The sequence below is a fragment of the Struthio camelus genome, chromosome 3 (genome assembly GCF_040807025.1).
Source record: "Struthio camelus isolate bStrCam1 chromosome 3, bStrCam1.hap1, whole genome shotgun sequence".
In the NCBI taxonomy this organism is placed as follows: Eukaryota; Metazoa; Chordata; class Aves; order Struthioniformes; family Struthionidae; genus Struthio; species Struthio camelus.
The window spans coordinates 26,284,948-26,429,126 of record NC_090944.1 but is presented as its reverse complement, the minus strand read 5'-3'; the positions used below and the strand labels follow the sequence as shown (position 1 = coordinate 26,429,126).

General features: G+C 40.6%; 3 protein-coding genes across 7 annotated transcripts; 2 read left to right on the top strand and 1 right to left on the bottom strand.

The window, feature by feature from the left end:
• Nucleotides 1-48,158: 48,158 nt before the first annotated feature.
• CMPK2 (cytidine/uridine monophosphate kinase 2) lies at nucleotides 48,159-54,540 on the bottom strand. Its single transcript, XM_068936407.1, has 5 exons — nucleotides 53,962-54,540; nucleotides 53,623-53,737; nucleotides 52,821-53,022; nucleotides 50,931-51,164; nucleotides 48,159-49,529 (listed from the first exon to the last, which is right to left on the bottom strand). The coding sequence occupies exons 1-5, from the start codon at nucleotides 54,538-54,540 to the stop codon at nucleotides 49,409-49,411; spliced, it is 1,251 nt and encodes a 416-aa protein (XP_068792508.1). The 3' UTR covers nucleotides 48,159-49,408.
• A 7,384-nt stretch (nucleotides 54,541-61,924) lies between these two features.
• Nucleotides 61,925-70,501, top strand: RSAD2 (radical S-adenosyl methionine domain containing 2). Its single transcript, XM_009667693.2, has 6 exons — nucleotides 61,925-62,460; nucleotides 62,595-62,756; nucleotides 63,202-63,431; nucleotides 64,535-64,684; nucleotides 66,804-66,836; nucleotides 67,407-70,501. Exons 1-6 carry the CDS (start codon nucleotides 62,100-62,102, stop codon nucleotides 67,569-67,571), a joined length of 1,101 nt encoding a protein of 366 aa, XP_009665988.2. The 5' UTR covers nucleotides 61,925-62,099; the 3' UTR covers nucleotides 67,572-70,501.
• A 1,455-nt stretch (nucleotides 70,502-71,956) lies between these two features.
• On the top strand, nucleotides 71,957-139,035 carry RNF144A (ring finger protein 144A). Of its 5 annotated transcripts, XM_009667686.2 has the most exons (10): nucleotides 96,809-96,953; nucleotides 98,213-98,300; nucleotides 99,483-99,584; nucleotides 107,521-107,666; nucleotides 126,297-126,401; nucleotides 126,627-126,687; nucleotides 127,761-127,968; nucleotides 129,525-129,672; nucleotides 131,091-131,180; nucleotides 134,191-139,035. In XM_009667686.2, exons 4-10 carry the CDS (start codon nucleotides 107,532-107,534, stop codon nucleotides 134,320-134,322), a joined length of 879 nt encoding a protein of 292 aa, XP_009665981.1. In that variant the 5' UTR covers nucleotides 96,809-96,953; nucleotides 98,213-98,300; nucleotides 99,483-99,584; nucleotides 107,521-107,531; the 3' UTR covers nucleotides 134,323-139,035. The 5 variants fall into 5 exon arrangements, with proteins under 5 accessions (XP_068793343.1, XP_068793342.1, XP_009665981.1 ...); XM_068937241.1 differs by lacking the exons at nucleotides 96,809-96,953; nucleotides 98,213-98,300; nucleotides 99,483-99,584 and adding exons at nucleotides 86,787-86,845; nucleotides 87,434-87,544; XM_009667687.2 differs by lacking the exon at nucleotides 99,483-99,584.
• Nucleotides 139,036-144,179: the final 5,144 nt, after the last annotated feature.

Here is a 144,179-nt window from a genome sequence, read left to right as displayed (position 1 = left end):
GATTATTCACTGATGCTAAGGGCTTACACAAGAGCATCTACCAGTAATGCTTTCTTTCTAGCTGGCTAGAAGGGCATTTCCTGGAAGACAATGACCTGGCCTTTGTCATTTCTCATTTAGACTGCAGCGATTCAGTGTTCAATGTAAACACTGATAAAGTTTCAGTGTTTAAAGAATTACAGCTACTGAAGCTGCATCTCCATAAGGGCAAACTGCTGACTCATGTCCAGTTTCTTGTCCCCAGTCATTTTCTATGAAGTTCTTTTGATCTAATATGTCCCATCTGACCTATATGTAGCCCACTCACGCCTGATCACAATTCATTAAGCAGCTAGTCCTGCGGAGGAGACGTATTTTCTTTGGAAGGGAGTAATCTAAGATGACGGAACTTAGGGATGACAGGATGTTTAACTGACCAAGACCTAGTGTCCTGTCTATAGATTTTTTTTATGTTTGAAGTGATTAGGAAACTGAGGTATTTTGTAGATCCTAGTTACTTTGTCCGTAGTGCTTGGACTGAGATTCCTCTGACAGCGACCAAACAAAAATTTCAACGCATCGCTCCTTTTTGCTTACCCTTCAAAGACCCACAGATAAGCTAGGCCTAAGGATGATGCCATGGAACATGTCACATATAAGCTATTAAAGACATCATGAAGTTAAATGGTTACTTAGCAGGCATGTTACAGAGTCACATTCAGATAAATCAGATGGATGTAATTTTTTTTGACACTAGTGGGACTCTGTCCATTGGCTTCAGTGAGAGTTGAATTGTCCAAAAACAATAGATTTTTGTGGTTGTTTTTACATTTCAACAAGCTAGATTTAAATTAATTAACATTCCAAGTGAGATCAATAATGAATAGTTCAGTAATAATTACCAGGACTCTATAGAAAACTCTATTAATTATGTCATGAGCTATAGACCGCATGTGCCAATTTTCCACAAACAAGGGATTCATTCACTCTCTATTTTCTAACAATGAGTACATTTGGTAATTGTAACTAGAGCTATATGTTTTTGTTCATTCTAATTTAAAACTGTACTCATTTATGCCTTTGTTAATTTTGTCCTTTCAATACAATACCAGGTCTGTAGGAATCAAATTCACCTGAGGGCATCTTCCAAGGCAGAGGTCTCTTGAACCTCGGGATCTGGATCTGAGTTTCAGCTGAAAATTCAGCTATTCTCATAATAAATTTGCCAAGGCTACACGTGACCCACCAATAACTTAATTCAAATGGCTACAAGACAGCTGGGCTGCTTGCCGTACGATTCTTTCACACGTCTCATGGTGCTATAGTGTTTTTCTTAAGGTTCATGTCCCTAGAATAAAGTCACTATCTGAAAATCTCACTTATTTTTTTAAAAATAAATAAATTACTAGACTTAATGGTCATGGACAGTGTGTGAAAACTTGAGGGTAGAGAAGGCCTTGGTAAAGACTTCTACTTTAAAAATTCCTTTTAGTTTCATTTCATTAACGTATGATCCCTGGACATAGTATTTGACCAAATGGTAGGTCAAAATCAAGGGCAGGTCAAAAATCAAAACAGAAGGGGAAGAAATTTTTAGAAAGATGCATTTAGATTATAAAGAGAATTTTTCAGTTGTGAATTTATTGGGTTACTTCACTTGGTGAAACTAAACTTTCAGCAGTTGGTAAAACAAGGAAAGAACTCACTCTGAAGAAAAATTTCAAAATCATATTTAAAGAAGCCGTAACTGCATTTCCAAAATGATTACATGGAACTATTGTTTTCATAATAATCAAAATTCAAATCAATATTTCTGAGTCTAAATGTAGAAGAAGCTTATTGGATATTTTGCCTCAAAAATTAGCCTTAAAAATTCATATGCTGACCAAATGTTTTTATAACCAGGAACTGAAAACCGAAAGGAATCACCAGTTTGCTAAATCCAGACACTTTCTGGAATCAAATCATATAATCTTTTCCATAATCTTACCATGTTAAACCTGAAGTTCACTTTCTGCCCACTACTCCAAATGGAAATCTGTTCCAAATAAAACCTTGCGCCTGCCAAAGGTAGAAAAGGCCTTCTTATCATTTTCACTTTGTGTTAAAATTATATTCACAGCCACTATCATTTATTTATTCTTATGTCAATATTATTCTTCACTTTAAAATAAATCTTTTCCTTCTCTGATGTTTACTATTTTAGGCAAGCTTCTTATGAAGTTAAACAAGCCAAGCTTTTCTAATCTCCTTTGCAAACTTAAACTCAAATTTTTTGGCCATCCTAGTATCTTTTCTCTGCAGACTGCCTGAATTCATCTTTCCTGACTGTGGATGATCAAAAGCATTAATATACACATGTACATTGATAAACACATATTGGTAAATAGATATGGTAGTCTAAGCATCATTCTCAGGGCCTGAGGTCAGTTGGCGTAGCATGGCTCACTTCTGTACAGGTACATTCACTTATTCCCCTGCTTTTGAACACTGTCCTCAGGATAGTTCCCAGGCCTCATTAACACCTGAACCATGCCCAGGCACTACCTGGAAGAGTGCTAATTGGCCCGGACAAAAAACACGCAGGGGTTATGCTAGCAATTTAAAGTATGGATGACTGTATATCTGTGATTGGCCCATTTCTTGGCCCTGTTTAATTTACTAATACAGATGTAACCAATTAACTTGACAATAGTACTAGAACTTCTCAGTTTCACCTGAAAATATTTCCCCTAATTTGTCTCAGACCTGAGTTTGTCTTTCCAATGTCTGCATCACATTCACATCTCAGTGTCATTCTGGGGTCAACCGCTACACTTGAATCTTTTTCCATTCATCTTCTATAAGCCATCTATGCTTTTACTGAGCCAAGCCATTTTTGGTTGTCTATGACATTTATAATCTTGTTCAGTTCTCTAAGAGATCTGCAGAATTTTCAAGCCTAAAATAATTAGATCTCTACATCATAATTGAGAAGATCAGACGTGTAAGCTGTAATGTATCCATACTCTGTGTGGAGCAAGTACAGAAAAGGGTAATAATACAATAAACAAGGGTTTATATACAAATATATATACAGAAATGGTCATTTAATCTACCATATTTACTTGGCTAAGAGAATGTACATGAGCTACCAAGGTTCACTTAATTTTTTTTTTTTAAGGTTCTGTAATCCACCTTCAGTCATATTCCAAAAACTTCCTAGATTTCTTCCATTTCATTCCAAGGCTGTATCTGTTAATAAAACACCCTAAGAGATTTCATATTAATCTATTAAAACAATACCCAGAGAAATTTCATGTGCATTTTGCAAGATTAAAATCTTGGTCTATGCATGTTTACCAAGCTTTCATTCAGAGACCACATGTGAACCTTCATATTCCTCATCCCCAAGAAGTTTATAGCTAGATCAGCTTTAGTCTTCCATTCACTTTAATCTTTGATTGAAAAAAAAAAGCATTCTGGTCAAATTTGAATGCAGTATAAATAAAAGTAACTCTGACTTTTGCTCTTTATTTCCTAAATGTCTTATCTCTTAGCCACCAGAGGAAGCTTATTGAAGCTATGAATAGCTGAAATAAGTGATTGATCATGAATAGGGGGAAAAGTTAATTAAAGATTTTAAATAAGGATTTTGATACTCTATGCGTTCAAACAAAGTGCCTTTCTTAGATAGTACAAAGCCTTACCCATATGCTAATTTCATGGAAATGAGGTTTATTATACTCCGTGATTTTTCCATTAAACAAGCAGAGACAGAACCATATATACTCTTCTCTCCCTATCCCAAGCTCTCACAAGTCCTGTGAAAGGTATGATAGCTACTTGCTTTATATCCTCTTTTATTCCTTCTCAACTTGTCTTTTGAATCAAAATAAAAGATACAGTTACCATGTTGTAGGCCACCCCTAAAATACTGTTTCTTCAAACACTTCCCCCCTAAACAAACAGATGAAAAACTGTTCTGTTTTTGTTAGGAATGTTTCTTCATAGACATCTCTTCCTCATCTCATAAATGTTTGACGTTTACTGTTCTTACTTGTTTTTAAGAAATAATGGGGAACATCACTTTCTATAAATGCAGGCAGTGCACCCTGTAGAACTGCTATTGATTTCCATAAACTCTTCAGACAACCAGGATAAAGGTATTAGCAATGAAAACTTCTGTTCAGCATATCTCTACAAAGTCTGGAGAAAAGAGACAGTAAATTTCCCTTCCTCTTTTTCTGTCTGAAGATGAGGTTTATAATGTAACAAATATTATTACATTTCAACTCCTTTTTGAAATGCCACAGTGAATAGCACCAGTGATCCACCTAGCTCAGTGTCTTGTCACTGGAGGTGGACATTAATAGCTGCTTCACAGGAAGAGATTAGGAAATACACTACACTATTAGGAGACGGTGTGCTCACAGGAAATATTTTCCCTCATGTTCACGGATAAAAGGCCAGCTTAAATCCTGACAAATGAGAATGTATATTTCTTTTCATGTGACTATATATATAGCTTATGCATCACATTGATTATGTACTCAGTTCTCATGTAGGGGAAGGTATAGCAAAAGGTGACCAGGTTCCCGTACTCTCCCTAAACAACGTTTCCTACTGCCACATCTGGAGATGTATACTGTACTAGATGGACCACCAGTCTGACCAAAATGAGCATTCCTTATGCTGTTATGATCCAGTTTTGCATTGTTCAGTGCTGCCACTCTCTAAAATGCAAACTGTCCACATGCAAACTCCTCACTGGGAACGGTACCCGGCTCACCCTAACCTCCAAACCATGCCAAAGACTTGGCTAACATCTTAACATTGCCTTCAAAATTGAGTTTCACCTCCCAGAAAATTCCTTGGTACATTAAAATTTGCTATTTTAGACATATCTTCAGCCTGCACCTACACTTCTTTTCCTGCTTGCTGTATCTCACTCCTTGTCTATTATCACCTTGCTTTCCAGAAGCCTTTGCTAGCTCTTTTTTTGAGCTCTTTTTCTTGAGCAATTATTTCTTTCCCCTACCTTCAGAGGGTTGCACCCGGCCCATAGTGCAGCAGCCGGGACAAGATGAGGCTGCAGACTTTTTTGTGCTCCTGGCCACAGCCCTTATAACAGAATATATCATATACAGTATTCATGCATGTAACTCTCTCATTAAGCAGCAAAAACCAGTTCCATTTTAGAGATCAGCAACAAACACTGTCTGAAGTGCATCCAGAGACCTCAGGAAGTTAAACTGTCTAGAAACTTCAATCTGATTTCTTGGTGAAGTATCTGCATGGGCAGCCTCCTGCTTGCTATTTCCTGTAGCAACCTTCTATCCAGAGCATATTAATACCAAATCTTTGAATACACTTTACAACTAAGAGCAAGCAAAATCTTTTCAAATTCCTTAGCCTTCTTAATCTACTGCTTTTACTGTCTTTATTCTTTTTTTCTGTCTGAAAGATTCAGAGCTCAATTTCCTTTTTTATACTTACTTGATCATCCAACAGAGTGATAAATCACATCACAGAACAGGCCAAAATCTCAATATAAGCATCAGTGGCACACAACAAAGTGGCAATGATAAAATACAATGTAACTAGTTAAATAAAAATATGCTACAACTTTTTTATTTTTGTTTTAAATAAAGAGAAGTGTGGAAATCCAGTTGTGTTTTGGACACTCTTTGTGGCTCAAGGAGGCTAGTGAATCAATTATGCTGTTAATTATTTATTTAACTATGTTAGAGCTTGACTTAGTTCCTACTGAAATCTGAGGAAGTAACTCCAGTTGTTCCAGCAAGAGTTCCATAAGAATATATGTGTATTTTAAATATTCTATGCATTTCTTTTTCTCTTGATACTTGTTCCTTTTTTTTTTTTAAACCAATAAGTACCGCTGGACATGAAGGACTCTATTAAATTTTGCTGTTGAGTTTGTAGCATTAAGTGTTGTTTGAGCTGTCCTAGGTAACCCCAGCTTCCAGTTCAAAAGGGTTTCTTGTCCCATCATATTTACAGCCCCACATAGATGTCTCAGACAACCCCAGGCTTCCTAAGCAGCTTAGACATTTATGTTTAGGCACCTGAATTAAGCCCAAAGCGTTGCAGTCATATGGAAACACAACTATTCCAAAGAGTGTTTTGGTTAAAAATACTTATTAAACAGTGGTGTGATTGTTTGCTTCCTTTTTTCCACAAATCTAAACTCTCTCTGAAAATTATATAAGGAATGCAAATTCCAGGAATTAAATAATATTAACTCTTGACTTTAGAGATGCTCCTAGTAACTTTTGTTTTCTTTCCTGGATGCTATATAGTTATGGATTTCGGTCTTTTCTTTAGATAACTAGTTGAGGTTGAGAGGAATTTTCTAGTCTAGATACCTGGATATCCTGTAGTGTCGCAGATGAGTGGGCAGTAATGCATTTCACTCGTAAGAGAGAAGCAGCAATATGTTTTATTGATGTGAGATAGTGGTTTAACAAAGATCGAAGGTAAATAAGATAGTGATTTAACAAGATTCTATGGCAAGATTCACTTGGTTATTTACTCCACAGAGGACAGGGTCAGATGAAATCATCAAGGGGACCCTCCTGCTGAGTTGTGGGGTTCAGGGTAGACTCCCTTGCTTTCCAAACTCCTACCCAGTCCCAGACTTAGTCAATAGCTCACAATCAATCTGAGAGTCACTTAGCAAAGTTTGCAAACTCTCAGTGTGTTCTTAGTCACTTACTGACGATCTGTCACAAGTAAGGAGTCTCTTCACCTCGAGGAGTGACCTTGAGAGATGTCCCTACTCAAGGGGAGATTCACTGCCCAGTGAATCACTGGGATGTTAGCCCAGTCTTTGGCATGGTTTGGAGGTTAGGGTGAGCCGGGTACCATTCCCAGTGAGGAGTTTGCATGTGGACAGTTTGCTGTGCAGGAGAACTCAATGGGCTCAATGGGCTCTAGGCTGCAGCACTATTTATGGGCACGGAGTTTGACTCATGGTCGTACAATATTTGGTGTGGAGGTATACCTTTTTGCTGTTATCATGCTCATTTCTGGCCTCACCAGTTGCAACCGGTATCCCCTAGTTCCTCCTGGTCAGCCCTTGGTGCTCTTAACTATTTGTGGCCAGTTGGAGCCTGAGGTAAGGGAGTTGCACTCCGCCATGCCTTGGGTGTGAGATTGTGTTTGGCGGGGGGTAGTTGCACTCCACCACACATTGGGTTTGAAATTGGAAGGTATATGAAGAGGGTGTAGTTGAGCTCTCCCACACTTCCACCCTGTGACCGTAGTCAAATCTCCAGTGCTTTCACAGGGTGGTGGTGCAGTCACCTCTTGCCTCTACATCATAAATATATGCATTGGTTATTGCTTCTTTGACAGGTTTACTCTCCGGTGGGTCATATTCCTTTTGGCCAGGGGAAGAGGCTGGTATGAGAGTGTGAGGACTGATTTTATACTGCTAATTTACTACTATTACAATAATAATGGTTATCAGAATAGTGAACAACTGTTGGAGTAGGCTTGCAAGTCATCTCAAAAGCCAGAAGCCCATCATTTCGAATAGTTGATTTAGCCTTGATGAGTATATTCAATCCTGGATGCTTACAGAGTCAACTGCTACTTACCGGATTTGTGTAATCTTCCAGGAGAGTGGCTGGGAGAGACGTTGGGAATGTGCACACAACAGTCTTCACCAGACATGTTCAAGAAGGCACAGATCCCTCCCTCCTTCAATAGCTTGAGGTCCAGAGTGGTTTTCAACTGCAGTGTCATGTGGGCGGTGGCATCTCCATGCTAATATAGGAGAGTTAACGCTGTTCGCTGTGGCATTAGACAGTATTTCTACTTAACCAGTCAGTTACACTAATTCTGTATTTTGCACTACTGCTATCAGTAACTTTTTGAAAAACACATAAGCACGCACTATGGTCACATGAAATAATTTTCTGGGTTTTTTTCTTTGATAACCTTCACTTTGCCAGTAATATGTAGTGATGAACTACTAGATGTTCTGTAGATTATTCTAACCTAGCCATCTGGTATTTGGCTATATATAAGGGCAAGGACCTGATTGGTGAGGTATGTTGTTCTTTCCAGGGCTATCCTTGTTATATAGTCTCCATTCATTTGCTAAAAAGCTTCTGTGGCCTTTATGGCTTTCATAAGAATCAAAGATTTAAAAACTAATGTTGCTCAGTTTGAGCTATTTTGAAACTAAAAAAAAATTCTTCCTACATTCATCCTGAAGTGTGAAATTAGTAACCTATATCACCCTAAACAAAGATAAGTTTTCAACTGTAAGAATTAAACCTTGGACCTCTGGTTCTAAAAACACATATTTCAACCCACTATGCAAAGGGGCCCTCTTCCACAGCAAGGGACTGTGACAAGTTTATCAATGTCTCTCTGCACAAAGGAGGGACATAGTAATGCCTTCAATTGGTGCAAAAAACATTGACTTTTTTATGCTGAAGTACACTTACTTTGAACTCATTTCATAAAAATGAACAAAATATTGCAGTGTTTTAAGACCATTATGGTGAATGCTTTATATCACCAGACAGCGAACTTGCTCTGAGTTGAGGAATTTTCTTTGTAGGTATATTGATTCAAATTAAAGGGAGATGCATAGAAAACTAATTAGGAAGCAACACTTGGCTTCCCAGAACAAATACCTAGACAGTCTCTTCAAAGATAATGGGCAAAATGATTAACCTCAAGGACATGGCATCCTGTCTGCTAATAAGATATATGTTTATTTTTCAAGAACTAAAAATGTAAAGGCTAATGAGTAGGTAAAAGTCTCCTGAGAAGAAAAGATAAAATGCTTCTCGGAATATGGCTAGGGAAACAGACTGAAGGGCTAAATAGAGGGAGAGGCAGAAAGAAACAGGTTCTATAGAAAGCGTATAAGATATGTGTGCGCTTCCAGAGCAAGGGCTTAGTAAGCCTTAGAGAAAGGCTTGGTAAGAATATATGCAGGCTTTCCTGCTTTCAAGTGTATTTTCTTTGACTGCTTTCCTTCTAAATAAATGATAGTTTTAGAAGGCCATCAGTCACATATTATCTTGGCGTTACCTTGAGGAAAGTGGTAGTATATAATCTGACCCCAGTACAGACCTGCTGAAACAATCTCAGAGAAAAGCAATCCAGGGCTTAGCCTCAGAGTGAAGCAACTGCAAGCCAGGTGACAGCCACCTGAAAGGGACTACAGTCACTTGGATTACAGGAACCCCAGGAGCAGTTCCTGGGAGTCTACTACTTTGTTAACACAAGATAAAAATAATTAAAAAATAAAGCTCCCTGTTTCATCATAGTTGATATTTTACATTCTAACAACCCACATCTTTATTTTTCCTCATATATCTCTCTTGAGTTCAATTGCAAATATCTAGATAGGAATTTTTTCCCCTCAGTACGGGAACTCTTCCTCTTCCTTGTGCCACTCCAACTCTTCCTCTGCTGTGGAACACCTTAAGGCTGAATTTTGACCCACGTTGTTCTGACTAGAAATTGTGTTACTGTTCTAGGATGCAATATGTAGTGAGTCAGGATGTGACAGCTTTATAACTTGGATGATAGTACAGTGAATGAGCACATTACAAAAAAGGTGATTACTGTAGGTTTTGTGATATTATTTATAGTACTTACTCTGCTAACATGAACAGCACTGTAAAAATGCTAGTTGTTAATACTGCTAAAAAATAATGCCAGAGTTTTCTACAGCACGAGTGGCTAGTATGCTGACAAATGACACTGCATGAAATGGTGGCCATGAAAAGCAAATTCACAGTGAATCACCCTCAACACCAGATTGGAATAAGAGCATTGCAAAGCTGATTTGTGGGTTGATGTTGCCATTTAATGTGGTTTCCATCAAACTGTTCATAAAATTCATAGCTGAAGCTAACCTCCATTACTGTGTCCTTGTACATTCTTCTTGAAAATAACTTGTTTACGAAACTTCAACAGTGCAGAAGGATTCTGTATGATCAGGAGGAAATGGAAGAGCTTCAAGTAAACATCACTGTGAAACAGTGTCCAAAAGGCACATTCCCTGCGTGGACTTCAACTTTTAACTTGCGCTCTGTGATTACATATAAGTCTTTGTGACCATTTCTGCCTTATATATTGAGACATTCCTACAGGTAGATGCAGGTTCAGTTGTCATATAACTATTTTCATCAGGAAGCAATGATGGGAAAATTCAGTCTTTTAATGACGAGGATGGTTGTGCTGAGGATAGATCTGGTGTTTCTAAGGGAGGAGCAGAATGCATATCCCTAGTCATAATTATAGAACATGATATTCTTTAGGTGGAGAAGTCATACAACCTTACATTCTGGAAATTACTGTCGTTGGTTTCAAAAAACAAAACTACATATAATGCTAAGTTGAGAACTGGCCACTTACTTTAGTATATGACTTTCTCTGAGTTACGATTTCACTGAATTTTGCCCAGACTACAGAAAAGATTGTTAGGAGGACCTGACTATATGCTGGATCTTCTCTTTGATTTTCTGGTTTAAATACTCAAGATGGGAGTCATTTCAAGATTAAAATACCCAAACTTAGGTGACTACTTTTTAGTGTCAACATGTGAGCTATATGACTAAGCTCCCATTATTATTAGTGGAGATCCAGACTTGATTCAATTGCCCACACTGACAGATGCCTATCTAGTGCCGTTTGAGATGCCCTTGAGTATCTTACCAGGCCTCCAGCTGCTGCTACAGAAAAGCATTGCTCTACCATTATAGCCTGCACTATGCCTACCCACCCCACAGAAGTCCTGGAGATTCTTAGACTATCTTGAATACTCTAAGTGGCAGGTAAGGCAGCAGTAGCCTATAAATGGGCAATAAATTAAATCCTAGTCAATACAGTCAATGGAGACTAGAGGCCAGCTGAGTCATTGAAGCGCTGGGAACTAGATTCACTTGCTTAAACACTAGCAGCTAGTGCTCCTTGAGACACCTTAGGCTACGAAGCCATATATGTGGGCCTGGCAGATATGACAAAGCATCTACGGAAGACCCAGGCCCTTTTGCAACATTACCTGGAGAAAAAAGCACTAGTGCATCCTAGATAGCATCCCTTTTTAGGCAACTGGATAAAGGCTTGACTATCTACTACGAGGTGAGCTGAATCACTCTCTAGATTCTACTGCCCATATTAACTAGATGCCCATCAGCTGTGGCAGAGATCTACAAACTCACTTTGCGCATAGATATCTATGCAGATACCTCATTTATGAATCTTAATCTGGAGCTGAACTACGCCCTTTATCACTCATAAATCCAATATCCTCTTGTACTGGTGGAAGGATCCTCAAGAAACATGAATAGTGTTCATGGTGCATGTAGGTATCTGGAGCATTAGAACCTACAGCTTCTTAGAGAATCACAGATTTAGACACCAGCACCAATTCACTTCCGTATTGACATCAAAAAAATTGATAAAAGTCTATTTTATTTTCAAGTTGATGTCTTCATGTGAAGTTTTCACCTGTGTTGATAAAACTCACCAGTCTCATGGCCATCTTTGTGATGATTAAATATTTGGCATCTCCAGTCATTTTATATGACTTAGATTCATGATGAGAAAATATCAAAGTCATATCCATAGAAAGCATGGAAATAAAGTAAAATAAAAAAGCACTCTATCTATTGAAGTTCTCAGGGGGAATTTTTGTATTGCTTGTTTACAGTAGTCCCTTTCTTCTCTGGCGAAATGTGTTTTTTTGTTTTTGTTTTGTTTGTTTTTTTAACTTTGGTACATACATGATTTATATCAAAAATATTGCTTTTTTATAGTGGAAAAAAAGATATAAATGTATTTTTTAAATCTCACTATAGTAAAGTTAAAGAATGTATTCTTAGGTGCCAGAATCCAGGAAGGGTTTGTAAAATAATTTTATATTGCTGAGGTGTACACTTTGTACAGCTTTATACTCATGTTTCAAGTATAGATTTGACACTATAAATTTAGTCTGTGAAGAAGTTTTTTTTTTTTAACAGCCTAGTAGCAATTTAACTGTTTTTCTTTTTGTTCACAGAAGGAACTGAAGTTCTTTTCAGATCAGATTGTGAAGGAGAGTCAAACTGGAAAGTATAGTTACCTTAAAGGTGAATACAATTTTAATGAAAGAGGAAGCCCTGGAAAGACTGTGTGTCCATTCTAATATCTCTGAGTACAGATTACAGAGTTAGCAGAGTCTTCCCAGATACATTCATTAGAGGATGAAGCGCGCATCTGTCTGAGCTCCATAAAATGTGATTTTTGAAAATCTCAGCCTTTTTTTTCATGTTGGGCAAAAGAAAAAGGTTAAACAATAAAATCTGAAAACTTGTAATTCAATACTGAGAACTGATTATCACAATGAAATTACCAAATACATTTATAAATATTCTAGGAATGTGCTCAGTTAGACAGGAAAGTAATTGAAATGTTTTTTTGAGATCCAAGCTTGCATTTCCCTGGATAAGCTGCTCAACCTGCTGGCTTGAAAAGGGAAAATACAAAGGGCAAGATTTTCACAACTGATTATAGCACTGAGAGAGTCACTTTGCATTTCCTTAAAAGGGGCCTGATTTTCATAAAATACTGAGAATCCTTGAACTGTCTCAAGCTGAGCACTCCAAGCTAAGGCATCTAAATTTACATGTCATTTTTGCCAGTCTCTGACGAGGGATATATTTAAATTCAGTTCCATGGGGGAAAAAAAATCAAAGAGAAAAATCCAATTTGATCATGAGAATCAAGTCCTAGTGACTTTAATTATTGATAAAATAGATCAAACCCAGGGAGGATGCAACTGCTGCTGACATCTTTTGCTTTCATTCCTTGTTTGGGGTACCAAGGAAATGGTCTAACCTTGCTTGCAACATTATGTTGCATTCTGAAATTGAAAATAAACAACAGCCTCTGCTCTACAAAGTCCTCACCCACAGTCAGAACAATAAATAATTGGATTAAGAAATGGATTATGACACCCAGCATGGTTTGAATTGGTTAATTGGATTAAAATAGATTGAACTGGTCATTTGGATTAAGGCATAATCAAACTTCTCCACTGACAAAAGATCTAAGTAGCATGTTAAAAAAAGAAAGAGAGAGAGACGGGGCGGGGGGGAGAGGGAGAGAGATGGAAAAAAAGAAAAAAAAAAGATAAGGAACAAGAAATGCTTGTTAAGGGAAGGGGGGTGCTATCCTCTTCTTCCTAGCTATTTTTAATGAAGGGCACATTATCTCCTTGCCTAGCAGCTGAAATAACATTGTGTAATGGAAATGAGCTCAGCAAAAGGGCTGTAATCATTATAAAAGATAAAAATCCCTAGAAGTCTGTTTAAATGTTAATAAACAAAAAAGGATAAAAGAAGAAAGGAAGCACTGCAATACAATGTTACTCACCATGCAAAACTTCCTAGTCTGTATTCCCTCCCCTCCACATTATTGATTTTTAAATTACATTGTCTTTTTATTACTTTTCTCTAAATCTGTCACTGTAAGAACTGACACAAAATCTAATCAAACCATAAGGAAACCATCAATTCTATCTAGTTATTCAGATGGTTGGTGAATAACATCACAGCCCCCTGGTCCTGTTCACAGTAATGAAATCAAGCCCTGGCCTGTACTTTCTGATTATAAAGGTTCTGCCTTGGAAGAACTGCACATCGGAAGATAACACCTGTTTCAGGATATTGAGGAACAGGGTGGGAAAGAAATAGAATGCAAACCATCAAAAGCTATTCTCAGAAACATTTCTGTATTTCTTGTTCAGAGGTCTGGATAGAGATCTTCTTTTGAATACTTTCTTATGCATGTACCTTTTCTACCAACCCTTTCAAAAATATTTATTTTCAGAAGTTCATGGAGCAATAGAATCTATTCCTAGCAATGAATGTGCTTTCACTGAGTGTCACACAGGCATAAACAAAAAAGTTGAACTATGCAAAGTGCTTAGGTTCTTGCCATTAGTAAAGTGCATTAAGCCTTGTGCTGCCATTCATTCTCAATCTGGGAATGCAGAAAGCCCAAGGCCCAGAGAACTTCTGCTGAACCTCTGTGGTCTTCTGGGACAGTCATGGTTATGATTGAGCCTTGATGGCTAGAGGTCTGCTTTATCAGATAACTCCTTATTACAGGAAGGGTGATAGATTGGGCTAGCGGGAGGAAGGGCTAGGGCAAGAAGCAAGAGAAAAGAGGAAGGAAGATGATAAGGGCTACCACAGCAGAAGTTAGGCTCCTAAGCATTCAGTCTCTGCCTGTATTTCTTGTGGCTCGTACAAAACTAGTGAAATGAATCATTACACTTCCAGTCTATGCTTAGCTGTTAGGTTAGAGAGGACAGTATTTTTTTCCTTTTGGGCCTTCTTGCACAGAGTTCAATTGCCTTGGCTTTGCTCAGGTAGCAGATCAAGTGGGTCCCCCAGTAAACAAAAGTAGCAACAGGGTCACGAAAACAGATAGTACTTGAGATCAGCCCAGGATTAAGCATCACAGAAACTCAGGACTATCTGAGTAATTTTTTCCAGATGCAGAATTTGTCAAAGAAAAGTTTGCATTCAGTAGAAATGTGACGCAGGTTAACTTTGTGTGAAAATCTCATCTCCAGCTTTGACCTTTGCAGAAGTCCTGTCATAACCTGGGTAAAGTTGCTGCAAAATATATTAATGAAATTAACAGACTAATGAGATGAGAAATAGCCATAAATCACAATTATAAACATAATCATAATTCAGTGTATATCATACTCTCCAATCCCTTTCTCTAAGTTAGCTTGGTTCTGTTCAAATTTTTTCTTCCAACATCTTCCTCAAGAAAGGATGATACATGGAACGAGTCAACAAGAAACAATGAAATCCTGGTTATTTATTAATAGAAGAATGAAAATTGAAGATGGGATGATAGACATTCCCAGACAGACTCTCATTTCCTTCCACAGTTCAGAAAACACATTTCTTGGGTTTGATTTGGTTTGGTTTGTTTTCAGTCAGAGACTGTGCTATGAATATTTACAGAATTACAACTAGAATCTTACTTTTATTTCAGTTTCTGAAAGAGAAGTCACCCATACTACCGTTCTAAGAATTATAGAAGAAAGCTTTTCTGAGTGTCACAGAAGCATAGGGCAGTGGCTGCATTCTACAATCTGGAGCAGTTCAGAGCATGCCTCTGAATGTAACTTCTGCATCCAACCATTTTCCTCATAGTTGTTTGGACAGCCAGGCCGTCTCTTCCCTAATGACATGTAAATCATGCAAAGGAATACATTCCCCTCTTAGCATGTTGTGGAAGGCTTTCAGCTTCATCAGATACCAGAACCACATGATTTGGGAACTTTAAAACCAACCACTAAGTTAATCTGCTGCTTACCATCACTTACAGGATAGTACACTTCAGGATAGAAGTCCTGTTAATTCATTTGTATCAAAGAGTTTTGATGTGCTTAAGTGATGTGCTTAACTGTTTTGCTAAACCCCTGTAACTAGTCAAAGACAAATGAAATCTCTGTCCTTGCTGTGCTTCATTATATTAGTCTGGCTGGGTACATCACTGGCTGGGTACCACCTTGACTGAACAAAAAAAGAAGGGTAAAAGATTCATCTACCATCAGAGTAATTACCAAACCAGCACCATAAGGAGTAATTCATAAAGCAATATTGCTTCGACCCACCCACTCTTTCTTCCTCTCCCCCTCAGCGAACCTGCCTGTCGATCTGCAGTTTCAAGGTGTCAGAAATAAGCTTCTTCATGGAGAAGTAACCAATTAAGTTTTATTGCTTTATTGATGCTGCAGATATAAAATGACTGTGTAGAGCATCTGTCATAAAATGCTTGCTTAAAAAATCCGTTGTTGGAGACATCAGTACTCCAGCAGAAAGATGAAAGGAAGATTTAAAACGCATGATGTAGATATGTGTTAGAAGCTAATTACATGCAGTGGGAACAGATACAAGGATGGCTTGCCATCAGCTGTGGATTGCATCTAAGATGTGGTTATCAGTGCTAAAATGTTTTCATAAAACAATCTTATGTGCTGTCGAGCCAGTCATTTTTCTATCATAAATTGTTCCTTCCAGTGATTTTTTTTTCAGAAGAAAACTCCATATTGGATTGAATTTTTATATTATATAGAGTGGAATTATTTTATGGGGAATTCACCGATACATACAGAATATTAAATGCTGGTCCTGAACAGGGAAGCCTATTGTCAGGAGCCATCTCTGATAATAACATTAATTTATAGAAATATAAAGAATATAAAGAATAAATTCAACATGAAGAATCTATGACCACATAAATCTATGCCAGACAAGTTCAAATGAACACTGTTGAATAGAGCTGGCCTGCCAATATATTCATGTAACAGCCTATGACAGAGAAAGTTTAGAAAAGAAAGAGGAAATGATAGCAAAAAAATGGAAATGTGTCTTTTTTGACCATAGCCTTTCATTTTGAAACATGCCCTGCTTTTGTATTTTTCATATGAAAGCCTAAGAGACTATTGAAATTCTTTAAAAGAAGAGTGTGTATTGCCTATCAGATGCAGTCACGCAGTCAGTAGAGTCAGATATACGGATTAGGGAACCTTTTATGTTTTGGCAGCACTGGCCCTTGCGTTGCTCTGTGTAGGCAGGACCAGTACTGTCCTAATTTGTTATTTCATAAATACTTAAAGCATGGAAAGCACTTAAAAAAGACCCAGAGCAAAACAAAAAGAATCCTAAATAGTACTGCTCTTGTCAGTTTTCAAATGACAGACCAGAGTCCTGGAGCGTTGCCCTGGAAAGAGAAACTGTGCATGAGGATCACGTGCATAGGGACTTGTTATCAATTCTGAATGATCTTCAAGAAGTAGTCTTGTTTGCTGCTAGCACATTACAGAGTGCTGCAAATCGGATGTACCCTCAAGAAAGGACAGAGGAAAGATATTTTAAATACCATAAGATTCTTCTTCTCTTTATACAAAAAGCCATACTTTGTTGAAGAGGTTAGGAAATCTTGCATTGTAAAATCCACAGTGCAGAACGTTTTTATGGCACTGAAATAGGAGGTATGTTATGCACTACATGTGTAAATATGAAAGAACTGAAAACCTGTTCTAATTTAGCATTAAAACACATTTTTCAGAGATCCAGGCATGTATCTAATAAATTCACCCTCTTGTTCAGGAAAATAAGGAGCCAGAACTAAGTATTAAAACCCCTTACCAAACGTGCCCAGACAAATATTCATTGATGATTTCCATTCACTAGTCTTTTTTTTTTTTTCTCCTCTCCTCTCATTTCCTTTCTGCTTCCCTTTCTTACATTTTCTGGTTCTATAAATACTTATTTTTTCAGTGCCAGGAAGGATATTTTGCAGTAAGAGGAGGAAAGATTCCTCGGTTTTTTTTGACCATTTGTTTCATGTATATATCAGTAGGCAGAAATGGCTAGCTTAAAAATTCTCCCTAAATACTGAAATTCAAAAAAATTAGAAAATTTTAATCCATTTGCCCTGATGTGTTATAGCCCAGTCAAACCTCACTGCAATCCTTCTGAAGCATTCACTGTTTCACTAGATCAAGTTCATGGCTGGAAGACTAATGAAGAAATAATTTATTTTTCTGTTTTTTATTTTATTATTTTAATAGTAAAATAGATATACCTTTTTCATTCTTTTATTTGATCATTCACTAGAACCTATTGTGAGATTAACAATTGCTTTGCATCCGTTTATTGGTCCTGACACAAACTTCCTCTCTTATTGATGCAATTAACTTTTTAACCATCCCATATCTTCTAAAATAAGAAAGAGCAAGCCATAGGAATTGATTCTTTATAGAATTTATTTCCTCTCTTGACTTGTCAAGACGGTCCAATGCACATGTTAAATATCTGCAGGTAATGTGGGTTATCCCAATCCTGTCAAATAAGATCCCATAAATCATAAGATTTACCAAACTAGTAAGTCTTTGCAGCAATAATGGGAAAAAAGTAACTCTGACTGTGAAGAATACACAAGAAGTTTAAATGGACACATATCTGTTACTCTGCCCCATTCCCATCAGCCCACCAAGACAGCATCAATCACCATTAGCACGTATGTATCTGTATTTACTCTTGCTGGTTACATTTACTTGGAGAGCAAAATCTAGTTATACAAAAACCTGTTCTTGAAAATTCTTGTCCATGTTGAAATATACAGTTGTCCTGAAAGTTATTAAATGAACTGCAATTACGTTTCCATGCATAGTCACAGTTATAGCACTATTTTTGTACTTTGAATGCTCTCGAAGTTAAAGTGATTCACACAAATACATAATCGTCTTTCATTAGAGCTTTGCACTCTATAAATCATAAAACTAAAGTCACAACACAACAACAGAGGGTGTATTATAAACACTGTGCAAGAGCTACAACCTTTCTGGTCCTGAGATAGATAGCTTCTATCCAGCCAGCACAAAACATGGATATATCTTACCATTAGAGTGCTTTAGGCAGGTTACATTCGTGAAGTTTGAATTCCTGGCTCAAAGGAGGCACTGAGAACATGAACTAATGCCTTAGGTCCTTAGCTCTAAAACATGAATAATGACTGTCTCTCCCAAAAGGGTATAGGAAGTACACATCTATTAATGATTATATAAATTTGGTCATCATGGTGATGAGGACCATAGCATGACTTCATTGTACCTTAATATTTTATTTATTCTAAACTGTTTGCTCTATTCTAAATTATTTATTCTTCTAAACTTGTTTATATACTCCTTAGTCCCACTATCCCCTTGAAATTCCTAAAAATATGCCAATATGCCTGTATGTCATCTTGCCTCTTTGTTCACATGATATATGCCAGTTCATCAGGGATTATTGGACAGGGCTGGATTCAGCCACTGTGTGGGTTGGGGTCAGGCTATAAAACTATGGAACTGGGAGCATAATCACATGGTTTTAACGGGGATCAACCACCTCGTGAACCTTGCCTGTAACGGTAGTCTATCTTAAGATATGCATTAGGGAAGAAAATCAATTAAATTACCACCATTTAATGAATTATTGCTTGTCAAGTCAGGGTACCTGACTATGTTTACCCAGCCAAGTCGGGGTACCTGACTATGTTTACCACAATTAAAAAATAAGCCATAAAGAGGATTCAGTAAATGCATTTCATTTCTAAGTGAGGCAGGCTGGGATTTCACACATATTCACATACCAGTGAAGAGTATTGATTGTTTTTGCTTGCACTCAGTCTTGCCCCCTGGACTAGCTAAAAGTCACAAACAATAATCAGTAATTAAACCCCTCCTTTAACTTCTTACTGCAGTAGACTAGGCCTAACCTTACCCCGTTGTTCTTCCCCTCGCTAAAGTACATTATTGTTTCAGACTACACCTTAGCAGGAAATCCTTGAAAGAACATTGAAGGAAAGTAATCAAATTACTGCACCACAATTAAATGTACAGTTAGCCAAATGTAAATTTAGTTCCAGTTAAACTACACAATATATTTCTCATATCGTTAAGGCTCAGCCGGTGTCTGTAATGGTGAAATGGTTAGCTTTTAGTTTGAAAACTTCTGGGCTTTTAACTTTACAGTTTCTAGTATGTCTAAGGCCTCAAGTACTAAGAATTTTGTGAACATGCAGTTGCCAGTAGTTCACATTACAAAGTCAGCAGTAAGCGTCTTGCATGGCTCTACACAGGAAATAACCATAAACGATCTGGACTGAACTTCCCCTTTTCCCTCCTGAAGACTTTCAAGGTCAGAGTTGAGGTCATTACCGGGACAGTGTGGGGAAAGTCACACTGCAGCTCTCTCTCCTGTTTGCTGCTTATGGATAAACAACAGACTTCACTCTAGAATGCTTCAGTCCATTAATCTTCATGAACACAAATATTTATAATTCAGTAGGATTGTATTAGCCCCATACACAGTGCCTGTATGGTTTGCTTCCCTTTGTGTAGTTCATTAATTGTTTTAATACAGGCTCCAATTCCAAGGTGTATTGTGTCCACTCTTCTTCTATGTATCCATGTAAATCATACACATTGTATCTGCGAATGTAGGGGTCATCCTCACGTTTGTGAACTTTATTATGAGACTTAGGAGAATTTATTGATTCCAGCTTTATCCTCTCCCTCCAAGGCTGACAAGACCAGGAGCATTCTAACTGCTTTGAAAACCTGGGAACACTTTCACTGAATGCAAAAAGCAACCTGCTGAAAGCTTCATTTGCACTCTCTTCCTAAACTGTGCCAAACACTCTTCAAAAAAAAAAAAAAAAGGAAAGAAAATGGTTACTTTCATTGGAACAAAAAAATGCTTCATTTTGCAAAGGTGTGTCAGTATGACAATGTGCTGATGGCCATATAACTGAGATCCATATTTTGCCTGTTGTGCTTAAGTTTCAAAAATAGGTGCAGCACTCACATCTGCAAGGAATGCTTTTTCGTAATACGGAGCAGTAATAATGATGCTCTTTCACTTGTAGAGCTGGTATGACCAACATAATATCATATCTAATAGGCCACTGTCAACAATGAACCATCCATGAAAGAGCACATTCAGTGCTGCCGCTTTCTAAGCAATTAGTTCCACTGTTTAAATTATTACATTTCCAGTAACACTATGGCAGTGACATATGCACATCAAGGAAAAACTATGTTCTGGCAGTTCTTCACCCATGCTGATTGCTTGCAGAGCTGTGGCAAAGGTGAAAGAAGGAAAAAAAGGAAGGGGGGAAAGAAGGCAAAACAACCCTGTTAAGTTATGAGTCCCTGATGAAAAAGACTTAACAACCTTCTTAGTGGGCTGTATGGATATCAGTTTATAGACAGATAGATGTTGCATGCATTGTTTTCACAGATATTTACGTAGTTAGATTACTGGTTTCACATCGTTAACTAATAGATCAAAATTATTTAGTGCATTTTTTTCAGAAGATTCCAAATATAGAAAAGTTAAATATAGCAGTGCTGAAAGGTGGTTCTACTTACTTGCTCAACATAATGAAATAAATCAATCGCTCTTCTGTATATAACTAAGCTTTTGGGCTTTGTTAAGTGCTGTCATTGGTGTAGAACAACAGCACCATACAGCTTACACCTTAGTGCAGGATTTTTTAAAAACGGTAAAAATTTTGCTCCCACCAGTGCGTGAATCAAGCAAAACAGAAATGTACTCTGGCGCCATCTAGCAAAAGCACAAAGTAACGCTCGTTCTTGCTGTTTCTGAGTTCAGACTACAACAGGGATATGAAATAACTAAACTAGGAGAGAATTCAGAATATTGGCATACATTTAAACACATTGTGCATCTTTTTACATCGATGAGAAGAATGGTTTATTCATTCTTAAATATGTACCCACTTCTCAAATGTGCTTTTTTACTGTAATACGAGAAAGTAACTTCTTCTATTTCAGGACAAAGGAATAGAATATGCAACCTAGAGCAAAGATTTATGCCTTTGCAGAATGGGATGACAAAGCAAACAATAATTTAGTGTACACTTCTGATTTAATCTTACCTGAGATCATCAGTGAAGGAATATATTGATCCTCTCCTGAGAACCGAGTGATTCTGAAAGTGATTTGTTTATTGACCATGAAAAAGTCACCAGGCTTTAATTTTCAGTACCTCCATATGTACAATGGGAGAACAATATACATTTTACAGAACTGTAGTGGCAATACATTCTTGTACAATTACTAGTTGTTTTGAAAGCATAAATTACGTTATTAGATCTCAAGCAACTCTTTTTCTTCTTATTATTATTCTAATTTACAGATAGTTTTCATGCAGAAACTTAAACTTTTAAAGGGAAATGAGCAGTCAAAACCAGAGGATGAGAAAGGAAACCATTTTACTTTATTAAAAAGAGAAGAACTGCTGCTCTTGCTTTACCGCAGATACAGAGGGTAAACTCCTAAGCTGGTATAAATTGCACTCCTTCCAGCTGATTTCAAGTGATACCAGTTTACATTGACTGAAGGTCTGACTTGTGTTTTCTAGAAACTCGGACCTTAGAAATCCCTTTTTTTTTGAAGATGTTCTATGGAAACCTTACCTTTGAAACATTTGTTTTTGAAAAACAGAAACAGTCACAAAAATCACAGAGTAGTTGGAGTTGGAAGGGACCACTAGATATTCTGTGCTCCAACTCCCCATTTGGATGTGATCCTGTGCAACGTGCTGTAGAGGACCCTGCCTGAGCAGGGTGGTTTGAACTAGATGGTCTCCAGAGGTCCCTTCCAATCTCAACCATTCTGTGATTCTGTGATCTCTCCAGCCTGCCCAGCTCCCTCTGAATGGCAGCACAGCCTTCTGGTGTGTCAGACACTCCCCCCAGTTTTGTACCATCAGCAAACTTGCTGAGGGGGCACTCTGTCCCTTCCTCCAGGTCATGGATGAATACATTGAACAAGACTGGACCCAGGACTGACCCTTGGGGGACAACACTAGCTACAGGCCTCCAACCAGACTCTGCACCACTGACCACAACCCTCAGAGCTCTGCCACCCAGACAGTTCTCAACCCACCTCACTCTCCACTCATCCAACCCACACTTCCGGAGCTTCCCTAGCAGGATGTGATGGGAGACAGTGTCCAAAGCCTTGCTGAAGTCCAGGGAGACAAGATCCACTGCTCTCCCTTCATCTACCCAGCCAGTCATTCCATCATAGAAGACTATCAGGTTGGTCAAGCATCATTTCCCCTTTGGTGAATCCATGATGACTACTCCTGATCACCTTCTTGTCTTCCATATGCTTAGTGATGACCTCCAGGATGAGGTCTCCAGAGGTCCCTTCCAACCTCAACCCATCTGTGATTCTGTGATTGCTAATTTTCTTGCCTCTATAAAGGGTCAAAGGCAGTTTCTAGTTCTGAGGGATTTTCTCTTCCTGGCTTCTCTTGGTCCCTGTAGTACGTATTGAGGCTACAAAGAACTAACTGCTTCCATCTGCAGGGTGTAACCTTCAAGATACGTTATAGACCTCTCAGCTATTTTCTGGGCCAGCACATAAGTTGACAGAGACATATACACACCGGGTTATCAGTGAGGAATGTATATCCATACATTGACTCACATGGTTTGCATAGGCATATTCATCTATGACAAAGTGGACTCTTAGCAGAGCTCCTTTCAATATGAGGCTCTTCTCAAGGACGGGATGTCCATGGACTCCCTGATGGATGGCAAGTGCCAAGCACAGCCTAATTCCAGGTCACGCTGCAGCACTGAATGTGGCTCACAGAGACTGCAGTACCCTGATACAAATGACCATGCTATGAATTGCAGAGACCAGTATAACTCACATGCCTGATCTGAGTTCCTACCACCATTTTGTGGACTCATGGAAAGGCTCAGCCTAGGATCTCATAGAGGTACCTCGTCACAACATGTGATTATAGGTGCATAGCTTTTACCTAAACACACACATCTTTAAAAATAACACTTGGAAACATTTTTAAATCTGATTGCATTTGTTATTTAGCCACCTGCACTGGCTATTTTGTAGAAAGAGACAAATTACGTTGGCTTCTTAGCATGATTTTAAAATATGTTTGCGAATGTAGCTGTGTGGGAAATGATTTGAAACTGGACTTTCTTCCCTTCTGCTGGAATAAACCCTAGAGCTTCAGGGTAAACCAAATGGAAGGCATTTCATTTAATTCTGGCAAGTTTCCATGCTGCAAATTTTCATAAAGTCATGATATACATATGCTGAAAAAGTTGACATATCTGAAGTCTTTATGCAGCACAAATGTTATAGTAATAATAAAATAAATGGGCTATGGTTTAGGGCTGGGGTTTTTGTACCATGCCAAATTTCTCTGTGGGACGAACTCCAGAGGAATTATCTCTGGAAAAACAAAGTGATTATATTTAGTTGCATTAATAAACCATTGGTGTTTTCCTGTAAAGCACCCACATATGCAAACATTGGCCTTCATATATTTAGATTTTTCTCTATCACCCCAAGACTGTCCTAGCTCACTGCAGCTGTGTCCCCTCCAAGCTGTCAGACTCACATATTAACTGATATTTCATCAATTGGGCCTGAGCTGCATTTATAACTGAGCCCCAAGGGGAAAAGCTAATGCATTAAACACAGAACATTAGCCTCCTGGAAGTCATATTTCCGTCAGAACTAAAGAAGCTTTCCTCAGTCAAGCTATACAAACCAGAAGCAGCAAGATGGCATGGAGAAACTCATATCATTCCTCATGAATGAATTTTTCATGAGTGTGTCTGCCTATGCATCTCTAACATCCAGCCAAAGTTTACTGACCTTTTTTAATCCTTATCCTCATGGTAAGGATGGAAAAAAAAAAAAAAAAAGATCTGGCCCTCCTCACCATTTGACTAAGGATATATAATGTCAGGGTGCTTGTGTTCTGCTTAAAAGGAATGTAAGATTTTAAGGAAGAGGTTTCAGAGCTGAGGGTGCGAATCAGCATGGATAGATGTTAGTCTGCAAGTCCATAGCCCAGTGTCTACAGAATCATGCAGTGCCGGAGGTAGTCAGTTTGTAGCTGCACAGATGGTCACGGATGATAAGATTTGCCTCAGGCAGGAGAGCTGTTCTTGCTTATTCTACTGAAATGCAGCCTTAGATATCTGTAGCTAAATTGCTTTGATTTTTTTTTTATTGTAAACTCCTCAAGTTAAAAGGCTAAAGCTCAATTTACGAACAAGATGTCAGAAGGCAAAGTATAAAATGCAAGCATCCCTTAACCTAGCTTAAATACAAATTTCAGAAACAATTTCATTTCAAATACATTTAACTTGCAAGCTTACCAATAGCATCATTTCCCATACAGTTCAAATCAAGACTCGGCAGAGCTTTCTCATTAATGCATCAAATAATGCAGATGTCCTTTTTTTGCCCCCTTTGAAGTGACATATGCTTCAATTTATTTTTAATCTTCTAAGTGATGTTGTAAGTAAAGCCGCCCTGTGTGACATATGAAGTTACTATTTTCTTCTTTGCTATGGATCTGGAGAACTCAGGCAGTAGTGGTGAAATCCAGATTGAATCAGGCTGTTTAACCTAAACGCCGAGGAATGAAAGCCAGCATTTAATTGTGGGGACATATACAAAGGCAAATGCAATGAATTTGCCCCTTGCACTAAGTCACAGAATACGCTAAACACTTAAAAACCCCACATCTGACTTTTCTTTTACAAGTCACATTTTCACTGCCAGATGAAGTCTTTCAGCTGTATCTGTGTGGAACAACAGTGTCATCCAGTGGTTAGTTGGCTAACCACATACTTTTATTCCCTCTAGATTTTCCAGAGTGTGCATCCTGAGCTTGCTTGAGAGATGACAGCCTGAAAATGAGCTGGCATGAACAACTTGCCCTCTTCATCACATCTTTAAGCAATATTTCACATAAGAGAATTACTTTCCACAAATTCAGCTCTGGGAGAACTAGAATGGATTCCACTAGGAACATGTTGGTTGTTTGCTTTTCAGGGATAAGATATACTGAACAACCATTTTGCTTCTGGCTAGTACAAAGGAGGAAAATTTTCAGCTCCTACAAAGTTGTTTCTCAAATGTTCAGAGGTCAAGAGCATTTCAATTCACATTTTTTTAGAATTTGACTCTAGAAAGCACCTGGGCTGGACTTTAGTATGAATGCCCAGGGCTACCCAGACGCATCCAGCACTAACATCCATTCCTGCTCGTTGCAGCAGATTAGGGGCACAAGGAACTGCAATCTGCCGCTTCCCATGGGGAAGGGAGATAGGGCAGGAGGGTGCGGGGCCTGGAGAGGCAATGAGGACATAAGATGCTTTATTCTTTGCTTGTGCAGACAGTGACACCAGCATAGGACAAATCAGGTACTATCTAAACTCAGGTCCTGGCTCAGCTAGCCGTACTTTGTTAGATTACTATGACAATTACTATGTGGCTTGTCGGGGCTAGTATTTAAATCTGCTGCTGAACCAGAAGCTATAGAGGACTCCCAGAAAAGCTTGTGCCTCATAACATAAGCATATAGCAGCCATGCTGGGTCATAGCAGAAATCCAGCTTAGCCAGAGGGAAGAGCAGATGGGCAAGTTGTCATGCTGTTACACAGAGACACTTGGCTAACCTCACCCCGGCATCCAGCAATTTGCAGCTCAGGGGCTTGCTGAACCAGAGGCAATAGCTTTGTGTGCAACACCCTGTTCAGAGGTTTTTGCCCTATAGTTTGTCCAGTTGTTCAGTAAATCTAGGTAAAACTTCTAGTCCACATGCACCCTATAGGAAGGAGTCTGTAGCTTAAATATATTTGTGGAAAAAACTAACCCCTTTTTTTTCCTTTTTGAATCTTTCACTGGTCCTTCCTAATTCTTACGCTGAAAGAGGAAATGAATAATCTCTCCCTATTCACTTTTTCTAGGCCATCGTGGTGCCAGATCTCCCCGCTCATTTCCAGCCTCCAGACTTGTATGCGATCCCTGCAGCCGTTCCACACCTTTGAGCTTCACTGAACTTCTCTGTACCTTTGCAGGTACAAAGACCTGTGAAGTTCTCTGACATCCTTTTTGAGATAGAGAGGCAGAAGTGTAGATAATATTCAAGACTAAATATTGCATTTTTGACAATGCTAGAACTTTTTTCATTTTTAGTTTAAGAAATTTGTAATTAATTGTGCAGCTATTTTTTTAAAGTTCCATAAAGATCTTTGCTAGTATTAAAATAAATTGTTTTGGTTTTGTTGTTTCCATGCATTTTCCCCTGACCTAAGGATTAAATATTTATGTTACTCTCTAAATAGCATATGTATAGTATTTAATATTTTATACTGTGAATTGCCATGGTCTAAATGAAATCTTTTAATTATACTGAACAGATGCTTTTTGACATTCTCAAAATAAAGCATAACAAAATTTTCTATTGTTTCCAAATTTAGGGACATAATGAAAGAAAAATCTGTCATAAATTTCAAAAATTACATTTCTTTACTATATTTTGGCATAAGATATTTTTAAAAATTTTTCCATGGGAAAACAGTTTTGTCTTCTTGAGACCAGTTACAAGAGTTTTCCAGATGGGAAATGATTCAACTTCTCATGGGAATACATTGTTTTCTATATATTTTGTTAAAGGAGTGTATGTGATTGCTTTTGAGAAGATACATTAATCTCAAGATTTATGTTAAGTTTTCCAGAGAAAGATACTGTCAGGGAAAAGCAAAACCTAAAGGAAAGCCTGTGAGAGGCCAGCTTTACAACCAAAAGTGTTTTCTATTTGGTTGGCTGGTTAGGGTTTTTTTTTGGTTTTCTGACACACACCATCCTCTTGCAAAGTTTAATCTCCCTTTCCTTTGGATGGAACCTTTAAAAGAAATTCAACAATATCATGAGCCACTACCCCTCTTCCTCCTTTTGTCCATGTAGCCTCCCTATATTACTTCAGGAGGACTTGAGATAAGGAATTTTATAAAAGAACATAAGCGATTTAGGCACAATTAGATATGTGCTCTTAAATCTGTGAAGTGCATTTAAAAGTCTCCCTAGACAGGTTATGACCATTTATATCCTCATTTATAATGGCCTGCCACAACTACTTCTTTAAATTAGCTTGAAGCAGGCCAGATAAACCTAGAAGGAAGTCAGTTGTCTTTTCTTTCGGCATATAGATAGCCATTACTTTTGCTTTCAAGGCTAACAACAAACAAGATGAGGGTAGAGATAAAGAGGACAAAGACTAAACTATCTTCTTCCTTAAGAGCTCACTATGCAAGCAGCAAAATGTCAAGACGAATTGGATGCAATAGTAGTATAAACTCCAATAAGAACAATACGTCTTTTGAAGAGAAAGGCTGCCAGATAGCCTGAAAATGTTCCTTGGCTAGATCACCTCTTCCCCAGCAAAGCTCATGAAATCATCATGCTAAGCAATCACAGATAAAATGATGGGGTAATTATGAAGGTTTTAGCCATAATACTTGAACTTGGCAAAAAAGCAAGATAAAAGTGCTCTGTTCATTAGTGTTATTAGGTTTCCATTTGTGCTGAAAATCTATGATATTTTGAGGAGCCTTGAAGCATAACTCAGCTTGAAGAGCAATTTCTGCAAGAGCACACAGTGAAACAAGAGGAGAGCGTATGTGATAGCATCGCTGCCAATCTAACTGGAGATGGCTGCTGGAGGGGTGGGAGAAGGCAGGAAGAGGTATTACAGTGCTCCTCAAAAGGTTATATTACTAGGAAAGTTTCAGAGAAGTTGTGTTGAGAATCTGGAGAAAAAAGGTAGGTTTTATGTGAAGGTGACCTTGAGATATATGTAAACAGAATAATATTACTGACCTCTACGCACAAGAGCAAGAGAAAGCCATGTTCCTGCAGAAAGGAGTGGAGTCACAGTTACAGACTCAGGTAGTGTTGATATATCTTTATATTCTAATTTTAGTGACACTATATAACACTGATTTTTTTTTTTGACCCAATATGTTTTGTTTGGGAGGTTTTATTATTTTTTGCTGTTGTTGTTAGGGCCTTTACAGATGTATATAGCTGCAGCTGTCACATGGCAAAGCAAATATACATGCATATAAATTCTGGTTTCATATGGAGTAAGTTTTCCAGACTCCAAGAAGAAAGAGGCAGGAGAAGACTGCTGGTGACCTGGTGCAGCAAAGTCACCAATCTTCCAAACAGTAATGCACAGAAAACTTCATGTTGGGAGACGGAGAGAGAAAAATTAATTGCTTTCATGGAGAGAGAGGCTGAAACACGCAAAATACATCATCACCTGCAAGAAGTCTTAACAAATACAGGCAGTATATGGGCAATATAAATATCACTGCACATATAGGGTTAAGCCTAACATCAGAGGCAATATAATATGTTTGCCCTCCCATTCCTGAAGTAAAGGGCCTCTAAACAATACTCTTTTTGCAGTTCTGGGAAGCCAACCCCATTCAACAGAACAAGCCCTTGCTGAGGCTGCAGGCTGGCAGGGCGGAGATTCCCTCATTCTCTCCGGCTAACCAAACCCCAGGAGCCACCTCCACTGATGCTGAAGGGTAGCAAACATATCTTCTCCCTCATCTCCCCGTGCTGCTAAGGACCATTCAACAAGATGTGCTCCAGAGAGCAGCATCGAGCAGGCAGGATGATAGTATTCTTACCTTGTATTGTAGCAAGTGAAATACTCCAGACCCTCACAATTGAGGCTGTAATTCCATTGAGGGTTTTTGGTGACATTAGGCAATCCCTCAAGCCTTGCTCTTGATGGAATTACAGCCCCGCTATGTTATGTTGGATAGACATCAATGCTGATGTCATTAGCATCAGCTCTGGTTCTGTCTGAAAAGGCTGAAGCACTATAAAACAGCTTCTAAAACAAAGAGCTATTGGAAACAATATTTTAATGGGAAGCCAAAGAGCCCAAGTAGCATAGTTCAACCATAGCTTTCAAGACAATAGTTGTTGACAGACACAACAGTATCCTGAACAAACTGGTGTGTTGTTCACATTATTTGGTACAATCTGGTACCTCCACTGTGGAAAGTTCGTATCTGTAAATGTGGTTTTCATCTTCCTTGCACAAGTATCAACTCAGATAACTTCACTGAAGGCAGTGGAATCATTTTGCAGAAATCGGTCTGATGTGATGTCAGGATCAAGCTTTAAATATAAATATATTATTAATTCTAGGGCAGCTACTGGAGAATGGGGAAAATCATCATTACATAAGGGGCAGTTCTATGTTTGGAGCACTACTCAAACACAGTTTAGCTTTCCATAGAAGGCTGTCTAACTGGTTTCTGCATTTTGTCATCTTAAGTGGCCTAAAAATATGCTGACAATAAAAGCTTTTTTTGACAGTTGTGTAGAGGCCTCTAGTGGGGAGATAAACAGAGGGTGGAGGTTATTTATCCTTCTCCCTCCTCCAGCCAGTATAACACTCCACCCAGGCCAGCAGAGCCAAAAATGTGTCCACTGCAGAAGCTTTCTTTTATTTTTGAAAGTTAATCTTCTCCAGAACTGGATTACCACTGACTAATCCCTTTAACTACGGGCATATAATGTTAGAAATGGATAACTTGCTTAGAAACCTGCTCAGAGCATACACGTTTAACACACATACACGGCCTTTTGGCTGCTCAGCATCATGCCTATTAGAGCAAAACAGTGCCCACTACTATTTGCTGGTTTCCGCATTGCAGAAGAGGCCTGTCCTACCACTCATATTTATATTATAGGGGTTTTTACTGATCTATTGTGTGCTACCCTCCACATTATGCTAGAGCTCTGCTATTCCACCTCCTGCATTCTTGGAGTGTGTTTTATATTTTAGTTGGACTGCAGTACTAAAGCTTTTAAATGAGTGGTTTCTGCTCATTATACAGGCCTGCTGCCCTGTTAAGCAGTTAGATGCTGCATTTCACATTGTGCAGGAGTTTTTACAAAGGTTTGTGTAGTGTGTCCCACACTGCAATGCTCTTTATTTACATTTTGAAACACCTGTCTAGTGCTGGGAGCGCTGCACAAAAAATAACTTTACAGCTTAGCACTTGAGATATGCTAAATACTTCTGCCTTCTCAATGCTGCACCGGAGGGTGAGTGAGGGGAGAGTGAAGGAAAGGGATTATTATTTGATTTAGAAAACATATGGAAAATCAGAGCTTTTTGATTAGTAATGTGAAGCACAAAGGTGAGTTATGGTACAAGAGTCATAATGCATCCTGGTGGCTAAGCCAGCGCTGAGCAGGAGGCTTCAACATGGGTTTTGACTCTGTGCATCACTGATGTTTGTTCCACAGTCAGATAGTATCTGGCATATTGATTAAGCATAGATAGCAATACCAGTTCTAGTCTCGTCATGTAACTGGAAGACAGCTACTCACCATATAATTACTTACACAAAAAATTATCCATGCTCTGTGCTGAATCATCATCTGAAAAGGAATAGTACTAATATTCGGTAATGGTGACGAGGAGAAGGTGATGACAACACAGTGTATTCTGAGTCTTATATTAAAAAACTAATCCCAGGCTACATTGTGATACAAGGTGTGGCGCTAAAGGTAAACAGATGCAGTCCTACCCACCGCATAGCCTTGGATGTTGATACCTGCCCAATGTAGGGTGGGAGGGGCCTTTTAATCTTTCGGCATAACTAAACTTCAAATTTACAGATTCTTCTTGTAAAATGGTTGTTGCATCTGCCTACAGATCCCCTGCAGTAGCAGTTTCTAATCAAGGATATACTTTGAGCACATATAATGACTAGAAAGTCATTCCGAGTTTTGTATAGTGAATAGAAAGTTTTTAGCTTGGTATGAAGAGATACTATCACAGCACGAAACTAAGCCCTGTATTAAAAAATCACTAATGATACAGAGCAAAAGTGTATTTCTTTTTGTCACTTTTATATTGACCAGTATCAGTTTAATCAATTAGGAAGAGCTGTTAGATTCACTGCTTTGTACCACGTTGGAAATACAGAAGTGACAGTTTGCCAGTATGCCATATGTGCATCACTTCTGTCTCCTAGGCACAACAGAGAAACAATTTGTCACTGTAGTGCACCCAGCATGTCCCCTTCTATCAGCCAGCCACTTTATCATATGTTTGGGCCTCCATTTCAGCAGCAGGTACCAAATGTCATACTTTTATTTACTACTGCATGGTTCTGCTGAGACAGCTCCACAAAAGCCTATGTACACTCCAAAACCTACCCTCATTAGAAAGGACTTAAAAAAATGCACAGAGATTGTGCCAAAGTAGGTATCTGCCTTAGGATCGGCGGCTGCTGGCAGAAATCCAAAGCCTAGGTAAACTGTTCTGGAAAAGGTTCAGATGATCAGGCAATGTCTAGTCTACAATCAGCATGTGATCTTCACCTGCTGCCACAAGATTTCCAAAGAGACAGCTGGCAAGTGAGGAAGTCCTACGGCCCAGCAGAGGATGGGGGATGTTGATGCTCATTTCTGCATGCATCAGCGAAAGCACCCTGAGGCTGATCTTTGTCGCAGAGGGGTAACTGCATACAGTGAAATTGTTTCAGTCCTGTCAAACTGAGAAGTATTTTCCATATGCTGAAGATTTGCTGTTTTATTTATGATGCTGTAATGGCGTAGTGTAATGATATGGTGCAGTACGGGCTGCTCTCACTTGAACAGAGAGCAGAAATTGTATTCATTTTTTAACATAAAGGTGTAAAGTACTTCTAACTTCTTAAAACAGCTGTTAAAGCAGGTTACTGAATCTACAAAAGACATTCACTTCTAGTCTGCAAAAGGGAGCTGGCTCTCAACACTGTAATGACTAGAAAGTGGTCAGATATCTCTGATGACAGAAGCCGCATAGATGTTTCAGGTTAATTGTGTGCAGAAATTTTTTACAGGTTTTAATTCTGACCTCTCTGCATTTCCTGTGTGTTCAAGGACACTTTCACAAATTGAAAGTCCTGACAGTGATGTTAGATTTAGAAATCTGGATTTTAAAACTAATTTAGATTACCTGGGATAATCCAAAGCACATTATTAGTTTGACTGGCGCAGGCTGTTTGAATACCCACCCTTTATGTCTGGATCCCAAAATGCTGGCTTCATGTCCTTTTCATGGACCCCTCCGAAAGATATCTAGTGCAGAGGATGATACCATGGAATAAGCTACAGGTCTCAATTGTATCTGCACTGTTCGACTGGGTACTGAGACACAGTTACCTCTGCTGTTAAATTGTTAGCACAGTCCCAGGAAAACTTAAAGAGCTAGTAGAGATATCTCACAGTCCAGCAATCCTCACTTTCTAGGACAAGAGTGGATGAGTCATGCAGACATCCCACCTTCTGGGCATTTTCATTAGCAGCTTACTACTCCAGAAACCAATAGCTGATATGTGAAATCAGTAACACACAGACTTTGCAAAGGTTGCTAGACTATTATTGTTTGCTTGAAAGACTGCAAGCTGTAGACAGATCTTATTTAAATCACTGTAACAGCTGGCTACTAATGCCTGCCTCCGTTTCTTCAGTAGTTGTACTTATTCTGTGGGAGCTGCTCTGGATCAGCTAGGAGAGCAAGAATCATCTCTTACAGAGGTTCTCCTGGTAAAGTGCTGCTGAATCTCAAACTTTTTTTTCTATTTTACCACAAATCTTGGCATTTTATGGCCCCGTAAGAGCTATTTGAATGTTGCTAGTCCATGCACTAAGCTCAAGCACGATGGCATCATGCCCTTGCCTTTATAATACAAGAAAAATGAGGCAAGAGGTTCATTATAAGTGTTTAATTCATGGAGTTCATAATTTGAAATTCATGAATTGCAAAAACATACACCTGTGAGAGATGAGGATTTGGAATATAAGTGCCAAGGAATTTTTAAGTTGTTTTTTTATTTTTAATGTTGAAATTCTTACCTTAACAAATCAGACTAATTGGAAATTACTTTGGTGGCACAACAAGAACCTTTTGATTGTGGAAAGGAAGGTACCACTGCTTAAGAAACAGTATTTGCCTCTCAGTAGTAGAAGAAAACTGTATCTTTCTCTCATTCATTTTGTTCATCAGTTGCTTCTGTGATGGAGCCATGGAGACTGTACAATGGGGAAAGAGGTGATTCCTTTTTATTTACATCTTCTATTTTGAGAGTCTGACAATGCAGCCAGAGAATTTATTAAGAGGAGCATGCCTGTGAGGCACCTGAATGAAGTCTACCTGGCTAGCTTTTTTGAAAAGAGACAATTAGAAGGATCTATAAATGCAAAAGTAGCAGGATGATAATGTGCACTTTTTCTACCTCACTGCTTGCAGAATACACATGCACCAGAGAGGAACTGAGGTCTTTGTGATTAGCAGTGCATTGGCAGCTCAGACTCGCTTCTTTCAGTGAACTTGTAACAGAGAGACTGCTCAGTTCTCAGGCAGCTCCAATGATTACTCAAAATATGGGAATTTCCTTAGGGCCAAATTGTGGTGTAACTTCCATAGTCACAAAAGGGAACACAGGGACTCAAATACCCCATAAAAAATTATACTGTGACTAGTTGCTACAGCAGGGCATATGGTGACCTGTGGGGCTTGCCTTACAGTCTACTCCCAGGGCAATGTAATATTATCCAGCCCTTTGCATGGGTCTCACAGCAAAGCCATAGTTTGGCCTTGAGAGGATAAATCTTTATCCTCAATATTATTCCTGAATTGTCAGCATGAACATACCAATGGTTAGTTTTAGAAGTTATATGGTGTTATTGGTTATTATAATGACCAAGCATGTGTAAAGTAGGAATTCAGAATATTGCAGCAGGGTATTTGTACCTTGACACAGTTTCTCAAAGCTTCTCGGCTGTGTAGGCAAAATTCAATGTTGCTGTTGGTGGCAGAGTGGTGGCAGAGGGTGTGTAGAGGTAGGAGGTAGGAATGAAGTGGAGAAGGGAACAGGAAGCCTGAGGGAGGCAGTCAGGTTTCAGTGAAGAGAGCCTAGGTAAGAGGGTGCTGAACGACAGAGCTATAGACAGAAATGCTTTATTTTCCTCCTGTTCCTGGGAAAGGAAAAGGTGCGGCAATTTTATCTGTGAGGAGCAGTGCATTGCTTGAAGTAGTAACCATCCCATATACTCCCTCTGCGAAGGCTGGGACCAGGGACTCTGTCTGGGCTGGAATAGCCTGTCTCAGGGCAGTTGCCTGCTCTGCCCCTGCCTTGAGCAAATAGAAGATGCCCTGCCTCAAACAGCTGGAGCTCCACTGACTTCAGAGCGCCCACATTCTCTGCTGCTTCTAACAACCTCTGCAGTAAGAGGGTCAAAGACACATTACACATGTAACACAGTACCAAAGACAATGGCCATTCTTTTTAAATCACATGTACAATGCAAAACTCGCATTTTGTTTAAGGGCCACATTCACCTTGCCATAGCTTTTGCATTGTATTTGAGCCTGGGTAGCTGTGCTGCATTCACACACAAACAGAAAAGGGTTAACAGGCTGAGGGAAATGTATGTTACCGTTGCAAGCTCAGATGAACACTTGCAGAGATTATATTTCGCTATTTGCACAGGGTTCATTTTCTACTACACTCCAGCACACTCACATACCCCTACTCGTACAGGCACAGGCACACATATATACACACAAGTACTCCTTTAAGGAGATTACAGTAACCAGCAGTTATAATTTTACTTAAGCCTTTATGACGTTTTTAATTAAAAAGTCTTTAGTGCTTTTCTAGCATGACATTTGATTGCACTCTAGATAATGCACCCTTGCCGATTTTGGCAGCAGTAAGCATTTTAGAAAATATATGAAATATTTTTATAAGGAATTTTTCCTGATCTGTCTTCTATGAAAGACATAATGATTTCAAACCGTGTGTATTCTTTTGAATATAACAACAACATACATCAGAGTAAGACAGCAGATGAAAAACACCCTGTCCAAGTTACTGTCCATTCTAAACCATGTTTTCTTAAATACTGCCTAGATTTAAGCTTATGTTTCATTTAAGAATTTACTAAAACCTGTTGCACCATTTTAAACTACTGATTGAAATGAAATCTGCTGCAAGTTGCTTCTTGTCTATTTGGAAAAACCTGAACCTGATGCATTTGTCATCTGCACCATTTTAATTTCTTTGACTTTACCCTGCTTTTTAATCTCAAGAAAAATCACAGCTACTTACTTCTAAGGGACTGTCAACACTATGCTTTATTATTATTTTGATCAATATTAATAGTTATTTTCCTTTGATTTATTCATATGCATTCTCTTACCCAGTTTGGTCAGCAAAAATAACACTTTGCTTAAACATGGTGCTTTGTTAAACTGTGGCACTGAGCTCTACTGCCACGCACTTTCCTGGATTTAAGCAACTTTGAAGTTAGAAATGCTATCACTAAGGACTACACACACTTTGATACCATGGATGCATTTTTAAAAGCAAAGAACAAAATTCTAGTTCCACTGAAGACATTCAGAGGTAGCCATTAACAACAACAGCTTCCAGACCTTATTCAAATAGTGGATATCTTAGAATTGCTAAATTTTTTTTCAGTTAAGCAGTTTCCGAAATTTCACACTCTGTTTCCACTTCAGTTGAAGAAAAAAAAATCTAGAAATTTGTCTAAAAGCTAAGTTTGAGAGAAAGAAGCATGTTAGATCAAGCCAAATTCCCCCTTTTGAACAAATTAAAATCTTTTTTTTTTCATTTTGTAGCAAAAATTCAGTACATATTCTGCTGAAAATATTGAGAAAGCTTTACTTATATTGTCTTTTCCAAAGCAAAACTTAACACAATGTTCCTGCAGAAAGCTTCAGTCCTGGGAAAGTCATTTCATGATGGATTTGTCTATGGCTCCATGATGATAGTATGTGAATGCTTCCCAAATGGATTTCTCTCATGAATAGTTCTCATCCCCCTCCTTCTATGGATGAGAAAAAAGGCACACATTTTCACATCAAAAACATTTCCTCATTTTTTATTTCCCAATTTGAAATGCCTATCTCCAGATTTTTTAGACAATGTTATTTTACGGTGCTTTATTTATCGCATGGCACTTTATTTATTCTGAGTGTAATTCTCACTGACTTCAGTTGTCATTCTGAAAGCTCAGCATTTCTGCAAACCAGACACCAGATGTCTCTTGGTAGGCGTTACAATAAGGAACACACACACTTAGTTGCCACCTGTGAAAAAAGTGATTTATGCAACTTGCCCAGGGGTGTAGGGTGAACTGACCCTGCAAGAGCCCTGGGGCTCATCTGGGCTTGTATCAGCCTTGGCCCATCTGTCTATATAAAAGAAATGATGAAGAGAACTGCCTAAAACTTTGGCCTATAGCAGATATAAGAGCACTCTGCAATAAGAAAAAAGCAGAGTCAGGGAACAGAACAGGAACTATGAGTCAATGTTTCACAAAGAGTAGATGGCTTTTCAGAGAACAGCTCTAGGACCTAAATATTGCCCAGGTAGACTGTTCTGAATTTGATATCTACTTGAAAAAATAGGCCCCGTGTTGAATCTGCTGCAGAATTGTTTCTTTGGAAGGGCTGGGGAGAAAAATATCATCCCCTATCTGGAATTGTACGGGACTTCTCAATCAGAGGCAGGGATTGAATATCTATCCCCGGGCGACCTTAATCTGCTTTAACAACCAGGCCAACCTTCCTGTTGTTGCAAGTCCTTCACTACTTTCAATTTTTATAGAGACCCTAGGGTTCATTTTAATAAGGCTTTTTCAAATCCCCATTTTGATCTGTTTCCCGAATCACATCTATCGTGTGTAGTATATGAGGTGGAGATACAGAGATAAAAGTTTCCTGAGTCCTATCTCGTTCATCAGCAGGTTGAGCCTTAAGCAATGACTATTTCTACCCCTTCACTCCATAAGACCAGCAGCCGCAGAAAGTGGTGCTCTCTTGTTGATGTCCACCACAAGGAGACAACGGCACCTCCAGATCACCTAAACTCTTCCTATCACGTCTAAACACCCAGCTCCTAAACTTTGCCTTGTCCCAATTCTTTGAATTTTTGCACGGGAATCATGGGACACTTCTTGCCTCTGATGGCAACTCAGCTCAGAGCGAGTGGGAGGCGGGTCCTGCACCTGGGGGCAGTCGCTGGCAGGTGGGTGGTGAGGTTGCAGGGAGAGCCCTGATCAGTCTGGGCTGGATCATGCTCATGAACAGGACCATCAGGGAATTTTAACAAGTCTCTTCCAAGTTTAAGTGAATTTTTCAGTTCCAAAGGCTTATAACTTGGCCAAATTTTGATAGCTTTTTTTTTTTTTTGGTAAAAGCTAAGCGCTCATTTCTGACATGCAGACACAAGCAGCCAATAACTCAAATTTCAGATGTGTTGCAAACTGTGGAAATGATCAAGCCTTTGGTGGTTGAACTGGTGGTTGAAAGTAAAATGGTTGAAGCAGCTTGTCTTTCTTTCATGCCACTCTGAGGAACGAGTGTACCATTTCTGAAATTTTTTTTCCTGAATGTTTTGCTAACTCTTTTCCAAAATCATTCACCCTGAGGCAAGCACTCTGCAGAGTATATCTCAACTCAGAAAGGCTGGCAAAGTCTTGCATGAGAAATTACAAATAGAGTCTTAAAACAACATGTTTCAGGCAACTTCCACTATAAATAACAGTAGCTGCACTGTTTAGAAGAGGCTTAGACACACATAGTATGTGTTCATACTCAAAATTTAATATTAATTTTCAAGCTACAACAATTTCTCAACAGTAAATTTTTCCCCTGCTTTAAAATCAAATCTCAGTGTAAGCTTAACTGTGGAGCTAACCTCCACAGTGAAATTTTGTAATATCTTTTTAACATCATTAATTCATATGACTCCTGCCATTATTTGTGACCCAAAAGATACTGGGAGAGGGAGGAGAAGGAATTTCTACCGACTTGAAAGAGATTTTTAGAACCAACACATTATGGTGTGCAGTCTCTTTTTCTTAATGGCTCAATCTGATTCAAAGAATGCTTCAAGGCATTCAAAAATGCTTTAAAAGCAGCAGGTTCTCAACTACATATGTCAAGTTGCAACCGAGAATGAAATTTTATCGCCCATTGAAAAAGAGCATCGTATCACTGAAAAACTGACACGCCCTTAATTATTGCAGCCTGAACGAAGCGCTCACAATAAAGTGCACTGATAAAACGCTGGAGACGCAAAAGACAGTCCTGCAATAGGAAACGGGATCACTGCGTTGAGTACATTACTTCAGAGCTCTAGGAGTCGTGACTTTTTAATCAGGATACCTGAACCGTAGGCTCAGCAGCATCAGTTCTGTGTGGCTGCATAAAAAACCAGTTTAGGAGACCCTTGGACAAAAAATAGCATCATTAAAAAAAAAATCCAATTATTTTATGCTAGTTAGAGCAATCAAAGATACTGAGCCCCAGGTTACTGCAGCATATAAGCTTCTTACACTCTTCAGTGCATTGAGCATGTTAAGTGTCTCTGCAAGGGAAAGGGGTTATAATGCATCTATTTCAAACACGCAGAGGAAATGTGGCATATGGAAAAAAGTGTGACAGAAGTGTTTAGGTACCTAAGTTCTGCAGTTTTAGTGAGTATTATTTACCTAATTATCTCTGAGGATCTAGGCTTGGGTGGTTTGCTCACAGCTGCACAGGAGATCAATGACAGAAAAGTCAAACCTTGCTTCAGCTGTGCTGTTGCAAAGATAAAATGTTGTGTTTAAATTCTGTGTAACCAGGGGACATCCTAATCACCTTTTTAAATGAACCTCTTTCCTCTTTTTCTTAGAGGGATAGTGGAAAAGTACATGTAAAAGCTCAATTTTTATGCCATTTGGCATCTTAGGAAGATTAGCCAGCATTCTTTATAAAGAAATCCACAAAGGAAAAAAAAGAAAAAAGAAGTCATCTACCACATGAATTTGAATGGCTTTAAACCCTCCTTTTGTTTTCCACATTTTAATAAAACCACATACCTTCTGAGCTAAGTCCCCCTGTTATTCCAGCTCTCTTTATTTTTATGGTGTAGCATTCTAAAGCTGAGTGTGCTTATCTTGAGGTATAGCTCGCTATTAAATGCCAGAGTGCTGTATTTAGTCCTTTCACTCCCTCTAGTGGCTATGGCTCTGCAAGCTGAACCTAAGGAACGGCTTGCAGAACAATTGCAATCTAGTAACATCAGACGAGACAGCGTTAATCTAACGTGCTGCAGATTTCCCTTTATACATGCGCGTGTCTGATACATTGGATTAATAAAAGAAATAAGGAAGACTTAAAAGAAAAGGAACTGGCATCTCAACAGATGGTTTGATGCTATAGCATGCAAATAGAACAAAACACGTGGGTCGGAGCCCACCATCTGATGCGCAGCACTTCTCCCTTTGATGGAATTTGTGGCACCGTGCATTTTGAAATTAGATTGCTCACATCATGTGTGCCAGATCATTTCCCTATGTGGGAAAATCTAGGCAAGGGTCAGGAAATTCTGTGAGCTTCCCTTAACAGAGATGATTCCAGCAGATTGTTTTGTCAGATGTTGGCCACCCTGCAGATAAGACCCCAGGGCTTACAGATCTCGGAGGGAGTCTGCCAAAAACTGGAGTCACCTCCCCTGAGCCCCTAGGCCTCTGTTCTCCTTTCCAGCTCCCACTGCTCTCAGCCGGCTTTTAGAGGACCTGGGCTTCCTGAGTTTCCCTTTGGGCCCCAGAGTTCCCCTAAGGGGAGGGTTTCACAGCACAGGAGGCTGCCTTGGGCAAAATTAACTCCACAGCATGAAAAATGCTCTTTTTCGGAGGTCAAGATCTTAAGGACAGGAGGCAGCCCTCCTTTCTGTACGAGTCTCTGCATAGACCATCAGGGACATCAGTAGGTCACGTACATAGGCAGGCAACCATTGATAGAGAAACCATGCAGTTCGAGATCCCCGCTTCTGTCTGGGAAGGGCAGACAGTCCCTGCAAAAGAAAATGTTTGACAAAAGAAATAAGAGATATTTGTCTAAAGGAAATGCTGCTTCTCCCACACCCTTTTATGCTATAACACAGATTATGAGGACAGGAAGGTCTTTGAAACTACTTTGGATATTTCACGTACAGCTCAGTTGCTTCAAATATTTGGTTCTTCTTATTGAAGCACATGAAAATAATTATATCTTGAGGCTGTAAACCTCCTTCACTGTCTGAAACGGGGTGGGATGTTTTCCTATCTGTGACTAACAAACAGGATCTGCCAGTCTGTCCTTTACTGTGTGCACAGCTCCTATTAACGGCTGGAGGATTAGTGCACAAGGCCCTCTACCTCCAAATATTTGATTCCAGATCCACCATGTGGATTCTGTTAATTCAACAGTGAGAAAGCATATCAGAATTCAAAGTGATAATTCATAATGGGCCCAAACCAAAATCCTGAACTGAAACAGCTATGAACTCTGAGGGAGTTCAGATCCAGATTCAGACTCCTGTGACTTACACCAGCTCAAGGGACAGTGCATGCAACATTAATATAATCTGAACCACAAGAGACAAAGGCAAACCACAAACTTGTTAATGCCTCAGCTGTGCTTGGTTTACTGACAGTAGATTCAGGGCCTTCCCTACCACATTCAACCATGACAATGGCACAGTAGGAAGGAAAGGACAATATTTACTTTTCTTCCAAAGCGTACCAGTATGTTTCTGCCCGTTTTCTCCCCAGTACTGCAGGAGCAGGAAACAAACCAAAGCAAAATAAGGTTTGATATTACTCAGAAGTCATTTCCCTGTAGGGTGGGAACTAGAGCAAAGAAGTTGATTACAGAAATTCTTCAACACTTTTTTCACTTCTTTCAAAGAGATGTCTTTACTTCGTCTTATGCCAAAACCTCCAGTTCTGCTGGTACTTTCTACTCCTTAACCTGGTAATGAAAATGGTAACATCACTCACCTCTCCATTTTTTTTCCCTGCAGGATATGAACAAATGCCATCTGCAATATACTCTGTTTCTCAGTAATACAGCTGCTGAGGAAGAGAGCAAAACAAAAACAAATCTTCAAACAGAGAGGTGAAACAATGGTGAGAACAAGCTTCCCACAAAGCTTTCAAGCCTGCTGTGTTTTTATTGATATAGAACCCCTCCGAGAGCAGAATCTCTCATTGCTGCAGCATTTGTAGTCCTGGGTGAAGTCAAGGAGAGGTTTATATACAGGAGAACTCCAGCTTTAGAAGCTTCTTGGACAGCTTCTTTGGCTGCTAATCAATTCAATCATGTTCAAGGAGTTTTAATCACATTGAAAACACTCCTCCCATTGCTATTTCTGTTATTTTCTCTGATTCTCTCCCAGAGAGCATCAGACAAGTGTACGTACTCCCGTAGCAACTGTGAAGCACTGTCTTACTAATGCTCTGTGCTCCGATGTTAACCTATTTGTGAACAACCACTAGGAAGTTAATGCGCTTAGGAACATACGGCTCCATTTTTGTGAGGTTTAAGCATCTAAAAACTGCTCGACACATCATTTTTTTCTATCTGGTTGTGAAAGACGAAATCAAAACTCTGAATGAGGTACCTGCATTTTGCATACGCAGTGCACAGCAAAGCAATTAGCTTTGATCAAGGAGCTTGTTAGAGCAATTGTGTACAGCTTGGGGATCCTCAAAGATACCACAATGGAAAGACTGAGCACAAGTTTCATATTAATTCCTACTCCCTACCAGCTACATTACTCAGATCTGCCCAGAGGTGCGACCTTATCTTGGCGGTACCCTTCCAGTGAAAGGACTGACCGAGGCTCACAGCCAGACCTTGAAAGCGCAGGGACAGAAATGCCTTTCCTTTGTGCAACAGATTGATAAAATATATTCTGGGAGTGGACTTAACCAGTACAGATCCTTACTCTGCCTTAAAAGGTTCAACCCCTCTCTTATTTTCCCAGGCAAGACTCAGGCTAAAATTGCTTTGGGAATGAGAGTTTTCTTGGTCTTGTACCCCTGCAGGGAAAAGATTTCTGTCCAGAACAGTTAGAAAATCACCACACTTTTCCTTCCTGTGTGAGAGAAGTCACACTCTACTAAGAAGTCACACTGCAGATTGAATACTTTTTTTTCCAGTGGTTTTGGAAGTGCATTGAGGCCATTGGATCTAGGGAAATACAAGCAATGTGGAGCACTATACCCGCTGCAGCTTCCCTTGTGGGGAAGAGGTTAGGCTTTCCCCTGCTGGACAGGCAAACAGGCAGCTGGGGCAACTCAAGAGATCTGCTGACCTACAGAGGCCTTCCCATAGCGATGCACATGAAATTCTCATGTGGAAGGCATTTGAAAAAATTGCTACCATTTCACTAAGCTACGTATTCACAGATCTAACCCTCTATCCATCTGTTCCCCCAGCACATTTGCACACACACTCATACAGGCACACGCTGACACCATTCAGGTGGCACGCATCCAATTCTGTATCCTTGCGATACTGCATCTGTGTGATTCCATCACAGACGGTCAGCTGTATAGCTCTTAAGGGGGAATGTCTCTACCCTTTGCATTTTCTCAATTTTTTTCCACAGCTGATTTGTATTTAGTGTATTTTTTTGTGTTTTAGATTTCCCTTTTCAGGAGAGAATATTTCTACGAGTCTGTCTTTTATTTGAAGATCCCTCTTTTTTCCTGCCTCATTCTTTATTATACCGTGGGCTGAGCATAGCAGCCCTCACTGCTTGCTCTCTGACTCAGACCTCATCTCGGCATGGTGGCCTGCTAACTGGGGGCCATTCTCAGGTTGGTCTGTTTGTGTTGGAAGACTTTCCCTGTTTTCCTTTACCCTCTCTGAGGGGCTTTTGCAGCCTCCTGGATTTTTGTTTGATCAGGTTTCTGAGGCATGGGCAGCATCCCAGGACACTATGCTCAGGATGAATGTCAGGACTACTCTAGCTAGTGACTTTGCATATACAAGTGGCTGCAGATCATTCTGCTCCCCTTCTCCAGGATAGTGCTTCAGCTGTCCTATTTTGCCCTGGAAAGAACTGCCATGAAGGACTTCCTTGTAAAAGAAGGTGAGGGTAACAACCCCCATCCCCCACATAGTCCTTTCTGAATATTGTGAAATCATCCTGAAGATCTACCCTGTAGATCCAGTGGCTTCAGGGACTTAGGCCAGCAACAGGTTTTTTGCCTAACCGATTCAGATTTATTGGAAAACATTTGTGATATACCAAATAATTTCTATTTAAGATCAAACACTTTGGGGAAGTGAAACTATTTTAGGTGATTGCTGGCAATGCAACATATAGGTGTTTCCTCTGAATTGGAGCTGCAGACAAAACAAGTTTTCATTTCCTATGCAGATACCGCATTCAAATCATTTCCCAGCTGTCTGCTCAGTGAAACTCACACATATATAAAAGGGGCTTTTTACAGTACCTTGAGAGCAGTTTGTTGCACAGATGATACATCCTCTGAGGGAGGTAGATGTAATTGTAAAGTAGATGAACTCTAGAAGTGAGCTCTGCTATGTTACAATAGCCATATGGGAACACTGCTGGTAACTCAGAAGCTGGTGAGGCCATGTCAGACCCTGCTAAAGATCTCTGAACTCAAAGGCCAAAGTTAAACCCAACAGCAGTTCAGAAGCTAAGAAACAATAAATAGAAGCTTTATTTTAATAAGGTAGCAAGTGCTTTCACTTCACTAAAGTAGCTTATTTTCTGCTTACCAAATAAATGTCATGTGGAGAATACAAAAGTACAGCAAAAATCAAGAGGGTTTGGGTGATACACATATATAATACACAGAAGTAATACGTGAAGTACATTATTAAGAAACATCTACATTGATACTATGAGAATAGACACAGTTATGAGATCAGCTCCAGTAAAAAATATTGCAGTAGTCTGAGAAAGCTTGAATACAAATATTAGCACAGAGACATTTATTTTCCAATTTGTCTCACAATCCTGTCATCCCATTTTGGAGTGAAAACTAACAAAAGACTGAAATTGAAGGGGTGGGACGGGTATTCAGGGGTGTTGGAAGTCTGTGCTGTGTCTCTCCTGCCAGCCCTTTGGACGGCAGGGGGGAAAGGAAGGCTCCTGGGAGCTGCAGTGGTGGACCAGAACATTCCTCCACTGAGGACATTCACCCCAAAAGCTCACACACGATCTGGGAATGAGGGATACATGCAGCTAGGTCCAGACAGACAAACTGCAGATCCAGCAGCAACACAGTATCTGCTGTGTGTCAGTATACCAAGATCTCCGTGCATCAGAGTGAGACTCATCAGTGTGGTACATCTAGAGATTCCCATCTGTAGCATGGTACATCGTACTCTTCACATTGAAAGTAAGTATCGCCTCTAGCTGATACCCACTAGAGCCAGGGAAGACTCTCATTTGCCTCTGGACCTTTATAAGTTTATTCATATCACTGATGAAAGCCTCAGCGCTGGAGACTTGCAGCTGCGGGATCTGCTCTCGATTCTGCAGTTCTGTTTTTCATTGTTTCAAGGAAAGATATGCCCACTTGAGCACATAATATTTCATGAAAGAAAAACTCAAAGCCCAAGTAAATATGCAGATTTTGTTAACCTTTCACCTGTGCAGTGGGCCCCAGGGAGGAGGACTGCAATGGAAGAGTAAATTACCCCACAAGAGTTCATTTTGTACCTGCCTGGTGCTTAAATTGGGGCTTTATCCGACTGGCTCTTTTCATAAGCAATGAGTTTTCAGATACAGGGACATTTTCCATCATATTTCCCTGGCTTTAGAGTATATGACATGCACTGTCTGTGTGGCTGAATAAGAGGTCATGACTGACCAGCTGGTAAGACAAAATGCATTTTTACACTAATGACAGGGTATTCTAGCTTTTGTTTCACATTACAATGACTGCATATTTACATAAACCCTACATCTGTTTAGCTAAATTAAGCCAGAGGGTGATGATCTTTGTCTTTACGAAAGAGCTGATTTAATTTTATTGAACATAGTTTTCCATTTAAAAGATCAAAGTCAGTGCAGCCCCCTGCAGCAGCAATTCAGTCTTATGCATTTCTTCAAATATTCAAAGAAAATAGAGGAACTGAGACTGAAAAGGCTAATGAATTTTAACAGACAACTAGCAATTATTCATTCCTTTTAAAAAAAGAGAAAAGTCTTTAGGGCCCTTTGTGTACTACAGGCTTGAACAAAGACATTTTTCCTTCTATCAAAGTCCCATGAAGTGTCCTGAGTCTCTTACCTCCAAACTGTCAGGCATTCGTAGTGGATGCAGCATGCACATTTTTAGGCATACCTCGAGAAGCAGATAATGCTATGGAGGGACTATGCAAAATAGGGATCAGTGCAAAAAAAAAAAAAAAAAAAAAACTGCAGAGTCATTGGCCTCTCCAGATATTACATGTTCGTTTCAGGAATCCAATACTTTCTGAAACATCGGTTTGTATATAAAGTTGCTTGATATCCCTAGGGAAAAAACATTAACTATCCTATGAAACTAAAAATAGATACATCATGTCTTCTGAAAGAGCCTGTATGTCATCTCCTAGCTTCTGACTACTGGGGAATTAGTCTTTGTCTTTCAAACGTCTACTTTCGTTGGGGGAAAGGGCTAAAACCAGCCCTATATTTCACTACTAAAGCATATTTGCTTAGAATAGTGGTTTAGATGCCTCTCAACCTAACAGCAGCATTTATTGCTCCCAGGACGGGGTGAGCAGCTGGGCTACCCCCCATTCTGTGTCAGGATGGGTCACAGCGAGCACCATGATTCATTCTTCCCCCTGCCCCGTCTCCATGGGCACCATCTGAGGAAAGCCTGAGAGCAGGGGCAAAAAGGAGTGGTGGCATGTCCCAGATTAGCCTTCAATCTGGACATTGGGGAAACAGGACCCCAAGTCATGCTGTAGTGTTCACCTGGCCTGAGTTGATAAGCTCTTGACTTAATGAACTGTTTTGGCTCCAAGCAAACCTTTCCACTCCATCTGCACCACACAAAAGATTAGGGGTGCATCCACATTAGCATTTCAGTTCGGATCAGGGATGTGCTCCTTAAAGTGGTTTCTGAGCTCATCCTGCCTTTCCACACTTTGTTTTGCATTATGAAGCAGTTCTAGTGTGTGCGAACTGGACTCTGTCCAGATGAAACTAAACCAAAAGATACGGTCTAGGAGCATATTTAGTGTAATGCAGCTGCTAATGTGACGCCAGTCCATGAGACCAAATTACAGTTAGTCTAAAGTAAATCTCTGAAATACACGTAGGGCACACACTGGGTCTTCAGCGCCAGCTCTTCTGCTCTGCAGATCTGCCCTACTTGTTCCATACCATCTGCTAACATCGGCATAGCCCAAACAGGCTATGCATTTGTTTTTCTAACTCTGCCACTGCTTAAACGGGTGAGTAGTGCCATTTTAGGCACCATATGGTATCCCTGCAGGCCACCAGCTGCCACTGTATGGATGAACAGGTCACCCTAATGTCTTGTGTCATATCTGGCAGCCCTATGCAGACATCTTAGATACCATAGGGAAGTACTAAAATCCTTTGGGAGGACTAAACTGGCCCAGGATGTCTATGCTTGGGCAACTAATACCCTTTTATACAAGTTTCTATTCCTCCCTAGAAACCCCCTTCCTTCCCCAAAAGTAAATAAGGTTAAAGACAGAAAAAAACCTATTGATGTACTATGCTGAGTTCCAGAAAGTAAAATGAAATGATCTGTAAAATTACCCGATATAAAACTCTGGAAAGGTGGGGAGTTTTTCCTCCTAATAACTAAAAAGTACAAGAAGTTTTACCTCAGATCAATGAAAGTTTGCGTTATACTTCCAAGAAACGCTTCCATGTTACAAATAGTATTATTTATTCAGGAAGTGTTGGATTCACTGACTCCAACAGATCTACTGAGAAGCTTGAATTCAAATTTATCTATGTGTTGCTTTGCTGGTCTAAGACCCCCAAATGAGCTTAGACCCGTAGTGTCAGGATCTTTGCAGGATCGAATCCGAAAGCTACCTCTGTGCTAGCAATTAGAAAAACAGCAAATCAGTAAATTTACCGGAGTAGTAATAAATTAAACACATCATGGAATGGTCTGTGCTTTCAGGACAACTGACATAGTGCAGCCTTCACCTGGGCTAGTCGACTCCTGGCCTCAAATGTAGTTTGGCTGCAATTAAGTGGGGAAAATGGGAGCACTCCAGCTGCTGCCCATGCCCTGGGACTGCACGGGGGAGCCCAGCGCTCACAGGCCAGCGCTGGCTCACACGCGCTCCTCCCCGCTGAACACTCCTGCTCCAAAGCTGCGGAAAAATAGTTTCATTTACTAAGACATAGCCACATTCCCGAATCTTCACGGAATTATTTGGAGCCTCAGATACTTAACCAATAAAACCAAAATCCTGACCTCTTGTGGCCATTAAACTTCCCAGTAGAATAATTCATAACGCGAGGCACTGTTAGCAGGTGAAATTCTTGCTCACTGTAACACGCATTGCAGTCCCATGTCTGGAGGGGACTGCAGTTGACTATATTTCTTTTCACAGTAAATTGTGTATTCATGCTGCTTCTTTCCCACACGTGGCTGCGTTTCAGCAACCGGAACGAACCTCTCAATTTGTTATGCACCTTCTGAGAGCATTGGTAGTTTAAAAGAAATATTAGTCTTTTTAGACACTGGGGATAAAAATGTAGCAGAAATGTGAAGTGGATCACCTGCAACTACGTACTTCTACTCACACTACGTGTTGTGAATCGCAGTGCTACTGCTATACAGATCATAAGCCAAATACAACAGCACATTTTAACAATATGTACAAATTTATTACGTTAACAGCATATACTCAAAACTACTAATCAATACATTAATAAAATGTATTTAAATTAACAATATGATGTTTAGATTTTTTTCTTTCTACGCCCTTCCCCTCTTGCATATACGATTGGATATAGGAACCATAATTCTGAGTACATTTTTACTGACAGGATAGGTTCATAAGTAATTGTACTTGCTTGACATAAGAAAGTATAAGCAATATTTAAAACAAAAAGACATTTTATTTACGTTCTTTCTTGAACTGCTGTTCATATCTGATCTCACAAAGATTAGGCACATGTTTTGTTTTTTACTTAAGAGTAGTGATAATGAAACCAACATACATAAAATTAAGCCTTTGCAGAAATGAGGTCTTGATAGTTGCCTGCTTTCACATTCAGCACATGGGGGGGAAAAAAAAAGGTGAAATGGAGAGGTACAATCATTTTCATTGCTCAAATTTTCTACAGTTTTTCATTTCGTTGTCTCAAAGGAACAAAAATTCACACTAACAAGCTTATTAATCGGACAGAGAAAATGCTGTGCAGAAAAATATTTCAGTAATTATTTACCAAATGTTTTTAATTTCATGTTCCTCTCAGGTCTCTGTTTCTAGTACGTCAGCATTCTCCCTTTTCCCTCTGAAATGAATTGGTATTTCGTTTGCATGCATCAACAGGCTTGCCAATGGGCTTAGACACCTAAATGCTTACCGGCCCTTATTTACTACACAGTTTTTAGAGGATGCTCATAATAGCAGTGGCTGCTCATGCTCTGTTCCAGTAAACAACAAGGTTCTTTGTTCCTAAATGTTACAACCACTTTATTGGCTTCTTGCTGGATTACACTTCAGCATTTCCTTCTCCATCTAATATTCTTAACGCAATGCACTGAATTTTGGTACGCAGCAAGAGCAGGAGCTCTTTGTGATGATGCAACATGATGACAACTTGAAATGTCACCAAGGCAGGGAGCGCCATCATGTACCTGATACAACACTGTGGTATGTTTGTGGCTTTGCCAGGAATGCTGAACAACACAGGAGCTGTATTTTGCCCTATATGGAAAAGTATACTAGGCAACAGTGAAACAGATAACCTGCCAAGATTACTGCAGAGAGAGGGGGAAAAAAAAAAGATTCTTCCATGAAAAGAAACACATTGCAGTGTGTTTCAGGTAGCAGAAACAGGAGGACAATAAAAAGTGTCTTTAAGTGCTGTTATACAGAAGTTGTTTTCACAGGGCACAGTGTTTTTTAATTAGTTGTAACACTGTCTTGAGAACCTCTTCCTTGGAGGGGCTGGCATCAACCTCTTGGCATGCAGGATTCACCATCCTTCTGTATGACTCTTCAACTCTGTTTAAAAACAAAATAAGAGAAATGAAATCACAGATTGCAGGGATATGAAATGGCGTAATTAGTCGTCTGTCTCTGGAGAAAGTATTGGCACTGTGGAGACACAAAAAAAGTAATGTGAAGCTAAGAATATGTTGCTGTGCTCACTGATCTAAGCTTGGAGTCACTGGAGAACTGCAGAGAGGTTGCACCATTTAACCCTTTCCTATAATCAACTAACCTTCCATTTACCAACTCCTAATTTTTCATTTTTCAACTAGCTGTACATTTTCAACCAGCTGTTGAAACTGAAAATAGTATGAAAACCTGCTTGTTAGAGTAGAAACTTTCTCTCATAGCACAGAGCTCTCCCACAGTTAGCCTTTAAGGATGTGAATGAGCAATGAATAGCATTTTCTCTGTTCCCACAACACTTAATAATGTCAAACATTCGGGCCTCAAGTCATAAAAGCAGTTGAGCAAGACTCTGAATGTTCTCACGTCCAGGTTAACATAATTAAAAAGCAGAAAAAACCAAAGGTTTTTGTAGAGGGAATAAGGAGTAGCAGAAATAAAATAATAACAATAATACTAAAAGATTCTTAAATGGCATTACGTTCCCTAGCTCACCCGTCCTTTTGCGGGTTCAACTGTGTGTTTCTGCACAGAGCTTATGTCAGAATTAAGCAACGGATATTTTTAAGGTATGTCATCTCTGGAAATGTTAAACCCTAGAGGTGGGTTTCAGCTTTGAGATTTGTAGGTGCAGGCACCTATATTCAAGCATCTGCATGGAAAAGTCTGCATGTGCACTAGGTGTCTCGGCTTCCACTGGAGACAATGATGATCTAATCAATATAGTCAAGGGAGCCTAGAGAGCAGTTCAGCTCACCCTGAAGTAGGATACCCAGTGTGCAATTTAGTTGCCTCAGTACATGTATCTAGTAATGCCTGAGATGCCCTAGAGCTTCTAGCTGCTGGCCCAGAAGGGGTCCATAGGTTGCATCACATTTGCCTGCCTCATGCAGATGTCTCATACCCCCGCGAGAGTATATGTTTACTCAGAATACTGCTGTGATATTCATGACTCATCAGGTGTCACATAATACCAAGCATGTCACATGGACATCAAAACGGAACCTGAGAAGGAGAAACAGCAATGCCAAAGACAGTATTTTCATTCTAAACTCCTCTGCAAGAGAAAGAAATTCTTCACCTGCCGCTTTCAAACTTATTCAGTGAGAAATGACAGAATTTACCCTTCTTGTCAGCCATGAATTCTTGCGGGAAAAAAAAAAAACAAAACCCAAAGCCTAGATATATGGAAAACCATTCTCAATAATGTGAACAGAAGGATATTTTGCTACTGAGTCTGAAGGAGCTCAGATTCCTCCCACCCTCTTATTCCTCATTGAAGCGTACTTTTCGCGAAACAAGCTGTTAGCCTCCAGCTCAGCTTCCTCCTTTGTTTTCTCCAGCCCTCGACCCTGCAGCCGCCGGATCCTCTCTTCAGGGCTCAGAGTCAGGAGAAGAACAAGATCAGGCTTAAGCAGATCCTCAGGCCACTGGTACACCTCGTGGTGAGCTGGTGGAAGATCCTCGACTTTGCCATTTATTTCAGCGGCAATTGTATAGGCAACTGTGCTGTGCCAGTATCTGACAGGAAAATAGAAAATGGAGAGCAAATTTTTAAAAAGGACACTAATACTTCAGCAATAGAAAAGGCAGCTCTCTGTAGGACCATAAGTGCAATAACAGCTAGGTAGGTGACCCTGTCATTTTGAAGGGAACTGTAAAGAATGATTCTGTGTCATCAATTATTTCTTAAAATAGCAGTAATACTCAATAAAACATTTAGAATTACTGTGAACCGTTAATTAAAACATACACCAGAAGTTACATATTAGGCAAAGAGTGTTCCAAATACTTCTGCCAGACAACTTCTCATATAATGAGAGAGATCAAAATGAGAAAGAGTTACATTATATGTCCAAATCCAAACATCAAGCCCTTTTTTTGTGGTTCCAGTCATACCACTTTATGCAACAGATTTAGTAGAGAATATATAGATTTCAACCACATGTGAATGAAGATAGAACTTTATTAATGATCATGCATTTCACCTGTGTTTATCATTACAATCACTGTACAGAGGCACTGTATTTTATGTACTTTAGTGGTTTTGGTGCTGATTAAAAATAGCACCCACACACTTACAAACAGCTTCTGTGCATGTTTCTGGGGGAGAGGTACAGCATATCTACCAAAGTAAGTAAGGATTTTCAAACTGCATCCAGGCTTTCTTTATTAAGAATAATATTGAAAAGTTGTGTGCACAGTGAAAACAAGAAAAGACATAAATAAAACAAAACCAACAATAAAAGTCTTCTTCCTGTATTAGTGAGTAACAAGAACTCCCATTGAGCTCAAATATATGTACTTAATAAGTCCAAAAATGGCTTTTCATTCAGGTATACTGCTGGAGTCTGTTTTTGAAAGAATTCTGCCCCATTTAAAGCCACTAAAATGAGAGACTGCTTTTTTTTTTTTTTAACATGCTCAGTATCATCTACATCCATTGTAAAAGTAATATCTAGATGTTCAGAAGGGACTGACAGGTTAAAATGATAAAAAGATTGCTTTAAAAATAAAGGCTATCTGCTCTTCGGTAAATCTGATTTTTCGCATATAATGAAAAAAAGTAGAAAAAATGAATTAAAACAATATAGAAAAGAAATTTTAACATAGGCTGACTTAGAAAAGACTTGTGAAATGAAAAATGGTGCTAAAAGAAGAGTCAGAAAAAAAGTATAATAATGTTTAACAGGTGACTCAAGGAAATAAATTGCAATAATCATACTTCTGAACAAACAAAACGGGCAAATTAGGTGGCTCTGTGTTCAAAGTGAGAAGCAGACTTCTGGCTTTTCATCCTGAAACAGTAAGTCTACCTAAAATTCAGTCACTCTGGTCCATCCACACTTCAAAGCCTTCTTAGAGGTAGTGCCCACCCTGTCGCCACCAGGCCGTGCTTTGGGTCAGCCTGCGCAGCACACACCTCCACTACTCCTGACTGAAGACGCAACACTTTGCATGTGCGCTAAAAACAGTTATGAGCAGTATAGGGACAAATCCACACTTCACTCCTACCATAGGTATTACTCTTCAGAAGACTTACATTTATCAGACTACCTGCAAAGCAGCACTCCCAAAGAGAAGAACCCCAGAGAGTATCATCGACAGGCTTTGCTTGCAACACTGAACGATTGGGTGATGGCACTGATATGAGAGGATTTTTTTAAACTTACAAACCTGTCTATGATCACAGGTGACTGAGTGGATGCTTTTGCTATTTCTGAAGCAAGAATGTAGTTGCCCGCAGCATAAAATGTCCTTCTAATGAGTGTCGGTTCATTATCAAATGTCGTCCTCCACTGGCTGATGCAAGCTGGCGGCGATCTTAACAGAACAGCATTCAGAGCATCCTTAACAGACTCGGTTACAGTGGTTTTGCCTGCATTTCATTTACAAAAGGAAACATTCATCATATTGCACATCAGATAAAACTGACATTTTTAAATTGGAAAATGCTCCTATCTTTTCGTTTGGAACATATGTTCTGACACCCAACTATGTAACTTGAGAATACTGTGATAAGGTTTCCAGCAGAAAATGAGTCTGATTCAAGGAATTATTACTCCACTTCCTATGCTAAGGCCTTCTCTCCTCCCTCTTGCCAGCTGTCTTATCTTTCCTCACTTGAAACGCATTATACATGCCAATTTCTCTATACCACCATTGCAGTATTTTTCTAGGTGACGTTCTCCTTGGATGTTGCCAAACATTAATTTTTATCATCGCACAGCTTACCTAATGCACTCTTTTGGAGGGGATTTTCAGTTCTTTTTGACTGGAAATACCGAAAGCAAAGTTGTTCAGAAGGCAACTAACTTTTTTTTCAGTGAAAAATTGCTACCAGTTTCTCAGACTATCATTACGTCACAGGTTTTCAGGGTTTTTGAATTCCTAAGCCTTGGGTGCGGATGAAAGTCTGGGCAATCACTATCTTCAACAACGTACCAGCTGCGATTCTCCATTCCCCTCGTGCTCTTACCTGTCCCATCCAGTCCCTCAATGACTATGACGGGAAAATCCCCCTTCTTTGGGTGCTGGGGACATTTCTCCAGTATCTCGAGCACAGCACTGGCCTCAGGGACTACCAATGCGCACTGTAAGGACAACACACATTCCTTCAAGCCCGCCTGCTACCTAGGTAAATGCCAAGCGATGCAACTGGAAACAGCCCGACCTCCGCGGTGGGGCGAGCAGCGCGGCGCCGACGGGCCGGACGCGACAGCGGGCGAGCAGCCAGGCGGCCCGCGCCCCCCCGGCCCCGGCCCCGGCCCCGGCCCCGGCCCCGGCCCCGGCGCGCTCCCCTGCCCGCGGCGCTCACCTGCCGCAGGCGGGCGCGGGCGGCGGGCGCGGAGGGCGGCAGGGCGCCGCCGCGCAGCGCGGCCACCGCGGGGTGCAGCGCCGGCGGCGGCGCCGCGGCCGCCACCAGCCGCGGCAGCCGCCGCCCGCCGCCCGCCGCCAGCGCCCACAGCCGCTGCCGCAGCGCGCCCCGCTCGTCCGCCTCGTAGACGGCCAGCGGCGGCCGCGCCGCCGCCTGCGCCCGCAGCAGCTCCGCCAGGCACCGCGCGGTCTCGGGCGCGCCCCGCGGGTCCTGCAGCAGGAAGCCCTTGCGCGGCCGCCTCCGCGGCCCGTAGGCGAGCAGCGGCAGCACCCGGCAGCGCGCCAAGGGGCCTTGGCCCAGGTGCTGCTGCAAGCGCCGGTGCAGCCGCGCCGCCCGCACGCCGCCGCCGGCCAGCGGGAGGCAGAGCGAGTAGCAGCGCGCCGGCGGCGGGGGGAAGCAGCGCGGGGGGCCGCGGGCGGCGGCGGCGCCCGGCGGCACCAGGGCCAAGCGGACGAGCTGGGAGCCCGGCAGCTCCACGGCGTAGCGCGGCGGGGCAGGCAGCGCGCCGCGGCGCCGCATCGCCGCCCGGGGCAGCGCGCCCGGCACAGCGGGAAACGAAAGTGCTGCGGAGGGCGGCGGCGGCCGGGCAGCAAACCGGGAAACGAAACTCGTGCTGAGCAGGGGCCGGCAGCCGCCAGCCCCCAGTGTGAACCCCACACTTTTGCTGTTCACTGCCTTGACAATGAGACGTTAATGCTTTTGGAAGTAAAACAAACGGTCTTTTACAAGCCTACAGTGTTTTCATAGCTTTATGATGGCTTTGGGTACAGACTAACGTCTTTTGGCCAATTTCAGCTTTCATCAGCTTGGAGGCAGGAACCAGAAGCACTGCAAATAGCTGTAGTAGTTATTGAGTTTCATGACAGCTGCTCTGAGTGATATTGTCTAAAAATGTGGATTTTGAGTTTGTAAAACGTATAACCTGAAGCGTAAGAGAACGTGCACCTCTGCAGAATTCTACTTTACTCTCTCAGTTGTTGGAAGACTGCCACTTAGAGACACGTGTGGGTACGCTTCTGATGTATCTTCTGAAAGAGTATGTTCCACAAGAGAATGTATTTTCTGACAAGAGATTCAGCAGAAACTTGATGTCCTCCTCTGGTCAGCTCCAAGCACGTTGCACAAATATCTTCTGTTTGGCAGGTCTACAGGGAGAATGGAGCAGCTGGTAGGCAGTAAAAGGTTAGCTAGAGATCAGCTATATCAGTGGGAAAGCGCCAATGCTAGGGACACTGGTGGAAGGCTGGGCCAGAGCAGGAACTGGGAATGTAGCCATAGAAGCTATTCAAATAGAAGCTCAGCAGCAGGTACTAAAACTGGCTTTTTCAAGGCAAAACATTCCCTTTCTCAGATATGAGAACACTTGCATTGTTTCACATTACTCATAAGCACATGGCTACAGATCCTGGGTATGGATGGCAGAAGACATGGGGGCGAGACATGGTTTGTTACATAATAAGCCAATAGATACTGATTTTAAGAACATAAGGAAATGCACTACTGAGTCAGATTAATGGTCCATCTAGCCCAATATTTTGTCTCCAACACTGACAGAAGGACATGCTGCACATGAGCCGACTTATTTTTGGTCTCTTCCCTCAGTCTTCGTGCTTCTTCAGCATCCACAGTCATTGGATTAGGAATGTTCACCTGCTCCTTTTAGCACCTATTAATGAATCTATTGTCCACAAATCTGTCTAAATCCCTTTTTGACTCTGTGACACAGTCTACCTCCACAAATGCCCCAAATTCCAGCAACCTGTTGCATAGAAAGATTTTTTTTTTTTTAATCTGTTTCAAACTCATATCCTACTGGTTTCAAAAAACACCCCCTTCTAATAGTACTGTAGGCTTTGGTGATTAACAGTTCCACATTCAGCTTATTTATCACCTTCATGATTTTGTAAACAATGCTCAGATGTCCCCCTCAGCTTCATCATGTCTGAAGTGCAGAGCCCCAACCCCTTGTAAGGCAGCTGCTCCATTCCCTTCATTGTTTAGTTACAGGGATAATTTCGTTAACACCACTAGGTCCTGCTGAGATGCAGAGACCTGAACTGTACACACTTCTCAAGATATGACTATGCATACCAAGGTGTTATGGAACAGCAAAATAATATACCTTCTGCTTTGTTCTCAATACCTTACCTTGTTTTCAACACCTTTCCTGATGATACCCAAATTTTTGTTGACTTTTTTTGGCTGCTGCTTGTATTAGGCCAATGATTTCAGTGGTAGGGCCACTACTGAGCTGAGCATTATATAAACATGGTTTGGATTTTTTTTTTTTTCTTATATGCATTACCTTACACTGAATGTCATCTCTGGCTTTTTTATTCATTCGGTTTTGTGAGGTACAATAGTTCTGCAGCCAAGTTTCACTTGAAAAAACTGACTCTGTTCCTCACTGAGCTTTCTAGGTCATTGCTCCTCTGTTTTCCCAGCTTCCTGATGCCACAGTTGCTTTCCCTTCCCTGCTGAATAAATGGAAAGATTTTACTTTCATTTCACCTTTTCCCCGCCCACCACAAACCATATGTCACTGTTTTGATCTGACCCTGCATGCAAGCATGTTTGAGCTGTGTTGCTTCATTCCTCCTCATTTAAAATATGCTTGTGATAACACTCTTAAGACGCCTGTGACATCTACCCTACTGGCTAATTTCTTAAAAGTGTCTTGCAAGATAACAGGCCCTTCCCATCACATACACAAATAGTTTAGGTAAAAGTAAGGGAAACCACAGCTGCTTTCTTTCTCCAAGATGAATCTTTATCTGTATTTAAAGTCAGTATACAGAGTATGAATCTGTTTTAAAATAAATATCTACTAAGCACTTTTCTGTTTCTTCACAAGGACCCTTATCATTTTATGTTGTGCTGAATGTGAAAGGATGTTTTGAAGACCTGTGTGAAAAACACTATTTTGCTGGAACCTCTTCATATCTTTGAGGACCTGTTTTGCTTATATGTAGCCACAGGGAAGAAATAGAGTCACAACAAGAGGCAGGTATGACCATTCAACCACTCTCTGATCCACACAAACTAGAAAAGAGAAAAAAAATGTGAAAATAAGTAAGTTAGCCTGTAGCTTTAAAAATATATCTAAGTGCACGGTCCTGTAGTGTAGATAAACAGCTCTCTGAGACATACTTTGGGAAGTAAGATAAATTACTTAAGTTGAAGGCCTGTAGGAATACGTAAAATACACATGAATGGGATGTAGCAGTTTTCATGCAGAATAAACTTTGAAGATAGTAAAGATAATGATGTGGGGATTAGATCATAAGACCATAAAAGTGTCAAGTGAAAGACCCATCTACCCCGTTCGTGACGACGGCTGGTGTCAGATGTTTGAGGAACAGTACGGGAAGGACACAGAAGACATACTATCTCCTGGCATACTGTCCCAGATTCTAGGACGCATCTCTTAAGTACTTCCTGAGCTGGAGCTCATGTATACATTATCACGTATTAAGGGCCCATGGCGAATTTCTTTCATTCGTGCCTAATCTGTGAGCTCATATTTACACTGCAGCGTCCTGTGGCAATATGTTCCATAGCTTCACTTCATGTCTGATTTAACTTTCTGGTTAGTAGTTTCGGTGGGGACTCCTTGGGCTCTTGTATTGCAAGGAGGACTGAGCTGCCATGGCATGACATGCCTGGTTGTCCTTGGATCATTTCAGGGAACGGTTCTCAAATTGTACTCTGCTGGTGGTGCACAGGGCCAGCATGAGAATGTCTCCTTCTTACATCAGGGAGTGAAAAACATTCCTTATGTTATTGGTTCATGCCAGTAATTTTTTTCCTATCAGGATCCTGTCTGACTGGAACTGAAACCAGCCACACTAGAGAAAGTAATCTCTTTATTTCAATAAATGAAAATAATTTATTTAGATAAGTAACATATTCTTATTTTAAATTTTTGCGTCTCTAGTGTCGCAGATGAGTGGGGAATGATGCACTTCACTCATAAGGGAGAAGCAGCAATATGTTCTATTGATATAAGATACTGGTTTAATAAAGATCAAAGGTAAATAAGACGGTGGTTTAACAAGATTCAATGGCAAGGTTCACTTGGTTATTTACTGCACAGAGGACAGGGTCAGACGAAATTGTCAAGAAGACCCTCCCGTTGAGTCGTGGGGTTCAGGGTGGACTCCCTTGCTTTCCAAACTCCTACCTAGTCCCAGACTTAGTCAACAGTTCACAATAAATCTGAGGAGTGGATGAAGAAAGCTTTTATAATTGCCATTTTCTAAGGTAGCATAGAGAAAATGTTGGAGAATAAGAAGTCTCAGGTAAGCTTGAGTGTTAGGTTCTCTGCACTTTTTTTTTTTGCACTCTGAGATCCTGACTTTCAAACAAAAGCATCTGAAAAATGGTAGTGTTCTGGTCTAGTGGTTCATCGAATAGCATTCTGCTGCCATACTCTTGGCACCTATCAGATGCAAGTCTTGTGTTGAGAGAAACTGGTAATCATTTTGGATTTTTTAATACTTTAGGAAATGATATGTTTTGGACCTTCTTTTCCTATCCAGTGCTTTGCCTCAGCACTAGGTAAAGAGCTCAGGGATAAGATCGCCATAGACTTCAGTCACTTTGCCAACCTCGTGGCTATTTATGGATCTTCTATACGGCCCAAACGTGTAGAAGGTCAGGAAGGTTACTTAGACGAGGTGAGCTAAGTGATAAATTTGTCACCTGCAAAAACAAGGTCTCTGTGTAAAACTAATTACAAGTCAGAGAGAGTGGCTTTGATGGCATACATACATGTATGCACACATACAAACGCACACAAACACACTGAGCATTTATTGTGATGCATGACTTGAAAAGTGTTGTAACTGTCTTTAAGATGTTGCACCTATCAGGAGTTTTCTCAGTGAAAAGATTTTAAGCTGAAAGGAGGGAGAAAGGCTGTACTGCCTGTATCAGCACTGACTCAACTTGACATGAACAAAGGTTAAGAATTAGGTGAGAAAGGAATTTGAACTGGGGCCAGAGAAGGTAGGAAGCAAGAGAGGATTCCTAACATGAAACAGAAGGGATTTGTGAGCACAGGACAGGGGGGGCAACAGAAGGTACTAGACTTCTTCAAACTAACTGAAACACTGAAATAACCAAGGAGCAAATTCAATATCAGGTGTCAGTCTAAACTGGCATTGCATTGTTTTCCTCCTTATGCAATTCTGTTCTCAAGTTTGTGATCAACAAACCCTTTCTCTTATTAGAAAATCCTACTTTCATCCTAAGTTTATATCTTACGTAACCTCAAAGGAAACACAAGAACAAACAGATCCATGGTTACAAGTCCAAATTCTCTCTACTGACAAGCTATGGACATTTTGGAAACCTCAGGAACGGAAATGTTTCCCATCATGCTGCAACAATACATTTGTGAAGCAGGGCTAGATACAGGAAAAAGTCTCCATTACCGCCCTGCTGGCATGAATCAGTCCCAACATGAAAGAGCTGACAGAGGAAACAAATACTACCTGAATGGGAAAACCTGGATTAGTTATTCACTAATCCAGTCATTAGTGGACCAGCAGACCAGCTCTAGGAAAGTGAAAGAAAGGTGACTGGAAATTAAGGATAGCAAATGACAGTACTATTTAACCTACCTGAAAGACTTTTTATTCATACCTAGGTATTGTTTCCCATTAAAAGTTGCAAATAGGATTAAGCTAATTCTCCTACTGTTTTTTTCTAAGGAGGGAGAATCTAACTTGAGGTCAAATCTATCCTGCTACATTAGCAGTTCTGGCAAATAAGTGGAAGTCAGCAAAGCTTTAATTTAAACCTGCTAGGCATCCCACAGCTTGTAGATCTTCAGATTTGAGCATTCATGATGTATTAAGACAGAGCTGGCCCAGGATCTCAGCAGTATGGCAGCGCTGACATTGGCCAAGCAAGAATGAGGACAAAGCACCCAAAGGAGAGAGGCAGCATGTGAGGCTGGGAGGCTGTGGAGCGCATCCTGCCGTTTCTAGGCACACAGGACTGAAGACAGCAACTGTTGCTGTAACGTAAGCCTCATGAGTCCTCTCTTGCGAAAGCTGTTGTGCTACAAAGAACTTGAGGAGTATGAGAATTGGGTGCCTGGTCCCGGTCCCTCTTGGCACTACCAAGATAGGCATTTATCTGCCCTTGGCAATTTGCCACCTCAGGCAGCTGCCACCTTTGCCCGTGCGATGTTCACCATTGTGCTGTAGCGTTGCTTCAAGTGCTTTGGGCAGCATTTGAGATGAATAATTAAATATACTTCAAGCACTTTTTTTTCCTCATTAACCTGCAGCAGTCATCTGCCTCCCTGACCTGGAGTGCTGGGCAGACCTGTTTAAACTTAAATTGCTCATGTGGCTACCCCTGAAAAGGAAGTGACACAATTATACAAGTTCAGCTTTCACTCTTTCACCAGTCATACCCTCTTTAAGTGGGAGAACTGGAACCACCGAGATCACAGAGATCCAAAGGGGGCCTCTGGTGCAAACCACCTCGGTATCACAGAATCACACAGATTCACAGAATGGTTTAGGTTGGAAGGGACCTCTGGAGATCATCTAGTCCAACCTCCCTGCTCAAGCAGGGTCCTCTAGAGCATATTGCCCAGGACCACATGCAGACGGGTTTTGAATGTCTGCAGCGAAGGAGACTCCACTACCTCTCTAGGCAACACGTGCCAGCATTCAATCATCCACATAGTAATGAAGTTTTTTCTTATGTTTAAATGGAACTTCCTGTGCTTCATTTTATGCCCGTTGCCTCTTGTCCTGTCGCTGGGCACCACTGAGAACAGTCTGGCCTCATCCTCTTGACACTCCCCCTTCACATACTTATACACATTTATGAGATCGTCTCTCAGTCTTCTCTTCTCCAGGCTGAACAGGCCCAGCTCTCGCAGCCTTTCTTCAGAGGAGAGAGGCTCCAGTCCCCTCATCCTCTTGGTAGCCCTCCGCTGCACTCTCTCCAGGAGTGCCATGTCTCTCTTGTACTGGGGAGCCCAGAACTGGACACAGCACTCCAGACGAGGCCTCCCCAGGGCTGAGGAGAGGGGCAGGATCACCTCCCTCCACCTGCTGGCAACACTCTGCCTCATGCACCCCAGGAGACCAGTGGCCTTCTTGGCCACAAGGGCACATTGCTGCCTCATGCTTGACTTGTTGTCCACCAGCACTCCCAGGTCCCTCTTGGCAGAGCTGCTTTCCAGCAGGTCAACCCCCAGCCTGTCCTGGTGCCTGGGGTTCTTCCTCCCCAGGGGCAGGACCCTGCATTTGCCTTTGTGGAACTTCTCGAGGTTCCTTTCCGCCCAACTCTCCAGCCTGTCCAGGTCCCTCTGAATGGCAGCCCAGCCCTCTGGTGTGTCAGCCACTCCCCCCAGTTTAGTCTCACCAGCAAACTTGCTGAGGGGGCACTCTGTCCCTTCCTCCAGGTCATGGATGAATACATTGAACAAGACTGGACCCAGGACTGACCCCTGGGGGACACCACTAGCTACAGGCCTCCAACCAGACTCTGCACCACTGACCACAACCCTCAGAGCTCTGCCATCCAGCCAGTTCTCCATCCACCTCACTGTCCACTCATCCAGCCCACGCTTCCTGAGTTTGCCTACGAGGATGTGATGGGAGACAGTGTCCAAAGCCTTGCTGAAGCCTTGCTGTATGTCCCACAGCCGGTGCCTGCACCTTGACAGGTGACATCCACCAGCCCTGGGGGCCGGCGGGCGCTGGGACCGCAGGCGCCGCTCCACGCTGCGCGGCGGCCCGCAGCCGAGGCGCGGGGGGCGCAGGGGGCCAGAGCAGGTCGCGGCCACGCTCGGGGAGGGGGGGGGGAGGCGGGGCCCGCAGCCAGGTTTCTGCGAGAAAGGAAAGCGAAACCGTTCGCTTCCCCGCGCCCCGGCACCGAGGGGTGGGTCGCCGCCGCCGCGCCCTTAAGAGTTGGGTGGTGCGCGCCTTGCTGCAAGGTGCGAGCCGAGCCGAGCGGAGCCGAACCGAGCGGAGCCGAACCGAACCGAGCCGAGCCGAGCCGAGCCCGGCCAAGCTGAGCCAAAGGAAACCGAGCCGAGCCGAGCCATGCAGCTGTGCGCGCTGGGCCGGCTGCCGCTGGCGCGGGCGCGGGCGGTGCTGGCGGCGCTGCGCGAGGGGCTGAGCGCGCTGTGCAGGAGCCTGGCGCCGCTCTTCCTCTCCCTCTCCCTCTGCCTGCCCCTGGCCCTGCCCGGCTGGCGGCGGGTCTCGGCCCCCGGCCCCAGCGCCGCCGCGGGGCCCCGGCGGCAGCGGGAGGGGGGCGGCGCGGCCCTAACGCCCACCAGCGTCAACTACCACTTCACCCGCCAGTGCAACTACAAGTGCGGCTTCTGCTTCCACACGGCCAAGACCTCCTTCGTGCTGCCTCTGGAGGAGGCCAAGCGGGGGCTGGCGATGCTCAAGGCGGCGGGTGAGTCCGGCAGGACCTAGCGGCGTTATAGAGAGGTTTTGCCGCCGCCGCCGGGCACGGGCGCCGCCCGAAAGGGCAGGGCGCACAGGTAGGCAGAGGATCACGGCATCCTCCTGTCTCTGGTCCTTTCCTAGGAATGGAGAAAATAAACTTCTCGGGGGGAGAACCGTTTCTGCAGGACAGAGGCGAGTTTGTGGGCAAACTGGTCCAGTTTTGCAAACAGGATTTGGGGCTGCCAAGCGTCAGCATCGTGAGCAACGGCAGCATGATTAGAGAGCGATGGTTCAAGACGTACGGTAAGGAAAGGCGACATGCACAGAAACACTGACTTGGTTTGGGAGCTTTCTCAGTGCGGCCTCGCAGCAAGGTTTTTGTTTGTCTTTGGTTTTAGTTAGTTAGGTTTTCTTTTTTTCCAACGGGAAATGGCTTGTTAGTGGGTCGCTTACAAAAATGTAAACAAAAAGTAAATATTAGTGGAACATTGTTAATTATTTGTTGCGAACATGCACAGTTTGTAATGTTGCCTCTTTGGTATAATACATAAAATCAGAGTATGTCCATAATGCTGGGGGAGGGCATGCAGAAGGTGCTGCTGCTGTGGCTTTGTGGTCAGTGTGATTCCACAGAGCTGTATTTACAGGATGCTTTGTGACAGATCATGGGGAACATAAAGTTGGCAGACTCTTGACAACCTTTACCTGAAGGCATGAATGTTAATTAATTTTTAAAACTTGTTTACAGGTGAATATTTAGACATATTGGCGATTTCTTGTGATAGTTTTGATGAGGAAGTCAATGTTCTAGTTGGCCGTGGTCAAGGAAAGAAGAACCATGTGGAAAATCTGCATAAACTGAGGCAGTGGTGCCGAGATTATGCTGTTGCTTTCAAAATAAATTCAGTCATCAACAGATTTAATGTTGAGGAAGATATGAATGAACAGATCAAGGCACTCAATCCTGTGCGCTGGAAGGTAAAGTAGTATATATCATAGGTTATTTTCTGCTCAGAGAAAACCAATACTGAAGTTAAATTCTGGAATTATCTTAACCTTTAACTACCTAAATTAGCCCTCCACCTCCAACTCGGGGTGCTATAAGCAGAGTTGTTATTAATGCTATATGGTGTTGAGGCAAGTTCTAGCTCTTTTTGTACTTAAAGGGATCCCAGTATGTCAAGAATCTTTTCTGTTGTGGTATTTCCAGGGAATTACTATTTCAGCTTATATGGGTCTGATTGTTTGTGATAGTAAAGGTAAGATAGAATGAAAACATGTCATAGTTTAGAAAGAATGAAGAAATGTTAGTGTACAACGATATGTTAGAGTTAATATTGGCATTATATTAGTGTACACTATACATTAATATTCTATTATAGGAAATATCATAACTGTAATATATACTAACCAGTAATACTCTATTAGAAACGTGTTAGTTATGTTATGTTATTGGTTTGAGAGTAGCTAAAGATCATGTGCCTTATAAATATGGGACAACCTGAGGAATAGTTTCTCAGCTGTTAGGACACACTAGGGTGATAGAACTCATGTAACTCCTGTATGCTAATTTTACACCATTTAAATGTAATAGCAACAAATACAAATTTTATCAGCTTTGAATTGATATACAAGCAATAGGAAATAGGAAATAGGAAAAAAAAATCACTATAGGTTAAATCTTGGTCCCACTAAAGGAGCATAAGGAAGACATGCATTTTAAATTTTTTTATCAAGTTTCCTATGCTAGTTTTCTTTCTGGGTTTACAGACCATGTTGGTGGCAAAGGCACCTCTATTCTAAATGAATGTGAGGACTTCATCTTTAAAAGGAGGCTATTAAGTAGAGAAAGTATTCCAGTTTGGTTTTGGACAGTCTCCTCTGTCTTTTCCTGTGGTCATCACAGTCACCAGTAAGGTGAACATCTCTGTGAATACAGATTGACTTGACTCCGCTCACTATGGCTCCGCTAACAGGAAAAATTAAAAACAGAGATAACTGAAGGCTTTAATAATTGTGGAAGTCTCACCCTCAAAGCAGGTAGAAACATAAACTCTTCATTAGATGCCTTTTGTCCTCAGGTATTCCAGTGCCTGCTCATCGAAGGGGAGAACAGTGGTAAGGATGCTCTGAGAGAAGCAGAAAAATTTCTCATCAGTGATGAAGACTTTGAACGATTCCTGGATCGCCACAAAGGTGTCTCCTGCTTAGTACCGGAGTCTAATCAGCAGGTAAAGTTGAAGCTGTCCTTTGATAACTTTATTAGGGCTAACTGGAAAGAAGGCTTAAGAACTGGAAGCCTTCATGGTTGTTAACACTTTCTTTATTAATATTGGAAAACTTTCCTGTCAATATTGGCTAGCAGTACTACAGTAAAACTCTATCAGCAGCTGGTTTTGTTATGGTGGAAGGTAGTTTTTTTATTTTTCTTTAAGCCCTTCTATTGAACACAAAGTTCTTAATAGAAGGATTTTTATGGCATTGATGCCAATCCTATGGAAACCAATGGGAATTCTGTCACAAGTGTGGTGTGGAGAGGTGCTCAGTTAGCTGGGTGTATAAAGTATCAGCATAGAAACTGTAGAAACAGGGTTTTCTGCAATTGACTGGTGAACTCTAAAGATCAGTTGAACCCCCCCCCGCCACCTCCAAATTGAAGAGCTCTGCCCCACCAGGTCACAATGGTCTGACAAGGCTGCATGGTAATACAAACACAGTTTATACTCTAAGCACAGTTTCCTAGTAGAGATTCACCACGACCTCACACTATGGCAGGGTCACTTACCCACATGAAGTAAAGATGTTACCCCAGTCAGATTTATTTAAGGTATCAAATCCATTTTCTTTCAGAAGAGAAAGAACTAGTATTTATGCCTGACACATCTCGCTAGTAACTCCTCCCGCAATAAAGTAAGGGGCATTTATAGCATTGTCAATCTGACTGCCCTTTGGAGTGCATTTTCAAGCTCTGTATTCATGAGGAGACTTCTAGAGCGACTGCAAAGCCTAGCTGGTTCACATGCTGAGCTGCTGTCTAGGTTAGGTTAACTCCAATAAAGGATTTTAGTGCCTAGCGGAAGAACCCAGAACGTTTTGTTGGATGCCTACAAATGCTATACGTGCAATGGGGAGAGTTAGAAGGCTCACTGTTTAGAAAGCTTATGAACTGAGTGAGGAGTTACTAAGTTTAGCCCGTTAAGTTTAGTCTTAAATCGGTCCTCTTTCCTTCCTTTTCCTCTCCAGAGATTAAGACCTTCCATTTACAGTTTACTTTTTTTAAGTATAGGGAGCTCAAGTGAGCAGACTGGCTTGTCTTATCAGGTAACATCCAGCTGGGTAACCCACTCACCTCAGAGGTAAGAGATTTCTGCTTACCTTAGCCTAGGTGAATATCTCAGCTACTAGGGAAGTGTCTAAATTGCCCGGCTTTAGACTGTGACAGCTCTAATCTTCCTGCTGAAGTTGTGCCAGTCTGCAGCAAAGTGTTCCAGATTAGCTGTGCCAAAGGAGGGAAGAGCACACAGGAGTGGGCCCGCGTAGTCCAGTGCGTGAGGCATTTGGTGGGAGGTAGGGCTCATCAGAGAAGGGATTTAGAGGAGAAGCCAGGACTGTTCCTGCATTTTTACATTCAAGAAGTCCTACTGAAAAAAAAAAAAAAAGTAGATTTAGTTTTTCCTTCCCACGGCGGAAGAGACATTGTTTCTAATTTCTGTCAAGATTGTGTGGAAGGTGGACAGCAAATAGATCAAACGGATTTCCAGGCCTACACAGCAGCAGACTCCAACTACCCAGAGAATTAAAGGGGTCCGATAGGAGATGCCTAGTTAGCTGAGCAAACATATCTTATTTCAGCTATTGTCCTATATCCTGGTGCAGGAAAACCTGAGAGTTTTTTGGGCTGAGAGATTACCACTAACATATTTGTTTACTAAGGTCGCAGTGAAGCACCCCAGCGTAAATGGCTACATCATTTGTTTGGAAAATGACATAATCATTCCAGTAGGTAAAATGAGTGTAATTTCTGTTGATGTCAATGACTTCTGTTGTCAATAGAAAGTTTAGATATTTATTTAAAACACGTTTTTCCAGTTGGACACCTACATTTTAATTTGAAACTTAAAAGGTCATTTTTCAGCAAATATCGGTTCATTCATCAAGTCACGCTAGCAATTCTGTCACTTATTCCGGTAAGTTTATCCTAGCTCACTGGAATCAGAGGGGAGGCATCAATTGGTTCAGAGATTTGGATTATACTTTGAGAGAATAATTACTTGCCTTGTCCTTGATTTTTTGATACAATGCAGTTTTAGTTTGTCTATTAACTTATGCTTTTCTTTTGATCTGTTATAGATGAGGGACTCATACCTCCTTTTGGATGAATACGTAAGTCTTTATTTGATCCTTGATATTTATCTGTTAATATATACCTATGTATACAACAGTGATAACCGCTTCAGTTTACTATGTGCTCTATAAAATAATTTCTACCATGTGGTACAAGGAATAGATGTAATTTTTTTCCATCAAGCATATTCAGAACTTGGATGTAGATATGACCTAAGGAGGGGTCCCCAAGTGCATCAGGTTATATGTATGATCATTGCATTGTGAGTCTAGAAATGTATTTTATACATATATTTAGACAAGCCATTGCTTTTTTTTTTTTAATCTAAATGTTTGCTCTTCAGTTACTTGTAAACTAAGTAGACTCTTTGAAACTTACCTTCGAGGACAAGTTCTATTTTTTAACCTACAGTGTTTTTGGTATGACTTTGTTCTTCAAAGGATGTATCAGTGTGAGCCTCTGAGTTTTCCTAAGGGCTACGGTGAAACTGTTCATAAGCAGATGACTTACACGCGTGTTCGTAGGATTTCAGTGCAAATTATTTAACTCTGCACAAAAATTAAGCTTTACAAATTAACTTTCTAAGGTCTTATCTATGAATTTTCTAGATGCGTTTTCTAAACTGTACAACTGGACGAAAAGCTCCTTCCAAATCTATCCTGGATGTTGGAGTAGAAGAAGCTATACAGTTCAGTGGATTTGATGAGAAGATGTTCCTAAAAAGAGGAGGAAAGTATGTGTGGAGTAAAGCAGACATGAAACTGGACTGGTAACTCAATTAACTGGGTTATGGCAAGTGCATTTTGTGAATATATGTATAGAGCAGCATATACACATATATGTATATGTGTATATATGTGTCTGTGTGTATATATATATATTTGGATATAATGCTTTTAACTGCACATGGTATATTGTACAGATCAATGTTCAATAACTGTATGTGAATAGTTTAATGTTTTTAGAATGAAAATTATGTTTTTAATCTATCATTTGGTTGAACATTACCAAGTACCAATAGAATTTTCCTATAAATAGATCTCTGAAATCTAGTTACTAGTTTATTATATGAAGGATTGTAAGGGCAAACTATTAAGATAAAGTCACACAGGAAACAGTTTTAAGATAATAGCTAAGTATGCGTGCAAGAAAACAAAAAAATCCTAATCTCTAACTCACTATAAACAGCTGTAATGATTGAGAAGCGGAAACTCTTATCCAAAAACATTTTCTGTATGGTTCATATGGAAAAGTATTTTGCAATTCCTTACTAGATCACAAGAGGGCCAACTCTGAAAGCAGCCCTGACTTTTTCAGGGACAGTAGAGGGTCAGAATCTAGTTGTCGTTATCTCTAAAAAAGAATACATCAAAAACAAAATCAAAGTTAAAAATTGGTAATTTCCGTTCCTAAACTCTTAATTGTCAAAGTGTTGTTCTTCTCCCTCTTGTGCATATACATTCACAGTATTTGCAAAAATGCTGGAGGATGTAGTTTTCTGTAAAAACAACGCTTTGGTCATGATATTGCTCCTCAAAAAAAAAAAAAGTACGTTTTATCCAATGGTGAGCAACTTCTGACTTCACATTGGTAATGACCTTTCCTCTAACAAATATTTACAGTGAAAACAATGTTTACTTTTTATTGATAACTTCCTCCATTTCCCTTTTCTCCACCAATGATTTTTTTTCCTCTCTCTCTCCCCATATGTACAATTCTGTTGAAGATTCCTTAGGGAATGAATGAATAATATGGAACACGCTTCTCACTGCCTTCTGTTGATTGCTAGATCTGTGTTACTCCAATGCTTTTTATTCTGCTAAAGCGTGGAATTACAAACAACAAAGTTCATATATCACATAACTTTGTTTTGAAGGTTACTTGGCTGAGTAATTGCTCTTACTTGCTGTTTACCAACATGCAGGTCCTAAGTAAAACTAATTAGGTTTTGTGATAGCTGCCTTTGATTCAAAGAGCTGGCAGCATTAACCTAACATAGAGAAAAGTTAAAAACCCCGTAAAGGTAATAATTTAATATGCTGCCCTCTTTCTTTTTTTTTTCCCCATGGTAATTTTTATGACTTTATAATCATAGGTTTTTTCAAATTTAGTAAGCCCCCCTCCATGCATAGCTCTATATGAAGGCAATGAGGATAAGCATTGTACAAAACAGCAGTGAGCTAGCATACCTAGACTTTCTCACATGTTTAAATGCTGCAGCAGTAAGGACCCAGCATGCATTAAATATACCATGTAAAGAAAATTACGCTGTCTTTCCTTTTTCTGATAATGTTAGCTGGGTTTTTTTTAGAGTTTTCAGAGTTCTGTTTCCATTGTTGTTATTGTCCTTACTCTAAATGTACAGTCTTAATGGTGCCATCTTGCCTTTCAGAATTCTGCAGTCCTTGTACTTTCTATACACTTACATTTCAGTATGTTTTTTTTCTTCTGTTAATATTAAGGACACTTAAAATGTGGCCCGCGCACATTAACTCCAGGGTCTTTTTGGCAGCTATTTTACTGACCTCAGCTGGAGTTCTGCCTGAGGAGCAACTGTGGGCAAAGCAAATCAATGTAATTGTGATGTTTGACTTCCTCATTGTTCCTGTTGCCCAAATGCTAAATCTAGCATCTTCCTCAGCATATACGCTGCATGGTAGAGAAGAGGCGTTTTTCCTTGCTGCTGGCTCAGTCCCAGCATGAGGAAAGATCAGTGCATCAAGGTAGCACTAAATCTACCAGCTTACTGCTTCTGCTGAAAATGCCAGCTGTATCACAGCACACAAATGTGAAGGGTACAAACTCCTGTTGAGCTCCAAAAGTGCTGCCATTCCTTGCTGGTGCATTTCTCTCTGTAAATGGCCCTTCTTTTGCTGCAAGAGATCCTCTGTGCCTGAGGCTGAACCTGCAATGTAAATAAAAGGGAGCCGAAAAAGTGAAATTGTTTGAATATTGTAAAGACATTGAAGATTGCTTTCATCAGATGGTTGAATTCTTATATTTCCATGTTGGCTTTCAAAAGATTTTACATTGCCTTTTATTACCATTCCTAATTTAGGAAAAGTCTCGGTTCCATGTGATACTTTTTTCCCGAGGAAATACCAGTTGTGTACACTGGAAATGAAGACTTTGGCTTAATTTTCAACATGGGTACAGCTTGATTAACCTAGAAAGATTTCTTTTTTGGTAGTTTATAAACACAGTTTATACTGGAAGAAAAATGGATTTTAGGCTTTCATTCTGCAGCTATATCTAACTTTCAGCATGGGACTAGAAACATAATATTGAATTCAATAGGGCCACTCCCAGGCTGAGAGATTACATGCATATTGTGACTGTGAAGAGTCAGGATTTAAACTTAAGTTCTGTAAACACAGCTATGCTTAACTGTATTTTCATGTGTAATCTCATAGTACTGCAGCTAAGCACTTGCTAAAAATGCTGGATCAGGCAGTAACTTAAACTGTAGTATTATGCAGCTGTTCATATTTGTAAGATTTGTAGAGAATGAGAATTTGAGAGAGTGAATTAATGAAGTTAAATCATTAAGAGTGTATCTTGAGTAAAGAATAAAGCTGTCATACTGTAGCATTTTCAGATGTTCTCTTTTTCAGTGTGAAGGATGCTTGATATATTTGAATGTTACAAGTAATGAATTTTTAAATGATGCTGTCACAGAATTCATACTATTTTACACATTGGTGTTGTACATTGCAATAAATGTTTCTATTTTCTTAAGTTTATCTCCCGTTTCTTTTAAAAAAATATAATCTAGACCCATAATAACAAAATCTAAGTGCATTCACAAGACGAGTAATTGTGGATTAAGTCTGTATTTAGCACAGGCATCTGCTTGTACAGTGCCAATGGCAATATCTAGGCCGAAACGTAGAACAATAGGGTTGATTCTGCTTGTGCTGAAAAGCATTTGTTACATGCTTGAGTGGCCTGGGCTGGGCTGGGAGAAGACAGTTAAAATACATTGTGCTGTTTTGATGACAACCATTACGAAAGACACAACTGTCCATAAATATCTGAGGAGAAAAAGATTGCCTTCTGCTATTGTAAATAAGAGAGAAAAACTAACCAATTATAGAGATGGAGTAAAGACAGGTGGCTTCTCTCCAGTATCATCCTGCATCCTTGGGGTGCAGAATAAACTCTTGCACTAGAGAGTTTGAAATGGAGATTTGCACAATAATTGGTTGGGGAGGGGATATGCTTAGTTTTTTTTTTTTTTTTTTTCTCTCCTCCCCTCTCCTCTCTTTGCCAGGTTTTTTTCCTCCTCCAACGTGTACATTTCCCACCTTGGGACTTGCCGGCAAGATCTTCCCGGGGCTGGCAGCAGCTTGGCGGGGCCGAGGCCCTTTCGGCCAAGGCAACAGCCTCTGCTTGGAGAGGTGTTTCCCATGGGCAGCTGTGTTAGCTACGGCTCTGGCAGGGGCAAACGCTGCATTTGAGTAAATTAACCAGACAGCGCCTATTGCTCTCTCCAGCCCCTTTTGCTCTTCTGTATCTCCTTGCCTTACAAAAGAACGCTGGTTGTTGCTTCATGTATAAACCAACAACAGGAAAGCAGCTAGCTGATTTGCTAAATAGGTCTTTTGCAAAACAGCTGTACAACCATCATGGTTTCCTTCAGTTTCCCTTCTTTGTCTGCTTGCGAGCAACTCTAACCCTTCTGCCTTCCTTTTTTAAATCCCCCCCCTTGTTTCTTTTCTGCTGCTGAACGCCCTGGTAGGCCAGAGGGAGAAACTGAGGCAGAGACCAGGCGTTCACACACCTCAGGTTGTCAAATCAGGACTACCTGAGGTGCAATGGCTTAAAAACAAAGCCAGCCAGCCAGCCAGCCAACGCAGCAACCCCCGGCGGCAGCGCTGGGCGGGCCGCGGGGGGCCGCAGGGGAAGCCCGCCCGGGCTGCCGCCGCAAGTCCCGGGGACGCCGCGGCGCCTCCAGCGGGGGCTGCGGCGCGGCGCCTCCCGCGGCCGCCAGGGGGCGCCGCCGTGCGGGGCGCGGCGCGGCGCGGCGCGGCCGCTTCAAAGCGCGCGCGGGGCGGTGGCACCGCGGCGGCTCCGCGGCGCCCGCCTCCGCCCGCCCTCACCCCACCTCCCTCCGCCGGCGGAGAAAAGCCGCGGGAGCGGCGCCGCCGCCCGCACTCCAGCTCCGCCGCGGACGGCGCCACGGGAAGGACCATGCCCGGGGCGGCGGCGCCCTGGCGCGGCCGCACGGGGTAGCGCGGGGAGCCGCAGCCGCCCCCTTGGCGGCCGAGGCGGCGGCAGGGTAAGGCGCGGGCGCGTCCTGGGCAACGGCCGCGGGGCGGGGCGGCGGCGAGGGCCGGCGTCGGGGCTGGCGGGGGGCCGCGGCGGGTCCAACGGTCGCGCCGGGGGCGCTGCCTCTCGGCTCGCCGCCGCGGGGCCCCTCCGGTGCCCGCGGCCGCCTGGCGCTGGCGGCGCTGCGGCCGGGCCCGGGGTTGGGGGGGGGGCGCTGCGTGGGGCCCGGCAGGGCCGGGGCGACCCGCTGGCCTGGGCCCTGCTAGGCGGCGCGGGGGGTGGGGGGGGCAGTGCGTGTGTGTGTCCGTGCGTCGCTTCCCGCCACCTCCCGGCGACAGGAGCTCGCCGCGGACAAAGCGGCCCCGCCGGGAGCGGCCTGTGGCGCCGGCGCCGCCGGCCCGTGTCCCCCCACCCCCGTGGCGGCAGGTGTCACCGGCGTGGCGGGTCGCCGCCAGGTGCTCGCCTTCCCCTTGCGTAACGGGTCCCGCCGAAGCCCTCAGCGACGGGCGCCCACGCGTGGCGCCGTCCTGGGCCTCTTCCCCGCGGTGACTGGAAGGAGCCCAGAGAGCGTGTCGCTGCTGATAGCGGTTCCCTGTGCCCTGAAGGCTGCCCTTGGTACCAAATGCCATGAGCTTATGCAGGTATCCCTTTGTCATAAAGGTGCCATTTCTGTTCTAGCAACGGCGCTTCTCGGTTTTGGAAGCAGCAGCTGGCCGTAACGTAGCTCTCGCAAATTATAGGCTGCATTGGAGAAAAAGCTGCTGCCAGTGGTATAGTTTTGAGGGAGTATTACAGGGTATGTAATGAAAACAGTTGCTTAGACTTGCATATTTTGTGTTCTGTGATTCACATAAATGAGCCCAAAGCCTTTTTGAAACATATCAGTAACTTGAAATACAATAAACACTCTTTGAAGGGAACAAATAAAGCAGCATGTGGATTGATGTCCTGGTTGCAGGAACATTTAAAGCGTGCAATTTGGGGAGAAAGTAATTTGTTTGGGCTGTAGGGGCGAAAAATAGAAATTGGAGAGTTTTGTTGTTGCTTGTAATTTTTTCTTCCCTCTTTGAAGTTGAGATGCTGTCATCAACTCTTTTTTGAAGTGTTGGAGGGGAAAAAAAACGTATGGTGAGGAGGTTGCCCTTCCTTCTCCCCTTACCTTCTCCCTTCCACGTACCCTGGATCCCAGCATTCATTAAAATCAAGGCTGTCTTGTTTTTGAAAAAGCAGGCCTTACAGTCCGTTTTCGTTGCTCCTAAAGAACTGGAACAGGGCATATCAATGAGGTGGGTTGGTGGAAGAAGATAGGAGCTATTTGAATTTCCACTGTATTATTAGAAGCACTATCACTTCTATCCTGGAACAAATTATTTTGTGTTTTACAATAAAAGTGAAATGTGATTTTTAAATAGATAGACCTGTTTATTTGCATAATTTTTTCACAGTGTAGCCAGACAACTTTATATTGTGAAAAGAGTTGCTTTGTTTCACACTTGCTTATCAGTTGTGTTCTAGAAGTGGCTACAACTGGAATTAAAATCCTTCTGTGCAGAGTGCTACTGAAAATTACATCAGCCTCTGTATTTCGGAGCTATGCTGATTGTTGCTGGCCTTCCTGTTTGCTTGTGTGTTTGTGTTTGACTTTTAGACGTACGATCTTTAAATAGCTCAGGGTGGAGGGGAGAAGGGTGTGTGGGGATGTGGTGTGCTCAAAGGCAAATTTGTGACTTTACAGAAACTGCTCTGTTGGTTTTTTATAAGGGTCTTTACAGCATGAGAGAACTTGAGTGACTATCTCATGGTAGTGTTAGGGAGTCAGCCAGCTGGCCTTATGTAAAGCTTGTTAGACAGATGAAATGAGAAGACTGGAAAATAATTTTTGATTTTCATGTAGGCGTTGCTTGAAAAATACTTTTTTCCCCTCTCCCTTTCTCTCTCTCCAGGCAGAAGCTTTATTCCTTTACCCCTCCCTTCCCTGGTCATAGTATTTCATTATCCTGTTGCACAATCTCTGTGTTGTTCATAAGGTGGAGAAACCATCTCTGTGATTGAAATAACAGAGTATAATGACAGATATTTCAATCTGATATGACTGCTTTGAGTGAGACGTCTTTTAGGTGAAACAAAGGATTGACTCTGTCCTTTCTAATCACCTCAGCTGAATTCTAGTAGCTGCTGGACCAAATTACCTGTTTATAATCTACAAACTCTTCTTGTACATACTCTAGTATCACTAGTTATCTTCACTTAAAATACTAACGTATACAAAGTCTAGATTGTAAGGCAGTAATTTGGGGAAAAGGAAGATATATTTTTTTGAAGTGCTTTGGTTTCTAACATCTTCTCCAGTTTTTGCATTCTAAGTTTTTGTTACATTTTGAATTTTTTTTTATGAATTCTGACAGTTTTCCTTTCAGTTAAGCCAATGGACAAGGCTTCTATCTTAACTGTGAGTTTTGGCTGCACTGCCATACTGTGAGTATGAATGGCTTCAGTGTATTGGCTGTATTTACAGGAATGCTCTCATAGGCTGGCAGAAAACTATTCTTGTTTGCTCTCCCAGTGCTGATTCAGGGAAAAATACAACTCTGATCATCCTGCAGCTTGATTTGCACAAGTGAACCCTTTCTTTCCTAGAAACCTGATTATAGCGCAGGGATTAAAACGTGTGCCTTTTCTTGTCATCTTTCCCATGAGGTTGCATTAATAATTAGGCAGTTGAATTTAAAGTTTGTGATTTGATTAGGACATCTTTCTTTAACTACTTTGCTTTCCATTTCGTATTTGTAACTCAAGCCACAACAACAACAACAAAAATTGCAAACTAACCCATCAGTTTGAATGGTTTGGTATTTCTGCTGTATATAACTTAGACTGTAGTCAACTGTTCTTTTTATAAGACAGGATCCCTTTCTATTCTGTTTTACAGAAATAAACTCATAATGTTCATGTTTTCCTGACCTTTCGAAGGAGATCAGACAGAAAGATCATAATGATAATTTCTGATTTTAAGTTCTGATGGCTGAGTGGAGCTGTTGAAAATACATTTGCTGTTCTGCCTGCGTGATGCAGTGTAATGGCAGTGATTTTCTATTTCATAGTCTGTATGCCTTAAATCATATCACAGATGTGTGTTTTTTTTTTTTTGCTTGTGCAGTCAGTGAATACTGGAGCTAACAGTGCTAGTACAAAACTAGTTTTCAAGTAACTTCATTGTTTGCTGATGGTGACATTTATGATAACACCATAGTGTTCTTTCTCAGTAAAACTGGAGAAAATGAGGAGCAGAAAAAATGAATTAATGAGACGTGGTGGTACTTATTTATTGTGAGAAGGAAAAGTCTGGTCAAATGGTTCTCGTCTTGACAAGACAACTGTTTCTTTCATATAGCTTCCTTCAGTGTTTTCATTCAAAGAACAGCAAGGGGGTAGTAGGTTGTTGCATTAAAATCCCTTGCTATGCTATGTTCCAGGTATGACTATGGCAGCTACATCCTGTTTGTATTGGATAGAAATGATGTAAAAATGAACTAATACTTATCATACTGTGGACAGGCCATATTAAATAGCCAAAGCATTATCCGAAATAATTGGGCATGCAGAAGGGCCTTGCAAGGCTGTCTGGAAGATGACAGATTCTAACCTTGGGGTTCAGAGAGAACCTTTTTTTTTCCACTGTTATGCAAGCATTCAAGTTTGTATCTCTTGATCACAGCCTTGCAACAGGCTTGTGAACAGCTAGATTCCGATGCCAAATTTTGGGTATCTTTATGCTTACTTTCAGCTTTCAATTGGAAATTTAACTAACACTTCTGTTTCTGGAGTACTAGGTTTATTTCTTCTTATGGTAAAACTCCAAATGCAAACTCCAACAATCCATTCTGCAAAGCTCTACCTGTGAAAACAGTCACTGTTGTACTTGAAGAAAGCTTCTGCTAACCTACCTTCATCCCAGCTCCAGCCTCTAGCAAGTAGGTCATCTGCATCCTTAGAATTAGATTAATACCTGACAATTGCTCTACACATCCAGCCCTTGTGGAGGCCTCTTGTACTTAGCTAGCAAGGAATGTGAAGATGAATTTAGGAAAAGACAGCATGTCAGCAGGCCGCCGTCAGTTCACCATAATCTGTTACATCCTCAGTTTGTTTCTATGCTTATTATTTCTGCTATTATTGGTTACCAGACAGTCTATTTCATGTTTCATTGTTGGTCAGGATTGAAAGAAAGAGGGAGAACTGTGGGTGCCTTCACCTCACAGATACTAACCCCCACGCACACACTGCGGTTGAATCTCTAAACAGATGTTTTAGGGGATAGAGCTGGCGTTATTGTAGACAGCAACACAGTGCTGTCCCACCCACACTACGTTTCCTGAAACGCTTGCTGTTGTGATTTTTGGTGCCTTTATTTTTCTCAGCATATGGTCGTTGAGGTACGCTCCCTCTAGATTTGGAAATGCTGATAATGAAGTTCTAGTTTTGTCCAACATTGTAAACTAAGGGTAGCCTCCTCCTGTTTTATGTTTGTATGTACAAACTGGAAAACCTGTGTAGCCTGTTCCCTGTGGGGCTGGGCAGGGTAGCGATGAAAGGATGCTGTTGCTGATCCTCGGGTTATTTATCTTGCTCTTTTGTAGTATTTAAAAGTAAATTTTTTTTAGCAAGTGAATTTTTCTATTCTTGCCATAAATGAGTTTGCTGAATAGCTGCTGAAGCTGCTTAGGCCGTGATACGTGCCTTGCTGTCCCTTTAGTGACCAGGAGGAGTGGTTCTGCTGTGGGCCCGTGTCTGCAGCTCCGTCAGGTGCTGGTGCTTGAGAGAATCTTGAGAAATGCCCAGCTGCCATCAGGTATCCTGTCTGTGGGATGTGGTATGATATTGAACACTCCTAAGAAAAACACACATCTTGTCTGACTCAAGGAGGCCTGAGCCCCCCTGCACTGAGAGAGAGCGCCCAGGTCACCTGTGCTAACGTGGGTGTGCAGAGCCCCATCCCTGTCCAAGTGCCCCTTGCTGGGGAGGCAGAAGGATTGCAAAGACTGACTGCAACTGAAGTTGTCAAAGGTAGCAAGGATTTAACACTGTCCTCCATAGCTACCCTATGTATATATACCATGAGGGTGGGAAACTAAATTCTGTACCAAGCTAGTGTACCTTAGAGCTTGTTTGTATATAGTTTTTAGGAGCTGATGAAAATAATGCAATACAGTCCTCTGGTGTGAACTCAGTTATGCTGTTATGAAGGTCTTTATTTCAATATTGCCTCAAGCAATTGTATTTTCCAGGCCTGATGCCTTATGTTTATGCTTAGGAAGAAAATAAATTTAGCAAGTTACTTATTCATCCAGGCAGAGAATTAGAATGGTGCCCTGTGATTTGTGTGGCCAGCCTTACATCTCTTGTATGCTATTACAACAGCAATTGAAAATTCAAGACCAAGCTATTGGCAATCAGTATATATATTTTTACCTCTGTCTTTTTTTTTTTTTTCCCCTCTAAGAAAGCCAAGATTACATGCAACTCTGAATGTTTGTCTTTCTCTTTCCCTCTTAAAAACTTTTAAGCCAACTACATTTGTGAGAGGGATGGATTTCTTTGAGATACTAAGCTTTTCCAAGTGTGTAGGGGGTGTGTGTGTGTGTGTGTGTGTGGTTTTTTTTAATTTTCTCTCCACAATAGACAGCCTGGGCAGATGCAAGAGATTGTTTACTGAATGAAAAAGATTGCAGTCTGAGCTCTTCCTACAGCTCTGAGACTCATGTTCTTGGGAAACTGGATTTTACTGGCTCAGGTGGTTATGAAACAACTTGCATTGTACTGCCATGTTTTTGACCTCTCAAATTAAACTGTTACTTCATTTTGGATATTTTTCTGACCATTCTGAATCTGGAGCAATTAAGTGTTTAATTTTAGGCACAACATTAGTTTGAACACAGTTTAGTCTCGTCTTTATCCCAAGATCACTTTATAATACTGCAGAAGGTGCATGATAAAGAAAAAGGAAAATGTTGTTTTTAAGTTATATTATAAAAATGTACTTCTCCCCAAAGATTAAATTCCCTTTTGTTAAAATAGTTCTAACTCTCTTCTTCCTTTTGCTAATGTAGAATGTTGTAAGAGTGATTCTTCAGAGACCTGGATGTTTTTATGTTCCTTATAGTAGTTTTGCATGAAGATTGCTGCCTGAATGGAGCAAGTTACTTGATAGAACACAAGGGAAAACTGAAACAGTTCAGCTTGTTTTATTTCTTTATTTCTGTTTTTGTTTACATAAACATTATCTGTGTGACCCTATCAAATATGCTGGTCACCTTTGCACATTGGTATCTTTTGAATATGTGTGTCTGTGTTCAGGTTTTTTTCTTCATGATTACTTCATTAATGATGTATCATTGTCTTTCTTGATGTATGATATATTTCTTGTCATATGTCTGGAGCCTAAAGGAGAAAACACCTACACGTACTTTTTTCTGGATTATTTTATTCATTACCTTTGATGCGTAGTGTCCTTTGTTATCTTTCTGAAAAAGTGCTGACCAAAAGGACAGGCTGAGGATAGGTATAAGATGCATCTGATTGGAAAGAGGTAACGGGTGCATCCACTAGGCTTCAATACCTGCAGTTTGAAACCTGAGAGAGGTGGGAGAGCCAAGCTCACTTTCACAGGGTCCGGCTGTCAACTTAGGTTAGGCGTTAGTGCTTGCTGCATCTTGAGGACCAGGCTAAGCTCATCCTGGTGGCCAGATGCACAGGATGCAGAAATGCAGGTCAGAGTGACGCTGAGCAGCTTAGCCCCGTGTGCCCAGGTGAGCAGGGCAGGACCTGCTCATGCTTTGGATTACTGCTAAGGCCACTGCTGTGGCCATGGCCCGCGTGCCTCAGGTAACCAGGGGTAAAATGGACCAGGCAGCTCTTCCTCTTAATAGTGGAGAGGTGAAATCCGTACAGGTTGTTAACACACACTGCACCCTTAGGAAGGGCTGGTTGTCAACATCTCTAGCAACTACAAAGGTCATCATCACTGTGTTGTGCTATCTTATCTATGGCTCTGATAGTAAACAGGTGAAGGCCCAGAAGTTCATGACTTCTACCCATTCATATTCAGCTGGAGGGTGTAAATTCATCTCGGGGCTCCAAACTATCTTGTGAGTAACAAGATAATCCTCTGCCTTGAGAAACTTTATGCTAGGCTCATTTGTGCTGTGTGTGGCTCTAGTACTCAACGTTACTGCTGATGCTGGCAACTTTCCCTGCTGTTGTTGGCTCCCGTATGTCTATTCAGTTCTGCCCTGTTCTTTGGATCTGCAGGACTCGTAGGGAGCAATTATCCACAGTGTGATTTCATCCCCCTCTGCACTGCCGTTTCTCACCTCTGCTGCTTGCCTGGGCAAGAGCAGCCAGCACTTGGCTCACATCATATTGCTGCTGTTAGTGGGTATTGGTGTTACCAGTGTTTAGAATATCTAATGTCCCATATTTATCTCCTTACTTTGATATGATGTACCGCTGAAGCGGCAGTATAGGGGACATGCTTTGTATGGATTTGTGTCTGCAAAGTCGAAATATTCCACTAGTGACTACTATTTAGGGTAAAACTTACATTTCTGTTTGTTTTCCTGTCTTCTTTACATTTGTGAAGAGACACACTAGTAGAATAATAACCCATTTCTCTTCCATCTTTTGCTTCAGAATGACGTTCCCTTTGAAATATTGAACTTCATAGGGATCAGCTATGTCATTTTGGCTTCAGTTCACGTTAAATGTTTAGCTTAAAATCAAGTTATGACAAATCCTTAGAGGCCTTGTAAATCTAAAAAGTGTGATAGGCTTTTTAGCAAACTGTCAATTAGTTCTAAATATTTTCACCATTTATTTCACATTTCCATTAGTTCCTTAAACAGCTGAAGTTCACAGATTTGGATGAAATCTAATGTTTATGGTTATGTCCCCTGTCTTTCAATTTAGACTACTGCTATGAAACTTGATTATATTTAGTGGGACATGGATTTTTCAGGTAATGGCTTCTCTTTCTCTGGAAGATCAATGTTTTCTCTTGTCTGAAAGGTCTCAGTTTTTCAGGATTCTGCTGTACTGGTCTCCAGACCAACACAGGCCTGCTTTCCTTGTTTTTTTGCCTTGTTTCCATTGTTTTTTTTTGTTTGTTTGTTTTATGGGACAATTCATTATAGCTGTTGGTATGAGGAAGAGTCAAACTATCATGTCTGCTCTTTGCACGAATAATAGTGCAGCATTTTGCTGATAGGCCAAGCTGCTGCTAGTGGCAGCTTCAGAGGAATCAGTGGAAGGGCAAGAAGTGTCACTCATGACCTCTGCTTTTTGTCTTGCCTTAGGATCTTTCCTCATACTGCTCTGTTTCAACCCTTCCTTTTCACCTCTTGAGGCTGACCCTTTTTTTTAATTGAGAGAAGTGGGTATTTCTCACTGCGATATCAACTAATTTTAATCTTGGGCTGCAAAAAAAGGGCAAGAACAGTGAGTGCTTAACAGTATTAACCAAAATTATAACTTAGAGGGGGCAAGGTAAAGCAGTATATGGGCATGCACATATGGATATTCTGTCAAAGCTACCTCAACTAACATGAAAATCCACTTACCTTCCAAATATTAAGGAAGCTTTCATATGGTTCCCATAATATGGGAATCATCCAGTTCTACTGTTTAGGGCGGCTTTGAAGAATTCAGAGTGTCCAGAGTTTGCTGTGGTGAGCTGGATTCCTGTTCTGCCAATCTCTTACAGTCAAAGTAAATTTCGGGAAGTAGACTTGAAGGAAAGGCTCGTTTTGTTAGAAATCTGTCAGGTCACAGTGAGGTCTAGATCTCTTCTAGTTTAAAGGTTTCTGATAAAAGTTTTCTGGACTTAGATTTTGTGTGTGTGTGTTCCTTTAAAGTTTGCCTATTATGCTAAAAAGTCAGTAATCTTCTGTTGTTACTGTAAAGCAAACCAAGGAAATAACACATTTAAGTAACTGCAACTGAATTGCTTTAGAAACAATAGACCTAAAGTCTCCCTGTGTAGCTGTCTGCATTACTTCAAGAGCCTGTGTAAAACTGCTAGCAAGTCAAAATGGCTTATTCATTCACTCAGTAGGCTGCTTGCACTTCCTTTGGAGGGAAAGGGGGAAAATTAACACATACAGAATAGGGCTGTTAGGTCAGTCTTTGTCTGATGGGAAAGAAAGCAGCTTAGAGGGCATATTGAGAACTATGGAAAGTGGAAAATGCCTGCTTATAAACAGGCTTTTGGGGATGGGAAGACACTGTTCCTATCTGCTCTTATCTTGAGATACATACACGTTATATGCATGTATAACTGTTAAAGAGGACTTTGTGATAACTTTAGCTTCTGTATCTGCATCTAATCTATATGAATGAATTCTAAGTGGAAAATTGACTTTTTAACTCTAAGTGGCAGGAGCCATCTCAATTAATGTGTATGTGCAGCGTTGGGAACTCTACAGGGATCAAAAATATTTCCTGAATTGCCCAAGAACTCTTATCTAAATATAGTGTTCGTATGTTTCTCAAAAATAACTTACTTTAAAAAACAAACAAAAGCCTCTCCAAGTCTTTTCTTCTTCCCCAGCAGTCATTCAGTACAGTGAAACAGGGAAATAAGAATATTTACAATAGAGACAGTTTGCATGGGTTACTTTCAGAAGCAGAAAGTATTTTTTGGATTTCTGTTTCCACATTTCCTATGGATGCTAACAGTTAACTAGCATATCTTGTTTTCTTTGACAGTATTGTTGTGAGCTCTTTGGAAAAGAATAAAGTAAATGTAGTGTTTTTCCTCTCATACATGCAGTATGCTTTGGCAGATGTCACTATTCTGGGTATGTACCACATATGCAAAGCACATAAATGCAAAGAGAAAGACTTCAGGGCAATCTGTCTCAAAATGAACAAGAGTATTGAGCATCTGATATACATTAAAAGCTCATATGCTTTACTTAAGATGTAAGGATTAGTGTTGAACGGAGCTGTGTAACAGAAGATTTAAGTATTGGGGAACCTTCTTGGAGTCCGTGTTAGCCACTGTGGCGATCAGTCTGGATTGGGGCCTTTGATTACTATGGTGCTGTGAATTAGTGTTGCATACAATGGTGTAAATAAGTAACAGCATACACAGAAAGGGTGATGTATTCTGTGTTTTTTCTCAATGAGTTCCTGTTTTGATCATTTCCTTCTGCTTTTATAGTCTCTCCCTTCCCTTTGTGTTCTCCTTTTTGAGACTACATGAGAAACCTGAGGCAGAAAAAGCGCTCTTCCCCCCCCCCCCAAAAAAAAAAAAAAATCACGTACCTAATGTAAACTCCCCCTTTCATCAAAGGGCCATGGTCTTCTCTTAACTGACAGAGTGCCTTTGGTTAAATATACTGATATACACAAGACCGGGAAAGAGCCGTGCCTGTCACTGTGATGTTCTAATTCTGAAGATGTAGGGAGTGTACACTCATAAAATAATGAAGCTGTTAGGAGTTTATGCTTTGGAATAATGATGCTCTACTAATTCCACCCCCCTGCCCCCCTTCATGTTTTCTTCTTAGTTTTGGTAATGTAGCTCGCTGTCAGTCACTAGTGATCAAACAGTGGTCAATTCTCTGTCCATCTGGCTGTAGACTATATGAAATGCTCTTGTATCTCTATCAACATTGCATGTTACATAGATGTTTTATGACCCATAAGGAATTACCTCATATATTTCCATGCACCTAGCCAGTCTCTTGTTTAAGCTTCCAGGGGAAATGTAGACCCCTTAGAACTGCAGGAGTACACATCTGTGTTCTTTAAAATAAGTTTCCTTTTTTAACAAAACATTACCTTTTCATTGTCAAATACTTTGTATATTTCAAAGTAACTGTGAGATGAGTGACATTACCTCTGTTTCCTTTGTGACCGACTGTCAAAAAGGGGTTAGGTAAAATTTTTGTGGAATTTTAGCTCAGGGTGAACCTTCTTTTGAACTCCTCTCTTATTTCTGTGTAGTGCTTTAAATGAATAATAGCTTTAACAAGTATTTGCAAATGGAGGCAGAAAAAATTGGTTTATTCTCATATATATCTGAGTGACTGCGTTTTTCCAAACATTCTGCACCACTTGACCCTTTCATCACAGTCATAGTCAGATTATTCTGATACGCCTTTTTAAAGAACCAAATTAACAAGCCATGTGAAAAAAGTAAGATTCCAACACAGTATTAGACTGTTCACACAGTGGTATGATATACCTATGTCACCTGTTTATAAGAATCTGTGAATTATTTCTTCAGTCTTATTGCATTTGAAAAACATCTAGAGGAATAAAACATTTTTTTAGTTATAAGAGATGCTGATTTCCTTATGTTAATAGTAGCTCTCAACTGTTTGTTCTTCACTAAAGGTGAAAATAAAGACAAGGAAGACCTTTTCCATTCCAATTTCTTAATGAATAGAAATGGGGAGGAAATTGTCTTCTCATGAAGGCTTACTTGCATGTCCTTTTCTATTGCACATATTGTAATAAATGTGGCACTTAAATCCAGGTTAAGACCAGCTGTCTTTACAAATCTGAAATAAAAGGATATGTTCTGCAAGTGCATCCAGCAGTTAGTAGAGTACTAATAGCTGTTAGGTTCCAAGCAAAGCTGGTAACTAAACCTTCTAGCATATCTTGTTCGAGATGTAGTATATTCCCCTGTTTTAAACACAGTCTCCTGTATTAGTGTGAATAGATCCATTAAAATACCTTTTATCTCCATGCTTTTAGCTTTTCTGTCCTCATGAAATCAGGTAGCTGCTCTCTGTAAAAAGCCTTTAAAGAGCTTCTCATGTCTGATCTGATAAAAAGCATCTTACCATCATGAATCAGCCAGATGAATAACTGTTCAGCTGTGGTAATTTTCTCTTGGTAAACATTATTCAGTTTGTGGGATGTATTGGGTAAAACTTGAAAGGAGGGGAGAGATTGTAGCAAGTGGATGGTGTCAGACTTGACTCTTTAGGATCCATTAGAATTTTACCTTTTGACCTGAATGATAGCAGAGTTAGACCGACACTGGACAGATTTGTCTGCGTTTTCATCTTCATTGAGTAGTAGACTTGGACTCTGTTTGTGTGTTTCAAGGTGTGGCTCTCTGTAACCTCTCTAGCACAGGGATCACAGGACTTGAGTTTGGTTGTGGAATGTAAATATTATTTTGGCTAGCAGAATTTTCTTTTTACCACTGGCTCTTAATGTTACTTTAGTTCAGACTGCGTTCTGCCAAAGGGAGAGAGCACTTCCAAGGAACCTCATTTTTCACCCTGTGATTCTTGCCTTTTTCTTTAGTGCTTGCAGTGTATGATTATAGAAACACAATATCCTGACAGCGCTAAGGAGGCCAGGGAGAAGATTACGTTTTTGCATAATCACATATTGTCACTACCATAAGTAAAAGTGACAATGCAAAGTTCAAATTCCCTCTTGTGCATATAATGTGTTGAATTTCATCTTTTCTCTCTCCTTACATGTCCTTAAGTTTTTTGTCCTTGAATTCTGTGGCTCAGGGGCCATAAGGTACATCATCAACTCTGACAGAATGGAGTGGAGGGAGATGAGTTTCATGGCCATCCATGCCTCCTAGCTACTCTTGGCTGACACAAAAAACAGATGAACCATAGGCTGTCACACAAATATAGAGCAGATCCTACGGCCTTGCTTTCTGCATCTGTCACTGGTCCTGTGCTGAGCTTGACAGTTTCCTAATTCTGATTGTCAGCTTGTGGCGTTGTACAACCGAACATTCTTATTAGAAAAATCATTGCAGTACAGTGTTGGCAGAAGCAAACTGAGTCAATGGTATAGCAGCTGACCGGGAAATTACCAGATTACCATTAATCACTTTTATTTACAAGCAAGAAGTAATAAAGCATTCTGTGTGACTGCTCACTTTGTCTTTGGGGAAGACAGATGGGTAATTAGGTGTGTGTGTGTGTGTGTTTGTGTAAATTTAACAAGCAAGACCAAATGAAGATGGCTATATGGGATGTGGCTGAATGCAGTCAGATCTTTGGGTGAAAAGATTAGTGAACATCTATAGAATGGGAGACTGTATCCTGGAAAGTAGGGACTCTATGTAGGTATTAGAGATCTTACTAAGTATAGACGTTCATTTAAGTTCTCCGTGCAGTGTTGCAGGGAGAGGATAAAGGGCTAATTTAATCTTTGGCTAACAAGATGAATAAAGGATTTTTTTTTCTTTGCAAAACATTAATTAAGAGTAATACAGAATTTCTGTGTGTCGTTCTGGTGTTCATGTCTTTTTAAAAGATACTTGAGAATCTGGAAGAGGTGCAGAAAAGAGCCACAAAATTATGAAAGTGCTGAAAAAATGCCTGATAGTGACTTAAGTGGAAGGGATGGGGCATGAGCGGCTTCTTATTTTTATGCATTTGTTTTATTATTTATTTGCAATTATTGGTTCTTTGTCCAGGTAATTTTAGGACAGACTGCATCTCATCCAAAGACAGATGTCTAAAATAGGTCAAGATGGATTGCTCTGAGATATCCATCTCCGAGACAGGTTACTTTGTTGGTGATGGAGAGCAATGCCATGAGTTGATCTGAGGCGGGCAGCTAGCTCTTAATAGCTAGTGAAAGACGATCAGGAGAAAACAGACTGAGAAGGTTCTTGAAGTTATAGAGGAGGAGTTAGTTTAGTTTTGTGTGTCATTTCCCTCCCCCTAGCCTTTGAATTAGATAGCAGAAAAGGATTTAAAGGGCAAAGTGGTGAGCTGGGGAGATGATCATTGCTTATGTCCTTTCAGAAATGGTTTTCAAAGTGAAATGGTATTGGTTGAAGCCCAAGAAAAGGAATAAAATTTTGAGTGCCTGGGTGAGCATTTTAGCTGTCTGACTGCATAAAATGTAGGCTTTTCCTGTGTATATTATGCATGTTCTTTCTGCATGACTTGGACACAAAGTTCTAGCTGAATATAATGAAAAAATTGCAGGCTGGGTGACTAGCAGGATGCTAGTTAAAACTTTCCTGTGATGATCTTTCTTGATTATGTGGGAGGGGAGGTGAGAGGTTTTGTCTTAAGCTATACAGAGCTTGACCTGGCAGCTAGGTATCTCCAAGGCAATGTCAGAGAGGAGAACTGACATTTTCTGTTTGGGTAAGGAGAGACCTGCCTGGAATAGGGAGGTAAATCCATAAGATCTCCCTATAGAGAAGGTAATTGAGTTCTTGTGGCTGGAAGAAATTGCCCAGGAACAAACGGGAAACGAGATGAACAGTGCTGGCAAAAGGGAAATGTTTCGTCAGGTTCTTTCCTGCCTCTGAAAGATAGAAGTGGGAGAAATAGGGTACCAGGACAGTTATACTGATGGAGTGGTTAGTGAAGCAGTGAACGAGGTGCCAACAGGGGCAAGGTTTTAAGAGGAAGAGCTAAGTCGGGGGGCAGCTGAGTCAAAATTGATTAATTGCAATAGCTGAGAGTATTGGGTAGTGTTTTGTGTGAATGAAGAAAAAGAGCTGTTTTAACAAAAAAAAAAAAAACCAACCAAACAAAAAAAACCCAAACAGAATCTGAGGCCGAATTGGAGGAAATAAGTCTTATATGCAGCTCTAACCAGGAATTAAAAACCCTCAACAGGATGTAAGGTGCCTGAGGACTAGTTTAGCAGTGCTTTCCTGAAGAGAAAATATCTTGTACTAACTTTTTTTTTTCTTTTAGAGAAAGAGGCATAACTAGAACCACTGACTAAAGTTGAAGTAATTTTAAGTGAAGAGAAGGTAAACATCTGTAGATAGCCCAACTGATAAATCACCCTCACCCCTGTTAGGGAAAGCGGTGGATCTCTTCATGGATCCAGATCAAGGCAGGTCATTTGTCTGGGTGGTGTTTGTTAGCCTTATACAAGGTATTCCCCTTGCTTTCAGGGTACCTGGGAAATAGTAGTAATCTGTGGAATTTGGATTAACAAGCCAACATGTCTAATGTCCCTTCTGACCCTAAACACCATGAAACCATTTTCCTATTTTGTAAGCAGAAATACTGTAGCAAACAACTTTGTTTGTGGCCTTCCTCCTCTCAATTGTCCAGAGAATGTGGGAAGGGGGCAGTTACACAGTATTGTCAGACTTCCTAATTCTTAAGCAGGATTTTTGGCAAAGAAGCAAGTGGGAAGATAAAGTTAAAGTGGGGAGAGCATGCAAGAAGAGGGAGAAAGTAAACCTCTTTTTGATGACATAATTGTTAGTTGAATAGCCTATCAGTAGCTCTAAGATTTTACAGCACGTATGTCTGAGCTTGTTCAAGGAAAGCTTGTCAGAGCTTTCAGGCCACACAATTCCTTTATCTACTGATGTTTTCTTTTCCAGAGTATGGTAGATATTTTTTCCATATCATACGTCCTTCTATGTGGAAATCGAAGCGTGGAAGATGAGAATGTTGCAGAAAAAAGGTGGTCATTTTTAGAATGTGTTTCGAAGGTTAGTTCACAGCTTTATCATCACAAATATTTTTAAATGGAATGTTGTTTGCACCTTGCGATGAAATTAAGGAAGGCCAGGATCTTGTGTGTTTAGATATAAACTGATTCCAAAGCTGTGGGAGTGTTTTGTTTTGTTTTTCTTTTTCTTTCTTTTTTTTTTTAAGATTTGCTAATAAGCAGTGGTTTTGATTTTAAAAAATTACGTATTCAGTTCGGACATATGAGTTTTGTGAGTATTCATTGGAAAGGAACTGAGCCAATGATTTCTCCCTCAGAAATAACACTGTTGGATAAATCTGAAAATGGTAAATAGCTTGAAATGAAAGTAGGAATCATGCCAATTGCTGTATTCTGAATTCCTCCTCTTCCCTGGCATCTGATCGTATTTATTAAAATGCTCTGCCTACGGACTGATTTTGCACAAAGTTGTGGGCTTTGCGTATATGTTGTCCTGGTACGATTTCTGGAATTGCTGCGCTAAGTGCGTGGAAAGTTGCCTTAGTTCATTGTAGTTTTTGTGTACATAAGTCTCCAAATCTAGTTCTGGGTGCATTTTGTGATCCTTCAGAATATCTTTTGTCAAAGTTATGAATCATGAGGACTACAGCTATGTAAGATGTTAATAAAATATTTTCTTCCTTCAGATTTAGAAACCCACTGCAGTAAAAAACTTCTTCTGTGTAGTGGCATTAATCTTCCTAAACTAATACATATATATGCTGAGACAGTAAGTGCAGACAGTAGAACGGGCTAAGAGGTGAATTTTGGATTGTAGTGCTAAGATAGCTTGTGCTGACAACACTACTTTAAAAGCTTATTGACAGACTAGGACTGTTAGGTTCAGTTTTATGCAGTCAATCTAAATGTAATTTGACTCTTATTTTTATTTTTCAGCCTTTTATAACTGTACCTGGAGCCAAATTCCTAGACTGGTTGGTGCTTTCTCATGAGATCCCTGTGACTGACAAAGACGACATTGTTGTGCTGAGCATTTGCGTTAACTGTCCTGACATTTGGCCTGAGCACAGACAGATATAGTTGCTAATGTAGCCACGCTTTCAAAGGACTTTTATGCCAAGAGGAGCTGGAAAAAGTGCTTAAGAGATGGATTTTAGAGTCTTTGAAATTGCCGTTGTGTGTTCCCTGTTAAAAATCAAAATCGCATAGTCCAAGTTACTCCAGAGGAGGGAGTTTGTTAAAGTTTGTTTTTCATTATGGAGCTCCAAAATGAAAAGGATTAGTTCGTTTACCAACTAAGTGTAAGAAAACAACAAAATCTGCATTCTGATTAACTTCCTAGCAAAGCCCAGGGCACAGAAAGAGAAATTTGTTTTGGTGTAGTCCTGTAACTTTCTGAATTACAGTTGTACAAGTACTGCTTAACATGGGTTCATTAGGCCTTTATTTATATATCTACCTCTGTAGAAGAGCCTGCTTGGCTTTGTATATGTTCCTTGGTTTAATAGTTTAATGTTCCACAACACTATATCTCAAGTTCTAAGCAGCAGTAAATCCATACACCAGATAAGGAAGTGAGATGATAAAGTGATTTCCTTTTCATGGTAGCTACAGATCTGTATGTATGCTGTAGCAAATTGTTGATTTATATATAATAAAATGATAAATGCATTTCCAATCAGTCAAAACCATCATGGAACACATGTGGTTTCCTTTGACTTCTAAAAGATAGTAAAAATACTACTTAAATAATGAAAGTGTATCTGTTTTTCTGTATTTATTATTGGGAAAAGATCATCCTGTAAATGTGACTAGAGATAAAAGGACTGCATTATGCTTACCCTAACAGATGGCTATATGAAGGAAGTTAATGACACTTCTAGAGTCTCCAATTGCCCAAGCTTGTGATTTACTACTGGTGGCTTTTTCACTTTCCCAATCAATGCCACTTCTGCGTGCATGAATCACAGAATCACAGAATCGTTTAGGTTGGAAGGGACCTCTGGAGATCATCTAGTCCAACCTCCCTGCTCAAGCAGGGTCACCTAGAGCATATTGCCCAGGATCACATCCAGGCGGGTTTTGAATGTCTGCAGCGAAGGAGACTCCACCACCTCTCTGGGCAGCCTGTTCCAATGCTCAGTCACCCTCACAGTGAAGAAGTTTTTTCTCAGGTTCAGGTGGAACTGCCTGTGGTTCAGTTTCTGCCCATTGCCTCTTGTCCTGTCCCTGGGCACCACGGAGAAGAGGCTGGCCTCATCCTCTTGACACTCCCCCTTCAGATACTTGTACACGTTGATGAGATCCCCTCAGTCTTCTCTTCTCCAGGCTCAACAGGCCCAGCTCTCGCAGCCTTTCCTCATAGGAGAGATGCTCCAGCCCTCTAATCATCTTGGTAGCCCTCCGCTGGACTCTCTCCAGGAGTGCCATGTCTCTCTTGTACTGGGGAGCCCAGAACTGGACCCAGTACTCCAGGGGAGGCCTCCCCAGGGCTGAGTAGAGGGCATCTTCTGAAAATAGTATTGAAAAGGTGTATACTTATTAGAGTGGTGGATTCCCTCCTCCCCCTCCCCTCCCCCCCTTTGAAACTCATGTTGTTGGCTTAATCCTCAAAAAAGTGTAGTGATGTTATTGCTTGACTCTTCCTGAGCAAGGAAAGAACCTACTGTGGAAAAAAAACTAGTTGTTTTCCTTGTTTACCTATCAAGTTTTTGTATAACAAGCTGGATGTTCAGCTTGGAGAACTAGTTGGTAGGGAAAGTGAAACATGACTTAGTGTGAAGAAGTGTTTAATTGTAAAGTTTGAAATATTTTCATCTTGATCTCTTTTGAAATCTAAGAGGAAAAGTGTGCCTAAAGAACAGAGTGCCTAAGAGGACCTGTGTCCTCCTCCACAGGAAGAGCATGCAGAGCTGGGTGGTTTTCTTGTTTTGCTTTCCCCTCTCCCTTAGTAGAAACCGAAGTTCAATGTCATATTGAAACAAGTGTGGATCTATTGTATCTGTTGGTTGCAGCTGAAGTGTTACTTTTCACTTGTTACTTTTTTTTAAATTATTTTTCTGCTTCCTGCCTACTCTATTTCACTGAGATGGAGCATATGCTGGCAAAAGATCCATACTGGAAAGTATTTGTGGCATATGGATAACCTCTGTGGTATTTGTGTAATGGACAAAAACATAGTTCAGTTATTGCATGCAAAGCAGATGAGTATTGTCTGGTTTTTTTCTTCTCTTTTTTTTTTTCCCCCCTCCTTTTTCCTCCCTCTAGTCTGGCAGGCAGGAGCCCACCACTATGTCAGTCTTATAGTGAAAATAGTGACAGAACACGTTGGCCTTTCCTAACTGTCTAGAGAAAAGTTTGTACAACATCTTGTCTTTAAAGATACTTTCATAGATGTAGCTTTTTTTCCTCCCCTTAGCTGGGGGAAGGGAGCAGATGGGGAAATTCAAGCTTGCTGGTAAAAGGCAAAATTCTTCTGCACTGACCTAGTGTTGGCTTGAAATTGTGGGGCTTTCTTACAGAGTTGTTTGTTTCTGTCTCATTGTTCACGACCTTAAAATAGTTACTATGCTTCACTTTGCTGTAGAAGGAAGTAATCAAAATACTGGCTTTGCTTAAGATGTTAACAGTGAAGGTAACCCTTTCTACACAGCTGCTGGCAACCCAAAGGACAGCTGAGATCCCTGTGACTGAGTTAGTGTACCGTGACCGAGTGAGTGATAAGGGTGCAGTATGGATACTCTCCTTCCAGTGACGCGTTCATAATTTGCTTGGTTATTATTATGTTGTAACTTGTAGCCAAGCAGTGCCTTTGGCTACTGATGAGTTCATTGTCTTGCTTCCAATGTAGAAATTCTGATAGGTGAAGCCAAATTTAGTAGAGGTGTAAATATAGCCTGCCTATACAGGTCAAGTAGTGATGTTTTCAGCCGCTGACAGGAAAGAAGAACAATACTGCAGAGGTGACAAGCGCCTTCTGTGGTGAGAGCCACAAAGTAAACTTTTTTTTAATTATAGTTCATGGAACAGGGGTAGAAAAGTCAACTGGTTTGTTAATTTTAGTGCACGGCAGATCTCCCCTGATAGCAAAGAAAGATTTGAAGGTGAGAAATGACCTTTTTATAGTAAATAAAAATTTTAAAGTAAACTACATCAGCTAATTTTAGAACCATCTGTGTTCCTTTCTTGTTTGCCTAGTTATTTATATGTGCAGGTCTGAGATTTGTACAAAATGACCTAGAATGGCTCTAACTAGGTAAACAATTTACAATCTATTTCATTTTATTTTTTCTAATTCCTAGTTCGGAATGTGTATTATTACTGTAGAAGAGCCTAGCATCCTGTTGAAATCAATTGCTATAGGTTGTATCTTTGAGGTTTTATGTCAAATACTGGGACTTTCTTTGTTTGCAGATTTGGGTGGTGGTGAGCGTTTAACCTAGCATTGGTTTATAGTAAGTTCAGGCAGAGTAAAATGTTTTGGGACTCTACCATATGCTAAAAACTAAATGAGTTGCTTCTCATCTTTCTCTTGCGTTCTGCAGAACTGAAATCTGGCTGCAAATATCTATTTTCTGAACAGATGCTGTGTGTGTAAAATTGTTCCTCTGAATGGTTAGTTCCAGGCTGTGTATAACTGACCATATTTCTGTTAAGAAGGGATGGGGCTTTCTGTTAAGAAGTCAGTGAACTTGGGGATATGAAGCTCTCACTTTTTTTTTTTTTCCTCTTTCGTCCTCCTGTTCAGTGTGTGAGAACAGAGTAAGAGGGACAGACTACTGCAGATACATAAAAAGCAGTAGGATTCCAGTATTTAAATGTACTGGAATATACTGGCAGTTTTACGATTTTGTATTTTGACCCTCATAAAAAAGTTAGACAACCACTACTTAACAGCCCTTACAGCAATTGTCTGCCTCATGTGAAAAGGTCTTGCTGCTACATAACAAAGTCCAGTTCCTGACCTTTCATAAGCAAAACCTCTACTTATTCAGCTTCTTTGGAATGGCACATACACAAATTCATTATAGTCCCAATGCATGATAAACTTTTGTCACCCTTCCGAACTTAGGGGCTTACACTAAGGTTTTATTAATTTTAATCTCTATAATCAGTTCTTCATTCTCCTGTGTAGTATATTGATCCTGTCTGCTTACTAGTTTAAAAACCTTTGTCATGCTTGTTCTCATCTCATTTTCTGAATCTTCTTTGCATGCTCATTAACTAGAGGTTGAGCTCTTCCCTTTTTTCTTTTTTCTTTTTCTTTTCCTTTGATTCTATCCTATCTTTTGCCTGTCTTAATCCAGTTTCCTTTTCCTATGAAATCTGAGGGTTAGGTTGAAACTCTGCTGCAGGATAGGAGCTGCCAGTTGGGAATGAAGCTACCGAAGAACTCTGCATCTCAGAGAAAGGACCTGTGAGCTTCAGCCCTAGGCCTTCAGCCTTTATTACTATAGCAAAAGAGTGCCTTTCCGCTTTGAGTAACCTGCATATTAAGTAGTGGTCAGATATGACCCTTTAAAGTCTCTATGAAACTGAGATGCTGAATCCTATTTACGTACAGCCAGAAATCCAGGGATGAGGAGGGAGCACAGCCAGTGACAGGGTCTGTCACAACAACACACTGAGCTCTGCATGGGAGTGAATTTTCTCAGGGGTTGCGGCATGAACTTCTCCAGGAACTTGGTGCCCTCTCAATGAGACCTCACTGCTTTCTGTTCCAAGGGCAACACCCGCTTTTCAGCCATGCTTTTCTTAACCAAAACACAAAACCAACATCCCCAGAACAAAACATTTTATTCAAAGAGCACAGTAGGCAGGAGAGTGTACAAATTGTCTGTGACGTGGGGTAACTGCACTGCCTCATGCGTTACATGCCCCTCTGGCCAGGTTCTTGGCCTGCTCCCACTGCTGCTGGAGTTCGGGAACTGTGGCTTCTTGATTCTTGCAGGACTAGTCAAAGAGCTCACCAGCAGGCATCACCTTTGCCTTCTCCCACCACGTGCAGACACAATTCAATTGCCTTTTCACCATAGATTTGAACTGGGTCTAGTTTGTCACTGAGGGCTGCAGGGCTGTGTCCAGCTCCCGCAGTCTATGCTGCTGGCCAGGCACTGGGGGAAGCGGGTCGCTATCCAGCGGCCTGAAGTCCAGCTCTTGTTCCCTTTTTTTCTCTTCCCTTTTTTCATTATCAGATCCTCTCGTATTGTGGATTTTTCTACTGATTTCAATTGTCTTTATCAGACACTTTTTAAAAATGGCTAGTTACTCTTTTTCGTTTGCTAAAAGCCACATAGTTAGCAGCACTACGTGATTGGTTTATGCTTTATGTGTCTTTAAATTTTGTACTTGGATGTTTCCTGGTCTGCATGTCCTTCTCGTGCTCACATTGTGTCTTCTGTGTGCCTCCCATAGTGGTGTTTTAGTTATTAATGTTTGGGTTTTGTGTGTTTGGGGATTTTTGTTTGTTTGTTTTTTAATGAAAAGATACATTTGTAGTCTATCTTCCCTCCCTCTGAAAGTTTTCTTCCTGTCTAGTTTTAATATTGACAAACCACTGCATCCTAAATGCTTGTAAAGCTCTTAACTCCTAGCCAAACGCTTCTATTGTCCTTTGCTGCCCTACGCCCTACCGAAAAAAAGAGGAAAAAATGATTTGGAGAACGGTTTCAGACCTGAGACTCAGCTCACTCAAGTAATAGGCCATCTTTAGGAACTTTAACAGCCATATTTTAAATGAAATTTCTATTATTGGCCTCCTAGATTGCTAGGTGCAGTAAAGTCAACCCGGAGAGAGCAATCAGATTGAGTTTGTTACTAGGAATATCTTAAAAACAAACCACAAAAGCTAATTTTAAGCAGTAGGCTGTAATTCATGTTGTTTAGTTTAGAACCTCTAGAGTGATTCCTTTTTAAATGCTGGTTCTAATTTTAACCCGATACGTCGGGCCAGCGTGGGTGCTCTCTTTCACTATCTCTTTAACATGAAACACTACGGTGGCCGTTAAAGTAAACAGGGGAAAGCAATAATTACAAAACTTACCAAAAAATTCATTTTTTATTACAGTGTATTTTCTGAAATAGGGGGTTATGTCTCGAGAGCTGTTCCCCCTCCTCCCCCCGTTGTTGTACCACATTACTTGGCTTGGACCATAATGAACAAGTTCATCTGTGATCTTCCCAGAAGCTGAACAGAAGGCAGAGTTCTGTGGTTTAAATTTTGTTTGGTTTAGGAAAGCATGAGCTGAACTTGGAAAGAGTCCTACTATCTAAAATATTCAACAAGCGGCCTCTGAAAAATGTAGAATATCTTTAACTACCGTTTTTGAACACAGCCTTTTTAATAGTAACTTTTTTCCAGTGAAATTTTGTTTAACTAAAGGCTTTTTGGTTTACTTTTTAACTTCAAAATAATGTGAAGAAGTTGATGCAATTACTTTATTTTTATGCTGCATACAACAGGGAAGAAACTGCAGGAGTCAAAACTGCTCAAATACTGTTTCCAAGATATATCCGGAACCAAATGGGTGTAGAGTAAATAATTTCCCGCTACATTCAACTACTTTTACGTTTTTTGAGGCAGTGGATTTAGTAGTTGTGATATTTAGCTTTAGTTGAAATGTTTAATAACCTTATTGCTCGTATTAACTTTCTGAAGCCTGTGGTCTGCTGCAGCAAGCATTGTGCAAACATAAAACAAAGTTTGTCTCTCTTTCTCCCACAGATGATTTTGCAGTCTGAGGGTGACAATGACCCTGGTAGGCATCTTACAGTTACAGTATGAAGGCAGAGCTGACCCAGTGTTTAAGCTAAGTTGCTTGATTTCTGTTGCTGCTCTGGCTGGATAGTGCAGAGTAACCATCTGAGTATCTGATGAGCCTTTGAAAAGGGTTTTTCTGACATAACTGATCTCCAGGATGAGAGGCATGAAGCAGATGTTTTATGGAGGGAGAGGAATGTTTCCTAATAGCTGTTAGCTGTTTCATGGGTATCATGGGACACATTTCATGGGACAAACTTCAGGGACCTCTTTGATAATGGACTGATCATTTGGACACGTCGGAGCTCTCTTTGTAAAGTGGCTTAGGGAATACATTGTTGTATGTGTCTAATGCTTTAAATGTAAGTGTCACTTCTTTATTTTGCATAAAATTCTGGTAATTTTAACTTTATTTAAAACCCATTGAGACTCACCTAAGAAAGCTCTTTTTCATTTGCTTATATTTCTGGGGTTTTTTTTTTTTTCAAGCTCTTCTCTATAGAATCCCACAATGATGGGCACACGCTTAAATTACTCTAGGAATGGTTTCCCCCCTTGTCAGAGTAAGTCTCCTCAAGTTTTCCTCATTTTGTGCTGCATATCAGGTCTCCGTGCTGGGAAACTGCTAAGAGTAATTCCTAAGTACATGTTTTCTGTCTGTGTATCTAGTATGCTCTCTGCCAGATAAACACTGCAACCTTAAAGTTGCAATGAGAATTACGTTTCAGTATTCTTTTGGCCTAGAACCACAGGCAGGTAAAACCCATATATTAGCAGAATGCGAGTAGTGTGCATAAAGCCACAAACAAAAACAACTTGTATAAATATGCATCATGTCACCGACATGACACACTAGAACTCTGATTACCTGTTGTAATGTGTGTATTAATTTGGGGAAGGGGTAACTATGCTCTAGCAGTGCTAAGAGAAAAGGAAATCACTTGTGGGCGATTCTCATCATTTGAGTAGCCTATCACTTTCACTAATCTCAACTCTACAGCAAAGCCAAGTGTTCAATGTTTTTTTGAGTTATGCTGACGTTTACAAAACAGTATGGAGAAAATCCCAATGGGATTTCTTTGCATGTTTTCAAAATCCAAATGTCTGCTTTATAAGTACTTATTACCTACTGATGACTTTATTTTGGGAAGCCCTGAAGTAAGCGTTTCCACTATGGTGAATCTGAGCCTTTTCCTTTCTTCCCTTTGTTTTCTACTCTGTGTACGTTTCTTACTACTTGGTCCTTCGGTTTTTGTCTTCCTGCTTTTGTTGTTTGCAGTTACTTTTATGCATCGTTTCTGCCACATGCAGTTGGTGTGTTACAGTGCTTCCTGTCTCTGTAGTAAACCGGTACATGTGTTATACAGGAAACACTTGTTCAATATGCAAAAAAGCACTACTACTCTTTACTAGTATTACTATGAGGCAATAATGTTACTGTGAAAGATCAGAGCTCTGGTCAGGGTTGTGGGGCTAATACGTTACACCTTTGGAAAGACGGCAAGTGCTGTGATTAACTGTCTGTATGCATATTTCCCTTTGCAGATGGACAATGTGCTGCATGTTCACCCTCTGGCCTGGCTGATGGTAGCCAGCTCATGTGACTGCCCATGAGGCACATGTAAACCGTGCGAGTTATGAAGCAAATTTGTGGCAAAAGAGACTTTTAGTGCAAAATTCAACAGTTGAGGTAATATTCTAACCACTGGATCATGTTTTCTGTTGTAGTCTTAGTAGTAATACTGATATAAGTCAAGAACTTTCTTTGGATTATGTTTCTTGAAGGAAATACACTTGACCAGGACAATCAATAAGATAGGAAACTAGACCAAATCAAACATCTGACCCTTACTATATAATAGCATTTTGATGAGAATCTGTCCGTGGCGGTATTGTCACATGGGAGTGACTATTTTCTGTATAATTCTGTTGTCTGGGCATATACTGGTTGAATGCCACATCAGGACGTGATTTGGAGAAATGTAGTTGGAACATGTAATCCCTGCAACAAGCAGAAGGAAACTTGGAAACAAGTAACATCTTGTTCAAGAAGCTAATGTGGCTGAGATACTAAAAGAGACCACAATATAATTAAAATTGTTACCACAATGCTAAAAAAGGCAAAATGCCTTTTTCCTTGAGAGAGAAGGAAAACTTATTCCAAGCCAGTTCCCTGGCAGGACAATCTGACCTTTCCTATTTGGCTGTAGGGTACCTTGATTCAGTTAATTTGTGCAGTAGAGGTGAGGCTCAAGAAGATGTGATGGGAAGAGGGCAGTGTGTTTCAAGCAGGGGGAAAAATTAGAGCAACAACATTATAGAGAATTATAGAGAAGGAGATGAAAAGACAAAGAAAAAATAGCTTTCAGGGTGACAGAGACAAATGAGCAATAGGAATTGAACAGCAGGCGGAGAGAGGGACTTACATGTCAGAACCCTGAGCCATCAAATTTGTCAGGTGAGAAGTTGTAAAATGTGTGCTGATGAGTGTAATAGGAATTGTTGTGAGAATTATTTGTATTATCAAATAATCTTTCATATCACTTGATTCTTATGAGAGAGAGATGCATAAAATCAAAAAAATGGATAATAGATAGCAGAAGGATGAAAAGATTTGAGAATTTGACACTAAGGAGAGAAACTGAGCAGCTAGTACTGTTGATTATGCTAGATACCATTGGCAGGATGTGCAAAGCATACTATTAAGGTTTCATCAGCGTTTGAAAGGAAAATGCATTTTTCTTATTGCTCTTTAGTGCAGTCCACTGCACAGTGCAAGACTAAATTTCATTAGGTTTATTGTCAGGAGATGGAACTCCTCCAGAAGGATGATGGGGTGCGTGTGTGCACGCGTGTGTGCATATGCACATGCACTTCCCGCCCCCTTTAACTGAGATAACTAAGGCCCTGAAGGCCTTCAAAATCACTTGCTTTCCATTGACTCCGTAGGTAACCTATGCGATAATCTCTTGGAAAAGCTGCTTCATCAGGCATCATCGTTATGCATCAGGCTTCATCATTATGCATCAGGCATAAGGTAACTATCTTAGGTAGACTGAATCCTATCCTAAGTCTCTCCTTATGCTTAGTCTAGTGTGTGTCATACTAACCTGGTGGGATAACTTATATACTATAACATCTAATTAAAATCTGCTGTACTTTCGTGTCCACTGAAGACTAGAAGGGCAGTTCTGGGTCTTGAATAATGGACAATGTGATACGGTGTTATAGAAGCCATTAGTTCTGCAGACAAGCAGCAGAACTATATGTTCAAAGCAATTCAGCATCCTATGTGTTTAGACTGTTTGTGCACTTACATCTTTTCTCTTGTTTTCTAGATAGCTTTAAGTAATCAGAACACTTATGTGAAGTTTCCTTCTCTCTGTGAAGATTCCTTCTCTTCTCCTGTACTTTGGCAATGTTCTCTTACTAGCACTATTGATTACACGTGCTCTGTTCATTCTTCTCCCTCTTAATATTGTCAGTGGAGATGAACTGTTCAGAGCAAGGAAAAAATCACACACCCTGATCTCTGAGGGGCAAAGCTGTGGCATGGGGCTGAGACCCCACTGTCCAAACAGTAAGCTGTAATAAATGCTGTCTTTCATAAATATCTGCCTGGAATTTGATTGGTATTTTTATTGAGCCACAGGAACAAAGTTAGCTGTGGGTAAGCTAACACAGTTTCTTCCCACTGTGGTGAATGTTGTTTTCAGCTACAGAAGTATCTTCAAGGTACAGTTGTAGAGTATGAAGGGATGGTACTTGTATATGTATTGTCTTACAGCTAGGATGTGAACAGTTGTTAGGATGTGAGCTCTGTTGGTATTATGCAAGTGAGATAATAAGAGGATTTAGGGGGTTTGTTAGTGTTTTTTTTTTTTCTTCATTCTTAACTACTCTGTTCCTTCATCTGAGACTTCTAAAGTGTTATGCAAATACAGCACTGACTTTCACCATAACACTAAGCACACGTGTTGCCACAGAGTTACAAGGTAAAAGACACTTTTGATCTCCTTTTGACTGGTGGAACTAAGAAAATTGCTCAGCTGGTTTCTTTAAGCATCACAGAGTTGGAAGCAGGACAGAGTCATGGGACTCCACTCCCCTTGCTCATCTTTCTACTGTTTGAATAATTTGACATAGCTTTAAATATCGTTTATAGTTTTAAGCTTCCAAGGCTTTTTTTTAATCTTCCCTCCCTTTCTCCCTGCAACAGAGGGAAAACCCACAGAGCTCAGGCTTGGTGTTATTTGGACTTTGTGTAAACATAACTGTTACTGTTCTAGAAGAGCCAGCTGTCAAGAAGAAAATCCTTGCGGTATGTTAACATTTCAGACTGCTCCTTACTGATTTATTGGCACTGTGCAGGCTGCTCAAAGGGCACACTAATTCATCAGTTCCTTGTAAGCAAGGAGGAGGGAAAGAATAGGAGGAAGTGAAAGCAGGATAAGGATGGGGAAGAGGAAAATCAAAACCTAGGAAAGTGGTATAGGGAAGGATGGAAGAAAAGAGAAGCAGTTGTTTTTGACTGGGTCACTTACTAATTTCTGGAAAATAATAGTAACATAAGGTGTTAATCTAGGGCATAGTGGAAGTATCTCTATGCCTATTACTCTTGCCATCCCAAGCTAGAAAGCAGTGAGTTAACTTCTCCCTGCCACTTGGCATTCAGAGTTTGTTGCAGTTGAGCTTTATGCTTATGTGGCGATTACCTTTGGTCAGGACCAGTCTTTTTTCAGGTTGGCTTCACCTCACCTCATTTTAAGAGCTCTTAAGGTGTTAAAGTCTGGTCAAGCCATCCTAGGCTCCTTTTCTTCTGAGGTAGTTAGGACCAGCAAGAGGATGGGAATCAATCTCAGATTTAAGATATTTTAAAAGCAAGAACATTTCACTAATGATGCTGATGCTGTTAAATTGTTTTCATCTCTATGCTTGATCTCAGAGGTCTGTTCTTGTCTCAAACTTTTGTCTCAATCATGTCATATTTCTGGTTGGTTGAAACCTAGGGAGACTGACAATGCACACGCTATTGTTGTTAATCCTGGTGTGGGGAAAATCCTTATTTCCTAGATTCTGGATGCACCTTACTTTCTTCTTTAAAATATTTACAGCGCTTAAACACTTCAGTTCTTAGTAATTTAACCGTTGATCTTCCACACTTTGACATGGGCTTGGTGGTTGCCACACTAACTCATAGATTGTGACTTGGTCTTGGTCTTAGTATTCAGAAGCAGTGATTCATTGCATTGAATTGGAATTGGAAATTAACTGGAATTAATGGGAGTTTTTAATAGGTTCATGACTCTCCAGGTGAACAGATGAGATGGGCAGTCTCATTCTGTTCATTCTGAAATGTTCGTGTTGCATCCACGTTGGTTTCGGATCCAGGCAACAAATACCTGTGCTACAGTGTCTAGGCTTTTCTCTAGCATGAAGGGGCAAGTTTTCCTGCTTGGAGGTGGAAGAAGATTCTCTTAAAGCGTAGACCATCTTGGCTTAGTGGTTTCAAATGGCTAATACCTTCTTGCTCTGGTTACCGAGACAGTGCCCAGAGGTGAAGTGAGAGCTTGGATCCCCGCTACTGGGCAATGGGATGGCGCAGGGATTTCCAAGCTCTGCCTAAGGTGCTCTGCTGCTCTGGATCCTAGAATCCTGTGGAGAGTGAACATCAACTAGATATAAGATCTGAGCAATGTTCTATATTATTGCCACCAGCCTTCTTTTCTTTGTTACTGTATGCCAGAGCTCTTTGGGATGTTGTATGTTGGGAGCATAATGTAGTGAAATTGCACTTCAGTTTTTATTGTGCTCTGTATCACAAAATATGTTTCTCCTTCTGAGAACAAATGAGAAGTGCTCTCTTCCTCTATTTTATCCTCATTTCTCCCCTATCTTTCCTATATTTTTTGCTATCTCACCCCCCCTTTTTTTTATTAAAATATGCTTTTCACACACCTTCCCTTCTGCCTGACCACAAATTCTTTCAAACGAAATCAAATAACTTAACTTATTTTCACAACCGCGTGCAGTGTTCTGAGTAACAGCCCCAGCATGTTTATGGCAGGTTACTGCTATTTAGCAAACTTTAAGCCATAGTAGAACCAGAACTGTTGAAAAACACAGGAAGATGCAGACCCATTAAAGTTCATGCCCCTGTCACACTACTTGGAGGCTATGTTTTACAGAATAGAAGACAGGATCTTGCACTGTGAGGTACGTCTGCATCCCAGCTTTCATGTGGCTATCTTTTGGACAGAAGATGAGGTTCTGGCAGGTCTGTTTTTAGTATCCTTTAGAAGAAGTTGGAGCTTTGTGAATTTATGTTTTTGTAGAGTGTATGTGTGTCTCCATAATATTTTTTTACCCTCCACCAACCTATTCATTTGATAGGCAACTTTTTCATATATATCTGCAGATTTAGAAGTTGGCTATTACCTTTCTAATATTTAAAACCTTTGATCTATGCCATGATCAAACTAATCTCTCTAAATATTCATAAGCTCTTTGCCTTATAGTATGATTTTTCTAACTTATCAGGAAAAGCAAAAAGGAAAATTATCTGTCACAGTCAGGTGTTTAGCAAAATAAACTTTTTTGAACTGTAAATCCAGTATTTTGTGCATTGTTTGCCTGACATCTAACAGAGAACTACTACTACTTTGCCTCCCAAGCAGTTCTGTGAAGATAAAGATACTGAGGCAAACAAATAACGCTGTGGTAGGAACCATTAAGTAACCAGGATTGATAGGTGAGAGTTACTAAGTCTGCATGTCAACTTTTATAAGCAAAAAATCTACTTATTGGGTGAACTTACTCATTATTTTGTTTTATATAGGGGCTTTTACATGACCTTATTGGAAAGCCCATTGTACAGTGGTATAATGGAAACTAGTAACATTAGTAAAATGTACTAACTGATTAAACTGAACTTCATCATGCAGGCTCCTTTCATATTTCCCTAGCTAGATAATGCTACTGGGAATCCCTGGAAAAACCTAGGAACTAAGCAAATGACATCAAGTTCAACCTATGCTAGAGAGAAGCAAATGTGAATTGCAGGAATCTCTCTGAGGTTGGTGACTGAAGGCTTTCAATCATATAAACTTGTCCCCTGCTAACTCTGAGATCTTGGAGATAGCTGCCAAGTCACGTGCATTATATGGCTATATAGGAAGGCTCAGAATTGTTTAGGTCACCGTGGATCAAAATTATTCACATAATAGATCTGGCAGCCAGTGCCAGTTGCAGAATGCAGGGCAGAATCCTTTGTGCAGATGAATCCACTTTAGAAATGGGCATTTTTCTCCCCTCACGTAAGCAAAATATCTGGAGAAATTGTAGGGGTAGCTTTCTATAGTAAGCATGTTTGTGTTCTTCTTGGAAGAAGTGTAGCCTGTGTTATTTTAACTGAACTGCTTTGACAAAGAAGGACAATAGGAATGAGAACCAATTCTAAATCCCATTTTAATCTTTCTTTGATTTTTTTTTTTTTTTTTTTGGTAAGAGTTGTTTTACGTAGTATGGCAGTCAACATAGTTTTTGATAAAGAAAACTCCTTGAAGCAGCTGACTTTAGCTGCACATGACTAGCTGTCTTGGAGGAGAGGGCTCAGAAGCTCTTATGCAGTCCTTAATTTAAGAAATTAAGCTCATCCCTGTTGTAAAGCTAAAATTTAAGTTATGTTGCAAGCTCTGTTAGGAGATCTGCTCAGTGAAACTGACCCATCAGTCAAAGCATGCTATGTATGACAACTTTATTCAACTATATATTCTAGTCACTTTTTTCTCACCTAACTAGTCATATATCAATGCAGTGTTAATTGGATGCAGTTGCAGTTTGACTCTACAGTGCCATGGTTGCAGTAAAAATTCATCCCCTTTTATAATTTCTTGGAGGACTTGCATGAAGCAAAAAGTCACGTTATTTTTGTTTTCACCTCACACTCTTCTTCAGCTGTCAGCAGCCTGGAAGGAAAGAAAGGATGGTTCTGTCCTTGATTTACCAAGGACCAAGTGTGCCATTTGTTCTCACTTAGCAACATAGTGGGTGTTCGTAGGCTGAAACTGAGGTGGTTACAATCCAGCATTCCAGTTTATCTTCATTGCAAGTCTTTTTAAGTTAATTGTACAGAAATAATGAATGGATTCTTTCCCTTCTATGTCCATATTATATAATGCATAACAATTATATTTTAAATATATTAACCTGTTCCAGTAACAAAACTTCAGTCACTTTCATCTCTTTATGCAGTGGTTCCTTTTTTATGTGCACACGGTGCGTTTGCAGAATTAGTCAGCATCCTGATTATGTATGAAAAGATAGCTTATGTAATATTTTATTCAGCACTATTTCCTGTGATTCCTTTTCCCACCTTGTGTTGGGATGCTTTTCTAGAAATTATGCTGTATTGCCATATTTTACAAATTCAGTATTAACAGTTGTGGACCACATTCTGCAAAATTATGTACGTAAGACTGACCTTGATGGTAGTAAAGTTCCAAGTTTGAATTTAAGATGGACTTTTATTTTGGTTTGCCACATCTTCTAATGGTCTGTAGTGCAGTCAGCATCAGGGCCTGCAGAGCATTGATATGTACTTAGTTTGATAATCTATATAAATCTAAACAAACTAAATATATATTGGGGTAAAATCTGTTCAGTAGGTGGATTGCTAGGTAAGAGAGCTTAATCATCATTTGAAATACGTTTGTGTCATTATGTTGATAACACAAACTATATTTGTATACCGTTACTGCATATTTTCTGGGGCCTTGTAGCAGTCAGCCGACTCGTGAGGCAAAACTTTCTACAGGCTGGTGCTATAACTGGTATTCTCCTGTACGGAGGTATCTCAGTGTATACTTTTCAGTGTGTATGTGGTTCCCCCCTCCACTTCTCCAGAGGTTTTTTTTTTTGGTTGCCTCCTCTCGTTCTTTTTGCTGTGGCATGCTTCACTCAAAGTAATGCAGTGTCACTAGAAAACATCAAAATGCAGTTTGAAATCATAAGAGACAATAGTTATGAAACATCTGGGAGTCTTCTGGGAGATCTGAAAGCTCCAAATTTGACTGAAAATGTTTTCTTCTCTGCTTTTCTTTTGGGAGCGTAATTATTTTTTTTCATTCCTTAATTTTTCTTATGCATCATGATGTAAACGCAAACTTATGTAGTTATGACGGTGTGCCAGATGATCATGAAGCAAGATTCAGTCTGCGCTCTGATAAGTTTAGTGCCCTACTTTCCTTTACAGGAGTACGCAACGGACAGACTCGCTCCACTGGAAAGTGGTAGATGTTCTGTGACATTTTCCTACAGGCTAGTTGACAGACCTCTGCACCCTTCCTTGAATGCCATCAGTGGCAACAGATGTTTCTTTCCTTTACCAGTGAATGTAATATTTTATTACTAAAAGCAAAGACTATTTTAACTTAGATTCAGCAAGTAATTTGGGTTGTACTGAGTGTGTGTGTGTATAAGACTTTAGTAGGCTAAAGTGAAAGGTGTATAGTGAGACAATGTTATCTTCTGCTGTTGGTACTTCATTTCAAATAGCGACATACTTAAAAATAGTAATATGGCAATATGGGGCTTGTTTTCTATGATAGCATGTGATAAGTTCTTGTTAGTGGCTTAGGAAGCCATGAAGTATTTATATATTTTAATGTTCCTCTATGAATGCAGGTAGGTAATGATTCTCTGCCGCATATGTTGCGGTCTCAGCAGAAGGCATGCCTAGTGAGAAGGGTAAGTGGAAAGAGGCAGTGCTGCCTTGCTGCCGTTTGAACCTGGAAGTCTGTTTTTGCTTTCTCCTGTCGTTACCGAGTTGGAGCCACTGACTACGTACCGACTGTATTGGGCAGGTAGTTTCTGAGGCCTTCAGGACACTAGTTTGAAAGAAACCAAACTTTGCTGAGATGTGAAGGTGAAGGAAGAAAAATATTTCTAAATGAAATGTTGTCAGGGTACAGTTGTGCTGTGAAAGAGGAACTACCATGGTGAGACCAGTAAGCCTCTCTCCTAGACAACAGCAATCAAGTATAAGAATTGGAGCTGAAAGATTAAATTTTCCCCCATGTTATCACTTATTAACAAACACTGAATAAGTATGGGTTTAGGGTTTTTGTCTGGATTGTGTTGTATTGACATTTGACAAGGTTTTAGTCTGAACTGCGTGAGATTTTACACTGTCATTGTAAAACTGACTAATATCTCGGTCTGACTGATACCTGCAAGTATATCCTTAATTTAAATATATCCCTCTTCTTGTTCATCTCCTATTTTCATCTGCTTGCTGCCTTAAACCACAGATTATAACATGCAATAAACTGGGCAAGACAAGAAAAGGACACTCAGACTAATAGAAACAGAGTTAGTTTTGGTGGTTTTGATCATTGCTTCTCAAATACTTCATGAATTTGTTTGTAAATGTCAAATAAATTAGCGTTTGGAAGGAGATGCTTGTTTTAGCTGATTTTTATGTTAAAGGATAAAGCAATGGCAGTTGACAGTAGGTGGTCTAATATCCTTAATCTCGGGTTTTAATTAACATCACAATATCAGACTTTCATATGAAAGTGTCAGAAAAGGCTACTCAACATGTCTCTCATTGTGACTGGGAGACATTACTCAAGTGTAGTTCTTCGGGACTATTTCATTTGTTTCCTTTGAAAAAGTGTTGAAGTAGTTGTGGGAGTTTTCAGTGGAGCTGACCCAGAATATCACTGGAAATAAGATTTAGTCTTTTCCCTCTCCCTCTCTTCTCCCTGATGGCAGCGCTACAAGTAAATATTATTTTTGGTGTCCTTTATGTACCTTTTTAAAGGACATTTTCTAGTGGGTTAGACTGAATGGAGAGCTCACATAAAATCTTCACTTTGTTTTAGAGAGTTTAAAGAGACCTCAGTGGAGTCATGTCCAAAGTGAACTGAATATCAACGACTTGGACTTCACAGATATTTCTTTGAACTCTCAGTGTGATTTGTTTTGGGTCAAAAAACTATCTTTTGCTTGAACGTCTGCCTAAGCCTAGTCTGAAAGGCATATGAGTCATGATACTTGTTGCAGTTCTGGAGGTCTTAGAAAGCTCACAGATTTATCTTAGAGGTAGGCAAGATAAGTTCTGTTAAGAGCCAATGGAAAAAAAAAAAAAAACCTAAAATCTTAATTGGAGTAGCCGCTGCTTCTGTGGGGAAGGCCTGGAACCAGCGTATCATGGGAAGGAAGAAATGGGGAGATAATGTAGACCCTCTAGCAGTCTTTGGATGTGGATCTCCCACTTTCAAAAGGTTAATGTCATTGTGGCAAAACGATACTAATAAATATGGCATTAAGACTGGCTATGCTACAGAAATTACCCTAAATGTGTTTGATTGTTTATATATGTATAACTTGTAAAGTAGCTTTCCTCTTTGCAGTAATACAATCTGTGTGGGATTTTCCTTCTGAGTAGTCATTTGGCAGCTCTCCATCTGGCTCCTGAGCCCTAATGTCTAGTATAAGACATAGTTCTATCTTATTGCTGTCCTGAGGGTAATATATAGGTATTACAGCATCAGATATTAGATAAAGCTCACAGTTTCTGTTTGCATTTGCCCCAGTTTGTTGCTGCAACAAAGCTGCACTGTCAGCATATAGCAAGGGCTAGGAGAAAATTGCAGGCTAGGAAATTCTGAGGATACTGATATTCATCATTCTTTCTAAAATTAACTTAGCAAACTGATCGGTCTGCCATGCCCTTAGGAACAAAAATTTCTGGCTGTGTTGGCCAGTTGCAGTATCATCAGGCTGGAGAAAGGGCATAACAGCTGCTTAATTCATGAAAGATACTGTGAAAATCTGACCTGGGTGGCAGGGGGTACTTTACTCAATATATTTCAAGGAATGGGTAATCAATGTGGGTGAAAGAAAGGTAATACCTAGTGGGGAAAATGGCAAGAATTGGGAGCAAGATATTTAGTGTGTAATGTTAAACAAAGTCTGTGACTTAAGAATGTTTCCTGCTTACTTTCTTGAGGTTTTATCAATGTATTACATTCTTTTCCTTCTGCTTTCATCTTTCTATATGCATATGTAGGCAGGGGTGTACAGCCTATTGCATGTGCTGATAACTATCAGATTAGCCATCACTGATTACATATTTTTCCCAAATAGCTAGCAGGCAGCAGCTAACAATACGGTCTGCAGTACACAAAAATATACGGAGTATCAATATAAGGAGGTGATAGAGTATTTTAATTTTATTCTGTTTATTTCAGACGGCTCTGCAATGACTACAGCAAGATATAGGCCTACCTGGGACTTGGTACTTGACCCATTAGTGTCCTGCAAGCTCTGCCTTGGTGAATATCCTGTGGAGCAGATGACAACAATAGCACAATGCCAATGCATCTTCTGTACCTTGGTGAGTTTGCTTTTTAACAGGCATAATTTTTGAAGTTAAAATTGAACTTTTTTAATATATTTTTCTGCTGAGCAGGTTTCACCCTGAAGTGTTGATGCTATAGTTCTTATACCATCAGGACTTTTGTAATAATTGTTTAAGTGCCCTCCTCACCAACGCGTTCTCGGTAAAACTTGACTCTTATATCCCAGCACGAGAAATGAGAGTGAAATAGAGGCTCATTGGCACAGGGGAGGGTTTACCTGTAGCAGCAGGTGCCAGAGAAAGGAGTGTTCTAGCACCCTGTCTCTGATAGCCGGGAGCTGAGTGCTGTCCCGTATCGTTTTTGGAAGCTGAAAGCATTTCCCTCTTCCCCCTGTTGGTATGTAAGAATCTGTATGACTTTTACTTTGTCAATAATGAAGAGGATAGCTGGGGATGGCAAGGAAAATGTATTTTTGTGTGTGTGCTGATTTTTTTTCTTAATTTGCTTATCCTTGAACTGGAAATGCATACTGTTGCTGAGTACTAGCAAATAAAAGTACCTGTTTTGCTGTAAAAAGAGAATCTTACTTAAATACTTAACTGTACACAGCAGTATACTTCTTACATGTAGCAAGGTTATTCCCACTTAATTTTTCTTTTGAGCTGTCTGATTGGGATTTGAGATTTTTTTTTTTTAATTTTAGCATCAAGTCTCTTTGGAGTAGATCTATGCATCACTTGTAGCTAGGAAAGCACCTAACACATTAGGGGTTCTAATTTCATCATATCATAATTAAAATGACATAAGTTTTTGCCACCGTACTGCACAAATCCATGCCTGAATAAGGAAAGTAAGAGAGAATCCTGACAGTTCAGTACAAAGCACTGAATTTGAACACAAATGTTAAGTAGCAAGGATCAACCTCATAATACAATATAGCAATTGTTAATTTTTTCCAAGCTTCCGTGTTATTGATTCAGTATTGGCATTTTATAAACTAAGAAACAGAAGTAATAGTAGTTTCCCAGCCGTAGAGGGTATGTTGGAATGATGATGTTAGACCGTTAGTTTTACAATGGCTGTAAGGTGCACAGAAGACCTTGTCCTTAGCGGTGCAAAAATGCCACTAATGCTAGGAATAATGTAATTCTAGGATGCATTGTGCTCAAGGATTTTAACACTATATCATGAACTCATGAAGTTATATGTAATGTTCAGACATGGTTATGTGATTAACTTAAAATTCTTTTCCAGTGGATCTTCCCTCATAATGTTCAGGAGTAAGGATTTTTAAGTGGCATTATCTATTTCTTTCCCTTCCCCACCCCAAAATGTTACCTAGCTTTTTTTTTTTTTGATGATGTTGACAAGATGCAAAGCAGACAGCTCCTTTTTGCTGCTTATTGAGAACAACGAAAAGAGAAGCAATGCAAACAGCTAGGTTCCCAACGCGTGTAATGCTCTAGAAAACCCAAGCTGTCACAACTTACTTTATTAACATTGATGTTCCTTGGGCTAAAAGAAGGTGGGCCTTATGCAAGTAAACAGAAACAGTCTATTACAAACACTGTCTATCCAGTTACAAAATAAGTATTGCTTCATTGCGCACATTGAAAGGAGTGTTTGCTCAAGCATGGAAAAGTATATGAAATATGCTCATGAAGAACAGAATTGTAGGCTTCATGAAAACTCTCCACTGCACAATGGGTAGTTCTAGTATTTACAGCTGAGTTTTGCATTTCTTTTCCTGTTACTTGGATGTAGAGAATATTTTAATTTAACTTCTCAGTAATATCTAAGTGGTAGCAGAAAGACTGCATTACCAAATATATATCTCTTCCTCCCCGTCTCACTTCTTGTGACACTTGTTGCCATCACTGATCTTCCTTTTCTTCCTGGTAGAATAGTGTTACCACCCTTAAGATTTTTTCAGAAATAGAAAACCTTGATAGCCTGTTCTTTGGACCTGGTATAAGTAAACCTACCATGGTGGCATTGGCTTGTCATGTCCAGCTGTAATCAGCTGGAGTCATCAGTCTGATCTTACTACCCATACTTGTTTGTCTTGAATGATTCATTCAGCTTTATCCTCTTTGAGAGCCAGCATATCCTGCCTACCTAGAGATTTGTATGAGCCTCACTCCTCTGATGTCAGAGTGCACTGAAAAATGTATTTACCCTAAAGCTGTCCTGTGAAACAATAGGGAAAACATTAATCTCGCTTTCGCTGGTGGGGGGGAGGAAATAAGAATTCATCACAATACTCTGAAAGGGAAGACAATAAATCTATGGTAAACCATCAATTCAGCATGGCTGAAACATAAGGCCTCCATCTCTAACTTTTGGATAGTCTTAAAATTTAATAAATTGCATAAGAAAATACTTCCAAAATGGGTCAGGCCAAAGATCCTGTAGGCCATTGGCAATGGTTAAAGAAGACTGCACTGATTCCTTTACTGGCATTACTTCTTAGCTTCTGGAAGTCATCACTACAGTCCTCAGTATTTGGCTATATTTTGTAAATAGCCAAATAAAGCTATTGAAATCATAAGAAAAAATCTTTTTATGCAAGTTTTTCGATAAAGTCTAAATACAGTGGATTTGCTGATCTGCAGTTAATTATACTAGGATAAGTGGAAATACATCTGGAGAAATGTTTGGTCTGCTGTATTTAGTTCTTGATGGACCCATATACAATTTTGTTTTGGCCTTCTGCTTTTATGTAAATGATCTAAGGTGAAAGATGGCTTCTGCAGAGCGATAATAGGACACTTATCGGTTACAAGTATGAAAACTATTTTTGCTGCAGCTCATGCTCCTAGCTCTAGGTGTTCTCTGTAAAGCACAGCAGGCCGAGACAGTGTTAGGATGTGTTAGGATGTATTACAAAGAGAACTTTGAAGCATAGCGCTATGGGTATGTTTGCAGAATTTAAAGCAGTGTGCATATTTCTCAATCCTGTAATATTTCAAGTGTTCCCTCCTTTATAACCATAGAAGTGCTGTGGAAAAGATCTCATGAAGGATTATCTCTTCCCAACACTTACACAATAACACAGCATTGCTATTCAGAAAGATAGAATGGAGGCACTGTTTGCTGTGCTCATGGGCAGAGCTGTGCAGGAGCTGAGCAGAGCAGGCTGCCACTCATCTGCTGATAAGGTGTAGACGCTACAATTTCCCATCGTATTATTTTGCCAGTTGGGGCTATTAGAACCCATAATGGAGTATTGTACTATCATTATGAATGTTAATGCACGCACAATGCTGTGAGCTCCTTTTAAGCTTCGTACATATCGTCCATTAGGAATATATCTGTTGTTGGATTGCTCAGTGTGCCAGAGAAACAAAAGTCTAGGGAACAGAAAGGAAAACAAGCTGTGTACTGTTGCTTGTTTTTTTTTGTATTTTTTTTGGTTTTGTTTTCCTGAATATTATTAAGAGGCAAACTTAAATCTTTTGTCTTCCTGGAAGCTAAATCATGTCAACAATAGAGGCAATAATTTTGGACCAGAATGTTTTGATGTGTGTATTTTCTTCTTGTTGTTGTTTTTTATTTCATTAAATCATTTTTCCAATTAAAAATTAGGACACAGTAGATAGCTAATAACCTTATATTTTAAGATGGGAAATCACTTAGCATTTGCTTGCCCCAGGAGGCCAGGAGTGGTGTGTTGTGTTTTTGTTTTTTTTTTTCCCTCCACATTTTCCTAGAAAGACTTTTCCCTTTCCTTCCATAAGATGAATGTCATGAGAGCAAAGCAAACAAAGGGAATCACTTAATTTTGTTTAATTTTGTTTGTGTTAGTTATTGCACCAAAGTCCTTCAGTTTTTACTTAGCTTTTGCTTACTTTTGGTGTAGCGGGGATGGAGGGGAAGCCAAGTTCAGTCCACTTCCAGCCTGAAATGCTGACCCTTTTATAATTGCAACTAAAGTTGCAACATATTTTATTCTAGCTGATGTTCTTGCATTGAAATCAGCTGATTAATGCTGAAACAGAACAGACTCCAGTAACTGTGAGCCTGTGATATAATATACAGGTGCAGCAATGCCAACTAACTTGCAAGTGCAGTAATACTGCTGCTGTCCTTTAAGACAAAGGTTAAACTCCTCTTGGCTCTGCATTGCTTAAGTTGTGCTGTTCCATTCAAGTTTTTATGCAGCACTGATCATTCTGGTCCCTGAGCATTCATTGCTTGCCTTTCTCAAACTTAAAAAGGAAATCAGTCAGGTAGGCAGTCCAGGCAAGCAAATACCTAGAAGAAATGTGAAGCCTGAGAGGTAAAATTGCCCCCTCACCAGAGACGAGTTATCTGGATTACTCACTGCAAGACCACTTTGCTACCACTGGAAGGAAGGAACACTACTCAGATGTCTGAGAGATACCATTCTTACAATTGGAAACAAAATAAAACAACGAAACTTACAGAGCTCCCCTCTGCTGCTTGTACACTACTGTTTTTTTTTTTTGCTCAGTTGTGGATTTGTAAATTGGCTTTGTGTTAAAACTGACATTGCTAGACTAATTTTGTATCCTTTAAGTAGCTCGTGCTCTGCTGGTAGGCTTGCCTAGAGGCTCTCCCTTAAGCCCTACCCTAGTCCTGTAGGTCCCTTTGAGCTTAATATAATTATCATTTGTGTCTCTCTGGGTATTTTATCTCGGGTATTGTTAGCCCCTTTTAACCAGGATTGCTCTATCTGCCTGACTGCATGACTGTCCACACATATCTGCCTGCCTAATTGCACTCATTCCCCTAACAGAGCTTTGATGCAGGCTGAAGACCTGAAGGGAAGGAAAGACCTTGAGCAAGTTGATACTGTTAAGCTGCCTCTAACTGGCACCAGACAATAAGTTTTTCTTGTTGTCATGATTGACTGGAAGCAAATAGAACTATACTGGCCTTTGAGTCGAAAGGCAGGAAAAAGCAAGATTTAATTACCTTGTTGTTCTCCTCCCTCCCAAATGAAGGAGGGAGAACTTCTGCCTCTCAAGGATGAGGCAGGCCCCAAAAGATGTATAGGCGAGCTGGTGAGCTCGATTGCCTTCCCTTTGGCACTGACTTGCCCCTGCTTGCCAAGGGAAACCTGCTGTAGCAGGACGTGTCTGCACTGGACGGCAGCACCAGACTGAGGCAAGGCTATCTGCTTCCTCCACCAAGAGGAGCTGTCCTGCTCATTTTGAAACATGATGGCGGGGTCGTGGGGGGAACTAAATGACTTGTGAGTTTTTACAAAGCCTTAGGTACTTTTTAGCAGCTGTGTTTTCCGATTTCCCACAAGCTTCTGGCAAAGCTTAGAGCTTGCTACTTGTGCTCATTTCTCTCCAAAACCTTAGCAGAAAACTGATACCAATCTTGATATAGATGTAGAGGCTTCGTGGTTAGAGTTCACTATGTGTTTGTACAGCAGCTCACATGGCTGTCTGGTTCCTGGCTGGTCTCCTAGGGGCTATCACAACAAAATTCACTGCTTTAATAATAAACTGGCCTCTTTATAGAGTAATTCATTTACAGTTGGGAACTGTGGAATCCAGAGTGGAATCCAGGCTTGATCTGGAACAGCTCTCCCTTCTCTGGTGCAATGCTGCTAACATAAGTTGTCTTCATCTGGATGTTGTGAAAATTCATTCTTTATTGTTAGCGTAATATTTTGCTTGTGCCCTTTGTTTGCTGCAGGTGTATTGTCCTCCCACTCAAACATTCTTTCTATTCTGAAATAAAAACTTTTCTTAAACAACCACATAAGGAAAAATTGATATATTTTACTTGCTGCATACATTGGCACTGAAAGCAGATTACTTTTTGTAAAGTTTACTGCCTGTGTTTCTACCAGTTGCAACTACGAATAAATGAGGACAAGCTGGTTATGAGAAAGAATGGAGGAATAAAAATCTGACATATAGAAAATATTTATATGCACATTCACTTGAAACTGGTATGATAGCTGAGCTGCAGCATATTATCCTTTTCTTTTTCAGCCATTTTCTAGTAGTTGTCTATTAGCAGGCATGGTGGGAAAGGAAGTGTTGAAGGAAAGATTGTTCATTCTTCTCTGTATTTTACATTACATTTGCCTATGCTTATATATTTATTTAGATATAATCATTCCAAAGAGCAGTTCAAAGGATGGACATTTCTTTCCTTTTCTCAATTAAGACATTTAACTGGAAACAGACATTTGTTTTTCAAGTTCATTTAGTTCTTGTTGTTTGGCCCTGCTAGTGATTTCCACAGCTGTCAATTACTGTATCTCAAAGGATTTTAGCCTTACTGTTACAACACTCCTCATGCTGAGGAAGGTAGCAGGGCTCCTTCCTTTAAGGAATAGCTCACACTGGAAAATATGGGCATCCTTGATGATACGTACCATTTTTTTTCTTGCCTCACCTTAATCATTTGTTGATTGGTGGACAGATGTCAGCACCTCCCTGTGCTCAGTCTGGCAATGTTACACTCTGGTGCAGTACAATGATGCGGAGGCTTTGGAGGCTGCACCAAAGCAGAGGGATGCTGCACCCCCTTCCTAGTGTGAATGCTTGCTCCATGAGTTGTTTGCAGCATTTAGGGAATGTGTGCTACTGCCTCATATAATTGGGTATACTGTCAGAAAGCATTTGGACAATACCAAAGCAGCAATCTACACTACTGTCTACAGGATAAATCAACAGTTCTGTCTCCTCTCTAACCGCAGAGGTGTTTTTAAGGGGTGAGTCTATGCGCTTGTCAGGCTGCTGCCTTGTTCCCATCCTGAGCTTATAGCAGCTGATGGGAGCATGGTGGCCTATAGATGAGCATCCTTTCTGCAGTTTTAAGTCAGCCTCAACTGGTTTGTCTGAAGAACGTTGCTAGACCTTCTCCTTGGCCAGCGACGTGGAAGCACATGGACTCCGTTTACCCATCGTCTAGGTGGAAGACAATAGGGCTAGAATGGTGCTGAGCATTCAGGCTGCAGTAGGGCGCCAGAGCAGCTGGGTCAAGTCTTAAAAACTGACAGTGATGGGAGAGGAGAAAGTGTTTACCTTTGTCAGCCTGAACTAACAGAGTGTTTAAAAAGAGGCTAACTGATCAACAGGTAGATGCTGAAAGCCTGCCAAAATAGTTTTTTCAAATCGCTTGCTACTTTGGAAAAATCTTAACACCTGTGATTTTACTCCCAACTTCATGATCCTGGCTAAGGTCCCTTTTTCAGTACGTGTTGTCTTGCCAACTGCACAGGAGGCCAGGTTCAGGTGCTAGGTATTTCCCAGCTGCGGAACTCTAGAGAGCCTTAATGGTACTAGTCTTAAACAGAGCAAGGGTTTTGTATGCCTGGGTAGCATGATTTTTGTCCCAGCAGCAAATGAGAGGATCTAAACAGCAGCCATGCATAAGAATATTCTGCATTATTGCTTTCATATAGCAGTTTTGAAGTACCACATGCCAAAATAAGTGACTGTGTTTCCTCATATGATTTAGTCTTGAGGATGATGAATCAGCTGCAGGAATACAAATGGGGGTTGTGATAATGAAGATTTTTTTTGAAAGTAGACTCTTGCTTTAGAGAAATTCTCTGTGGAAGTAGAAGTGATTTATTAAAGTTCAAAGTAGAATCATTAAGCATCTGTCTATTGTATATGTGTCTCTGTGAGATCTAGGTAGCCAGTGAGGATGAATATATTTTGTGTTCCTGGATTTAATCAATAATGACTGACAATATGTTTAATAAGGAAAAGGCATTTCCATGGCTACGTCTGTGCCTTGAACAGATCTCTTTGATAGTTATTTTGCAGCAAGTTGCTTGTCAGACAAATAAGATTAGAGTGATACTAAAAAGCAGCATAACCAGATTGTAGATATGCAGTAGAGGGTTATGCACACTGGAGCAGCAGTGTAAGAGTGTCAAAGTTGGGCCTGCGATTAAATGAAAGTAGAGGTTTGGGCAGGATTATAACTACTGCTTTACGCAAAAAGGCTGCACAGTAGGCTTAAAAGAAGCTTAAAAGCTATCCGAGAACTTTTTTTTTTTTTGGTCTAGCATGTTTTTTCATGTTTCAAGAGTACCACTTGAACTTTGCAAAATATCTTTTCTCTTTCCATGAAAAATTAAGGCTAAAAAAAAAGTGCTTTTTTTCACCCAGGTGAACATTCCTATTGGATTCAGAAGGATTCACAGAATTGTAAAAGAAAGTAGCAAATAACAGCCGTAATGTTTATAGCTGCAGCACTCATCAGGAATATGGAAACCCAGACTCAAAACCTTTTTCTCTCATTCTTCTCTCATCTCTAATGAATAACCTATATATAAGCTATTATTTATTTTACGGGAATTCTTCCTGTTAAGGCCATTCAACTTTGTTCAAACAGAAAATCTTTCTAGAAAAAGTGATATTTTCTTTAGGGAAATACTCTTGAGCGCAGAGTGGAATTTTCTGTTCATCTCGGAGGGCAGAAAATATTATCCCAAGAATATTAGACTTCAGCTGAGGTACGGATACCCAAATTCATCTCACTGATTTGTCTATAGCGAGTAACTTTTACACACAAACATACACTCCTAGTGATTATTATGCATTGCATCACTATTCACTGCTCTAATCAAGAGCTAAAGACTACTATTACATTATGGACAATGCTATCTACCGGTGTAAATACTTATTTGCCACACTGCAGAATTAGCTTCCATAGCAGTGGAATAAGGTTGGTATTACTCTGTCTCCTACAAAGAAAAGGTATCACTTTTTCAAGATTCATTTTTGAGGAATATAGAGCAAAATACCTACCTGATGTGCAAAACAAAAATGTTACAAATACAATATCGTGTTTGTTGCAATACATTTTCTCATAATTCTTATTCATCTCCGTAACCTAATCACATGAATTTTGAGCTTTGCTTAGTAGTCTTTTAGCAGAAAAGCTACTCATAAGCCAAACTAGACCTGTAGCTGCAAGATACTGCTAAATAAGTGCTCCTCACTCAGTATCCTGTCATATCTCTTTCATGCCCAGGATATAAGGCCAAAAGGGTCATTACATTCAGCTAGTCTGATGTCATTTGTAATGTAGACCATAAAAAATCAACTGGCGTTTCCTGGCTCTTCTTGTGGTTGAATTTAAGCATTTGATTTATATGTGTGTATGTATATACATCTGTCTACACACACACACACACACATATGTATTTAAAGGATCATCTGATCCTGATTTACAGATGATACAAGACTTCCTTGTCCCCTCAGTATTTCAGTTTTCATGATGATAATCATCTTTCTTCGAAATGTTTTCTTTCTCAGTTTGAACTTGCTTTGCTGTATTATTTTTTCAGTTCACCTCTTTGCATTGAAACTTAGGCCTGCTAATTAGGCCCACAAAGCATTTCAGCACTTACATCTGTCTCTGAAGTGGGATGTAAGATCGTTAGTGATTGTCTGCCCAAGGTGAAGGGTTATTTTTCTGACTGATATCTGTGCAAAACAGTGATTGTCTTTGTCTGCCTTTACTATTTCCCTGTACTAAGTACATTTTCAGAAAGTTATTCTTTCACTTTTTAAAAATTTGATAAATATTGCATTTCTTCCCTCTCCCCCCCCCACCCTTTTTTTATTTTTTCAGTAGAGGGGTGGTTAAAATATTTTAGTAATAGCAGCATATAATGATTTTCTGGAAGTGCACATTTAGTTTTGGGATGGTCTGTGGCCGAGTGCCAGCACTCAGATACATGTAAAGTTTTAAGCAATAAATTAAATGATACAGTGGTGATATGCTTGTGTCTGCAATCCTGTCATGATTTTGGCATTTCCAAAGACTGACCCTGTGTAAATATACTGTATGACTTGGTACTTGCATCTGCAGCTTTAGTGTAGTCAGGAATCTGCATTTTGAAAAAAAATTCATCTATCAGCTGCTAAGAAAATAACACAGATTAACTTTTTTACCTGTTTAACTCTCAAATAAAAGGTGACATCTCAAAAAGTCATTCCTCATCTCCTGCAATATTAGAAATAACATGTTCTTAATAGTCAATGTGTTATTAAATATTTCAAAACAGTATGCAATTCTATCCTATCTTCAAAAAAAACCTTTTTTTAAAAAGTGAAGGCTTTCGCTGAAAATATCTTTAAGTGTTTTTAATTATAGCTGTGATGTGTTGCAAAATTAACTTAGAGACCAAGTGAGCATTTTTTTTCTGTCAAAATAAATGGCAGCAAAATTTTGCCATGCTTGGAAACAAATGAAAGTCAGATTCTTTCTTATGAATAATGATATTTTAAATTTGATTTGAGTGTCAGAAGAAACAAGCTAAAGCATCAGTACCATAGATGGGCAGAGCTGTTGCTGAAATTCTCCTAAAGAAAAAAAAAAAGTCAGACATCTGAATTCTCTATGTCAAGATTTTGCTGTGGGCTATGCAGGTTTGTCAGAGTGAAATGCAGCAGAATAATATTGTGCGTTATTGTTTATAAACTAGGCAAAAAGCAACAGTTTTGATTCTCACAGAATGAGGATACCTTTACTGTAGGTTAGAGGATATTACAGGCTTTACAGTGTCAGAAAAAATGATGTTCAGCTATAAAGTAATAGAGATCAATGGTCATTGCAAATATACCTTTTTCTGTAGCACAATCCTCGATGTACAAAGACTGGAAGAACAATGCATCTTGCTGAACTGTAGATATTTAGCCTAAGTTAGGCAGCTTCAGAAGGGAGGTCGTTCCTTTATTAGCCACTTATCCCTGAGGCTGCAGCAAAAAAAAAAAAAAGGCATTCCTAATTTCCGCAGGAAGCTGATAGTAAAACCACTTGTGAGCAGGGCTCTCGACTGGGTCCTTGTGGCAGAAGGGACTTGGGCCAAAGCTCCTTGAAATGGATGTGCTCCTTCCTTCTGTCACGGGGACAGAAGATGGCAGTAGGATTCTTGGGTCAAATTCCTGGACTACTACGTGAAACAAAAAGTCTTCCAGGCCCCAACTGGGAAGAAAGGACAGAGGTGGTGTGCAGAAAGAGGGTAGAACAGGAGGGTGCAAGGATTTTGCGTACGCAAATACACATGGAAGCACAGGGGGAAATGCAATTCCAGCACTCGGGGAACTAACCCATCTGTTGTGACTGACCTTGCACTGTTCAGGGTTGGCATAAAGCAATTGCCAAGACGTGATACGTCTTGACCTACAGCTTAAAATAGGATGTGCAATGTTTTACTTTCTTTTGTTTCACAGAAATTACAAATTTTACACGGTAACATTTTCTTGGGGTTCCTTGTTTAACGTTTGTATATGATAGTATATTTCAAGCATGTTTCAGTTGAAAAAGGTGTACAAACTTACTAAGTGCATAAATGAATTTTGAGGTGTAGATATGTGTAGTTAAGGAATCCAAACCACCTTAATATTGTCCTGCGGTGACATCATATCATAATTAGACTCTAACTAGAATTTTCAACTTCAGATCAGAGAATCTTTCTGGAGAGACTTTCCTTTTTTTTTTTTTTTTTAAAAACACTTTTTCTCCTGAGTCATGTGATGCACTTAAACAACGCACACTAGATGGAAATCCAGCCACTAAAAATGCATGTTCACCTGTTGCAACTGCAAATTAAAACACGGCGACTTGCCTGAAGGATGTTATAAACTGACATGTTTTACTTCTGAGTTGGGAAAGGAGTAGGATTGTATACATGGTTTGCTACTATAGCTCAGGTAATGACTCACAACTTGCACACTTAGTTTTCTGTTCTTGCTGGCCATATATTACTTTATTATTCCAGGTGATGGTTGTCAGAGTACAAAAAAGGAATACAAAGCTGAATGTAAAGAAAATGTTTCCTAAATTCAAAAAAATGCCTCTTTCACAGTTATCCTCATATGATCTACTTAATTCAGTCTAAAGAGTTAATTTTTGGAAACACCAAGTCTGACTCAGGCTTCATTGTTTCAGGCTATATGCATAAACAGAAATGTGCAAAATAACTACAGTCTTTTTTTGTCGAGATAAAAGCATCTCCAAGTGTGACACACTTCAATAGCATTTAGTTACTTAATTCCTGAAATAGAAAGGGTGTTTTCTGTTTTTTTTTTTGTTTTTTTTTTTTTTAAAGAAGGGGACAAGTGGAATTGAGTAAAAAGCTTTGTTTAAGAAACTAATAACTCTCCGTAGAGAAGTGTCCATTACATGAAGAATAAAGATGCTCAGCATATTAGTTTAAGGGCCCATGTACAACAGGATACCTTTACTATCTTATCTCAACCTATTTCAGCCATTAGATATCTAATTTCAGCTTCTCTGTTCTCTGAGAAAAGTTATATAATGAAGTTTAATTTGAAAGCAGTTTTGAGTAATTTATATTCAAGACACTTTTTTCCCCTTGATACTTTATTAATAATAATACTTTATTTCTTAAATAGAAAGGCTATGAAGATATTTTATTCCAGCAAGGGATAACATGGCAGATGTGAGAAAATAAGAAACAATTTATAATGTGTCATGCTTTTACAAAAGTAGAATTTTTCTTTTTTTCAATGATTATTTTCATAACATATCACTGGGCACCTAATCCTACTGTGTTATTCTGTTTGTATACCAGTGCTTTATGGCATTTGTAGTACTGCAGCCAGTTCAAAATGTTCTGAGAAGTGTCATGTCTCATATCCTTTCTCAAGAGAAGCCTCAGTTACCAAATGCTTCAAATTCTTCCTCCTCCACCTGAGGAATCTCTGGAGCTGGGAGTCTTGAACTGGCATGTCTTATCCTCTGCCTAATTTATGGTGTGATTTCATAGCCTCGAGACAGCACCTGCGTTCCCAGAAGGTATAGCATAAGAAGTGCTGGGCTGATTTTGAGAGATATGACCTGCCAATGTAAGGGGAACACCTAGGACATAGCATGTGGCAGGGATGAACACCATTTCTTGGAAGAGGTGAGCAAAGGGAAACAAGTCTAATGGACTTTGGCAATTCTCCCAAACAGGTTGAGAAGGAGAATTACCATATTAATAATTAATGATGGTAGAGCTCATTCAGCTTGAAAAGTACTTTCTATAAGTGCTAAGTACCATCATTAAAAATGTATGCATTTTCATTTTAATGCACAACTGGCATCTGCAAATAAAGGGAAAAGTGAAGAGCCAACAGTGTCATTAGGGGAAGGCTAATACCTCACTGCAACTGACAACACAGCTTGCCAAGGCATGCAGCCCAGGACCTTGTCCTTGCAGAGCTCAACCTCCTGTGGTTGCTGTTGGTGGTGCTCATGAGCTGCCACCACCCACTCTGCAGAGCTCTAACCTTCTGGGAGTCAAACCATCTCCTGAGTGAACCGCTGCCTTTGTTGAATTCACACTGATGAAGAGGAGGACATAGGCCATAACTCATCACACTTTTGCATGTAGAACTTCTAAAGTTATCAGTTAGTCTCTGTTTTCTTCTCCAACAAACAGTTGTCTCTGTTGAGTAGGAGACACAGGGAAGGAGAATCTGACAGAAATGATTTGTTGTGCTATCGGGGCATATGTTGCCACCAGCAGAGCTATATACTACAGTAGCAAAAATTATGTGGGCAGGAAATGAAAATTTTGTGGCAACTGAGCTGCAAGAGATAAAAACTAAAATGAAATGTTAAAGTAGGTGATAGATTCTCTGAAAGGAGCAGAATACACATATTAAGAAGCAAAACAAAAAGAGAAGAAAGAGGCTGAACAAGTGATTTCTAAGTCTGGAACCTGGCCTGTTAGATGGTGAGGCTGGAGTAAAGAGGTGGTTTTGTGCTTTGAACTGCAATTAGAAATGCTGGAATCTGCAAAGGTGATGCAGTCCTTTGCCTTTACAGGCTGATGATGGGTAGGTGACCTGTCTGAAAATCTGATCGGAAAAAGGTATTTGAAGTTCCTGTTTTGCCCACTTGCTGCAGAGTATGTTATCTTTCTTGCCTCTCACCCGACAGTATTCCATGAGAGTATGTCATGGAAAGACTGCCAAGGTTTGTCCATGCATCGGACTACTACCCTCTGCTGATCTTCCATGTGGGCGCTAACGACACGAAAGGTAAACTGGAAACCATCAAACGGGACTTCAGAGCTCTGGGAATGGTGGTGAAGGGTCTGGGAGCCCAGGTCGTTTTCTCCTCAATCTTGCCTGTGAGGGGAAAGGACAGGAGGAGGAGTAGACGAGTTTTCCAAGTGATCAACTGGCTGCACCGCTGGTGTTGGCAACAGGGCTTTGGATTCTATGACCATGGGACCCTGTTTGAAGATCAACAGCTGATGGGGAGCGATGGGATCCACCTTACCAAGCGGGGCGCGTGTGTCTTTGCCAACAGATTGGCCAGCCTGGTGAGGAGGGCTTTAAACTAGGCAAGATGGGGGAAGGGGAGTGGTATAGTGGCAGGGGAGTCAGTAAAACACCGCTCAAGTCAGGATGCCTCCAGCGGGTGCATGCAGCCAGGGGAGACAGCATGGGACATGTCTATGGAGGATCCTCTTGCACCTCTCCTGGGAAGCCTGCGTGCTTGACTGGCTCTCTGAAATGCCTGTACACCAATGCACGCAGCATGGGGAATGAGCAGGAAGAGTTAGAGATCTGTGTGCGGTCGCAGGGCCATAATCTCGTTGCAGTTACAGAGACATAGTGGGATAGTTCACATGACCGGGATGCTGTCATGGATGGCTATGTGCTTTTTAGGCAAGACACGCCAGGAAGGTGAGGTGGTGGAGTTGCCCTTTATGTGAGGGAGCAACTAGAATGTAGGGAGCTCTGCCTCGGGGTGGATGAAGAGCAAGTTGAGAGCCTATGGGTAAGGATTAAAGGGCAGGGTAACATGGGTGACGCTGTTGTGGGGGTCTACTACAGGCCACCTGACCAGGAGGAAGTCATCGATGAGGCCTTCTACAGACAGCTGGAAGTAGCCTCATGATCACAGGCCGTGGTTCTCATGGGAGACTTCAACCACCCTGACACCTGCTGGGAAGACAGCACAGCTAGGCACAAACCATCCAAGAGGTTCCTGCAGAGGACTGATGATAATTTCTTGACCCAGGTGGTGGAGACACCAACGAGGAGAGGTGCAATGCTAGACCTTGTACTAACGAACAAAGAAGGTCTAGTTGGAGAGGTGAAGGTTGGGGGCAGCCTTGGCGGCAGTGACCAGGAGATGGTGGAGTTCAGGATCCTGCGAGGAGGGAGCAGGGCAATGAGTAGGATTGCAGCCCTGGACTTCAGGAGAGCTAACTTTGGCCTCTTGAGGGACCTACTGAGGGGAATCTCCTGGGGTAGGGCCCTAGAAGGAAGAGGGGTCCAGGAAAGCTGGTTAATATTCAAGCATCACCTCCTCCAGGCTCAAGGTGGGTGCATCCCTCTGAGTAAGAAATCCAGCAAAGTGGGCAGGAGACCTGCAGGGATGAGCAAGGAACTCCTGGCAACAGAAGAAGGAAGTGTACAGAATGTGGAGAAGGGGACAGGCCACTTGGGAGGAATACAGGGACATTGTCAGAGCGTGCAGGGATGCGACAAGGAAGGCTAAGGCCCCTTTGTAATTAAATGTGGCAAGGGATGTCAAGGACAACAAGAAGGGCTTCTTCAAATACATCAAGAGCAAAAGGAAGACTAGGGAAAACGTGGGCCCCCTGCTGAATGGGGCGGGTGCCCAGGTAACAAAGGATACAGAGAAGGCAGAGTTATGAGAAATGCCTTCTTTGTGACAGTCCTCACTGCTAAGGCCGGTCCTCAGGAAGTCCAGACCCTGTGGACAAGACAAAGCCTGGAGAAAGGAAGACTCTGCCTTGGCGGAGGAGGATCAGGTTACAGATCATTTAGGCAAACTGGATATCCACAAATCCATGGGCCCCGATGGGATGCACTGGTGAGTGCTGAGGGAGCTGGCAGATATCATTGCTAGGCCACTCTCCATCATCTTGGAAAGGCCATGGAGATCAGGAGAGGTGCCCGAGGACTGGAAGAAAGCCAATGTCACCCCAGTCTTCCAAAAGGGCAAGGAGGAGGAGCCAGGAAACTACAGGCTTGTCAGCCTCCCCTGCATCCCTGGAAAGGTGATGGAACAGCTCCTCCTGGAGGTCCTCACTAAGCATGTGGAGGACAAGAAGGTGATCAGGAGTAGTCAGCATGGATTCACCAAAGGGAAATCATGCTGGACCAATCTGATGGAAAGACTGGCTGGGTAGATGAGGGGAGAGCAGTGGATGTTGTCTCCCTGGAGTTCAGCAAGGCTTTGGACACTGTCTCCCATCACACCCTCCTAGGGAAGCTCCGGAAGTGCAGGCTGGATGAGTGGAGAGTGAGGTGGATTGAGAACTGTCTGGGTGGCAGAGCTCAGAGGGTTGTGGTCAGTGGCGCAGAGTCTAGTTGGAGGCCTGTAGCTAGCAGTGTTCCCCAGGGATCAGTGCTGGGTCCAGTCTTGTTCAATGTATTCATCCATGACCTGGAGGAAGAGACAGAGTGCCCCCTCAGCAAGTTTGCTGGTGAGACTAAACTGGGGGGAGTGTCTGACACACCAGAAGGCTGTGCTGCCATTCAGAGAGACCTGGACAGGCTGGAGAGCTGGGCGGAAAGGAACCTCGAGAAGTTCCACAAAGGCAAGTGCAAGGTCCTGCCCCTGGGGAGGAAGAACCCCAGGCAGCAGGACAGGCTGGGGGTTGACCTGCTGGAAAGCAGCTCTGCCAAGAGGGACCTGGGAGTGCTGGTGGACAACAAGTCAAGCATGAGCCAGCAGTGTGCCCTTGTGGCCAAGAAGGCCCATGGTCTCCTGGGGTGCATGAGGCAGAGTGTTGCCAGCAGGTGGAGGGAGGTGATCCTGCCCCTCTCCTCAGCCCTGGTGAGGCCTCGTCTGGAGTGCTGGGTCCAGTTCTGGGCTCCCCAGTACAAGAGAGACATGGCACTCCTGGAGAGAGTGCAGCGGAGGGCTACCAAGAGGATGAGGGGACTGGAGCCTCTCTCCTCTGAAGAAAGGCTGCGAGAGCTGGGCCTGTAGAGCCTGGAGAAGAGAAGACTGAGAGACGATCTCATAAATGTGTACAAGTATGTGAAGGGGGAGTGTCAAGAGGATGAGGCCAGACTCTTCTCAGTGGTGCCCAGCGACAGGACAAGAGGCAATGGGCAGAAACTTAAGCACAAGCAGTTTCACCTGAACCTGAGTAAAAACTTCTTTCATGTGAGGGTGATAGAGCCCTGGATCAGGTTGCCCAGAGAGGTAGTGGAGTCTCCTTCCCTGGAGATATTCAAAACCCGTCTGGATGTGGTCCTGGGCAATATGCTCTAGAGCATGCTTGAGCAGGGAGGTTGGACTAGATGATCTCCAGAGGTCCCTTCCAACCTAAACGATTCTGTGATTCTGTGATTCCAGGCTTGTTTTGTATCTTCTTTTCACTCCATTGTTCATCTAGTCTTAGTTCATATTCTGCCTATCTGGTAACTGAGAGTTGGGGATCTATTTTCCGTAATTTTTTCCAGTTTATTTTTGCCAGCTGAGCCCTTGGGAGTCCCACAAACAGGATGAGAACACCACAGCGTGATCTGCTCGAAAATAGACCTGCATTTGTTTTTTCCTCTGTAGTGTAAGGCTAGTGGAAGTTCTGTAGGACATGGAGAGAAAGTATCTGTCTCTCTTTCTCTGTCTCTCCCAGCCACCTCCCCAGCAGGCAGCTACTTCATAGCTCTAGCCTTGATGTGGGAAGTATAGAGATGGTGGGGGGTGGTTGCATTTATACCCGTATAATCAGCTGGATATCAAAATGTCCATGGATAGCTCTGAAACTGGTCTTTGATCATATCACAAAATATGAGCAGCTGAGTAGAGGAGGCTGCGTAGACAGCCAAGGGGGGATGGATAGCAACCTCTGTGTATGCCATTGTTGCAATAAAAAGTCAATATATCAACCCAATCAAATCAATGCTAGTAAAACATATCATTGTCTGCTTTACTTGACCTTGCCTGCTCTTTAGGAGTAAGAAGGTTTGATCTTAACTTGACCTTGGTCTAAATATCCACCTTTCTTCTTTGTCTTGTTGGCAGTTGTGCTGTGCACAGGTGTGTAACATGCCATGTTTTCAATTAAGACTTAGGTAAAATGCTATGACTGCTGTGGGAGGAAAGTGTTAGTATTAACAAAATTTATTATTCAGTCCCCATGGAAACTGTAGTTCTTCTGGGAGTCCTAGTTCTTACATACTTTCTTCCTTTAGAAAAGAAAATACATCTTTAGCCATGAAGTTCAAATAGTTATTTTCCAAAAATAGAAGGCAAGATACACTCCTGTTTGCTTTTTGACATTCTTGACAGATGTCTGTTTATGGGTACTAACTGCTTACTAAGCTGTATTGTGGTTTCCAGTCACATAAAGATTTTTGGAATGTGGTTAATCTAATTTTATCTTGTTATTTTTCTAGCTCTCCATTTAATTTGTCTTTTTTCCTCATTTTTATATTTTCTTATTTGCTGCATTTTTTTTTTTTTCAAATTGAGGGGGAGATATTTGGTGAACAGACCTGGGAAATGAACTTGCCATTTGCTATTTAAGAGTATAACCTTGGTGAAGTTTGAGAGCATGACCCACAATTGTAAATGGGGCACAATATCTGTTTTTAAAAGAAGTTTAAGTTCCTCAGATTTTTCAGAGGAAAATTGTTAAAATATTGAGTGGTTTATTCTTGGTGGAGCAGTTAACTCAGTATTTGGCTATCTTGCAGTGCCTAAAACAGTATGTGGAGCTTTTGATCAAAGAAGGTCTAGAGACAGCAATTAGTTGCCCTGATGCTGCCTGCCCAAAGCGAGGTCATCTACAAGAAAATGAGGTATGTTTTTACTGCAATTTTCCTTTCCGTTCCTTTCCTTTCCTTTCCTTTCCTTTCCGTTCCTTTCCTTTATATTCAAATGTGTCTGGTGCAGTCATTGTTGCCAGTATACGTTTTTAAAGATTCTGTAAAGATCAAATATTTTGTCTCCGTTTGCGGAAAATGCATTAGATTACTGCTGTTCTTAACTGGAAATTTGTCTTTTCCTTCTCCTTCCTTCAACAGATTGAGTGCATGGTTGCATCAGAAATCATGCAAAGATACAAGAAACTACAGTTTGAAAGAGGTAACATATGCTATCCCTTGCAAGGCTGTGGATACAGTATCACTCTGGAACAATCCTGTAACTCATAATCTAGTCCTATACATGTTTGTGCATTTAATGTTTTGTCATCAGAAAAAAAAAAGCTTAAATTCTTTCTGTTCTTGCCAGCCTGATGCCCTTTGCAACATTCTGGAAGTAAACTAAGGAGAGAAAATTACTGTGTGTTTTATTGCTCTATAACTAAAGGAGGAAATGACTTCTGTTTAGACCTTAGTGCTGTCTGAGTTGACTGCCAGTACCCTAGACACTGTCTACCTAGGCTGACCCCTTTTATGGAGTCAGCATTATCTCTTATGCTAGAATCTGCTGTGGAATTATTAGGCGGGTATGAGCGTAAAGAGAAAGTGAACCTTGTTAACTGTTATGAGGATATAAGCTGACTGGGTGTCTGTGCCTCTCACTATGGTGATATGAAATTGGGCAGAGTTTCATAAAGACAGTTCGATTTATGTGTCCGTAGAGAACTTATGCTAAAGTTTTCATCAAGTAATAGACCCAGATCAGAGACCACTCAAATCAGTGGTATGTTTTTACTGACTACAGTGGGCTTTGAAACATGAAATGACTTACCAGTAAGCAGCCTTCAGGAAAAGGGTGAAATTGGATAACAATCTTAAATTATTGATAATTATGTGGTTACGTTAATGCAGATGGCAACTTGAAATAGAGCCCCACTGGGCAAGGCACTGTAAAAACACGTTCTGGTGTGTTATGCCTGCATAAGATATGCTCTATTTAACTTTAAGTGTAACTGAAGAAAAATATTGCATTCCATTCTCAGGATAGGTTTAGTTCAGTGAATGAAAGTGAGCAATTAGTTCAGACTCTGGAAACTCAGTTTAGTTATCTTAGTTTGGTGCCTGTTTGCAAAGCAGGCCAGATTTATGTTTAATTGAGTAAAGTAAATAAAAAGGCTGCTTTTGAAAAGGTGGATGTTCAAATGCCCTGCCAGTCAACCTCAGCTGGAACACAGTGTTAAGGAAGGCTGGTCTTGTAACTGCCTTTGAATTTAGTTCTTTTATGCCTTTTTACAGAAGTGCTTTTGGATCCGTGTCGGACTTGGTGTCCCTCCTCTACTTGCCAGGCAGTTTGCCAGCTCCAGGAATCAAGCCCTCAGAACCCCCAGCTGGTGCAGTGCAAAGCCTGTGACATAGAGTTCTGCTCTGCTTGCAAATCCAACTGGCACCCAGGTCAAGGCTGTCAAGAGAATATGCCAATCTCCTTTCTTCCAGGAGAAACAAGGTATAGTATGGCAACTGACCAAGCATCTAGAAACAAAACACTGAATCTTTTAACAAAGAGGAGCATGAATAGTAAAGAGGCACTTTCCAGATGCTTTATTTGGTTATAAAGCCATTTCCTTCACCTAGTCGCTCCAGTTCTCCAGTAACGCTACATTCCAAAACTGGATAGCTCTTGATGGCCTCCCTTCCTTGCTACTATCCACACCAAAGCACAGAGGAGACGTGCACAGAGGATACACCCAGCCAGCTAATGAGCTTCTCCTCACAGAAGCTATGACAGCCTGAGGGTTGGTCATATCATCCCAGATAGTGATTTTTAGGATACCCTGTCAAGTATCCCAACTGTTACACATCTGGACAATGATCTCGAGCTCTGAGGCCACGGTGAAAAATCTCTGAGCTATTTCCACTGGCATACTGCAGCCAGTGAATAAGAAGTCATTGTGCACATGTCTCACTCAAAGTCTTGGCTTCTTTGAAGACGGCATAGCAGTTCAAGGTATTATTAAAGCCTTGACTAACCTTTGGGCTTAGCTATTCCTAAGTTGTCTTCTTTCAACCTTTGCTGTAACAGATGATTAGCTAGGATGCTGTCACGATTAGTTCCTGGTCAAATATTATAACTTTAGCATGTGTGTTTTGTGTGTGCTTGAGGCAGAACTCAAGCTCAATAAACTGCATGGCAAGGTAAAAGACTTAGTGTTTTGATTGCTTTTAGTTTTTACAGTTTATGGATTCAAAGCATTTTTCTGTGATATGGTTGCTACTAGTGTGACTAATGAGTATACGTCCTTTCATCCATCAGTCAGGCAAACGGCAATCAATCAAGAGTCAGTCCTGTTTTACTGCAGCTTGCTAATACCCCTTCTTGTATCTCCCACTGGCAGTGGCTGCAGGAAGTGTCATTTGTCAAGGCACGTTTTAGTTGTTGGAGCGGATAAAGCCTCGACAGGGTAGAAAGCTACTCTAGGGAAATAAATGTTCTTCCAGTGTTTCCACATTCCAGCTCTCTGCGCTGTGCCCATTGTATGAGGTGAGGTCCAACAGTTTTGCAGACTGGTAGAAGACACGAGAAGAGGTGGTGCTGACCCAAACTCATGAACCATGTTTTGACTAGATAGTGTTGGAGATGAAAAGAGATCAACTCTGAAAGAACAGCAAACTCAGAAAAACTCATGGTTCTTGATTTGGAGGGAAATTTCTAGAGAGGATTCTCAAGGAAGGCACAAACATGCAATCTCTCCCGGGTACCCTAGCCCCAAGGAATGTAGTCTGGGCTTACTGTGCTGTCAGGGGATACCTTCGTCTTCTCTTCTGAGGGAAGAGAATGGAGGAAAAATAAAATGATCTAGACACACATACATGTCCAAAACAGTATAGCCAAAATATCTGAACGATAGAACTCAGATGAATACCTAGAACACGTATTTTAATAAGGAAAAAAGTAGGGGTGTGTGTGTGTGTATATACATATTTATATATTTTTTTTCTTAGAAGTTCTCCTCTAAACTGACATGGCCGCACGTCTTATTGATTTGCCACTCTCCCTCACAGTTCGGTTTTTAAAATGGAAGAAGATGATGCTCCAATCAAGCGCTGTCCAAAGTGCAAAGTTTACATTGAGCGAGACGAAGGCTGTGCCCAGATGATGTGTAAGAACTGCAAACATGCCTTTTGCTGGTACTGTCTGGAATCCCTTGATGTGAGTACACGCAGCACACTAAGGCTCTCAGAAGCTTGGCAGTTCATTGCTTTGCCATCCAGCTATCTCATTAATGAATTATGTACTTGCTCACTAGCCAGCTCTTCCTCTTTTGTGTCTTGTCTTCTGCACTTTCTGTCACAGCAGTATTTTTGTGTCTCCTTCTGCCAAACTTGGTGAACTGGGATCCACCAGAGCTATAGCTGGTAATTTTATAGGATTTGTATACTTAATTCTGCTTATCTAATCTGTGTGATCTTAGTATTTTGCTCATGTGAGACAGGAAAAAAGTATTAGTATAAAGTAAAATTTCATGAATATGTTTTATTGGCCATCTCTGCATGGCATCTGGCTTTGTTGTTTTAATAATACTTTGTTCAGGATTGGCTTTTTGATGTTCCACTTCTTGAAGGCGTTACAGAACGAGTATAGTAATGCTCTCAGTTCTGTGGAGGCTTAGTAGAGAAGCTCTAAATTCGTTATGCCATGCATTTCAGTGCAGGAGTTTAGAGGTCAGATTTGCTTACTGCTCCTTGAATTTTGTGGGGCAAGAAATTCATCTGATATATCAAAAATAATACAATGTTCTAACACCAGGAATTGATCAGTCTATAAGCTATTAGCTGTCAAATGTTTGTGCCCAGGATCAGAGTATATACAATATACGGTATCTGTTTCCACACCATGTATTCTATCCTATAGCAAAATTAACAATAGCAGTTAACAAGAAAATGTTTTATGTCATTAGAAGGTACTCTCTGACTATTCCTAATCCTGCTGTTGTCTCATTTGAATGTTTTACTGGGAGTCCTTAAATCATAGGCATTCTCAAGCTCCGTTAAAAATGAGAGTTTCCTTGGTACTTGGCCTGCTATCTTGGCTGGTGTATGAAAGTGTGACAGGGTGGATATGGAAATCTTTCTCCTATATTCTCCTGTAGTTGTATTGTCCAAAAGTAACCAAGTTTGGGAAGTCTGCGGTACAAATATTCATTTTCCTTTGCTCTTTCTCTCTCTGTCTCTCTCTCTGTCTCTCTCTCTGTCTCTCTCTCTGTCTCTCTGTGTGTGCGTGTGTGCGTGCATGCATGCATGCATGCATGCATGTAATATACCAGCCAGTGGCCAGCTTACCATCTCAGATTCTCATGCTGAGCTTTATACTAGCATTTAAATATGCAACTTGAGAGCATTTGGAAGAAGAGAGGCATTACAGAGAAACAACAGTTCTTAAACCTGCTTATGAAGCAACTTAACTGTAAACAAAGCACTTTGGAAAGGTTGGACCTGGCCAAGGTCCGCTTTACCAAGATTTTATCTTCCTGTACAATACCTGGTTATAAGTTCTTGGGACATAATATTTCACAGCTTACCAATTTGTACTTCTGTTTATTGCATATGTTTCCATTTAATATTTTGTAGGATGATTTTCTCCTTATACATTATGACAAAGGACCTTGTCGGAACAAGCTGGGACACTCCAGGGCATCTGTTATCTGGCACAGAACACAGGTAAAGCTCAGATCTCTAATAAGCTTGCGTGAGTCTACAGAGAAACAGTACAGTGATGACAGCACTTTCCCTTACCTTATTCTTTCTAACATCTAGGATTCAAATTCTGTCCTGAATGCTAACCAATTTTCATAGCCAACTTAAAGAAGGCTATAGCTTGGAGAGAAACACTCTTGGCACTCCCAGAGAGGACACCTCTTGATAGAAAGCCTTTCTAGAACTGCAAATGGTATGGTATATCTGCATGGCAAGTTAAATGCCAATGTAGCTATGTTCTTAGTATACTTAGTGGACATACTGGATTGACACTATCCTGACCATTAACAAGGAAGCCCATCCTGCAAGGGATCTTTAGGTTGTGGTCCAGAACTAGAAAGGAATCTCTTTATCTTGCTATGGACTCAAATTGACTCATTCACATAGGTTAGGTAGAGCTAGGTCCTCTACTAGGTATCCCTGTGGGCTTGTCAGTTGTTCCAAACGTAGTTCAAATTGACAACTGCAGAGTTCAGGAATACTTCTTATAGCCTAGATCAGGTCTTGCTGGATCCAGCATGAATACTACGTAACAGAAGAGTTCTGTGCCCTAATTTAACACATACCCTACAAATGCCAACCTATGAGTTAGACCCGTATACTACCTTTACAGTCACTTTAGAGAAATAGGTAAATCTGGGATATGAGTCATCTCTTCCTAAATTAGCTGTCAGCCAGTAAATATCTACCTTTCCTTGAGATGAAGTATTTTCCTAGAAATAAAAATTTCATCCAATTTGAGCATAAATCACAAGTCTGGAGAATAAGTGCCAAGTCTGGACAAATAATTAAATATGGAGGTATCTGAAATGAAGTGAGAAGGATTGTACCCCCTTTCTCCACACACACCGCTGTGCACCAAAGTGATAGACTGGTTTTTGTTTGACTTAGCCAATAGTATATTAGAAAACGTGCTGGTCACAGAACTAGTACCTAAGCTTTTTCTTTACTCTTGATATACCTGCAATATGAGATAATTACTCTGATATTTGGAAACTGTACTTAGCCACAGTAGTTGGTACAAGTATGTTTGGCAGACAGTATGTTTGATGTTCTGGTCATCATGAGAAAGAAAGCCATAATTCTGTACTATTGGGATTGCAGTTCTGCTAAACCTACTGAAGCCAGATCAGCACTGTAATCATTTCCTTGTGTTAGGTTTCGTTGAGTATTTATTTAAGGCAAGTTGAAGTGAGCCTTTGGTTGTTGTTTGTGGATTGAAAAAAAATATTTATTTTGGCTGGAGGGAATGGTGTGATGGTGTGTAGGGAAGATTGCTAATGGATGTGAAATGCTCAGCTGTTCAGGAACGATTGAATCCAGGTGCAAATGAGTAACTAATACTCAGCCAGCAACCTGCTGGGCTAATGTTTAAAAAAAAAAAACAAAACCCAAGATGAAACTTGGTGAATTCTTTAATGGCATATTGGCACTGAAAGGAAGATATAAGTAGGTATATCATAAATATCACCAGTGGCCAATCCAGTGCACTGAAATACTAACTTCCACCTTGGCTCTGTGCAACTAGCAGTGACCCATTGTGCACTCTTAGCCTGGACTGCAAAGAGCTAGATAAGTGTGCACTGTCTTTGTAGAGCAGGATGGGGACAGTTGCAGCTCACTGTATTTTAAAGCAGTTTCAGCTGAGAAGTTAGATTTCTTTTCTGTCTATAGCAAGTGTATGCAGACATTAGTAAAAGAAGGTTGCGTCAGATTGTCAGCACTTTCAGAAAAAGAATTAGTGAACACATGCACACTATTGAATTTTAAAGAGAAATTGCTGTTGGCACAAAATAAAATTGTTAGGGTAGGAAAGTTTGAGCTCCTTATGCCTAGATGGCCAAAAGGCATGACTAAAAAATTCTAGCATAGTATTACGTAATATCAGGGTGAGGGCTTCACTCTTCAAGATTAGTTTTATGTAACAGCGCCATCTGCCGAAATGAGCATTTGATTTCAACCCTGTATTTTGAAAATAGTCAGATAGTGAAATTACAAAAAGAAATACATAGCAGTCAAAAAGAGAAATTGTCCATGGTTGATACTAGTAAGTCATTCTTTCTATACCATGTCAAATTAAATATTTGCCAGCTAATTGAAATGTCATATCTAACCCTAGCTAGAAGAATTCTTAATGAGGAATGCAATCTTAATTTCATTTTGCCTTCTGTTGTGAGTTTTTGTTAGCAAATTATTATTCCACTCCTGTCTTCATTATTCAAAATTATTCACGGATGCTATCATGTGAATCAGTCTAAGTATTTTCTCAAATAATTTGCAGGCATATTGCCTTACAGTTGCTTATGGAAAATAGGAAGCTTGCTCAGACAGTGACCCTCAACTTATTTGTGTGGTTTTTTAATGATTTTCCAAATTTAAACTCTGTAGAAACTAATAGAGTTTGGCGCTCTAACAGTATTGACAGATCTGAGCTCTTCTGCCCATGCTGGGAAGAAGGTGATCAGTAAATGTAAGTGGAAAAAATGCTTTTAGATGGAGTTAGGTCATGTCCTCAGAAGCAGCAGAGTGAGCTCAGGTTCACTTGTAAAATGCCATTTGGTATATGCAAAGTCATCCTGTTGTTCATAGCCTTTGTAATCCAAGGCTGAGATTCCCAAGCTTATGTTTCTGCTGGTGGGAGGTTTATGGGAGTCTTTCTGCGTTCTCTGTGAACAGCTCCAGATCCTGACTTGACTGCTTCTTTTTGGAGTTTTCTCCGGCAAATAAGTGAGCATTTAACAGTGGGATCCCCTAAGTGCTTTGCAGTCTTGTCCTCAGTATTTAATGTTTACTTTGATCAAGAAAAAAAGAAAAAAGTGTCTAGTCAGTTGCTTCATTAAGTGTTTGAGATAGAGCAAAGCTCATCAAGACAAATAAGCAACTGTATCACTTTATATGATGGAACCGAGTTGAGTAGCATGGGTCTGACTGGAGCAATGAAAAATGAACATTTGCTCTCTAATTTCTCTTTCAGGTGGTAGGAATTTTTGCAGGATTTGGTCTTCTGCTTTTGGTGGCCTCCCCTTTCCTTCTACTTGCTACGCCATTTGTTCTGTGCTGCAAGTGCAAATGTAGTAAAGGAGATGATGACCCTCTGCCTACCTAGACTGAGAGAAGATTGGACTCATCACAACATACGTTTTGATTTTATTGTTGCGGTTGTCGTTTCCCTCTTGCACTTGCATTGGTGTAGCCTTACTTGGCCCATTCTGCTTTTCGCTGACATACAGTCTTGGTTCCAGGAACTGTTGTTAATACTGTTGCTTAGATCATTTAATACTAGACAAGGAGGGTAATGCAAGGCAAGTGTGGTGCTTAAGGGAGACCATGGACCAAGATAACTATCTGAAATGAAGAGGTGATTGCGCTAAAAATAATGCAAAAGCTTTCTGTTGCCCTTGTTGGTGGACTGGGAACTGTGCTAAGTGACATCAGCAAAACAACTTAAAAATAAATACAAATCTAAACTTTTTGCATATCTATTTGTTTCAAAATTTGGTGTCTTATTCCTGTATGAATTTAAGCTGCCTATCATTTAAATTGGATAGTCAACTTAATGAAACTTTAACGTGTTTATTACACTTCTGTTTTTGTTAATTTTGCCATTGCAGCATCCTTTATAGTGCATATTTTTCCAAGACTAGCGAAATCAATAAGGTGCATATAGGCCATCCTATGCCTTTCTTGAAAATTGAGAAGGGATAGGGGGACAAAATTGGTCCTGTTGCCTTCTGGGTATTTTAGGAAGTCTTATGAGAAGGTTGTTTGATTGAAAACTACATTTTTGAAATGAATTTTTGAAGCTGTAAGGTTGAGTGGTGACACAAACCTGCTATCTAAAAGGTCCTTTTAAAAATGCATTGATGGTATTGATTACCACTGGACCACTAGTGTTTTTCTGAATTTTTATTTTTGCTGTTGTTTAGGGTTGTGCTACACTTATAGGGCTATGTAACTTCTAATCCAGGTATCTTAATCTTTTTATATAGATATATAGATATATAGATATATAATCCTATTTAAACCAAATGTGTAAATAGCTGTGCTATTGAAATTTTTTGGAAGTTCAAAATAGCTTGCTTCTGTTTAAAGGGCAGTTATTAAAAATACAGGACTAATTTTACTCTTCAGCAGACTTTGGGTTATCAATGAATCTTTACTTTTAAGTATAAAAATTCTAAGCATCAGGATGGTCCCTGTAGTTAATAATAAAAATGCCTGGGATATTTGTGGAAGCTGTATTTAACACTTAAACTACATAGCCCATTTTCAGAGTTAATATTATATGGTGTATGCTGTTAGTAACGATACTGTGACACAACAAGTTTTTATTTGACAGCTAATCAGTGACCTGATTTGGTAGTTTTTCATAACTCAGTGCTGTGTGTTTCCAGAGTTGTAAAATATGCCAGTCAACATCCTGTTAATCATAGTAATTTTTATTTAGTAACATCTTATGGAAAATTATCTTAACTATTTTTAAAGCCTACAGGAATTTAACTAATAACTTCTCATCATGAAATATGATGCACTTGAATTGCTGTTTATGTTTGTGTGTATGATACTGGAGGAAAACATTCTTTTGAATAATGGCATGAGGTCTGAAAGACTGCATTTATTTCATTGTCACTTATGTCTGTGCATTATCGATGTACTGAGGGGGGTGAATATATTGAAGCCAGGATAAATTTGCACTGAAAATGCATCAGGAGCCTTAAAAGCAACTTTTTCTGGCTACTCTCACAGGCTGGGAATACATTTCCATAGCTCAGTCATAAGGAAGCGACTCATTGTTCCATTAACTTTTATTTTATGCAGCCTGTTAAATGAAATGATTGGAGGGTACAATTTTGAAAAGGCCTCTGTCCTTTTGTAAAACTACTCTTGAATTCTTTCTCCCATTTTTTCCAAGTTTTAAAGGTATCCAAATTCAAACTGTATCTAAATCCAAATTTTACCTCCAGGAGTTGCAGTTAATCTGCATATTTGCTTATTTGGCTTGATTTTAATGAGTTCAGCCATTATAACATGAAGGAAATGGATATCTGTTTACCAGCAAGTCTGAATTCCTTATGATATCTTCAGCTTATTATTATGGCAATGCACAGTTCCGATCTTTACTTGCATTATCTATTTTTGTTTTCATAGTACTTCTTAGCCAGTATTTTAGATCATCTTTATTATTAAAAATTGCTTAGTTATTCAGAAATATTCCTAGGGGAAGGCTGGGTGACACATCCAATCACTATGTTTGCCAGCTCCCACACAGTGTGTGAACCACTGCTGCGTTCAGTGGGCAGTGAAGTGGTTATCTCACTCCAGTTCTGGCAGCAAATAAGTCCGTATCACCAGAGATACCTAAGTAGAACACCATTTAAGCTTGGCTTGTCTTAAGTCATTGCTTCCATGGGTAGAAATAATGGAAACCCTTCTGTGAATGACAGCCTCCTGCACATAAGCTGATAAGACTGAGTGGGAAAGCTTGAACCACGGGTCTTTGATCTCTGGCTCTGTAACTCCATTTAACTGGAGAAAAAAAATGGACAAAAAGACGTAAAGATTTCCTGGGTTGTTAATTTTCTAATTGTGAGCACTAAGAGATTGTCCTCTGTGTGGCAGTGGTTCTGGTGACCAATTCTACTGGAGTATTAGAAAGCAGCAGAGGTGCAGTCGCCTATTAACAGTACCGGAGATGTCATGGTACACGATTTATTTTCTACTGTGCCTTTCTTAGAGACAGTCTTTTGTGGCAATATAGCAAAGCTTGATTTCCGTGGTATAGAACTACTGTCCCCTGGGAGGCCCTTTAATAATCAATGTCAAAATTAAGACATGTCCAGATTTAAAAAAAAAAAAAAAAGTGGAAAAAAATCCTTTAAAAATATAAATATTTTAAAATAACTGATGTTCACAGGTTACATTATATATGAGCAGAAAACTGTGTACCTTTGTCAGCATATCTGTCTGTCTCTGATCTCAACATACTTGAATTGCTACTGGAGATCTCTATGGCATGTCACTTGATACACATTCTATGGCATAAACCATATACCTACATAGACTTACCAAATACCTAATCCTTTCAGGTATGCTAAATGTCATTCCTTCTGCATTCTTTTGGGGAATGTTTTTATTTTTCTTTTTTTGTTCTTTTTAATGCTGTTTTGTAAGTAGTTTACTTCTGATAGTGATGTGCTGAGGTTGGGGCTTTTTGTGTTACAGCTTTTGCTGATAGTATGGCATCTAATACCCTGAAATCGGATTGTAAATATATTATGTTAAACTCTGACATTTAAGCCCTGTGTCACAAAAAAGCGAATGTTTATGTCTTCACTGCTTTTCAGATGACTCTCTTTTTTAACAGCTCTGTCTTTTTAAATTTTTGTCTGAAAAATGAGATTTCACTGCATAACTTCTGTTGCATTTTTAGGCTATGCTATGATTTAGTTTGTTTGCATTGCCTTAAATGCTGTTTTAATGGAATTTTTTAACAGTACAGGGTTTGCATGTTCTGTTGGGATGAAGTAGTGTCTTGTCTAGTGAGCACAGGAGTGAATGTGGAGTCAGGACTCCTAAGGCTTTGCTTCTCCCTAGACTTGCTATTAGTTGGGCTCAAGGCAGCTCTGGGCAAGATCAGTAGCAAAACCTGCACTGACTTCAATGACAGCAGCACTGGGTCTTCCCCACGTGACCTTGGACAAGTCACTTTTGTCCTTTTATCTCAATTTACCCATCTTTTACATGAACGGAACGATGCTCAGCTACCTCACAGGAGTGTTGTGAGGGTAATTCCATTGGATTCAAGGCTCTTGAAGATTCTCTGATGAAAGATTATATATAATAGCTACTGTGGTTTATGTTACTGTTTCAATTTTATTCAAGTTGGCGTTCATCCTTAAACTTTCTACTGCTAACTGTAGCATACCAAGAGTTTGGGTACTTTCTCCAAAATACCAAGCAGTATGATCTTTCCTCAAATACTCTGACTTAAGAATTAGGCAAGATCCGAAATGAGAGCTGAGTGGCTCAACTCTCAGCGTACCGTTATGCCTTGACGTGCAGGAAACGCAATCAAAATTAGTGAAAAGCTCTCTTGTTTATGGAGCTAACAGGATAAATATCATAGATCAGAAAAAGATGATATACTTTAGATTTAAAAATGTTATGGGCAGGAAAACAAACATGAAGTTTTGTGCATTTCATCTGTAGTCCTTTTACTGTGAAAAAATAAGGATGTTCAATAGAAGCAATTTTCATCCCAATAAGGTGCAGCATACATAAAGCTTTGTGCAGGTTTGATTTTTAAAACCAAAGTTTGTACATTTCATATATATAATCTGGCATCCTGAGGAAAATGGATAGATGATGGAGGTTGTTGCTAACAGTGATATTAAAGACATCAGAAAAGGCTGCATCAGTGCTTAATTGCTAATGCACTTATACTAAGTAAAGCATGCAGTTTGTGTTTAGAGCCCTGTGGTCCTCATTATTGCTTTGATTTGTGTATCTCTCTCATAAGAAGTCCAGGAACATTAGGTACAGGTACATGGTATATAACTGAACCTTTCTTGATCATTTTATCATGGATGTATTTTAACCTTGTATAGGGATAAGCATGAATGAGTCATGCATATGTATAAATAATGTATTTGAGCAGTGTAAAAATAGTTCTGTTGATGTATTTGAAATGTAAGTACATTTTGTGCCACTAACACTGTGATGTATAAAAGAGCTGTTGAATGCCTTTTAATGTTGTGTTTTGTACTTTGGATCATATTGAAGAGTTTAATTTGTAATTTCAATAGATATTTTAAATGAATATGTCTCCTGTGATTCTTCATAGTGACTTTTCAGTGTTATGTTCACTAAAGAAAAATGCTTTTGTTATGGGCAAACGTTCTCTCCTTCTCTTCCCCTCCTTGCTTTGGAATAATCCTGTGGCCTGGAGTCATCCCACCTGGCTTGTGGACACAGCTGTGGTTTTGCCCGTGGGCATTAGTGCACTTGTGTCCCCCGTTAGCCAACAGGGAGAACCTAGGGATCTCTAGACATTAATTCAACCCACAGCTAGGTCTTTGCTCCAGCTCCTGTCACCGTCAGCTAGTGTATGCCTAACTGTGAATTTGCTGCTCCACAAATCATGCTGAGATGTGTGTCTGTTCACGCCCCACGGGGTAAAGTCTGAAGGAGGTGGCTCTAATACATCTTCTTACCTAATACTTCTTCTTACAGTGAGTAATTTATGTTCCCCTCAGCTCAGTGTGTGGAAATGAAAATTTTAAAGGCAAAGTCCTATTTCCTGAATAACAGAGTATACCTTACTCTCTCTAACCGTGAGAGTTTGCTCTCATGTTCTTGGTTAAATTTTCTATTCATTGGTGCTTTGTAGTTCACCTGAATTTGAGTTTAGGATGCAGTCTTTGCATCCAGTCTCTGAGAGTGCAGCTGACAGAGGCAGCAGTTTGCGCAGCAGTGTCTGGGCTCTGCTGCAACTTTTAAGGACCTTGTTGGAAGTTGTGGAGGCTTTGTGGGCATCCCCAAGGAACTAGACAGTGCTTGCTGCTAGCAGAAAAGGGGAGTTAGGCAAGGACAACTGCAGGAGGCCTTGACTTCTCCTGGGAAACTCTAGCTAGGTATAGCTGCTGCTAAGGAGCTCGCTTGGTTGCCCCTGGTCAGAGGGAGTTGGGGCCTTTGATCCAGGTGGCCCTTGATTAGGGTGGGTCAAGCACCCTTTGAGCCAGTGCTAGGGAGAGGCCTATATAAGAGCCAGGCCTAGAGCACAGCAAACATGCAGCAGTTTGTGCAGCAAGGTGTTGGAAGGCATCTTTGTTTCTCATAGTAGTGTATGCACCTCATGTATTAGATCTGTACTTAAAACATAGGTGCCTGGACTTACCTGATGACAGTCAGTGCAGAGACAAAGCTGGAAGTTAACCTTTCCCATCCTATGCTGCTTGTTGAAGAGCATTGTTTGGAGAGTTTAATTCTGGCTTTTTAGCCTCAAGAGGCCTTTCTTGAGTTTTTCTTTTTATGCTTTCACCACAGAAGAAGTGTAAGCAACTGCCTTTGTCTAGGCACATAACTTTAATATGGCAAAAACTAAGTGAAATAACTTCTAAGTTATTTTTTATGACTAACTTTTTATAACTAAGATCCTGGAGTAATGCGGATTAAATACAATCACACAGGTTCCAAGGTTTTTTGCAGCTCTAAGTAGAAGAAAGCTCTAAGTAGAAGAAAGTGTTTTGATGGAGGAAGTGATTTAATTCTAATATATGACCCTTTTCCTTCAGTAGGTGAAAAGGTGAAAATTAACACCTCTAAGCTTGAGTAAGTGGTACTCTGTGCAAGCTACACTTTTGTAGAATTGGATGCTCAGGTTCCATTAAAATCGATTAGCCTTTTCATTAACTTTAGTTAGAGTTTGGCCTTTCATTTTAGGTGAGCAATGTGCTCTTCTTTGTAGTCCTATTCATCTTGCTGTGAGACGGCAAGAGACAGCACAAGCTGCGTTTATCTGACAGGGTTTTCTTTGAGAGTATTCTGCTTCAATTCACGTGATCTGTTTTGTGTGACAAATATGAGAGACTGATTTCATCCATGGACTATAGGAGGAAAAAAGGTATAGATGTTAAAAGAGAGTGACCATAACCCATTAATCTAGCAGGTTCTGTAGGCCAGACCTGCTCATACTAGCCTCAATTAAACTCTATGGCACAGCCATCCTGAGATCTACTCTGCTGTGCTTTATTCTAGATCTACTCTGCTGTGCTTTATTCTTGAGAATGGTTAAAAGCAAGCACACTTTTTATTTTTCTTTTTGCTCCCTTGAGATGATGTTTTGGGCTTGGTGGGTTGCAAAAATGCTTAAGCTGCCCTAAAAGCCTGAGGTCTCATTACACTGTGAGAATGACCTTGTCATTTTGTGCGATTACTCACAGGAGAAATGCACAAGGCTGTGCAAAATCTTATCTTAAAATTTTCTTTGCAGAAGAACAGAATGCAACATTATTTATTTATTTTTATGCCTCAGTAAATGTTAGTGTTCTCTTTTTGTTAAAGTATCATATAACTTCTATGATAAATTGAGTGAGTGATATTTGAGTTGGAATATGAATAGAATTTTCTTTTAATGTATTTTAAAAGGGATATTGAAAGAATATTTTAAGCCTTTGTTGTAATTGGTGCTGCTATGAGCCAGCAGGGTGCAGTGTCTGAACACCATTTTAGACAGTAAGACATGGTTTTCTTTAAGAGTATTGCACATAAATCTATATGAGCAAGATTTCTATCTCAAGCTTTTAAAGCCTATGTTTCAAAACCTGCACAGAGTTAATTGTAATGATATCATAGCTAAAAATTACAATGTTATGATGGGCTTTGCATGCTGTGCTGGGCTGTTCTGGTCTCTGAATATTAACATATGTTATTGTTTCTGTTTTGTGAGAGTATATAAACCTTTTCTGAAAGTCGCAAATCATAAGCGTTTGAACTTCCAGAAAACTGATATAAGCATAGAGATGTTTCAATGTGCAACTGGAAAATGAAGTGCATACCAGAGATCTCTTTCAAAATGCTATGTTCACAGTCTGTTGGTTCAAAACAGATTATGTATTAGCTAATAGCATTTCATCTTCTCTATATTTTATAATTGACGGATGTTGTAACTGAGCCAAATTGTTCTCTTCTCCCTTCCTACCCACGCCTGCTGTTGTATCTGTGTTCCTCAATACAGATGTTCAGCAGAAACAATACAACTGTCCAAACAATAACTGTAACCATCCGTTTAGCAGTCGACATGTTTGGCAGAGAAGGCAAGCTGTGACGGGTGTTTGCTGTGAGTCCTTCTGCCTTTAGCTCACTCTACTTATTATAGATGTTCCAAAGTTTGTGCATCTTCCCCCTGCAAAGTATATCTGAATAAAGCAAATTGCAAAGTTAATTTATTGTATTTTTTTGTGGCCTAGAGGTATGCTTCAGCATCCTGCCCATACTAGCACAAACCCTAACTTTTCAAAAAAATATGAATGTGCTGTCTGGGCTGCCACCATCTCCCTGCCAAACTGTCATGGACCACTGGGAAACTTCTGGTTCATGCCAGTTACAGCATGCTTGGGATGTATTAGGAGCATGTTTTTCAGCTGGATCCATTTTTCAAGATCTCCCAAATATGCAAAATTATGCTATTAGAGGATCAGGGCAGCGTCAGCGTCTTACCAGGCTGCTCACTTTGTTCTCACCATATCACAGTATGTTGTTCAGCAGATTTCCATAGCTGTCAGCATTGATCAAGTGGTAGCAGACAGGAGACCTTCTCAAATGCAAAATGCTTCCAGCCTGAAGGTGCTGCTTACAATTTTTCTTGGCTTCCCAGCACCTGGGTATGGTGTCCAGGTACAGAGTATTGCATGCCGTAGAACGGCTTGTAGGAGGTGTGTGGCTGCTGGGGCCAGCTCACTGCTTCCAACACGACGGAGCAGAAAGCAGAGAGATCCTCGGTGGAAGGAAGAGGCATGGAGAAAGGGCAAAAAAGGATTTATGTGAGATGAAAAGGTTTGGTGCATGGTTGCCATTGCTTTTACTAGCAATTGTTGTCCTTTCCCTTGTCTTTGATCCCTTCTTTGATCTGAAGACACGGTGAACTGCAGGCTCTGCAGGCAATGTCTAGCATCTCCTTATGGCTGGGGCTTGGTCAGGAAAACAGAAAGGAGGTTGCAACTGGATTAAAATATGAGAGCCTTATGGAAGCAGTTTTGAGGGACCTTCTGAGTCAGCTTCTCATTTGGGCTAAAACTGAGGCAACTAAATCGGATACTTTCTCAGCGACATTTGTCTGTGGAAAAAAACCACAAGAAACTACAGTACCTAAAGACGTTCCAGGGCTCCCTCAGGCTCAAAGGGCTCTTTAGGATTTAACTGTTTCCCTTTGACAGCTGCTGCCCTTGCATCTAAGAAAGCTCCTTCCGAGCCACAAGCTCTGGCCAGAGGCCCTGGGCTGCAAGGTGAAGGGAGCCAGGAAATGCCTGACAGCCTGGCAGCACTTTTCGATTAAAATTACAATAACTCTTTTGGCTGGACAGACTATGACTTTCCTCGCCATGACTCCATGGTCATCTCTCAGCAGGCTTGATTGATTGTCTCTGAAAAAATGGTAGCAGCAGCCCTGCAGAAACGGCTTTGGTGTCATTGTTGTCTTGCTCCAAGCTCCAACCTTGCTCCAGGTTCCAGTGGGAGGCTGAGTTGGGTGGGACTCTCCAAGAAAGCAACAATTGATGGAAGGTTTTTATAGGGCTATGTATTTCCTAAAGTTCAACGACCACACATGTGAAACTGAACTGTAAAAGCTCCTGGATACAAGGGGCGTGCAACTTGTTGATAGGGGAAGAAAAATCTTTTCTGTTTACAGAAAAGTATGGCGATTTTCAATTTAAAGTCTGTAAAAGCAATCAGAACATGAGGTTCCAGAAAACTTCCGTTACTCTCTCGCATGTCCTCTATGTCCTTCATTTAAGATAGGTATTCCCACCCTGAAGACCTCACCCTCTCCTAGCATCTCTGAAGAGCTATTGAAGACACTGTAAGGTTTGCGTCATGAGTGCGTGGGTAGTGTGTGCTGCACTCTGGCTAATCTCTACTCCTGAAATGACTGGAAGGGGTGGTAGCAGAGGATTATTAAATAAGAGTAGTCCACATAGATTCAAAAAGCCAATAATCACTTGATTCACCAGGAGGAGAATCAAGCAACATTTTTGAATCATTATTATTTCCTTAAACGAGCAAGATTTCAAAAGATGTCTGGCCTCTGTCCCTTTCTCACTCTCTGTGGAAGGAAAACCTTTCTGCTGTTACTGCTTACTGTTGTTTAACTAAAATGGCATTTTCTTGCTGTTTTAAACACAAGAAAAAAACAAATTCCAACAAGCTCTTGAGTGGCACACAATGCCTGGCTTATTTCTTTTCATG

Bases quoted from the DNA above. Each gene is read 5' to 3' on its own strand.
- RNF144A (XM_068937241.1), top strand. The intron at 127,969-129,524 runs GTATAGTATGGC...TCTCCCTCACAG, and splicing joins TTTCTTCCAGGAGAAACAAG to TTCGGTTTTTAAAATGGAAG. The intron at 131,181-134,190 runs GTAAAGCTCAGA...TTTCTCTTTCAG, and splicing joins TTATCTGGCACAGAACACAG to GTGGTAGGAATTTTTGCAGG.
- RSAD2 (XM_009667693.2), top strand. From the start codon at position 62,100: ATGCAGCTGTGCGCGCTGGGCCGGCTGCCGCTGGCGCGGGCGCGGGCG. The intron at 62,461-62,594 runs GTGAGTCCGGCA...GTCCTTTCCTAG, and splicing joins GGCGATGCTCAAGGCGGCGG to GAATGGAGAAAATAAACTTC. The intron at 63,432-64,534 runs GTAAAGTAGTAT...TTTTGTCCTCAG, and splicing joins TCAATCCTGTGCGCTGGAAG to GTATTCCAGTGCCTGCTCAT.
- CMPK2 (XM_068936407.1), bottom strand. From the start codon at position 54,540: ATGCGGCGCCGCGGCGCGCTGCCTGCCCCGCCGCGCTACGCCGTGGAG. The intron at 51,165-52,820 runs GTTTGTAAGTTT...TTTTCCTGTCAG, and splicing joins TCACCTGTGATCATAGACAG to ATACTGGCACAGCACAGTTG. The intron at 49,530-50,930 runs GTACGCTTCAAT...GTTTTTAAACAG, and splicing joins AACAGCTTGTTTCGCGAAAA to AGTTGAAGAGTCATACAGAA.